Source organism: Lampetra planeri, chromosome 46 (genome assembly GCF_965212315.1).
Source record: "Lampetra planeri chromosome 46, kcLamPlan1.2.h2, whole genome shotgun sequence".
Taxonomy (NCBI): Eukaryota; Metazoa; Chordata; class Hyperoartia; order Petromyzontiformes; family Petromyzontidae; genus Lampetra; species Lampetra planeri.
In genome coordinates this window covers 1,161,168-1,273,839 of record NC_136152.1, presented here as the reverse complement: position 1 = coordinate 1,273,839, position 112,672 = coordinate 1,161,168, and the positions used below count along the sequence as shown (strand labels likewise).

The 112,672-nt window shown below is 53.5% G+C and overlaps 4 protein-coding genes and 1 long non-coding RNA gene across 5 annotated transcripts in view; 2 read left to right on the top strand and 3 right to left on the bottom strand.

Annotated features, from left to right (window-relative positions):
* GLDC (glycine decarboxylase) overlaps nt 1-18,626 on the top strand; it is a 39,568-nt gene extending 20,942 nt beyond the window's left edge. Inside the window, exons 5-25 of the mRNA XM_078615125.1 lie at nt 777-854; nt 1,133-1,280; nt 3,309-3,505; nt 4,009-4,105; nt 4,535-4,640; nt 4,919-5,058; nt 5,311-5,391; nt 5,906-6,006; nt 8,089-8,173; nt 8,815-8,856; nt 9,477-9,619; nt 10,434-10,509; nt 10,915-11,040; nt 12,288-12,437; nt 14,066-14,178; nt 14,611-14,749; nt 15,445-15,556; nt 16,026-16,121; nt 16,252-16,424; nt 17,047-17,127; nt 18,140-18,626. Coding sequence (XP_078471251.1) covers nt 777-854; nt 1,133-1,280; nt 3,309-3,505; nt 4,009-4,105; nt 4,535-4,640; nt 4,919-5,058; nt 5,311-5,391; nt 5,906-6,006; nt 8,089-8,173; nt 8,815-8,856; nt 9,477-9,619; nt 10,434-10,509; nt 10,915-11,040; nt 12,288-12,437; nt 14,066-14,178; nt 14,611-14,749; nt 15,445-15,556; nt 16,026-16,121; nt 16,252-16,424; nt 17,047-17,127; nt 18,140-18,277 — 2,422 coding nt within the window. The 3' untranslated portion in view covers nt 18,278-18,626. The remainder of the gene's footprint in view (nt 1-776; nt 855-1,132; nt 1,281-3,308; nt 3,506-4,008; nt 4,106-4,534; nt 4,641-4,918; nt 5,059-5,310; nt 5,392-5,905; nt 6,007-8,088; nt 8,174-8,814; nt 8,857-9,476; nt 9,620-10,433; nt 10,510-10,914; nt 11,041-12,287; nt 12,438-14,065; nt 14,179-14,610; nt 14,750-15,444; nt 15,557-16,025; nt 16,122-16,251; nt 16,425-17,046; nt 17,128-18,139) is intronic.
* Nucleotides 18,627-24,115: 5,489 nt separating this feature from the next.
* RPS28 (ribosomal protein S28) lies at nt 24,116-27,225 on the bottom strand. Its single transcript, XM_078615127.1, has 4 exons — nt 27,027-27,225; nt 25,925-25,972; nt 25,308-25,453; nt 24,116-24,306 (listed from the first exon to the last, which is right to left on the bottom strand). The coding sequence occupies exons 1-3, from the start codon at nt 27,063-27,065 to the stop codon at nt 25,331-25,333; spliced, it is 210 nt and encodes a 69-aa protein (XP_078471253.1). The 5' UTR covers nt 27,066-27,225; the 3' UTR covers nt 24,116-24,306; nt 25,308-25,330.
* A 4,933-nt stretch (nt 27,226-32,158) lies between these two features.
* Nucleotides 32,159-111,073, top strand: LOC144733295 (dedicator of cytokinesis protein 7-like). The gene is made up of 48 exons (XM_078615122.1): nt 32,159-32,810; nt 38,535-38,631; nt 48,881-49,056; nt 49,632-49,703; nt 55,305-55,422; nt 57,657-57,905; nt 58,141-58,226; nt 59,406-59,472; nt 61,229-61,378; nt 61,864-61,944; nt 62,273-62,456; nt 64,338-64,483; nt 64,971-65,064; nt 66,436-66,598; nt 75,337-75,454; nt 75,605-75,675; nt 77,025-77,163; nt 77,641-77,742; nt 77,992-78,078; nt 79,084-79,315; nt 80,041-80,280; nt 80,633-80,784; nt 81,612-81,695; nt 82,870-82,965; nt 83,429-83,569; nt 85,073-85,186; nt 85,590-85,772; nt 86,160-86,302; nt 86,931-87,100; nt 88,383-88,513; nt 88,915-89,100; nt 89,761-89,896; nt 90,667-90,760; nt 91,437-91,533; nt 92,084-92,218; nt 92,708-92,860; nt 93,499-93,657; nt 94,487-94,587; nt 96,698-96,890; nt 98,265-98,408; nt 100,518-100,649; nt 101,241-101,375; nt 102,892-102,981; nt 103,532-103,768; nt 105,441-105,584; nt 106,059-106,165; nt 107,276-107,443; nt 107,814-111,073. The coding sequence occupies exons 1-48, from the start codon at nt 32,761-32,763 to the stop codon at nt 107,854-107,856; spliced, it is 6,390 nt and encodes a 2,129-aa protein (XP_078471248.1). The 5' UTR covers nt 32,159-32,760; the 3' UTR covers nt 107,857-111,073.
* On the bottom strand, nt 42,230-45,539 carry LOC144733297 (uncharacterized). Its single transcript, XR_013588338.1, has 3 exons — nt 45,466-45,539; nt 44,037-44,210; nt 42,230-42,395 (listed from the first exon to the last, which is right to left on the bottom strand). It is a non-coding gene; the product is annotated as an uncharacterized LOC144733297 (long non-coding RNA).
* Nucleotides 67,568-71,361, bottom strand: LOC144733296 (uncharacterized). The gene is made up of 3 exons (XM_078615123.1): nt 70,305-71,361; nt 69,480-69,578; nt 67,568-68,196 (listed from the first exon to the last, which is right to left on the bottom strand). Exons 1-3 carry the CDS (start codon nt 70,791-70,793, stop codon nt 68,176-68,178), a joined length of 609 nt encoding a protein of 202 aa, XP_078471249.1. The 5' UTR covers nt 70,794-71,361; the 3' UTR covers nt 67,568-68,175.
* Nucleotides 111,074-112,672: the final 1,599 nt, after the last annotated feature.

Sequence of the window (112,672 nt, the reverse complement as noted above, 5' to 3'; positions counted from 1 at the left end):
CTGGAAAGGTGAACGGAATGTCGACCGGCGGGGGCTGGCGGCCTGGTGATAGCTCGCCCGTTGGGAGGGGCCCAAGGCAGACATTTAAAAAAAAAAATTGTTAATTTAAATTTTTCACCTGGACAATGTATTTATGGATGTTAAACTTTTTTCCCAGCCAACCGTGTGGGAAGGACAACAAAACTAAATGCACAAAAAGAAAGTTAACGCAAAAATAATCACACCCAGAACATCCCCCCCCCCCTGTTTGCAAGGGTGACCAGGGTGTCAAATGACACGCACGGCAAACAGACGTGACGTCACGTGCACCGTAACGTCTACGACTCGTACAGTGCACGTCTATACAGATGTGAAATACAGTCACCAGGAGTGTCCAGTGACGGCAGCGCCTACAGTTAGCGCGGTTGGCTACGCACGGTGCGAAAGAAGTTCCAGCGCACGGTGCGTAGAAACGAGGCGGAGCGCACGAACGTTCACGTGGCAGTCACGCGCGTAGGTGGGACGTGCGTTGAAAGGTGGACGCATTTGGGGCGTTGGTGTCGTACAGAGAGGTGGACTCGCGTCAGCGATGGACGCTTTTGAGAAGGGGCGGGGGGAGTACACGCGTGAAGAAATGGATGTGCGGTAGAGCGGTCGGCACATTTTTATATCCGGATGGGGGGGGGGGGTTAACAATGAATAAAATGGTGGACATCTTGATGGGGACACGGTGAAGGGGGCACGTGATCTTTTTGGGCACGTGTTGAGGTGGTGACGTGCGGTGACGTGTGTCGCAGGCTGAACAAGAGGAGGAGGTTCCTGGTGGACTCGCGCTGTCACCCGCAGACCATCGCCGTTGTGCAAACGAGAGCCGAGTACGACCTGCACACATCAATTGTCATGACGATGATGATGATGATTGTTCTGCTGCTGATGATGATAATGGTGATGAAGGTGGTGGTGGTAATGAAGGTGGTGGTTTTGTCCATGGTGAAAATGATGGGAGTGATGGCATTGATGTCCATGGTGAAGATGTTGTTGATGATGATGATGATGGCAACGAATTACATTTAATGGCTAAAACTCCAGCTCTGAGAATGCAGATATCGATGGTGATGATGATGATTGTGATGGTGGACTCTATCTGTGGCAGGTCTATCGGCGTGCAGGTAGAGCTGGTGGACGCCTATGACCTGTCGAGGGTGGACGAGGGGGTGAGCGGCGTTCTCTTCCAGTACCCGGACACGGAGGGGCTTGTGCGGGACCCCTCTCTCATCGTGGAGTGGGCACACCAGAGCGGGGTGGGTGCCGCACCTGCACCCTCCCCTGCACACGCCCTTAACCCAAGGCCCGCGCACACCTTCAATCGATCAATAAATCTTTATTTTGCGTGCCAATGTCGCCCTCAATAAAGTAGTGCATCGCCGCACAATACAGCAGAAGGTTGAACGGTCACAGGGGGCATAGAGCAAACGGGGATGAGGAAAGGGAACCCGTCACGACCGACGCGGCTAACACCGACAGAGCAACGTCAATTGCAACATGCGTGCAACGAGCAGCGTAAGCTCGGCAAGTAGTCAATAAACTTATTAATAATTCAAAGAAACTGGTTGGTTTTGCACCCCCCTCCCCCCCCTCCCCCTTATTAAATGTTAGATGTCATGGGAAGGGCAAGTCTGCGCAGGTGTGTGTGTGTGTGTGTCGCACGTGCCGCGGGAATTGAGTGACGCTCGTCCCCAGATGTTTGGGGTTGCGCTTGGGAAAGCTTTGTCCCCCGCCTCTCCAGCGGCAAGTCTTGCCGTTCTCGCGGAACGGAGTGTACAGAATGTGCCTGAGAACTCGAGGTGGATGCAGGTAGATGGGGGGGGAGGAGGCCCAAGCCACGCTGTGCTTTTGAAACGTTAGGAGACTCATGCCCCCAGGGGCTACCCTTGCAAATGAGACGCTTCCAAATGTCTCGAGTTCTCACCCTGGTTACATAAGAATCAATTCGCGCTCGCTCCCTATCGCAATCAATGACCCACCCACCTAACCACACCCCCACCATCTCATTCACTCACTCAATCGCTCATTTGCTCACTCGCCCACTCATTCTTGCAAATGAGACTCTTCCAAATGTCTCGATGTTCTCACCCTGGTTACATAAGAATCAATTTGCCCTCGCTCCCCATCGCAATCAATGACCCACCCACCTAACCACACCCCCACCATCTCATTCACTCACTCAATCGCTCATTTGCTCACTCGCCCACTCATTCTTGCAAATGAGACTCTTCCAAATATCTCGAGTTCTCACCCTGGTTACATAAGAATCAATTCGCGCTCGCTCTCCATCGCAATCAATGACCCACCCACCTAACCACACCCCCACCATCTCATTCACTCACTCAATCGCTCACTTGCTCACTCGCCCACTCATTCTTGCAAATGAGACTCTTCCAAATGTCTCGAGTTCTCACCCTGGTTACATAAGAATCAATTCGCGCTCGCTCTCCATCGCAATCAATGACCCACCCACCTAACCACACCCCCACCATCTCATTCATCTCACTCAATCGCTCACTCGCCCACTCATTCTTGCAAATGAGACTCTTCCAAATATCTCGAGTTCTCACCCTGGTTACATAAGAATCAATTCGCGCTCGCTCTCCATCGCAATCAATGACCCACCCACCTAACCACACCCCCACCATCTCATTCACTCACTCAATCGCTCACTTGCTCACTCGCCCACTCATTCTTGCAAATGAGACTCTTCCAAATGTCTCGAGTTCTCACCCTGGTTACATAAGAATCAATTCGCGCTCGCTCTCCATCGCAATCAATGACCCACCCACCTAACCACACCCCCACCATCTCATTCACTCACTCAATCGCTCATTTGCTCACTCGCCCACTCATTCTTGCAAAGGAGACTCTTCCAAATGTCTAGAGTTCTCACCCTGGTTACATAAGAATCAATACGCGCTCGCTCCCCGTCGCAATCAATGACCCACCCACCTACCCACACCCTACCATCTCATTCACTCACTCAATCGCTCACTCGCCCACTCATTCTTGCAAATGAGACTCTTCCAAATGTCTCGAGTTCTCACCCTGGTTACATAAGAATCAATTCGCGCTCGCTCTCCATCGCAATCAATGACCCACCCACCTAACCACACCCCACCATCTCATTCACTCACTCAATCGCTCATTCGCTCACTCACCCACTCATTCTTGCAAATGAGACCCAACGTGGTCCCGTGAGTTCTCACCTGGTTTTCGCTATACCCCTACCGCACCATTACTTGACCCTGCTGCTACTGCTGCTGCTGCTGCTGTTGCAGGCACTGGCGGTGTGCGCCACGGACCTGCTGGCACTGTGCGTGCTGCGCCCCCCGGGGGAGCTGGGCGTGGACATCGCGCTGGGCAGCACGCAGAGGCTGGGGGTGCCGCTGGGCTACGGGGGCCCCCACGCCGCCTTCTTCTCCGTGCGCGAGCCCCTCACTCGCCTCATGCCCGGCCGCATGGTCGGGGTCTCGCGGTACGCGACGACGATGCGTGAAGACGCGTGGCGCGTGCGTCAAATGCGTCACGCCCCCGGGTCAACGGGCGGTGTCGCATTGCATTCGTTTGCACACGTGTGCTCGTTTGCACACGTGTGCTCGTTTGCACACGTGTGCTCGTTTGCAAACAGGTGCCCATCAATGTACGCGGTGTTCAAGGCGATCGTCCTGCATTGAATGAGCGTGTTATGATGTTGTTGTTAATGGTGATGGTTCTGTGTTGGTGCGTGATGGTGTTGATGACTGCGATGGTGGTGCTGTATTGGCGGTGCTGTGATCGGAATGAAATGATGATGATGCCGATGTGCTGGTGCTATGGTGATGAATTGATCTTGCTGTTGATGGTGTGATGCTGCCGTGTTGAATATGCTATATTGATGGTGCTGCGATAGTACTGTGCTGATTGTGCCGTGTCGATGGTGCTGTGATTGGGTGTTGATGATCGACCGTGGTGCTGCGTTGATGGCGGTGTGCCGTGTAGGGACGTCGCCGGCAAGGAGGTGTACCGCTTGGCGCTCCAGACGCGGGAGCAGCACATCCGCCGTGACAAAGCCACCAGCAACATCTGCACCGCACAGGCACGCGTCGCCACCATGACTATAATGATGATGATGATGTTGACGGTAACGATTAGCTGGATGGATCGGCCAACCGGAATATAATTCTGCGTAAGGCACACCACAGCCAGGCATGCCTCGTTGCTATGGCTGTGGCTACTAGTCACGTGCTACCAACTAAATTATATCGGAGACTCGGAACCTACTTGGTGGAACTTATGCCTGATAATGATGATTATGATGACGGTGATGATGTTGGTGGTGGCGGCGGTGGTCATGATGGCTCCAAACTGCTAACGATTGTGATTATGGTGAGAGTGGTGATGGTGATGATTTATCGTTTGTACGCGTGTTTTAAGCGGTGCAAGGCTTTGCAGTGTGTAGCCATGTTGTGGTGTGTTGCATCTGTGGTGTGGTGTATTATATAACCCCGGTGTGGTGTGCACACAGGCCCTGCTAGCGAACATGTCTGCGATGTTCGCAGTTTACCACGGTCCCCACGGCTTGAGACACATCGCTCAGCGCGTACACAACTCCACACTGCTCCTCGCCGAAGGTACACATGCTCGTGTCTCCCCACGTCTCTCTCGCCCGTGTCTCCCCCACACGTCTCCCCACACGTGTCTCGCCCGTATCTCGCAGTGGTGAATAGTTGAAACTGTCCTGGGCCCTCCCCTAGGTCGACTCGGCCTTAAATACGTACAGTTTGTAAAACAGCACTGGGGGGACAAAGATGGCCAGGCGTCGGTGGCGATGGCCGCCCCATCACCTCCCGTGTGCCGTGTCCCGACATTGTTAAATTCTTTACGGGGGATCTTCGTCTTGGTGGTGCAGGCGTGCGTCGCGCTGGCCACCGCCTGCACCACGGCTCCTTCTTCGACTCGGTGAAGGTGGACTGCGGCGACGCGGGGCGCGGGGTGGTGCGGCGCGCCCGCGAGCGCGAGATCAACCTTCGCCTGTTCCCCGACGGAACGGTGTGTGACACCCCATCATCATCAACCATCGTCATCGCCACCGCGGCATCGTCAACCGTTACCGTCGTCGCCATCACTGTCATCAGCATCACCAAAACCATCGTAATCATCAACACCACCACCATCATTACCAACATCGTCATCGTAACATAACCACCATTATTACCATCACGACCGCCATCATCAACATCAAGTCACCTTGACCTCCGATTGTTCCCCTCCCCCCCCCCCTCTCCGGCGCTCCCCCCACAGCTCGGGGTGTCGCTGGACGAGACGGTGACGGAGCGTGACCTCGATGACCTCCTGTGGGTGTTCGGCTGCGAGTCGTCCGCGGTAAGAAAATCCCCAAGTTAGAAACTCGGCTTAGCCCACCCACGTTTCTCAACGGTCAGAAAGGAATTGTGATGTTATCAGTCGAATAATAATCCGACTTGCGCTGCAAGAAATAAAAAATAATTCCGTTAGTTGGTTAACGTTCGTGCGATATTATTTTTCTATTAATCACGCGACGACGTTGTTTTTTTGCTCCGATTTCTCTTTGCTTCATCGCTGTAACTTAACGTGCATTTGTTTTTATTTTGTCTTTCTGTTGACCCGGCTGGCCACTCTTGCAACTGAGACTCATCCTGGTCTGTTGAGGTCCAACATGTTCCAACAAAATGAACTTGAAATCTTGAAACGCGTTACGTCTTTTAGAATCTTTTACTTAGACTCGAGGAATCCGGCGAGCTATGACTCTCTTTTTTCACACGTGTCCAGTATTTAGCCTGCACACGTCCCATTGATCCACCCGTTGCTCTTCCTGCGTCTCACTCTTTCCTCACCCTTCGGTTTTTCGTTCTGCCAGGAGTTGCTGGCGGAGGCGGTGGAGGGGGAGCCACGGGGGAGCCTCCTGCAGTCTCCCTTGCGCCGCACGAGTGAATTCCTCACCCACCCAGTCTTCAACAGGTGCGTGCGTACGTGCATGCGTGCATGCGGCCAATGTCAGGCAGTGCTCATTACACTGTGGAAACTGTGGGGGCAGCCAAATATGGATGGGAGTCGTCTCCTGGTGCGAGTGTGTGTCGGTGTCTTTGTGAGTGTGTCCCTGTGCGTGTGGGGGAGGCTTGTGAAGGATGCTACTCGGCAGTTGGAGGCAGTCGCCCTCCAGCAACAACTGAGGGCAGAGGAGCGACGCTCACAACAACGAGCGGAGCGCCGGGCGGCTAAGATTCAGCAAGTTGGCACAGTAGGCGTTACAGCTGGCGCATCTACTAGTGGTCGGAGTCCTCCAAACCATGGCACCTGGGTCTGTCCCATGATCTCCTGTCAGTGTGCCTTCGACACTTCACGTGGCCTCAAAGTCCACCTGGCCTAGCACCAGAGGCCGTCAGGGCCAGCAAGGCCTTCTCTGCTGGCCTAGAGATTGTCAGAATCAGAAAATTATATTGTTACAATTTGACATATATTTTCATTTAATGCTATATTTATTTTACAAAGTTTGTTCCCATCAGTCTATTAACGTAAGTTCATTGCTACTCTCTCCCTCAGTTGCGCTGCTTCCAGTGCAGCTAATAAATTAGAGCTTTTATCCAATCAGATTTTCCACTTGTGATGTCTCCGCCTCTCCGGGTGAAAAATCTACCCTGATGCCTTCAGAATTTCGAGTGAATCCCCTCTGCTGTTGAAGCACATGGGGACGATGTTGTTGTCATATTCTTTAAACAATCAGATTTCGAGTTTGCCATGTTGGGCGTGTTCTTTGACATGCCTTCAGGCTGGCCTAGCCGCCTACGTTAGCATTTTTCGTGTGGCGTGATCGGAGGGGGGGCTAGTTATCTAACTGAAGTAAAACTAGCTAGCACGTAACGTCGCATCATCTAAGATTCATTTAAACTTTCTTTCATGACGTTTAGATTTTTTGATGCAGTGCTTTGGATGTTTAGTTGTTTTTTCTGTGGGGAAGCCTGCTGAAGCCTGATTGTGTTATTTGTGTTTTACGGCATTTTTGCTTGTTTGGTGGGCGTGAGTAAATGTGACTGGTTGTTGTGAGTTTGTTCTTGTTTCTTTGGCACTGACATTGATTTGGGTTATGCAATGTCTATTTGTGATGCAGCATCCTGTCATACTGTGTAATAGTGGTACATCCTTGATGATTTCAGTCACTATGTATTGATGTCTTTGCAGTTAGTGTATTGTAACTCTCATAGGTGTTGAGCCTCATGTTAAATCACTTTTTATTCCACTCGATAAAGGTTAATGTCACTGAATATGGATGGGGTGGTTACGTCGAATGACTATAGCCTATAGCCCTAGTATCATGGCGAGGTTATTCGAAGGCGGTTTAATTTCGGGAGGATAGCACTGAAGGCCTAGGTGTAAAATACATGGCCCGCCACTGCCTAGCACAGGCGCCATTGTGACGTCACCGTCACTAAGTGGTGAATGCCGTGTATTGGTATTGGGGAGCGGAAGTGTAGTGGTTAGCGCACTGCGCTACGAACCCGGTGACCCAGTTCAATTCCCGCTCACGGCCAACACCGGTGACGTTTATCTGAACCGGTCCTGGGCCTCCCCAAGGTCGATTCAGCCTCAAATGAGTACCTGGTGCGGTGTGTAAATGTCGCCACTGGGGAGACAAAGGCGGCCGGGCGTGGTGTTGGCCACCCAACCCCTCTGTGCCGGCCGGCCTTCATAGGTGCTCGCGAACAGCACTTGCCCAACAGTCTGTTAAGGCTACACGGGGGATCTTTGTCTTTGTTGCAGTTGGCGCACTGCGCTACGAACCCAGCGCCCCGAGTTCAATTCCCGTTCTGGGCCTCCCCTAGGTCGACTCAACATAAAATGCGTACCTGGTGCGATGTGTAAAAAAAAGACATCGGCGCATTGCACTCGGCATTAACATCAAGGCGGCCGGGAGCGGTATTGGCCACACCCCCCACCCCTTCGTGTGCCATGCCGGCCTTCATAGGTGCTCGCTCGCAGCACTTGCCCCCGCGGTCTGTGTAGTTTACCTGGTGATATTTATCTTTGTTGCCCTTCTCTCCACAGCCACCACTCCGAGACGAACCTGGTTCGCTATCTGAAGCGGCTAGAGAACAAGGACATTTCCCTTGTGCACAGCATGATCCCCCTGGTGAGTCACCTGATCCCACTGGTGAGGGGCCGTCCATAAATGACGTAATGCACCTGGGGGGGGGGGAGGTCAGACATTTGTGACGATGTGTGACGAGGGGGGGTTTGAGAAATGTGACGTCACATGAAAATGCGCAACTTTAAATAAATATAGACAACACGTTCTACTTAATTAAATAGACTTTTTAATACATGTTTTCTCCTACAACATCAGAGTGCAGCGCCACATTAAATACGCACTACAATGACAATAGTTTAAAGCGATTTGAAGCATGTTTTATATTTGGGGGGGGGGGGGGCAGAGCTTTGTGACGTCATATTTGAGGGGGGGGTCTGACTTTTTGTGACGCCGTGTGAAGAGGGGGGGGGGGGCAAAAAATCGTCCAAAATCGCGTGACGTCATTTATGGACGGCCCCTGAGACCCTGATCCCCCCCCCCATACCCCTGGTGCATATGGATGGACTCATTTATCGATTGGCTTGTGTTTTGATATGTTGATTAGTTGATGTAATGATAGGCTGATTGTTTGATTAATTGATGCACGGCCGGGGCTGATTGTTTGACTGACTGATTAGTTGATTGGTTGACGAGTTGGTTGATTAATTGGGCCATTCGATGTCTGTTTCCCCCCCCCCCCCCAGGGTTCGTGCACCATGAAGCTCAATAGCTCCACAGAACTCATGGTGAGTTGGGTGGGGGGGTAGGGGTGGGAGGTGTGAAGGGGGGGGGTGCTATAGGGGGTCGGGGTGTAGGGCGGTAGGGGAAGCATCAGTTCTCATCTCTGCTGCACACGAGCTTACACCACCGTCTTATGGACTACGGAGGGAGGGGCCTTAGGGGGAGGGGCGGCACCAGGTGAGAGGGGGGGCAAGGGGAGGGGCAATGGGGGGGGGGGAGAGTCGGTCCATCGTTCCCTTGCGTGCCTGTGCACGGCTGGGCATTGTCTTCGCAGGGAGAGATTAATGCAAGAGGAGGAGGGGGAGGAGGGAGGGGGGGAGAAGAGGGGAGAGGCGGGGGGAGGGGGGATTGAGAGATAGGGTGACATACAGGAGAGGGGGAAGAGTGACGCATGGGGAGGGAGGTTGTGATGAATTGAAGATGGGGGAGAAGAAATGAACGCAGAAGAAAGGGACCGGGATGGACTGCAGTGTGGAGAAAGGCTGTGTGGCATGCAGGGAATTGAAGGATGGATGCAGGAGAAAATGAGGGATGGATAAAAGTCAGAAGGGGGAGATTCATTTGGGCTGAGGCGTCGTTCTGACCACTGCCCCCCACCCCGCCCGTGCCCCCCCCCCCCCCGCAGCCCGTGACGTGGAACGCCTTCTCGGGGCTTCACCCGTTCGCCCCGCGGGAGCAGGCGCAGGGCTACACGCAGATGCTGTCCGAGCTGGAGCGCGCGCTGTGCGAGATCACGGGATACGACCGCATCTCGTTCCAGCCCAACAGGTGCTCGCCAACGCAGGGGCGACGCACGTCCCCCCCCCTCCCCTCCCCCCCCCCCCCACAGACAAAGATCCCCTGCGTAGCCTTAACAGACCGTTTAGGGCAAGTGCTGTGAGTGAGTAGCACCTAATCTTGAAGGCCAGCACGATACACGAGGAGGTGGGTGGCCAGCACCATGCCTGGACCACATTTTCCTCCCCAGTGGTGATGTTTTTTTACACACCGCACAGAGTCCTCATTTGACCGGAAGGGAAAAACCCACTCAACCACAAGCTTGTGGGCAAACCTCGAGTTACATACAAAGAACAAAGATCCCCCGTATAGCCTTAACAGACTGTCGTGGCAAGTACTGTTAGTGAGTAAGCACCTATTAAGGCCGCCAGTATTGTGCACGAGGGGCTAGCATGGCCAGCACCATACGTGGCTGCCTTTGTCTCCTCGGCGCTGATGTTTTTAAGCAATGCACCCAGCACTCACTGTGGCCAAAGTCGACCTCTGGTAGGCCCCAGAATTGGTTCGGGCATCACTCGCCGCCGATGTGAAGCCGTGGCTTTCTTTGGTTCTTCCGCAAAACCGGAAATTTGGAAGTGCATGCAAAAAGTTGACGATGTTTGTTGCGCTCGATTCGCTCTGAGATCGCATCTGGCGTCGCCGCGTGGTCACCGCAGCTCGGCGCTCCGCTATTTTCTTGGTGTCCGACTCGTCGGGCAATGGGAACCGACAGTCGGCAGAGACGTCGATGACTCGGGTGGGCAATGGCTAAGCCCGAGGCCCGGCTCCACCGTGACGCCACTGTGTGTTGCCGTGGTGTCGTCAGTGGAGCGCAGGGAGAGTATGCGGGGCTCGCCGCAATCCGCGCGTACCTCAAGTCCCAAGGACAGGGCCATCGCTACGTGAGTACCCGAGAGCACCTGCCGTGACCCCAATCCTGACCAACTCTCACCATGGCCCCAACCCCCTCCCCCCCGCACGAGCGGGAGGGGGTGATGGTGGTAGGGGTTGTGACTGGGGTGGGGTTGAAGGGGGTTGGGGGTTACAGGGGAGGTGGGGATATGAGGATGAATCCCCTACCTTACCCATCGGGTGATGGTGGCAGTGGTGATGACTGTGGTGGCAGTGGGTGGTAGTTGTGCTCGTGGTGATGGTGATGATGGTGTGATGACGACAGCGTGGTGTTGATGACGGTCTTCGGAGCCGTGATGGTGCGTTGGTTACGTTCCAGCAATAGCTGTGGCATCGACTACCGTGGTGGCGGCTAATTCTCGGTGAAATCTGCGTGATTCTCGGCATCCCCCCAGGTTTGCCTGATCCCCAAGTCGGCTCACGGCACGAACCCGGCGAGCGCCCAGATGTCCGGCATGAAGGTGCAGCCCGTGGACATCGACCGGAGCGGCAACATGGACATGGCTCACCTCAAGGCCATGGTGCGGCTCGCTTTGTGGGGGGGGTTGGCTGCTAGTCACGGCTGACTTGGTGTTAGTGGGAGGGAGAGCAACAGAGAGAGGAGCGGAGAGCCCAGGGGGGTCTCCCTTTGTAACAGAGCCGCTTGCCTCGATTCCCATGACCCACCTGCTAAGTAAGGCCAGGCCCTGTTCGTGTGCAGAGCCAGTGGGCTCGGACCCTGTTTCTTCACGTGGGCAGCATTGCCTGAAAGCCACCACGTGTTTAGGAGGCTCAAGAGGGGGGCACCACTGTGAGCTGGTAGCCCCCCCTCCTTCATCTGCCAATAGCCACACCCACTCGACCACTAGCCCCGCCTCTACCCGCATCACGAGTTCAGCACGAAGCCCAAAACATTTTTATACCAGCGATAAAATCCCGATTTTTTTTTCCAAGCTTCTGGGACTGTCCTGGCCAAAAATCGGCCAAGTATCTAATTTTAAGGGAGCTGTGTTTATACACATTTACCCAAGCCGCCCAGGGATCAACATGGAACAGAGGTGCGCATGGCCAGTTGCGTCTCAAAACATTGGTTAACTTGGAATTTAAATAGGGACCCCTTGTCCAATTTCCCTGCTCTTTGTAGCTTAGTGCCTCGGCCCCTCCGGCCTGCGTGCCCTGGTGCGTTAGCACCACCTGCACGCTCGATAGCTACGCCCCTGCTAAGTAGCATCGTTAAGAAATGACGATGGTGCAATTATCAGTTTACGATCGACTTACGAGCGGTCTCGACGCCCAGCATCGACAATACAATGCTATCGTAGTCCATCGTGTAATCGGACCCCCTGGGCTGTGGAGTCTAATTCCCCGCGTGTGTGTCCCCGCGTGTGTCCCCGCGTGTGTCCCCCGCGTGTGTCCCCCGCGTGTGTCCCCCGCGTGTGTCCCCCGCGTGTGTCCCCCGCGTGTGTCCCCCGCGTGTGTCCCCCGCGTGTGTCCCCCGCGTGTGTCCCCCGCGTGTGTCCCCCGCGTGTGTCCCCCGCGTGTGTCCCCCGCGTGTGTCCCCCGCGTGTGTCCCCCGCGTGTGTCCCCCGCGTGTGTCCCCCGCGTGTGTCCCCCGCGTGTGTCCCCCGCGTGTGTCCCCCGCGTGTGTCCCCCGCGTGTGTCCCCCGCGTGTGTCCCCCGCGTGTGTCCCCCGCGTGTGTCCCCCGCGTGTGTCCCCCGCGTGTGTCCCCCGCGTGTGTCCCCCGCGTGTGTCCCCCGCGTGTGTCCCCCGCGTGTGTCCCCCGGGCAGGCGGACAAGCACAAGGATAACCTGGCGGCCATCATGATCACGTACCCGTCGACGTACGGCGTGTTCGAGGAGAACATCCGCGACGTGTGCGACCTGGTGCACGCGCACGGCGGGCAGGTCTACCTGGACGGCGCCAACATGAACGCGCAGGTGTGTGCGCGTGTGCGTACGTACGCACAGGTGCAAATATATACCTGCGTGTGTGCACGCAATTTCTATCCCGCTTGTTTTTTCTCCGATTTCAATTTTCTTTAGCTCTCTCGATTTCTCCTTGCTAGCTTTTGAAATGTTTTTCTAATGAGCTTGCTTTTTGTTCCGATTCCTGTTTGGTTGTTTTGATTTTCTATACGGTTATTTTGACTCTCCTCCAGTAGCTCCGATTTATGTTTGCTTCGTTGCTGTTCTTGTTATTTTTTATTGTCATTTAGGTGCCCCCCCCCCCCCCCCAGGGTCACATGCTCACTCTTGCGAATGAGACTCCTCTATCCTGGTCTCTTTAATTCTCACCCGGTTGCACAACTTGAAGCATGCACGCAATCGGCACACGCACGTACACGTGTCAGTGCATCATCCGCGCTTAGCTAAGTGTGCGTACGTGTGTGCGTTCAACCACCGCAAGAGAGACCGGTTCCCTGTAGAGCCTTCTCACTGGCTGTTGGGAGCAAGTTTCGAGTATTTGACTGCTTTTAATTTCCACGTGATAGGCCACTTAATTCGGCTGTCATTTGTGACCAGGTCGCTTCTGAAAAAGCGCTAGTATAGCTCAGTGGGCCATCCCTGGTAAAATAAAAAAAATTGTTGAGTTTAAAATAAAAATGGGTTTTAGTTTTAAGTGTGTTTGTTCAACTTCTTTTGCACCGTATGTATCCAACCATGCTAATCGGAGGTGCAGGGGAAGGACAACAAACTAAACACAAAAAGTAGTTCTAAAGAAATGAGTTCTCACTTGAAAAGGCAATGTGCACGATGGTCGGGGAGAGTTCTTCACTCCACGCCTGTGCAATTACCAATGCAGTCCACTATTTTGTAAAAGCTGCTGTGAGAAAACACCTAATTAAGGCCGGACCAGCGCACGATCAGGTGGTGTGGCCAGCACCACACCTGGCTTTAATCTCGGGTTTATCTTGTATAACGAGACAAGATCTTGAGGGACTTGGATCGAGTCTCATGCACGAGAGTGACCTCAATGCGGGGTGGGGGGTCATCAAAACCCGGCAATCGTGGGTGCCCATTGGAGCCCCACCGCCATCAAGATCGACCCTTGCCCCTAACCCCTCGCCCCTAACCCCTCGCCCCTAACCCCTCGCCCCTAACCCCTCGCCCCTAACCCCTCGCCCCTAACCCCTCGCCCCTAACCCCTCGCCCCTAACCCCTCGCCCCTAACCCCTCGCCCCTAACCCCTCGCCCCTAACCCCTCGCCCCTAACCCCTCGCCCCTAACCCCTCGCCCCTAACCCCTCGCCCCTAACCCCTCGCCCCTAACCCCTCGCCCCTAACCCCTCGCCCCTAACCCCTCGCCCCTAACCTCTCGCCCCTAACCCCTCGCCCCTAACCCCTCGCCCCTAACCCCTCTCCCCTAACCCCTCTCCCCTAACCCCTCTCCCCTAACCCCTCGCCCCTAACCCCTCGCCCCTAACCCCTCGCCCCTAACCCCTCGCCCCTAACCCCTCGCCCCTAACCCCTCGCCCCTAACCTCTCGCCCCTAACCTCTCGCCCCTAACCCCTCGCCCCTAACCCCTTGCCCCTAACCCCTCGCCTCTAACCTCTCGCTCCCGCCAGGTCGCGCTGTGCCGCCCAGGAGATTACGGCTCGGATGTGTCTCACCTGAACCTGCACAAGACGTTCTGCATCCCCCACGGAGGTGGCGGGCCCGGCATGGGGCCCATCGGAGTGTGAGTGCTGCAGGCCTCGAGAGTAGACACACTGAAAAGGGGGGGGGGGGGGGGGGATGCATGCGAGAGAATACGGGGGGGGGGGGGCTGGGATCAAGACTGAAGGTCGAGCGTTATGGGCAGGGTTTGAGGTTAGGGCCATGGTTAGAGTTCGTCAGGATTACGGTCATGATTGAGGTCAAGTTGGGGATAGAATCTGAGTTAGGGATGGCGTCCAGCTCACAACACTCCTGCAGGGTTGGGGTCTGGGTTAATCCTCGACGTCAGGGTTATTGTCAGGGCAAGCACTAAGAGTCATGGATGGTTGTAAAGTCATAGCTAAAGTCAGGATAACAAGAGTTTAGTTCTTGGTCCGTTCTAGATTTGGGTTAGAGTTCGGGTTCGTGCCAAGACTGATGCCTCCCCCGCCGCCGTGCGTGTGCGTGGCTGCAGGAAGCAGCACCTGGTTCCCTTCCTGCCGTCACACCCCGTGGTGCCGCTGCACGGGCCCGGGGACTCCCCCCTGGGCACCATCAGCGCCGCCCCCTGGGGGTCCAGCTCCATCCTCCCCATCTCCTGGGTCTACATCAAGGTGAGGCCCGGGGCCTGGGTACAGAAACGACTTGCGCAATTCTGGACACGGCGCCACGTCGACTCGTCGCAACTCAAAATTCTACACAAGATTTCAGACCGTGAAGCGTCATGAAGTTAAGATAGACCTTTTAAACGCACTTCGCGATGACGTCACGCCGGCCATGTTGCATGGGGGGGGAGCGGGGAGGGGGCTGTCTTCCTGGCAGCTGATTGGTGCAGCAGGGGTGATTGATGTGATCCCTAGCAACCGCTGGCTTGCCCGCAGTGTTGCGATCTCGCCTCCAAATTTGTATTTGTTTTCTCGTGCGGCACATCACAGCCTGTCGGATTCATCAAGCATTTACTATACTCGGGGCCCTTGGAGTCTCACTGTGTGCATTGTCTTGTGAAACTGCACTGGCAGCGCTCCGTTACATCTGGATCTACGACCTTGAACATTTTTCTGCATGCAGCACACCACACCCACCACCGCTCCTGCTATGGGCCATGCCTCTTAGTCATTTTCCACCTGCTCCAGTTCGCTACGAGTGACACGACCAAAATATCGAGTGAAAAATGAATTTCCCGCTTACTCGGAGTCTCGTGCACACAAAAGTCTTTTACAAACGGAATTCCATGAATACATGGATAGGGCAGGGGGGGGGGGGTGGGGAGAAGTCTGACCCAGAATGTCGTGACCCCTGTGTGCCGCAGATGATGGGGGCGCGGGGGTTACGCCACGCCACCGAGGTTGCCATCGTCAACGCCAACTACATGGCCAAGCGCCTGGAGCAGCACTACCGCATCCTCTTCCGGGGATCGAAGGGTAACCGCACAAACGCGCCACTCTTAAGCGGCACGCACCAGGCTGGCCAAACCGCCCCCTAACTAAACAGGACCACCGTCGCCCACCAACCGCACGCCACGTCGCTACCTGCCGCACCACACGTCCCACGTGACACCGCGTCCGCAACTCCTTCACACCACCTTGCACCACAACCCTTTTTTGTCCTTCCCCCCCCGCACCTCCGATTAGAATGGTTGGCGACGTACGGTGCAAACGAAGTTCAACATCCAGTACATACAACCCTGCTCAACACACCCACACCCTGGACTGCTCCACTGACACCCCCCCCTACCGCACACTACAACCGCGCATACCACACCACCTTCACAACACCGCCTGCACTGATCCCCCTCTGCACCACCCCTCGCCTCACACCACCGCATCCTCTCCATCACTCCCCGGTGCTTACGGTTGGACACGTACCCCCCCCTCGCGCCCTCTACCCCAGGCTTCGTTGCTCACGAGTTCATCGTGGACGTGAGGCCGTTCAAGAAGTCTGCCAACGTCGAGGCCGTGGACATCGCCAAGCGCCTGCAGGACTACGGTAGGGACGTGCCGCGATCGCACCGCAAACCTTGACCCTCAACCCCTGATTGATCAAGTAATCGATTTACTGTCGGTTCGAGTACTTTTGCATCATGTGATCATCTTTTCACCCCCCCCCACCTCCCCAGGGTTTCACGCCCCGACGATGTCGTGGCCCGTGGCGGGGACGCTGATGATCGAACCGACAGAGTCGGAGGACCGGGCAGAGCTGGACAGATTTTGCGATGCCCTCATCGCGATTCGCAACGAGGTGGCTCTCATCGAGGCTGGGCGCTTGGACCCCGAGATCAACCCCCTCAAGGCAAGGGGGTCACTGGGTGGGGGGCGGTCCCCTCCGTAAGGGCTGAGAGGCACTAACGCAGGGGATATGGGTGGTTCATTGAGACGCTGTCTTTCCGACTGCTCTGTTTCTTCACCTGAGGACGGCTGCTTGTGTTGTGGCCGAAACGTCGTGACAATTTTCTTATATTATGTTTTATTTTTATTATTTTATTATTTCCCTTCTACGTGCCTTTACCGAAAGAACCAAGAATATGAACCCCTGCAGTCACGAAAGCTTTAAATCGAAAATTAGTTACTAGTTAAGCATACTGGTGTGTTGCAGAGTAAACCCACAATATTTAAAACCCACAATATTTAAAACCCACAACATTATAACATGGTAGATGTTGTGGGTTTACTCTGCAACGCACCGGTGTGCTGAGTGAGTAACTAATTGGCACGTTTTGTGTTACGTGACAAACCTTAATCGTTTGCTGCGTCGGGTGGTGGCGGGTTTAATGACACATTCATATTTACACCATCTGGCCCAAAAACCCTCTTGTGGATGAATGGTCGCGAAAGCCTTACTACAACTACTCCGTGCTTAAACAGATGATGTCAGCGTGCCGGTCTCGCCGTTTTGTCGTCGCCGTGCGGTGCAGATGGCGCCGCACACCCTGGCGTGCGTCTCCGCGACCCACTGGGACCGGCCGTACAGCCGCGAGCAAGCCGCCTTCCCCCTGGTGAGACCCACGGGCACCCTGCCCGCTGTGTGCCTCCTCCTGTGGGGCAGCAGCAATGCTTGTGGCCAACTTCCTCCCCCCCCCCGCTCAGACACCACTGCCGGATGAAGGCATCCCCCCCCCCCCCCCTCCGAGCCGTCGCCATCTCCCGCGATTCTATGAGGCACCAATCCACCCGGCGCCTGCAGCGCACGGCTGATCTCGTGCCTCCATCTCTCCGGTGGATGGTCCCCTCTGACAAGTTCCTTGCCATGGAACATGCAGCATGCCCAGTTTTGATATAACATTAAATATTGCCCTGAGACTGTGGTGGAAGTTCCATGTTGCTGTGGCAGGGGGGGGGGCAATCTATCCACAACACCTGTTGACTAGTGGGGTAATGATGCAGCAATTCCTTGCTTTACTATACATGCTTATACTCGTGATACGTGTAGGAATGTGTTTTGAATGTACGTAATGGGTTCACGTTAACCCATGCCACCACCACTAGAGTTCACTACATTAGACGCAATGAAAAAAGGGATATTTTGCTTTTGGATCGCGATACAACATTGTGAGATTTCGTCAAATTGCAATGGAGTGCATTGTTTAATGCCGCCTTGTTAAGTCATTCCATTAGCCTATTATCCGCACAAGAAACCGTTCGTTAATCGGTAGGTTTGCGTGTGGTGGGATGAAAGTGTGGGCACTCCTAAGATGTAGAAGAGTAGACCAAATACACTCCAGAGCAGTGTTCTTAATTGCAAGTACCGCAGTGCTACGGGCATCCCCTGGTGACTTTTAGTGCGGCCCCTGACAATACACAAATGTGAAAACACTCCCTGCAGGCAGTGTGGCGGCCCTCGCACTGATGATGTCTTTTCTGAATAATCGGTGAAGAACACTGCTCTAGAGCTCACTCTGGTGGAGTCACCCTATTGCCAGAAGTGGCCTGAACAAGCAAACTGCAGGGCTGCGACCTTCAACCTTGGCATTGACGCGGGCGCGTGTGTTGTCGCGTGCGCGCGAGCAGCCGTTCGTGAGGCCCGACACCAAGCTGTGGCCCGCGGTGGCGAGGATCGACGACCTGTACGGAGACCAGCACCTGGTGTGCACCTGCCCTCCCATGGACGCCTACGAGTCGCCCTCCCCGCAGAGAGCCTCCTCGTGAGGCCCACCCCAACGCACGAGGCCTTCACTCTTGAGGCCGCTGACGCCTCGTCATGGGATCTCGGCACCTGTGGCTGTGTTCGAGAGGCCTTTTCGATGTCTTTGTTGTGAGAGCCTCGACGTGCGAGGCCTTGTCACGAGATGGACAGGAGGCCTAAGTCGCGCGGCTTTTGTGTTGAGGGCCCAGTCCTCTTAAGATGCACGAGGCTTTTGACATGATGCGTCTTCTTACTCGACGCGCATCGCGCCGCAACGTGTCAACGCAAAGTCGACGCGCTAAGCTCGCCGCACCGATACGCAAACATCAAGGGGGGGGGGGGGCGGGAATAGACACGGGAAAACGAAACAAAGATACGACACAAGTGAGACTGGTGCTCCAAGACACAGGGGCAGGAGACACGAGACACATGGGATGAGACACGGGAGCCCTGGAGCCGGTGTCTCCGACTTGAGACGGTGCGGCAATGCGGGAATATTTTAACCTTCTGTTTAACTAGTTTTTACTGAAGTAACCGTAGTGATTTCCTTGTAGGGGTACAGTCGCTAGACAGCAGTGGAGCGAGAGCACGTGGCGGGCGCTCCGTGCGGTGACGTGTGAGGGAGTGATGATGACGTAATGATGACGTGCGATTGTTAATGCCACCGCGTGGGGCTTTGCAGCTGTGCTGCACAGCGACGCGATTGCGAGGCGGTGGTTGTTACCGCGCGTTGTTTTAGACCTCGTATCTGGCAACGTGGAGCGAAATGCAGGATATCGTGCCCGGAAACGGCACGTGGTAGAACCCGAAAACACATTGAATGACGCTGTGCGGTGGACTGGTGTGACGCTTTCCATCTGATGGACACGATGATGTTAATGACGATGTGTGATTGCGATGTGACGAAACTTCGATGTCTGAACGTGTACGGGTGATGTGTGATGGACCAACCATCGCGACATTTGCCTGACAAGCCCGACTGCCCGTGGTGTTGCTTGTCGCGAGGTGGTTGCTTGCTGCGTGCGCGTGTTCCTGAGGGGCCGTCCATAAATGACGTCACGCACCTAGGGGGGGGGGGGGGCAGACATTTGTGACGATGTGTGACGAGGGGGGGGGGGGTGACGTCACATCAAAATGCGCAACTTTAAATAAATATATAATTGTTATAACAACACTCCTACAACAGCGCCACATTAAATACGCACTACAATGACAATAGTTTAAAGCGATTTGAAGCATGTTTTATTTTCAGAAATGGAAATATAGTTTTGGGTGGAGGGGGGGCAGAGCTTTGTGACGTCATATTTGAGGGGGGGGGGGTCTGACTTTCTGTGACGAGGGGGGGGGGTCAAAAATCGTCCAAAATCGCGTGACGTCATTTATGGACGGCCCCTGACTCGCTTTTATCAAGTGCCTGGCGCTGTTTGCCATTGACGAGATGCCTTCTGTGTGAGTCCTCGGCAGTTCGTGCCCGTAGGTTTTAGTGCGTTAACGGGAGAGAACCCTTAGCGCAAGTATATGTTTGATGATGATGACGACGATGATGATGCACTTTGTGGTAATACGTTTTTATCAGCATTCCGAGTGAGCTATAAACAGAGTTGAGGTGTACCGTGGCTTCTGCGCCCGTCTTGTGTTGAAATCGGAAGACGCTGCGAATCGAGCCGAATGGGTTCTCCGGTGCAGCGAGTGGAATTTGGTGGTCTCGGCACAGTCACCGATGAACCGGAATCGGTTCTCTTAAATTACGAGAAAATCCCCATCGTTGCACGTTCGGAATGAAGAGATCGGGGCTGGGTGGGGTGGGGCTGGTCACCCCGTGGTGCCCTTATAAAACTCAACGTTTAACCTACACACTACACTATACACGATAAACTACACTTATACACAGCTTCCACACTACCCACCAGGGATCATGTGTCTGTCGTGCACGAATGCGCTGTCCAACCAAGTTCCTACCTGCCCACTCCGAAGGAACGTGTTTTTTGTTTACCCCACAGCCAACGCAACTTGCAGCATCGCCACCACGTGGTTTCTACGTGGAAAATTCCGCTTATCCACGTTGATCCGTGTCATGGTGGTGAGGGCGACCCCTAGCGGAGAGTGAGAACGCGGCGTTCACAGGGGGGCCAGGAGTGGTTGGGGTTCGACTCCTGTAGAGAGACGGGAAAAAGGGTTCACGCGAAAGGCAGAGATGATGAGTGTTCCGCACTTTGGCTATTTATGAATCGTGAGATTTTTGAATGGACACTACCCACATTACAAACTAGGGTACTAACGATTATTTGATTTAAGAGGTGGGGGGGGGTCAACATCGGTGCTTTATTGAAACCCAGAGGAACATCCATGCCACCCATCGATGTGTTTTGTCCATCTCTACACCACCACTGCGGCAGTGGTTCTCAGAATGTGGTCCCCGGTACCACCAGGTAGTCCGCGACGGATCTCCAGAAGGTCCAAGGAGCTTTGATACAAACGCAGGTCGAGCCGGACAATAACCACAACCTTTTGGTTCGGACATTAATTCGTATTTTACTTTTGATATATAAAATATACATATACTAAGGTAACCTACCCTGATGAAACTGCCCTAAGAACTAAATGTCACACCTGCAAACAATCTTATCGCTGCGGTAAAAAAAAGTAAGTTCTGATATGGAAAAATAAGAACGGATTTCATCCTTTTATAGTAATAATACAGGTGTTGAGATGTTCAAACACCAAACAAACATGCTCTGATAATATATATGGCATTGTCTTTGAAACGGATTTGGTCTACACCAGAGACGGCAGCCTTCTTTAGGGCCTAGTCTCACCAGTGTCAGTCCAGAGAACGCCAACAGGCGAACAGCACAAGGACAATGCCACTGAGGGCATTGATAGCTCGGGATGAGCAGCTACAACATGGGACCTTTTTGGCAGGATCAAAGTATGAAAAATAAAGAATAGGATAATTGTTTTTTTACCCTTCTATCTGGCAACAAAACTGACACCTTTTTACAAGGAGTCATGTTTGCATAGACGGCGTCATCTGGTCCAACCCGTGTGAGACTAGGCTCTAAGGAAAGCTGTCTCGGGTGCGGACCAATCAACTTCAAGGACAGTGCACATTATCAGAGTTATGTTCTTTTGTTTGTATTATGACTGCAGGTATTGCAGTCTATGCAAACATGACTCCTTGTAAAAAGGTGTCCGTTTTGTTGCCAGATAGAAGGATAAAAAAACAATTATCATATTTTTACTGGCAAATGAGGTTGCCATAGAATAAAGAATAGGTTTTACCCTACGATACTGACGGCCCGAGTCCGATTCCCGCTCATGGCCAACACCAGTGACGATTATCCACCTCAACCTGGCTCAGACGGACCTGCTGGACCTTGGCAATGGACGTAAGTTTTTAGAATATATCAAAAGGATAAAAGTGGGTCTTGTACCCAGGTCACCGGAGTTTAGAGGTTACGGGGGAGGTCATCACTGTGCCAAGCAAGCTTATTGCATTCTGATACTCCGGTAATTAAGTAATGAATTGTCAGTTTGAACGATTGTTTTTTGACGTAAAACAAAATATCGAGCAAAAAACTGCAATGAAAAGGTTAGGCGACTGATTTAAATTGATTTTTAAAAAACATATCGCTGGATTTGAGACCGTGTCCCTGTACCCACAGCCCTGCACAAACCCACTGGGCTACCCTGTCGTTGACATTTGACACATTCATTAAGAACACTCTCGTGGACTTGACAGGAACAAAAGGTATGTTAACCAGGCAACGCTTTGGGGCACTGGCCCTTGTTCTTGGCACGTCTGTGCACCACTGCCAACAACAGCATCACCAAATGAGGTATTTGACGTGGCAAAGGAGAGCAGGGGGTTCGAACATTGAAGAAGAAAAAACCCCGATTGGCCTGTGTGTGGAGGCATTGAACACTTTGATACTTTGAATGATCTCGATGTGCACCAAAACGTCGGAATGAAAACATTGACGTTTTCTGCCACGGTTTGATATTTTTCAACGTGTTTTTTTTAAAAGCCACAATTTCTCTTCTCGGATCGCGTTGCTGCAGCCAGCATTCTATAATTTCAACCCGGACCTGGCAGAACGCTGCTGTGAGAACAGTCGAACACGGATGTCCAGTAGAGACGCCTCATTCGAGACCCAAACCTCGCACCTCCTGAGGGCTGTGACGTTCCACTAAAACACTGGCGGGACCATCGACCGCATTGGCAAATCAACAGGCCGATGTACATCTCCATAACTTTTTTATTTAAAGCTTTCGTGACTGCAGGGATTCATTCTTGGTTCTTCTTGTGACTTTACTGAAAGAACCATGAATCTCCATAACTGTCAACCCCTTATCAGTGCCTACCTTATTAGACCAATTCAGACCTTAAAGGTCACCCCGTGCCCGTATAAATCTCAAAGTTCATCCTGCAAAATCCCATCACAAGGAAGAAACAAAAAGATTACTAATTTCCCTGAATTCGGGTAACTCGTATGGGTTAACTGGTACGCATCTCATAAATAAATGGACAGACAAGCCAGAGATGTGCAAATGTGGCCATACAACCTAAACTATGCGCCGGAAAGTAAAGCACTGCCATCTGCACTCCCATCAACGGAGGCAAAGCAATCGACACGAACTCACTCTTCCAAATGCCTGATTAGTAGACTTGAAAAGTAATTAAATACTCGATGTCATCAGAGGGATCAACATCAATATTGCTTATGTATCAGTTAACCCATGCATGAACACAGCATGCAATGTTGCACGAGCTGGATCATGTCGCCTTGAACGCAGCTCGTCTGGACAGGATGGCTAAATGTGCACAGCATGGGGGTGGATCACTTGTGGTACAGGATGTGGGCCTAGTTGGACTTGCTGTAAATTGGTACCAGCAGATCGGCCTGTGGAGGCAGTTCATGCAGGATGCTGCCAATAATGCAGGTTGAAAGCTAAACGACGGCAAGATGTGCAGGTGGTACGTCTGCAATCCCAAAACATGTGGGGTTGTCTCATGACCTGCCAGCAAACCTTCAGAGGCCTAAAGCGTTACCTCACCCAGCAGAAAAGACACTACTTACACTTGCTGGAATTTTTTTTACATTTCAGTACATGTGGTTTTGGTCACTTTATGGCGAGTGCCAATGTTTGAAGCAGGTGGGTTTATGTAGAACCATGCCATTTCCGACGAAGTGGCGTCGTTGAGACACGAAGATTAAGTTGGACAGGGTGGAGGGAGCTGCGCAAGAATTCTGGAGCTCGTGATCCTTGCAGCCAAGAGGCCGCTACATTCACAATCATTTTCAAAACCTTCCTCGGGATCATGACACTTAATAAAAATTTGCAATTGGCCTCCTAATGTATAATTCAGTTGTCAATTTCTCAACCCTCCACCAAGTCACACTATCAACATGCCACAAAAGGACAAATCCATTCATAAATATCTTAACAGCGGTACGATCCAGGTCATGGAATTTAAATCTGTTGATACACACCCAAACACTGACGCAAGACTGAGACGTGGGTATATGCAGCAGAGAAAATTGGGAGAGAAGATAAAGATGTTCAAAAAGAGAGGTCTAATTAAAACCCAAAGCAAAATACAGTTTGGGCTCATTATCAAAGGTGAAAGCTTGAGAAAGTTCTGCAATGTTGGGAAAGGGGTTGTGACAAAGATGCCAGCTTGAGAACTTGGCGTTCCATGGCAGTGACAAACGCTGTAGCACAAAAAGAACGGAGTCGTATTGAGCCACGGGCCCGCCATTTGGCAGCCAATCAAAGAGCAAACGTCACGCAACGCCAGCTTTAAATCAACACACACCATCCCTTGGGTGGCAAACACCACACGTGCAAATGTCACCAACGTTATCAACATCCATCACATTTTATTAATGAAATGACAACGCAGGGTCACTCCCACATGGAAGGGGACCTCTTTATTGTACAACACGAGTCATGGAACACAGGGGCAGGGCCTGCTTATTAGGGCAACATAGGAGGCGCTCAGCTGATGCTTCTGCCGATGACTTTGGCTCCTCCATCATGTCACCTCCTACAGCAGAAGAGAGTGAGGAACCGGCGTTAGCATTGGGTGAAGGCACAATAACATCACACCTTGGGGTGTAAGAATTCTGCAATGGATTTTGCTGCACTGCCCTCTGCAAAAGTCCATAACCCTGTACACACAAATTGACATCTCCACAATATGCACCTATCATACGAACCCCACACACACACACGCAGAGTACATAGGGACGTGCACTTTAGTGTTCACAACTGCACCTATCCCTCTTCCCCCATGTGCCGGTATACTCGCACAAAATCAAACATACATACCCACACGTAGAGGTACATACATATGGCTCAATAAAGCACACCCACACTCCCAAATAACTCCACTATTTTCAGCACATGCCCACACACACAGATTACACCACTCTTCACCACACTACCACATGGAATGCTCACCAAAAACCCACTCCCCACAAACCACGACAATGCTCACCACACCCAGACACATTTAAACTCTTAACACTCCAAACCCTAATTGCATTCACACAATGCTCAACAGCCCACTACATTCCCACTACTATACTTCACCAGGTGCACTTCATGGCCACGTGAAGTGTCGAAGGGTCGCTGACAGGTCTCGGGACAGACCCAGGTGCCATGGGTTGGCTGAGATGACTGGTAGATGCACCAGCTGTACCCCCGACTGTGTCAACTTGCTTCCAAAGACAAAGATCCCCCGTATAGCCTTAACAAACTGTTGAGGCAAATGCTATTGGCAAGCACCAATAAAGGCCAGAACAGCACAGGAGGGGGAGGGTGGCCAGCACCACGTCTGGCCGCCTTTGTCTCCCCAGTGGCAAAGTTTTTACACCAGGTACTCATGCGAGGCTGGGTCAAACTAGGGGAGGCCCAAGACCGGTTGAGATTAATGATCACTGATGTTGGCCATGAGCAGGAATCGAACTCGGGTCGCCAGGTTCATAGCGCAGCGCGCTAACCGCTACACCACACACACACACGCACAATTCCCACGGCACGTACACGCAGTGGCCCCGGCGCTGCTCCTAGCGCAGGCGGCGCGCCTCGCGCTCCGACTCGAGCAGGGTGAGCACATCGCCCTCGCGCACCGGCCCCTTCACGTTCCGGATGATCGAGCGGTTGCTGTCGTCCATGAACTCCACGCGCACCTGCAGGAAGGGGGACATCGTCACGATCACGCGTGTCAGTTGTTTTCCTAACCTAGGTTTATAAAACACACGCTTGCCATTTAGTCTAGGTCACAGGGGTCGCAAACCGAAATAACTAGAGCCATTTTTGTCGAATTCGGTAAAAAAAACTCGATATTTCAAGAGCTACAATGCATGCGGCTCCAAAGCCAGAGGTTGAATCCGAAATTTCCCCAGGTTCTTATAACCTTATAACCATGCTCAATTTAACAAACATGTTAAACACAAGGACAGAAGTAAACAAAAAACTAAATCTGCATTTGCGTCGTTGTGAAGAAAACAGTGAAGCAATGGCTCCATGTATCTATCCACAAAAATAAGTCTTCTCGAAACAACACATCGGCCCAACGCGTGTCCCTCCAAGGTATCCCCTTCACCGATTCCCCATTATCCACGCATCCCCTTGCCAGATGCCCCCTCCCACCCCTTTACCTGTGTGCACTGGCCTTGGGAGCCGGTCCTGCCGAGCACCTTGGTCACCTGAAACGAGACGCAGAGAGATTTGTGAACGCGGCCCCCATCACAACTCCCCGGCATCAAACCGGGACCCTAAACACGGGATTAAACGGGGCCCAACATCCCCGCAGAAGTAACCCCGAGAATAAAACTCGGAGCTAAACCCAAAGATTAACGACCCAACTAGGGACTTACACACTAAAACCTGCGACCAAACCGTGGACCAGACCTGGAGTCGCAATTATAATACACTAACAATTACAGCATTTCAATTACACTGCGATTGTAACTGTTTAGGGAGAACACCGTGACAATTTGAATTGAGCCCCGGTCTCCAATGGACTTAAACAACTGATGCCACTTAAATCGGGACCAACAAATGAAATCCCGACAGTAGGGGAGCTCCCATTGCGGAGGCAGAGAGTGGTGGGGGCGATATAAGAGTTTCATAGAAGATATGATAAGAGATGTGAGCGAGACGGGGAACGGCAATAAGAAAAAAACATTTGTATTAGAGGTAAGATGGATGTTGATTGAAGGGTGAGTGAAGAAACCATACAAAGTAAACGAGATTTTTTTTATTATTAATATGAAATAAGTGAAACGTGAATTTAATCGAGAAGAACCTAACACTTTAGCGATAAACCATGCTTGGAGGGTAACGCGAGACGGGACACGATACAATTGAAACGTTTGCGCGAGATACGCGGGTAAAGCCGTGCGATTCAGTCGAGCCGCGCGTCGAGTCTCGAGTAAACCGTGCGTGACATGAGCGAGCGCCTAAGAAGAGCAGCTAGCGAGAGTATATCGAGGTGAGCGCGTGTAGACGATGAGGGAGTCAACAGATTGAGAACAGTGGGAGAGATTACGGCCGGCCTCTGGCAGCGCCCCGCCTGAAGCCTGCACTAGGCCGCACGCACATGGCCTCCGCCACGCGACGCCTCAACAGCCGCTCGTGTTCTAACGGCGAGAACCCCATCGCGCTCGGGGTGACCCCTGCACGCAAGGGGGTAACCCTCCCCCTCCGCGCAACAGAAGGGGTCCCCCCGCCGCGCGAGAGGCGATTCGGGAGACTTACCCTGGCGAGCTTGATGGGGGCTGCGCGACTCGCTTCCATGGCGGCTGAGGGAAGAAGGACGGGACCACGTGACCGCAAGCCTTAACTCCTCCCACCAGGTGGGCGGGGGCTCTGTAGGGCTCCTCCCCTTGTAGGCGTGGCTTGGCGTAGCTCGTGTGGGTAGAATTCCTCTCCTTATAGGCGGGGCTTTTCAATGCCTCTCCCTTTATAGGCGGGGCTTGTCCATTAGTCTTCTCCTTTTAGGCGGGGCTTAGCGTGGCCCCACCTTATGGGGGGCGGAGTTTGGACATCGTCATTCATCAATTTCTTGAGGTTAATTTCTCACGTTCAGCGATACGCGCCGAGGATCGTTCGTATTGGAATCGACGTTTCGATTCGCTCAGTAAATAAATCGCCCGCAAATAATTTGCACCGCGCTGTACTGCGGAGTAAAACGTAACTCTTTTTTTACTTGCGCGATTCCATGCATGCTTTTTTACACGCATGTTACGATAGCATTGTTAGCCACCATCAATATCACCAGCCGTGATTAATCCACTGCTCAATATGGGATGATTGGAGACCACGGTGCATTGATTTCGCTCGACCACTAGATGGCGATACAAGACCTTTGTACTGGGACAGTGGGCACGGCCCCACGGTACTTTCCCCAGCAAGTTCCATTGGTTCGTGGTTCGATTCCGGCAGGCCGGCCTGGTTAATACTTCAAAGTTCAAAGTTCAAAGTTCATTTATTAGGTATAGCCCTGTGAGCCATTCGGCTCTTGAATCGGGTGCAACCGCAACAAACAAAAACATGAACAAGAAAACATCTTAAAGTGAGAAGATGAATCTTAAAGTGACTATGTGCAAACAGAAAATCCAAGAAAAGACAGCAAAATATTGCAGAAAAATCACCGTACACCAACCCTGTGCAAATATCCCAGTGGGATGCAACTCAAACAACAACAACCACAAGACAACTGAGATTAAGGTCATCAGTCTAACTCTGTACTACAACAAACATGGCCAAACCAAAAAAACTTTTCGAAAATCACCAAAATAAAGCCACAAAAGCAATGAAACAGTGCAGGTCATAGGAACTGTGACCGAATTTTCACAATAAACGACATAAACAACATGTACCACCAAACTCTGCAGCCAGAGCTGTCTGCATGAGTCACTCCACAACAGTAGGAGTGAAATTACAGATTATGCTCTGCATCAACATCTATAGATTCACACGGATGTTGAACTTCCTTTGCACCCTACATAGCCAACCGCACCATACACTCACAGAGACCCATAGACTCACACAGAGATTCATCTTCTTGGTTCTTTCGGTAAAGTCACGTAGAAGGGAAATAATAAAATAATAAAAATAAAACGACACATCCTCTCCCAATATTCAAATATGCTTAAAATGCCCCCCCCCCCCCCCCCCAATATATTGCTATAAAATAGACTTATATTTATGATTGTGGTTATGCTTATACTTTATTCATCCATAATCTCTGCCATTACATACAATGAAACAAGAAAAGGTAAAAGAGAAAAAACAGAGCAATGTGATACAATACACTATTAGACATTATTGTAAAAATTTAATAAAAAGTCCATCCTGTGTGTTAGTGAATTTTTTTCATATTTTAGGCAGAAAATGGCAGGAAATTAGTTTTCAAATTTAGATTTATTTTTTCTGGGGGGGGGGGGGGCCCAGACCCCCTGGAAAATTTGGTCATCCCCAATGTTGACTCCATGGCTACGGCCGTGATAGCGGGTGTTGTAGGATGATGGTGCTACGCGTGGTTCATAGCAGAGAAGAAGCGCCGATACATCTATTTCATAATACAGGGGTTGTTTTTTGGAAGATCGCGTAAATATATAAATGTGTCGTTAAACCTGTAACCACCCGACACAGCCAATTATTAAGGTTTGTCACGTAAACAGATCATGCCAATTCGTCACTAGTACAGCACGCCGGTGTGTTGGAGAGCAAATCCACAACAATTACAATCTGAGCACGACGTTTCGCCGGTAAGTACAACTAGCATGTTCTATTTACGCGATCTAGCCCCAAAAAAACCTATATTGTGGATGATATTGGTTGCGAAAGCCTACATGTTAAACCTATATTGCAAATGTACGGGCAGTCCTCCATTTACGAAGCCAATTCGTTCCTGGGTCCCGTTCGTAAGTCGGAACACAATAACCATCGTGATTTGAAGCTTTCGTGACTGCAGGAATCCATGCTCTTTGGTTCTTTCGGTAAAGTCACGTAGGTAGCAAAATAAAATAAATGACGACGTTTCGGGCAAAACACAAGCGTCCGTCATGCTTTCCCACCTCATGATGGACGCTTCTGTTGCGCCCGAAACGTCGTCATTTATTTTCTTTTATACCTACGTGACTTTACAATAACCATATGCGTGTGCTGTATTTCCATATATAATAGATGTATTTATATGTAGCGACTTGCTAAGCATTTTCTCCATTTTTGCACTCCTATCGATGTTTTGTATTGATTGGTTGCTGCTGTTGTAGTATTGCTGATCCGCCCATACTGTACGTCTGTCAAAAAGGGGCCGTCCATAAATGACGTCACGCACCTAGGGGGGGTTCAGACATTTGTGACGATGTGTGACGACAGGGGGGGAGTTTGAGAAATGTGACGTCACATCAAAATGCGCAACTTTAAATAAATATAGACAACACGTTCTACTTAATTAAATAGACTTTTTAATAAATGTTTTATCCTACAACATCACAGTGCAGCGCCACATAACACACGCACTACAATGACAATAGTTTAAAGCGATTTGAAGTATGGTTTTTGGGGGGGGGGGCAGTTTTGTGACGTCATATTTGAGGGGGGGTCTGAATTTTTTGTGACGCCGTGTGACGAAGGGGGGGGGGGTCAAAAATCGTCTAAAATCGCGTGACGTCATTTATGGACGGCCCCAAAGAGCTTCGTGTATGCGACTGATGCCTGCGCTCATCGTGCCTTTACTGGCCCTCATTGACCCGCGTGGTGAAGTATGGTCAAATAAGCACCTCCCCGCACGTGACCCACGCGTGCTCGTGTGATTAGTTACGGTTTTTTTTGTTTGTTAAAAAAAATGCGTGCGAATGCGTCTCTCCTCCGCTCTCTGTCGGAGAACAACACGCGGTCTGTGTTCCAGCAGAGAGAGAGTGGAGGGGGAGCGTGAGAGAGACAGACCGTGGGCAGAGGGAGCTAAGAGAGTGGAGAGGTAGTGAGGGTGCTGAGAGAGAGTGTGTTGGGGGGGTAAACAGGGCATACAGAGAGAGTGTGTTGGGGGGGTAAACAAAGCATACAGAGAGAGTGTGTTGGGGGGGTAAACAAAGCATACAGAGAGAGTGTGTTGGGGGGGTAAACAAAACATACAGAGAGAGTGTGTTGGGGGGGGGTAAACAGGGCATACAGAGAGAGTGTGTTGGGGGGGTAAACAAAGCATACAGAGAGAGTGTGTTGGGGGGGTAAACAGGGCATACAGAGAGAGTGTGTTGGGGGGGTAAACAGCATACAGAGAGAGTGTGTTGGGGGGGTAAACAGCATACAGAGAGAGTGTGTTGGGGGGGTAAACAAAGCATACAGAGAGAGTGTGTTGGGGGGGTAAACAGGGCATACAGAGAGAGTGTGTTGGGGGGGTAAACAGCATACAGAGAGAGTGTGTTGGGGGGGTAAACAGCATACAGAGAGAGTGTGTTGGGGGGGGTAAACAGGGCATACAGAGAGAGTGTGTTGGGGGGGGTAAACAGGGCATACAGAGAGAGTGTGTTGGGGGGGTAAACAGGGCATACAGAGAGAGTGTGTTGGGGGGGGTAAACAGGGCATACAGAGAGAGTGTGTTGGGGGGGTAAACAAAGCATACAGAGAGAGTGTGTTGGGGGGGGTAAACAAAGCATACAGAGAGAGTGTGTTGGGGGGGTAAACAGCATACAGAGAGAGTGTGTTGGGGGGGGTAAACAGGGCATACAGAGAGAGTGTGTTGGGGGGGGTAAACAGGGCATACAGAGAGAGTGTGTTGGGGGGGTAAACAAAGCATACAGAGAGAGTGTGTTGGGGGGGTAAACAGCATACAGAGAGAGTGTGTTGGGGGGGTAAACAGGGCATACAGAGAGAGTGTGTTGGGGGGGGTAAACAGCATACAGAGAGAGAGACAAGGGAGAGAGACAGGGAAGTGGGGTAAGAGACTGTGGAGAATGCGGAGTGTGAAGGTATACACAATGTATTGAAGAGTCGGGAGATTTGAGCTACCGTCGGAGGCCGTAGGACTGCGAGAAGGGCTGGGTGCAGATGCTTGTCGTAGTTTAACACAAATTACATAGAAAACAGGGGGAGCATAGACATAGAGGAGAGAGAGGGGGGGTACAGAGAGAGAGGGAAGGGGTAAGAAGGAGGAGAGCAGAGCGTGACATCTTTTGTGGAATCTTTCATTTAAAAAGGGGTGGGGGGGTACATTAAGCAAAGCATTGAAAAATAAACCGAAATGATGAACGAAGCAAAGTGCCGACTACACCGAGCATCTTCTTGATTCCTCTGATCATAAAAAAGAGAGAGAGGTGAGCGTGTGGAGAGGCAGGGGATTGAGAGAGGGTTTGGCAGACCGAGACCAGAGAGATTTAACTGAAAGAGGTAAGAGAGAGGGACATGCGGAGTGTAGTGGAGATACAAGAGAAACAAAAAGAGAAAAAGAGAGAGAGGGCTGGGTGCAGATGCAGCACTTATCGTAGTATTTTTTTTGTTACAAATATTACATAGAAAACAGGAGGAACAGACATGGAGTAGGGAGAGAGGGGGTAGAGAGAGAAGGGGGGGGGGGTAGAGAGAGAGGGGGTAGAGAGAGAGGGGGTAGAGAGAGAAGGAGGGAAGGGGTAAGAAGGAGGAGAGCAGAGCGTGACATCTTTTGTGAAATCTTTCATTTAAAAAGACGGGGGCACATAAAGAAAAGCATAAAAAACGAAATGATGAACGAAGCAAAGTGCCGACTACAACCGAGCATCTTCTTGTTTCCACTGATCGTAAAAAAAAGGGAGTGAACTAGGGTGGATTAAAGAGAGAGGGGGGGGGGCGTACGGAGCGTGCGGAGCGTGCGGAGCGCAGAGCAGAGGGAGGATCGTGGCGAGAGAGTGGAGAGTGCGGTGTGGAGTGGAGATGGAGCCTGGAGGAAGAGAGAGTGGATGGCGAACGTAGCCCGAGCAGGAGAGAGCAGAGGGGGGATGCGGAGAGAGAGGAGAGAGCGCAGAGGATAGGAGAGAGAGAGGGGGGTGTCGAGGGAGGGCGTGGAAGTGTGAACAGAGAGAGAGGAGAGTGTTGTGGAGAGTGTAGAGAGTAGGTAGAGACGGGGGGGAGAGAGGGTGTGTGGCGGCAAGGGCGTGCAGAGAGGGGAGTGCGGGGAGAGTGTGCGCAGAGAGAGAGAGTCTGGTCTAGAGGTTTGTGGATAGTCGACTGCAGAGTGTGTGTGCACAGAGTCTGATCTATAGAGGGTGTGTGTGTGTACGAGGGGAGGGAGGAGGAGCCGGAGAGAGAGGGAAAGAGAGTCTGGTCTATAGAGGGAGTGGATAGCCGACTGCAGAGTGTGTGCACAGAGTCTGGTCTATAGAGGGAGTGAGGAGAAGACTGCAGAGTGTACAGAGAGTCTGGTCTATAGAGGGAGTGTGTGTGTGTACGAGGGGAGGGAGGAGGAGGGGAGCAGTCGGAGTTGGCCGCGCCCGCTCGCAGCGCTCCGCTCGCAATGGCAGCCGCAGCAGGGGAGCTGCGCGCATTCGCCATCAGACTCAACAGGTGAGGAGGGTTCGACACCTGTACAGGGGGGCCCCGCGTCTCCTTCCATTCTCATCTCCCTCCACTCTACTCTCCCTCCACTCTCCTCTCCCTCCACTCCCTCCACTCCCTCCTCTCTATTCTCCCTCCACTCCCTCCACTCTCCTCTCCCTCCACTCTGTTCTCCCTCCACTCCCTCCACTCTCTCTCCACTCCCTCCACTCTCCACTCCCTCCACTCTATTCTCCCTCCACTCTATTCTCCCTCCCCTCCACTCTCCCCTCCACTCCACTCTCCACTCCCATCTCCTCTACCTCAACTCTTTTCACTCCCCTCTGTACTCTCCGCTCCTCACTGTCCATCCACTCTGCTCTCCCTTACACTTTATCCACTCTCCCTGAATCTCCCATAACTCTCACGACCAGATCTAGGTGCGGCCTTTGTACTTATGATTGTCCAGAGGGTGTTGTGTGCATCTAGCCTGACACAAGCGCTGTACGGATGCTCTTGTCACATGCGGATGCTGATTCATTCCACTGCTTCTGCTGAAGGAAAGGGAGTTGCTGTTGATGATGTGGTTACGACTGCTCCTGTTAGAGTCATATGATGCTGCTGATGATGATGATGCTCCTGATGATTTTCATGATGATGGCACTGGGAGTTTCCTTCTACGATTGATGATGGTACTGCTACTTCTGCCACTGTTTCTGATAATAATTATTCTGCTGTTGCTTCTCATTACTATTATACAATTATTACTGCTGCTGATTTTGATACTGCGGCTGCTGCTGATGATACTGAAAATGATGATTCTGCTGTTGATTACTGTTAAACAAATACTACTGCTACTGATGACTTAATTCTGCAACAAACACTGCTGCTGCTGATAATTTAACTGCTGCCGAGAGCAATGATAATTAAATCCTCCTGAAGATTCCATTACTGCTGCTACTGTTGCTGATGATGATAAGTAAAATAGTGCTGATGACTCTACAACTGCTGCTGCTGATGTCATGGTCAGTTTGCAGTTTCCCTCTGGACTGTAAACCCATCTCGGGTGTTGTCACAATGGCCATGTGCTACCCAACGCCTCTCCGTGGTTGTCAAAGTTCTCGTTTAAGTGCCCACAAAGTCCGGGCCACCTCCATGCCGCACTGCCGATTAAGCAACGGTTGGATACGTACGGTGCGAAAGAAGTTCAACATCTTATATTTTATCCAAGGCGCTTTACAAGGGTTATGAGTGGTACAATTAGGGTAGCTAATAGGGTATGGGGAGTGAGGTTCGTGGATAAGGGAATTACCAGGGTACCTAGGGATGGCCATTATGAACCCACGCTGGCATTTCCAACGTCTGGAACGATTGAGGGTGGTGGGGTGGTGGTTATTTGGGGTTGGTGGCTCACACAGAGATGGAAGACCCAGGTTATTTGACAGAAACAAAAGTATAGTTCCTGTAGAGAGACACATGGGAAGAAGATGTTATACCTGCTGTGTTATATTACTTATATTCTCCACAACGAAGGCACAATGATTATATTGTGCTATTTATTGTAGAATTTTGTGTCAAATGTTAACCAGAGAGGGCCCTTGCCAACAAACATCTGGCAGTTTACCCAAACATTGGTTCAGGCAAAGCCTGACTGCCGATGAGACGGTGGCTGTCGAAACGGGTCCACATTTTAACTTGCGTTGAACCACTGCTGGTCATGCGATGCCATCCCAGCAGGTAGCGCAGCTGATGAGATGAGTAAAAAAAATTAACCCGTAAAAACAAAGTTTTTCACTATAAATCCTTTATATGCGTGTTCAATGGGCCACAACCCAGCCCACATTGGTCTTTGAAACGGGCGGCTAGATTCCTCTCGTCCTCTGGCTTGAGATGGCTGCCACCTATGGGTCAGATGATTGCCTGCCACCATTAAGCAATTGGTAATTAAATATAACAAAAATGTACCTAAAAAGTGTAACATTTTGGGAAAAAATTTTCACGAAAAGAAATTGTCACGCACAACGAGTCTGTGTGCAAAATGTCAGCTCGATTGGATCACGGGAAGTGGGTTAAAAAACGACCGAAAGATTTGCACGGTCGTAAGCGCGCAAGCAAGCAATTGAACTTAATATAAAGGATTTAAAAAGAATCCTCTTTATGTGGAGCGACACGTATGGGACGGAGGCGTATTGTCTGCGTCTCGTGTTTTGTGACTGCGATACAGCGTTCCATCATGACACAATCGTCCTCGCCGTTCTTTTTTGGCCGTAGATATATTTGGTCTGATGGTGGTGGTTGATCGTCGCTCGATGAATTTTGATAAAATATTAATGTACTTTTTCATTTCCTGACAAAATGTCAAGGACGTAACGAATGCAATGCTTCAAGCGATAAAACGACAGCGATCGTCCGTGAACTTTCACGCTTTGCAACACCAACAAAGGCATTTCAATTGTATCGATTTATTGCCGGTTACGTGTGACGTCGTCACTTCCGCAATTGATCGACATCGTTAATAATTAATTGCGTGACTGACGGCGTGAGCGTGAAAAGAGTGTGACCAGCAGCTTCGTCTGCGTTATACGCGTGACACATTGTGTCATTAGTAGCTTCGTGTGTGTTATACGCGTGACACATTGTGTGACGAGCAGCTTCGTGTGTGTTATACGCTTGACAGATTGCGTGACTGACAGTAGGCTGTTGCATTATGAGCGTTGCAGATGAAACTTGGAATGATTTGAACAACATAGCAAAGCTTCAACTCTCACTGGAAGTACAGCGGAGCAATGGCTACAATCCAACGGCACTGCGAAAATACATTAACGATGCGATGGGGTCAACGTTAATATCGTATCGTCAAATATTGTGTCGTTTAACCCGAGGGGGTGATGGTTGGTGCATGGACACCAACCATCATCCCCTCCCCCAACAGCACACAATGGAATAGTCCATCATAAATAAACCATCACTTTTGTAATTGATTGTCCATTGGCCATACAGTCATGGTTCCTGACTAGTTTCCTGCGTGTGTGTGTTGAGTGGTATAGGCTATATGTGTGGTATGTGGAGCGGCTGGGCGTGGTGCTGGCCACCCACCCCTTGTGTGCCGTGCAGGCCTTAATAGGTGCTCGCTAACAGCACTTGCCCCAGCAGTCTGTTAAGGCTACACGGGAGGGTCTTTGTCGCGGTTAGCACGCTGCGTTACGAACCCGGCGACCCGAGTTCGATTCCCGCTCACGACCAACACCATTGACGAATATCTGAACCGATCCTGGGCCTCCCCCCTAGGTCGACTCAACCTCAAATGAGTACCTGGTGTGGTGTGTAAACATTTTCACTGGGGAGACAAAGGCGGTCGGGCGTGGTGTTGGCCATCCAATCCTTCGTGTGCCGTGCCGACCTTCATAGGTGCTCGCTAACAGCACTTGCCCTAACAGTCTGTTCGAGGCTATACGGGCGATCTTTGTCTTTGTTTGTTAGCTTTGGCAGGAAAGGTGAGAAGCCGGAGGCAGCCCGCACGGCAGAGAGTGGACAACCATGCAGAGTCCACGCAGGAAGGTCACACGGGTCGGGAATTGAGTCGCACGGGCCACCACTGTGCCAACACACACACTTTCTAGGGCAAACGCATGTTGAGCAGCGTCAGCGAATCCATGTTTTATGCATGATTCTTCTTACATGCATCAACAGCGTCGTCCGCGTATCGTTGTGGCAGAGCGAGCGTGCAGCTAGCCTGGCACCGCCGTCACCACTCGCAGCGAGAAACGTGTGGGGCACCTTGATGCTGACTCGAGTGCAAGCGATGCTGTTGATCCACATCATTTTACAAACTTCCAGATATCACTGCCGTAGTGTGCGTTTACTTTCGTGTGTGTGTGTGGAGCGGTGGCGCAGTGGTTATTAGCACACCGCGTGAATAACCCGTGACCCGAATTTGAAGCCAAAAAATTACGCAAATAGTAACTTTGAGCCGTGTATTAAATAGTTTTGCATCGAACTCGGACCCATATCCAACAGAGAGGGGTCCTTGCCGATAAACATCTGGAAGCAGACCCACGCAGCATTGCATCATGCTGATAAGACACTGCATGTCAAAACCGGTGCAGAGTTCGTTCGCTTCTATTGAACCAATGTTCGCTGAAAGTGAGCACTTCTTTTAAAAGCCCTGTGTGTAGCCGATGTTGTTAAACAAAAAAAATACTGATAAGTCAGCCCTTTATCAAGACTTATTGCTCGACGCCCTGACCCGATCACTTCCCGACTGCTTTGTCTCGCCGGTTAAAAACGCTTCACTCTGAACGTTCACACCGATAACGCGATTACGACATTCCGTAATTGCTGGGGTGGCGTGCTGGGGGAGAGGCGGTGGGGGTCCCGTAGCTGGCGTGGGTGGGTGGCAGGGAGGGTTTGAATTTCTCTCATTAAATCCATCTTTCACAGGCAATGATTGTTCTTTCTAATTAAGTTTCCTGGGCGATAAGAAGTGCTTGCCGTTCGCTCAGCCGAGGAAATTGTGCTTAATTTGACTCGGCACCGGTTCCCAGCGTTGGCCGGCGTTGTGCGTCCGGCGCGCCGCGTGTGGGTTGCATCAACCTAATCGCCCCAAGACCCACCCCCGGGGCGACCGCACGCTGACCAACACGATGAGCTGGCAGGACCGGCGGACACTACACGTGTTCCCCCACCCCCACCCACTCACCGCCACCAGCTCACACAGCTGGCTGAGTGATTGTCTAATTGGCGTATTGGCTGTGTGACTATGTAATTGGTTGACTGGCTGAGTTACTGTCTTATGGCTGCGTGACTGTGCGATTGGCTGACTGGCTTATTGGCTGAGTGACTGTATTATGGCTGAGTGATTGGCCGGTTAAATGATTGTGCTATGAATAATGACAATTTCCCAAAATGTCTCCTTGTTCTATTCTTCCAGCCGTTTGTCCCACTCATGTGGGGTCCGCTGTTTTTGCCAACCTTCTCCACGCTGCCCTGTCCTGCGCCATCTCTCTTTCCGCTCCTCTGGCCACCGTGTCCCATCGCACCACATCGCCCCAGCTCTTCTGCCTTTCTCTTGTTCTCTTTCTTTCCACTGACATAACTTGAACCTCCACATGCCCGAACCACGCCAGCCTTTTCTCTCTCATCTTCTCTGTGATGTCTACCACCTGAGTCTTCCTCTCACTTCATAATTTCTCGCCCAACATCCACCGCAACATCCCCATCTCTGCGACTGCTATAGCTTGGTCCTCCCTCTTTCTTGTGCCCCAGCACTTGGCACCATACAACAGCACCAGCCTCACCACCGTCTTGTACTATACACTACACTATACACTACACGCTTTTCCCTTCAACCAAACTGGGGACCCTCTTATCGCACACCACACCAGTCATCTTTCGCCATTTCAGCCATCCAGCCTTGGTTCTTGTTCACCAAATAACCTGTAGACGGCTGAGTGAGTGACCAATTGTCTGAGTTACTAGCGGAGTAAATGGCTGAATACAAAAATTCCAAGACTGACGATACCCAACCTTGACAAGGTAAAGCAACTGACTTGCATGAGTGACCAGCTGCCCGAGTGACCTCCCGACCGTCCAATAGACTGACCGACCGACCTGACCGGCTGAGACCATGAAGCAATTGCTAGGCAGCAGCTCTCACTCCCTGCGTCTCATCTCTCTGACCTCCTTGCCCATGTAGCCACACAACCCCCCCCACCCCACCCCACCACCGTGCGTTCATTGCGTTCCGTCTTGCAGGGCTGGCGCTGCGGAGCTGAGGAAGCAGGCGTCTTCCTCCAGCCTGCGCTACAGCGGGAGCCTCTCCCAGGCCTTCACCACGCCCCTCCATCCTGCGGTGAGTGTGGGCAAGGGCCCCGGGCCTCTCGCGAACGCGGGTGGTATAGCAGCGGTGCGTGTTGTTTGTTGTTGTAGTGTAGCGGTTGTTGCGCTGTGCTATCAACCTGGCAGAGACCCGAGTTCGATTCCCATTCACGTACACCAACACCAGTGGGTGCTGTGTGTAAACATCGCCACTCGTCACTCGGGAGACAAAGGTGGCCGGGTATAGTGCTGGCCACCCACTCCCTCGTGTGCGGTGCCTGCCTTCATCGGTGCTCGCTAATAGCACTTATCCCAACAGCCTGTTGAGGCTATGGTGGGGGGGGGGGGGTCTTTGTGTGTGCGGAAGGTGAGTTTGGTTGCACGGGGTGAGTGTCTGGCTGAGGGAGTCTGCCAGGTGAGTGTGGGTGCTTGCTGTGTGCGGAGGAGTTCCCGCAGAGTGGTTCTGCCTGTGAAGCCGGTGGTATGCGTGGAATCCTCGCTCATCAAGGTGAAACGCTGCGGTACAAATCCATCGCCACCCTCGGCTCCTATTCATTGGCAACCACCACCGTGGACCCATATCACAGGGGCATTATGTCTCGCTGAATAGTAGACACGGCCGTAGCGAAGATGCATGGTAGATGTCGTGTGCCATGTGCAGAAATAATTTCCCGGGTGCTTACCCAACCCGGACAGACCCAGCTGAGATTCATCCCTGGCCTGACATGGAGACTTGCAGACTAACACAGAGACCCGTAAACTAACAGAGACCCATAGACCAACAAATACCCAAATACTAAAACAGAGACCTATATATGCACATAGGATGGATAGACCCGCATGGGATGCACTGAATATTTTCTGGGACTGGAGAAGATGGCACGTGTCTAAGTCGTAGCCACAGCCATAGCGATACCAGGTACTGTATACTGGATGCAGTGATGCCGCATGCGGGAATACTTTCCGGGACGCTGACCCCCCTGACCGACCCCTGACTGGAATTAAGCGCCTTGCTTCACCGCACACTCTGTGTGCGTGGGATGGGGAGGAGAGTCGTTCGTTTGTTTCTCAGTGCGCTTGTCCTGGCGAAGGTCTCGGCAGCAGCATGCTGAGTAAGGGCTATCCACACCTCCCTTTCCCTGGCGACCGACTCGAGCTCTTCCTGGGGAATTCCCAGGTGTTCCCAGGCCAGCTGAGCGACATCGTCCCGCTAGCGTGTCCTGGGCCGCCCAGTGAGGAGAGTCATGGGAACAAAATGAGGGGGGGGGGGTGGAGCTGTGGAAAAAAACATAACCCAAATGTAGATTTTTATTTCAAAATGAAAGCCATGCTAACGTCTCTGCAACGCGTTTACAATCCACGCGTGATAGTTTGTATTGTAATCGTCTGCCCACAGATGGCCACACAATTAACTTAATACATTCAAGCCCCGGCTAGTCTTCGCAGCGGCGGCTTTTGGCTAACCATTGAATAAAGACGGTCACTACATCGCACGCTTTCAGATGCACTTGAGCAGCCGTCTGGAACGCTCTTCTTTCTATTTGGAAGTCACTGGAGCGATGCACTTTTCAATCTAAATTGAAAACTCATTTCTTTAGGACTGCTCTTTGTGTTTAGTTTGTTGTCCTTCCCCCGCACCTCCGATGAGAACGGCTGCCTAGTACGGTGCGAAAGAAGTTCACCGTACATACATAGCCGGACCTAGCCTAGCCGGGTTTCCCATTTAGCCACAGCAGGTCGGCTAAAGATTAAGTAATTCAATAAATCCACGCAGCCTCCACGCGGTCTCCCCCATGCCTCTTGAGCAAGTGGAAGCACCCCCCCCCCCCCCACTTCAGCAGTTCACCTGCAACATTGAGTGAATGCTGCAGGTAAACTTCCGACCGTACGAGCAAGGACCCCCTTCTCTTTAAGATCACGAGTCTCAGTTCGACTCGCTCCGTTTACTTGTTCCCCCTGCTGTTCACACAAACCCGCGACTCATCAGACAACAAAGGCGTTTGTGGATGAACGAGTTTTTAACATTGCCCCCGTTTAATCGACCCCAGTGCTTGTAGACCCCCTTCCTCATCACGTAGCTTCCCTGCATCGTGCGCCCAACACGTGCCGGACTGAGCGAGTCCTCAGAATTTTAGCAATTCCTTGCCCAAGCGTAACGCAACAAGAGCATCGCCCTAACCAACTTGTACGAGCTGAATTTGTTACGAAGGTTTCCAACAAAGCTTCGTAAAACCGGTTTGAAATACATCGGTCTGTAGAAAAATCTAAATGAAATAGATGCGTTTTATACGTAGGCTTTCACGGTCCATATTGTGATTCATAATTAGTTTCTAATTGGGCCGGATCGTCGTGTCGTGTATCATGTCGACTTTTAGTGATATAACCCTTCACCACCCAGCAAGAGGTTGTGATGGCTTGGGGAGGCCTTCATCCAACAGTGTATTGATCATAGCCGATGCAAATTATGATTTAGTGTCCCGGACTCATACACATTAAATAAGTCGTGTGGGCAGGTGTACGGAAAGCTCGGGCAGAAGGGCCGTAGTGATTGGAGCCCACCAAGTTTGATTACTGGCCACGGCAAACATCAGCGGCGAACGATATCTGAACCAAACTCGAGTCCTCACACCCACTTTGCCACGAACCCACATTGACCAGCGTGATGAAGTATGGTCAAACCAATCCCCACGGGTGACGCCGGCATTGGGAAGGCCTTCATCCAGCAGTGGATTGACGCGAGTCTCGGGACCCTTGGAGAGAATACACCTTGAGGCTCAGTACATCTTTCCAACATAAATTTCTACCCTTATATGTATGTTCAACTTATTTAGCATGTTCTTGGTTCTTTCGGTAAAGTCACGTAGAAGGGAAATAATAAAAATACAACAATAAAATTCTCACGTTTCGATCGCAACACAAACAATCATCATCAGGTGTGAAAACCACACAATTTTCTTGCTGTGGTTTTCACACCTGATGATGATTGCTTGTGTTGCAATCGAAACGTCGTAAGAATTGTATTATTTTATTTTTATTATTTTATAATTTCCCTTCAACGTGACTTTACCGAAAGAACCAAGAATATGAATCCCTGCAGTCACGAAAGAAGCTTTAAATCGAAATTTAGTTTGCATGGTACATCGCCAACTGTGCTCATCGGAAAGTCTCACCGAGTCTCAAGACTCTTATTCATGAGGGTCCTGTGAAGTTTTTGCGGGGAGGGAGTGATGTTTCTGATTAGTGTAATCCCAATTGAGTAGTTTGCAGATAATTTTTCAGCATTGGGATGTTTGGCCCAATACCGTTTACATTGTGTTAGTTTTTAACTAAGGTCAGAGGAAACCCATGCAGAACTGAGGAAGAACAGACACACTCCAATTATTCTTACACACTCACACATACATTCTCACACACACCTTATACTGTCAGATTCACTGTAACTGCAGAACAGGGGGAGAACTTACAAACTCCACACAGCAAGCCGCCCGAGTCAGGAATCGAACCCACCAGGACCGGCTTGCTATCGAGGCACAGGTGGTAGTACCACCACGCCACCCTGCAGTCTACAAAACAGGTTTTAAACAAGCGAACACTGTGGGAAGAAACTTCATTCAGCAGTCAACAAAGGGATGTGCATTTTTGACCAACGTGTCTTTTATTATTATTATTATTTTGACGAGCAGCTGCACAGTTGGCTGGCCACAGGATCTGGCATACAAGGGCCCCTACTTCCTTCAAGGAACTGGAATCGCCCTTGCACATAACGCGCTGCTGCTGCTGCTGCCAACGCTCCTTGCCCTGCAGGCGAGATACCGGGAGGGAACATTAGGGCAACCGCAAGCCCCCCCCCCCCACTTGCAGCCGGAAGCATGTTACCCGCTGCGCCAGCAGGCGAGCAAGAGAAGCAGGATGCAAAATTTTAAAAAAGCTGTTGGTGTAAATCTGTATTTTGTGTAAGGCGCTTCGAGATGCCCGTATTGTTGACAAGTGCGATATGTTACTAAATAAATAAACACTGACAAGCAGATACTGCCCCTCCTTCATATATCGGTTCCTGAACAGAAACAAATATCACTTTTTGTTACAAATCCCACACGACATAGTCTTGGGACATTATACTTTCACCAATGGTTCGACACGAGCAAAACTCTGGGCCGGTTACGACATTCAGTGTCTCATTAGCAGCAGTCAGGCTTGTTGGAAACAATGTTGGTGAACTGCCAGATGTTTATCGGCAGTCGCCCCTCTCTGTTAGTTATGGGTCCTGGTTTGATACGAAACTATGTAAGACACAACTCAAATTAACCACGAGTATTGTGAATGCAAGTAACAAAATATACAGAGGCATATTGTCTGCTGATTTATGTTCCAAAATATTGAATGATCGAACTAAGTTAGATGCACAAAATGGACGTGCGGAAAATGGGACATCAGTATAATCATCATCGGCCATGATCTGTCCACTGCTGGACAAATGCCTCCAACAAGACTGTCGCCATCACCCAGGTCTCGCCATGCAACAATCCATCGAGCTCCTGCACACACAAGCCAGTTTCATTGCTCCATCTCCGCGATGGACGTGTCCTCTTGGGTGCGTTCCATTCCTTTAGGCTGCCACTCCGGTATTAGTCTCGACCACCGGCCACCGCCCCTCCTAACCGTGACGCGTCCTGCCCAAGCACCGCTCGCTTCTCTTAACTGTCAATGTAATGATGATGACGATGTCTCCAATGTGCGTGTTCCTTAATCCATGCGTTCCTCTTCCTGACTCCAACTAAAACCGACAGTCCACTACACTACTGGGTGTGTGACAATAGTTGGGGAGGTTTGCCAGAAGGGTCGCCTAGGAAGGGGACTTGCTTAGGGGGGGGTGGCAGGGGTGTTGAACAGAAGCGACTCGCTTGAGTTGTTTTGAACAGAGGGGACCCCTACGAAGGGGACTTACTTGGGGAGCTTTGCTGGGAGCTACCCTAATGACTGGCCCGGATGGTGGAAGCTGATATTTAGGAAACGCGCCCGTTGTTGTTTTAGCTGCCGCTACGGGAGATCGAACGAACAAAACCGGAAACCGGCGAACCTCATGGATTGTCACTTGAACACGTAGCAGGCTTTCGCGACCAATATCATCCACGATAGATGTTTTTTTTTGGGTTAGGTCGCGTAAATATATACATGTGTCGTTAAAACCCGCCACCACCCGACACAGCCAACTAGTAAGTGTCAGAGGTGTGGACTCGAGTCATGTGACTTGGACTCGAGTCAGACTCGAGTCATGAATTTGATGACTTGCGACTCGACTTGGACTTGCATAACAATGACTTTGTCCCACCTATGAGATGTGGACTCGAGTCATGTGACTTGGACTCGAGTCAGACTCGAGTCATGAATTTGATGACTTGCGACTCGACTTGGACTTGCATAACAATGACTTTGTCCCACCTCTGGTAAGTGTCGTCACGTATAAACAGAACGTGGCCAGTTCGTCACTAGCACAGCACACCGGTGTGTGTTGGAGAGCCTTGGATTGTCGCCAAAGTCCACAGTGCAGCGCTAACCGCGCCTCTGCAGAGCGCGCAGCATTCCACACCTGCACGCATTCCACGTGGTTCGATCCTGTAAAACAAAACAAAAATTCTACCTTTTGTGAGCTGCTCGCTCTTGTTGTTGTTATTAATCTCTGGAGCCGAGCCACGTGACCCTACCGTGAGGGCTCCTGGCAAGTTCCAAGCCCCCGCCAAATTGTAAATCCAAGCCGCACCTGCGCCGGGGCAGGTCCCGACGGTCGTGGTCGCGCTTATGCAAGGCCCCCCAACATTCCTTCCCATCACCGCCCCCCAACATTCCTTCCCATCACCGCCCACCCCCGAGTCGCAAGCACCATACACCTCGGTACGACCCCGCTAAATGTGACCCCACCACCACCACCCCCATGGGATGGGGTGGTGGGTATTGTGCGAGAAGAGTATACCGTCGGTAATACTGGTAGGAACTGGTTCCACCAGCCCACAAGGGATTATTGTGTCCGTCCGTCCGTCGTGCAGGGAGGGGCTGGGTGGGGAGAGAGGGGCTGGGTGGGGAGGGAGGGGCTGGGTGGGGAGAGTGGGAGGGGAGGGTGGAGAGGGGCTGGGTGGGGTGGGGCGGGGAGGGGCTGGGTGGGGAGGGTGGGGCTGGGTGGGGGGTGACAGGGGTGGGGCTGGGTGGGGAGGGGCTGGTCACCTCGTGGTGCCCTTATAAAACTCAACGTTTAACCTACTCACGCCGGCTTGTGCCCGCCCTCACAGTCGGCCATATTTGCGGAATACACCACGCCGCCGTTGACCCTGGCCATTGACCGAGCATCCCAACGTTCCTACCAGCTCCCTCCGCAGGAATGTGTTAAGCGGCGGGGGTGGGGGGATATCGCGTAAATATATAAATGTGTCGTTAAACCTGCCGCCACCCGACACGAATCTCGATATGAAGCAACAGACAAGCAGTGGCTTAAACGCGCGCACCTGATTCCATGCACAAGCACAATACATATTCTTTGAATTCCTGCAGCCACGAAAGCAGCTCTAAGTACAGTACAACCAGGGCCGACATTCGCCACGAAGCGGCAGTGGCGTCTCCACGGCGCTTGTGCCAGGCTAGGTGCACGTATACAAAAGACAAAGGGTCCCCCGCGTATAGCCTGCAAGAGACTGACGTGGCAAGTGCTGTCCGCGAGTAGCACCTACGAAGGCCGACACGACGGGGTGGGTGACCAGCACCCACGCCCGGCCGCCTTTGTCTCCCCGGTGGCGATGTTTACTGCACACCGCCGCGCCGGGGACTCATTTGAGGCTGAGTCGACCCACACAGTCACACAATCCCTACACTGTACACTTACTGTACAGCGTTTTAGTGTTTTGTGGTCCCGGCAGCTGTGGGTGGGGGGGGAGAAGAGGGGGCGGAGGGTGAGGGGAGGGGCTGGAGGGTGAGGGGAGGGGCTGGAGGGTGAGGGGAGGGGCTGGAGAGTGAGGGGAGGGGCTGGAGGGTGAGGGGAGGGGCTGGGATTTGGGGGGGTGAGGGGAGGGGCTGGGATTTGGGGGGGTGAGGGGAGAGGCAAGAGGGGTGAGGGGAGGGGATGGGATTTGGGGGGAGGGGCCAGGGGTGAGGGGAGGGGTTGGGGAGCGCTGGAGGGTCAGGGGGGAGGGGCTGGCATTTGGGGGGTGAAGGGAGGGGCTAGGGGGTGGGACTCGGGGGGTGAGGGGAGGGGCTTGGATTTTGTGGTGAGGTGAGGGGAGGGGCTGGGAGGGTGAGGGGGAGTGAGGGGAGGGGCTTGGCAGGTGTTGGGGGGCCGATAAGCCCTGGGGTGGGGGAAGTGAACGTCGTGACTGGCATGGCTGCCAACCGGCTCCCAGCGATGCCAGACCCAAGAGGTTTTTACCTCTGATTTATAATGGTAGTACTAACAAATCCCCCTCCCCCCCGTGCTTGCCCAAGCGAGTCTCAAGACTCCTTTCAAAGGAGGGTCCCGCTACATTTTTTCGATGTTTGGCCCATGAATTCCACTTGTGAAGGAGTTGCCATTATGCGAGGGGATGACATTAACAAAAATCAACACTTTTTTTGTGAATCCGAGAGGGCAATAGGATTTAGGGGGGGGAAAAAACACAAACTCATTGCCAATCACCCACAAATATTGGGCCTGGCTCTTGCCTCGCGAATATTCATTTGTACAGCTGGATTGTGTTGGGCCTGCTTGAGGGGCCGGGGGGGGTGACTCAGCCCACCATCCATCCCGGCGGGATGATACAATCAGTACCATTTGTGTTTGGGGTAGTGCACATGGGCGGATTTGCGGGGGGGGGGGGGCATGAGGACATCAACACCCTGCCCAAACTAGACAACTTTACTCACTTATTTTCAGTAGTTTACAATTAAGATTTTTAAAAAACTATGTGCACCCCCAATTCCTAATGTGAGGGACAAAGCGAACCCCTGCCCAACCACCCCCTAAATATAGAAGTCAAACTCCACCAATGGGGGATGGAGTGGAGGACGAGAGAGAAGTAGAGAAAGAGGGAAACGAGGCGATGCTCGCGATATCTGAGAAACAGTCGTGGGGAGCAAATGAAGACGTCTGCCCCCTCCCCGTACTGATGAAGCGCCTCCCGCCAAATCGCGACAGTCCCGGCACTTTTTCTGAAAAATAAGTTGATGCCTCGGTGGGCCTTTGCGTGGTTAGGATGGGGATGGTTTTGGTTTTATTTGTATGCTTTTGGGGTGTGTTTGCTCACCTTTCCTTGTACTTTGCACTACACTTGTGTGTGTTTTGTTTGTTGTTATAACGTTCTTACTCGACCCTCCACTATAAATACATAGTCTGTTTTAGAAATCGGCCGTCAGAAATCTTGCCCCATATCAGGAACAAAATAGGTGGTGGTGTTGCCCGAACGGGGTGTGTAGGTGGTGAATCGACGTTAATTGTATGGATTCCGATCATTCGATCCGGTGAGCCAGCTCAAAAAGTCGAGTAATCCCATTGGTTCAGTATAGCGCCGTGTGACACGCAGCCCTATTTTTGATTGGCTAATTATTTGCACGATAGGTGAGTGAACCCGTCGCAGTCCGTTTTCATTCCATCACAACGCCCTCGCCACAGAGTTTCGCAGTCGAATCTGGCAGGCCGCCCTGGTAATCGCTGTGGCGGTGGTAGGTCGTGGTGGTGGTGCAGTGTGATTATTAACCGTATAAATACTCCGACCACGCACCGTCTGCTTCACTCGCAGTGGACGTGAAAGGTTCCCCGCGATGTCAATTCGATAAAAAGCGTAGGCCACGTGGTGCGCCGACGTAGCGGTCCAAACCGGTGGCCAACTTCGAAAAATGACACCGATTATTGCCCAAATGGGCAAAACCCCTACATAGCAACTTGGCCCTCTGCTGTCAAACTACCACAGACCCGTTTGTGAATCATTGCCCACACTTTCGTGATAGCCTTGCACTATAAGCATGATTGTGAATGATTGATTATGGTGATAATGCTGATGGTGGTAATTATGTGATAATGATAATAATGATAATCGTGATGGTGATCATTGTTACATTCGGATTGTCGGTGACGTTGGATATCAGTGGAAGATTCGCGGTGTGGGGGGGGGGGGCACTGCCCCACCCCCCACCCTCTTGAGACCCCATATTTTATTTATATCCACCAGAGAGAAGACATCGCATGTTTTTAGTTTTCGCATTAACGTAGTGGGGCCCTATTTAAACCACTTGACATTTGGGGACCGTCCCTCCCGTGCCCCCCTCGGGACGTGGGCTGCGCCCGTGCGTCGTGAGATTCCGCCGTGTGCCAGCGCGGCGCGGCCTTGCCTGGCACGGGGGGTTTGGCCGCGATTGTGCGCGTTTCCTACACGGGAAGTGCACAGTGAGCTGTCTCGGCTTCAACGGCGGCCACGCGGGCGAGTCCTGAGAAACAGAGACTGATCACGGGCTTGGGTGGGGGGCTGGGCCCCCCGCTGGGCCCCCCCCCTACTACTTCTTATCCACCTCTACTCCCTCTCATCCACCTCCACTCCCTCTCATCCACCTCCAATGCCTCTCATTCACCTCCACTCCCTCTCATCCACCTCCACTCCCTCTCATTCACCTCCACTCCCTCTCATCCCCTCCATCCCTTCCTCTCATCTCCTCCCTCTCTTCTTCCCTCCCCCTCTCTCTAATCCTCTCTTTCTCATCCGCTCCTTTTCTCGCTCCTTGTCATCCCCTTCGTCTCTCTCTCTCTCCCTTCCTTCCCCTCCCTCCCTCCCTCTCATTTCATCTCAGTCAGTGAACCCATAACACCTGGGCTTGACCCGTCACTTCCTGCCAGAGAGACCACACTTCCTGCGTTGGCCTCAGAGTGCACCTCGTCTGGCACAAGTGTTGTGGTGACGTCACCACCACTTTGTGGCGGCTGTTGTTGCTGCTCTAGTGCACGTGTGCCTGCGCGTGCGTTTGTGTTTCTGTCCCCCAGCACACAGCCCCGCCCTGCGGAAATCCATGTGGAGAATGGCCACAGAAGACAGGGTGTGGGTGGTGTGAATGGTGGGTATATGGTGTGTGTGGCGTGGGTGGTGGGTAGATGGTTGTGGGTGGTGAGTGCATGGTGTTGGTGGTGAGTAGATGCTAGGGATGGTGTGGGTGGTGAGTAGATGCTAGGGATGGTGTGGGTGGTGAGCACACGGTGCCGTCTCACTACATGCTGGGGGCAATATTCGACGATAAAAGAAGCTACCTGAAGGATCTTGGCCTTCGTGTCTCTGCGCTGGCAGATCCCGGCATGCGACGTGGTGGAGCCCGTGGACGTGGAGGAGGTGCTGAGCTCCCACGCGGCGCCCGACTCCGCTCCGCTCCGCGACATCTCCGAGTTCCCTGCGGACGACGTCACCGTCACCTTCGCTCCTCGCGAGTGCCGCACTGTCACCCCCTCCCTGCCGGATGAAGATGGGTGAGAGGACGGGGGGGGGGGGGAGTGGTCGTGGGTCGGGTTGCAAAGGTCACGGAGGTCGTGGAGGTCACGGAGGTCATGTGGCTCGCGTGAGCCGTGTGTCGTGGGGGTCACCGGGGTCACGACCCTTCAGCGTGTGCATGTTTGTGTCCACAAGTGCTGAGAGCTTCTTCAGGAAATTAACAGACTAAAACTCATGGGAGAACTGTGCAGTAGCACAGCCGCAAAAACCCTACGCAGTGACCTGCAGTAGCACCGCCCTCCAAGATGCCGGGGCATCTCTCAGCGCTCAACGTATCAAAGGGCACCCCTAGTAGCAGCTGTCCCTGTGTGGCACTAGATGATTTCGCACCTGGCCTGCAAACGGGCATTAGTCTGGCAGTAGGTGGGACACCGTGATTGCTGTGTGTAATCCCAAGTGAGTAAATTGGCAGTGTGAAATTGCGAATTAGTGAACATTTGGACCCTGCATTCGTGATGCCTTTTACTTGTTTACTCTGAACTAACCAATCAAATTTCTCTCACTCCATCCCTGCCCCCACACCCCACCATCTCTCTCTTTCTCTCTCTTGCAGCTGGGATGCGAGCGCACACGTGCGAGACTGTGTGCGATCCTTCACGGAGGACTGGGCGGTCGTCACGCGCAGGTGAGTCGGAATTGTATTTTCCGATCAAATTTCTAAAATTTGCAACACATTCTTAATACATCGGTATCATATGCTAAGTAATAATTCGTGTCGTTGCGGAGAATATAAGTCGCAAAAATATATAAGCAGACCTGGCTTATTTTGCCACGTATTCTCCACACTGACGCTCAGGATTGCTTTGTGCTATGCATTATATTATTGTGCACCAAACTACTGGTACCCATGTCTAACAGAGAAGGTCCTTGCTTATAAACATGTGGCAGTTTACCAGAATTGGTTCTGACTCTGCTGATGAGACACTGAAATGTCAAAGCCGGTTCAGAGCTTTGCTTCTGTCGAATCGTTAATGGTGAAATTATGCACTCCCAGAAGGCCCTGTGGCCAATGTGATGCTCATTTTTTTTTACGCGAGGGGACAGATGTATAAAACAGCTCGCTTGGCCTTCACGGGGCCCAGCAAATGCTGTACTAGGGTAGGCCGGCAATCAGTCCCAGTGGCCCGCCCCGCGTTCGGAAGCGATTGTGCGATTTATTGCGGGAAATTAAATCGCGACACTCAGTCCTCAGAGAGGGGCCTGGAGAGGTTCAGCGAGTTGCCTGTTGTCACCTTCGGCCATAGTTTTTTGGCAGCGGTTAAATTCCCACCGGGGGATCTGTGGAGGCGTTTTCTGCAACACCGCGGGCGCCATCGTCGCCGCAGCAACCGCGGCCCGACTTCCTCTGTCGCGTCGCTCGAGGTCCCTGTAGCCTCCGCCGCCCCCGTTGCTGTTGCTAGGCCGGAGGTAATAAACCTCCAGACTCACCGGACAAATTTCCTCACTCTTTTCTGAAAGTAAAAAAAAAATTCGAACAAACCGCACCGACCGGCGTGTTGAAGTGTGGTCCGATGGCTTCACGATAACCCGCACAGCAAGGGGATTCCTCAATCCAGCAGTGGATTGATGAAGGTAATACATTGATTATTGAAGTTGTCTATGCGGTGAAGGAGTCGTCATCGTCATCGTTTCGAGGGTTAAGAAGAGTGGGGCTCGGGCAGGAAACGTGAGGGCTGTGAGCGGCGACAGCCAGTGGCGGAGACTGACGATGGAACGGCAGCCAAAGGAGAGAACGCGCCCCGAGAGGACGTCCACTCGTGGCGGAGATGGAGCGATGAAATCAGCTAAGGGCGCAGGAGTTGAACGGATCATAGCAAGACCGTGTCGCCTGCTCGCGGATGCATGTGTGTTTTTACATTGCTGTTATAATTATTATTATGCAATTGTATGTTAGAATTATAATAATTATTAACATCATACTTCCTTGAGTGCCATATCTAGATATGGGAGGTTAAAGCACTGGGTCTGGCAGCGCTGCTGCCCAGGCCGCTATCAACAGGAAGCCAGTCCTCACTTCAACTCAGTTTGAGGGAGATCTGGGAGTTTAATGCTGATAAAGCATAAAACTAGAAATACAAAAAGCTTCCAAATCTTCCCATCGTTTTACAAAAATATATCGACGACACGGCACATTGAGCTTGTTGTGCCACCTGCACGACTTTATTTACCCGGGAAAGTCTCAACGACTCCCAGGACTCTTTTTTTAGGACGATTCTGCTACTTTATTAGGAAGTCTGGCCAATGCCATGACAACCGATCGGGGGGGGGGGGGGGGGCAGGTTTGGTACGGTGGTACCAGTCAAACTATTCTCATCATCTATATTAAGTCGCACTGAACAGCACGGTCAAGTATGGTCAAACAATCTCCACGACTGACACTGCATGAGGAGGCCTTTGTCCCGCAGTGGATTGCAACGGAAGCTCAGAACTATTATTATTTCTGTCCGTTATTTTTTTTAATCACAAAGTAAAAATGGTCATTTACTAAAGAGGACATTGGTGGAGTTTGTCAGACGGAGGTACAGCGGGACGTTTTGTTCCCTGGCTCGAGCTCTCATGGAAGAAAAACACTTTTTGACGGTTATTCAAAAACTTGATCTTCGCTCTCCGTGTGTCGCGAATGTAGATGCCAAATGATAACTAAAACAATTCGTTCATTTTCCGTCTCTACTGATCATATCCGGATTCGAAATTAACGACGTCTGTTTCGGCCTAGATGGACGGCATCGGTTGTGTTCGAGGTAACACAAAAACGCGTAACCGGTGTTGCCACTGTGAGCAGGCCATGAAACTTAAACTATGGACCGTAAACTAAACCCAGAGAGACTCAGAGAGACATCGAGACACATTGAGACAGAGACCCAGAGAGACCCGTAGAGACACAGAGAGCAACTGAGACACAGAGACCCAGAGAGATACTGTACTTGGAGACACGTATGTATGTATGTTGGACTTCTTTCGACACCGTACGTAGCCAACCATGCTAATCAGTGTGGGGAAAGGACATAGAGATACACAGAGATACATAGAGGCTCATAGAGACTCATAGAACCACAGCAGTGTAAACGTGGCCATGCAACCCAAACTATGGACCATATACTAAACCACTGTAGTCTATGCTCCGCAAAGGAGGAATAGCAGCAAAGCTACACGAACTCTCTCTGCTGAAGCCCTCTCGTCGTGGCCATCAGAACTCGACATTGGTGTGGAGTTCCTGAGCCAGATTGCCATCGTACGCGAGGTCAGAATGGCTTTGGGCAAATGTCTCAATGTGCGCAGAACCCTCGTCACGGAGAGTCCTGAGACACGTCAAGGCCTTCCAGGGCAATTGCATGGCATTATTAATTGCATCACGAAGTAAACCAACAAGTCACTTAGGAAAGAGGCAGAGGTCGCAACCGGGTACCCAATACCCGTACCCTACCTGATACCCGGCTACCCGTACCCAGCCAAGTACGGATATGGGTACGCATTTACGACCCTGGTGCGGCCGGGTACGGGTACGGGTAAGGAATCAAAACCCGTTTGCGACCTCTGGAAAGAGAACGTTTGTGGAAATGTGTCAGTCGGAAGTACAGTACAGTAGTACATTTTATTTCCTGGTTACAGCCCAATAATAATAAATAATCGTACAAACTATTTTACTCGACAGTCGAGGAATCATGTAAACATTTCGTAAGATGCACCACACTGCCCCATGGTGGTGTAGTACGGTCATACAATGCCTACGACTGACACTAAAACGAAACTATTTAAAAGTATTAAAAAATATGTATTTTACCAAGTAAGGCCCACTGAACTATGTAGGTCTTTTTCAGAAGTGACCTGGCCACAAATGATCGCTCAACGAAGTGGCTTTTCGCGTGGAAATGTATAGCAGCCAAATGCTCTATAAACTCCTGTTTCTAAATGTGGAGGGAAAACCGAAAGGGCCGGAGACAATCCACGCGACCACGGGGAGAGAGACACGCAAACTCCAAATCTACAGGCATCAGGGTCAGGATCGAACCCACGACCCCCTGTATACCAGGCGAGGGAGTTAACATCTCGCCACCGTGGCGAACCCACGACATGCAGATGACCTTCATCCAGCAGTGGATTAATAAATGGCTGTATATTATTATTATATGGGATATAGGAAGCCGCCACAGCAGTGAAACGGTCAGCACACTTGACTCGCAATCAATCCCGAGACGTCCGGTTCGATTCCATCTTCAAGACGCAGGAGTTTGAAACAATGGGGACAGAGTTTTTCTCCAAACAACCCCCACAACCGCCTCTGTCCACCCAGCTCTACGAATGGGTTCAACACGGTCAGTGTAGGAGCGGCGGGTCGCGTGTGGTGGGGTAAAGCGTGGGTACTCTCACTTCTTCCGAGCGTGTTGGGCTCAGCGTGACACAGTCGGCCTAACTTGCCCTCGAGAGGAGAGGGTCCGCTGGAGCTCCCCCTGTGTTGGAGGAAGTACATTTATAAACGCACAACTCTTATAACCTAGGTGATCACGAGTGCGCAATACTTCTACTTTGTAAGTGCTATCAATGTCTTGCATTTTCTACTGAACTGGTTAAAATGTCTGTAAAGAGTCTCGGACATCGTGCAGCAACAGTGAGTTTTCAGGCCGATGGGCTGCTGAGTAGGTGAGTGAGTGGGTTAGTGAGTGAGTAGGTGAGTAGGTGAGTGAGTAGGTGAGTGAGTGAGTAGGTGAGTGAGTGAGTAGGCAAGTGAGTGAGTAGGTGAGTGGGCGAGTAGGTGAGTAAGTGAGTGAGTAGGTGAGTGACTGAGTAGATGAGTAGGTGAGTGAGTGGGTGAGTAGGTGAGTAAGTGAGTGAGTAGGTGAGTAGGTGAGTGAGTAGGTGAGTAGGTGAGTGAGTAGGTGAGTGAGTAGGTGAGTAAGTGGATAGGAGAGTTCCAGGCTGAGCCTGAGAGGTCCAAATCTCAGCTGTCCGAGTACGAGGAACGATTTCGGTGGTCACCACGAGCTGCCAAACGAGGCCAATTCCGCTAGCAGTGGCGTGAGCATGGCGATTGCAGGGCTGCGCCTTTACCTGTCTGTTGTGTGTGTGTGTGTGTTTTTTTTTGCGGGGTTTGAGAGAGCTACTGTCTCGCTCCACTGTGCCTCTACATTGTTGGGGGTTTTTTTGCTCCGTGTCACCTTAATGCACTCTGGTCGAGTTAATAAGTAGCAGGGGGGCTACTCCGGCTCGAAGGCCCACTCCCCACACCAACCACACCACCCCCTCCATCCCTGAGTATTTGTTTTTTGTTATTTCTCAACCGGGTGCGGAGTCCCCTGATCTCTCTGCTCGCCGCCTGTCCAAACAGCCCGGCGCGACTGCCCCCTCTCACCGCCCCCCACCGCCCCCCCCACCGCTACTCCGCAAAATGGGAAACGCTTTCCACTTGCACATTTCCGCGCGTCCGTCAGCGGAGCTCCGGGAGCAGAGGCCCAGGCCCCCCCCCCAGACACCTCCGGCTATTTTTACATCATCACCGGCAGACGCTCAGTGGGGTTTTTAGTGTGGGTTGCTCCCAATCCTTTTTGCTTTTTTCCCTGCGACGCGATGTTTGCCAGGGGAACCGATGCTTTTGATGATGAAACCCGATTCGAGAGCTTCTTAGCTCACAGGGTACTTGAAAATAAACTGAACTGAACTGATTTGACTTGTGCAAAATATTATTTAGACGTGCACGACGTCTTGATAATTATTCGCAAGCGACGAGGGAAAGGTGCAGCCCTGAAGTTGCTTTACTCGTGCCCCTGCTGGTGGAAGGGCCTCGACCCAGAGAGAGAGAGAGACTCCCGGCAAACCACATCCAGTGGACCTCTCCGCTGTGCCGCTTACCACAGCCTCCCTATCAGCGACCCAGAAAACATTCGGCGAGGAGTTAAGCCCCCTGGCGCTATGCAGTGTTGCTTCGTGGTTTTAAACTCGCGGGTAAATTTTTTTTTTATACTTTGCCAAAGTTGTCCCTGCGACGCGGGCGCGCACACAACGGCCAACAACTCCTTCGGATGACATCACGGGATCGTTAAAGTCCACCGGTGTAGCAGGCGGCGCGTTGTATTTACAGTACGGCACGTGGAATACGTGGGTATGCACAGAGCGTGCGCGTGCATCGCGAGTATTAACCGGGGTCGGCCGCTTGTTTGCTCCGACCGCGAAACACCCGCGGAAAACGCGCTACCGGCCCCATCCGTGTGTCCGCCCCGTTCGTGTCGCGCAGGTACCAGCGTAGCGGCGGTGGTGCCGCGGGGTCCAGCGACGACGGCGGAGGCGAGAGTGCCCGGACGAAGGGCCTGGAGCGACACCTCTTCGAGTCGGAGGAAAGCCCGGATGACGAGGTGCCTGGTGGCTTTCGCTTCGCGTGCCACGTAAATGTTTTTGCTGCGGTGGTTTTAGCGCGCCCGCACTGTGAGCTCCTGCGGATAGACTGCCCCCCCTCCCCGCCATTGGAATGTGGAATTTCCACCACTGCAAATGGGAAATGAGGTCTAATGGCTCGGTGCTCATTTTGAGCAGGAACTCACTCTGACCATGATTATGAACTCAACGTACGTGTAAGTTGTGTGTGTGTGTGTGTGTGCGCATATGGGGAGCGGTGGCGCAGTAGTTAGGGCATCGCGCTACGAACCCAGTGACCCGAATTTTGTTTCCGCTCACAATGCCCAGCATCGTTGAGGACTATCCAAACTCGTCCTAGACCTCCCCTAGGCAGGCTCGGCCTGAAATGAGTAGCCGGTGTGGTCTGTAATCATCAGCGCCAGGTAGCCACACGCCACCCCAACTGATAAGTGTGGTGAAGTGTGGTCAAACAACCCTCATGCCCAACTGACATAGTGTGCAGAGGCCTTCGTCAGCAGTGGATAGACAAAGGCTGACTGTGACGAGGGCTGGGTGGGATGTATTTGTTTTAGAAGCAGAGGCCTGCGGGTGACACACACGCCGAGCTGATCGTCAGAATGTTTTTCTTCACCTCCGGGTCATCTGGTTTCCTCCCAGGCAAAGCTAAATATTTAAAATAGGTAAAGATAAAGATCCTCCAATGTTGCCGGGTGTGATCCCAATTGGTTAGTTTGCAGGTAACTTTCAAAACGGTCTAGTGTTTGGCCGTGACCCTGATCCACTGCGCAAGACTACGCGTTTACGTGGCGTTCAATTCTCCTCTTTCCTTTATTGAGAGATTCATTTAAACAAATTCTTTAATTTTTTATACCAAGTAAGGCCCGCTAAGCTGCATAGCTATTTTTCAGAAGTGACCTGCTCACAAATGATAGCTCAATGAAGTGCCTTATCACGTAGAATTTTTTAGTAGCCAAATATTTTAAACGCATGTCGATTTTAAATGTGGAGGGGAAAAAACCGGAGGACCCAGGGAACAGTCCACGCGACCACGGGGAGAGTGACACGCAAGGTCCAAATATACAGCGGGCGTCAGGATTGGGATCGAACCCACGACCCCTGCATACCAGGCGAGGCGGTTAACATCTCACCACCGTGGCACCCACTTCTTATTTATACGAAGCGATATTGGCCACCTCCTGCCCGTGATATGTTTGTACATCCTTGGTGGCAACCCGAGCTTGAGATCCATGCCACGTTTTGCAACCACCCCACTTTGTGGGGGAACTTGCCCAGATGTTGCAGGTGGGGTGTGTGGGGGGTGCTCACGGGCCACGGTTCGAGAGGGAGGGGATGTGGAGGGATGCTGGGTGATGATGATAAGTCGGGCGTAAACAAGAGGAAGGTGTTTTCGCGAGAACAAACCGTGCCTGGTGGAACCTGTTCTGGTCTGAGAGCTGGGGCCGCATTCCAGGTAGCGGTGCTGTTCTTTGGCTGCACGGTTTAGCGGAAAACGTGGGCCGGAAGAAACCGAGTTCCAAGGAATGGAGTGTCAGTAATTTCACCGACTGACCCACTCGCTTGCGAGATTGATAGATTGGATACAAGGAGCCTTGCTGGGTTTTTTGTTAATTATTACTCTGATTCTGTTTGCTTCATTGGAGTACTTGTTGACTCCGTCACTCTTGCAAATTAAATTCACCCTAGTCTCTTGAGTTCTCACCCTGGCTAAACAACACTTAATTGATCCTTGTGGAGGTACCCCGGGGTACCAAATAATACAAAATGGCCGAGGCAATTAAATATTTGATTTCTGGGACACTATTTTTTTCCAGAAGTGTACTTAACTCCGTGACTGGGGTCCCAATCAATTCGAAATCAGTGCCACTCCGCGATGTCGAAACACAGCGAGGACGATTGCGCCGAAACCCTGAACGCTCGAACGCACTGTAGTGGTGCATCGTGCACAGCTCGTCGAGATGAGTCGATTGCCACATCGCCGACCATCAACAGACTAAAAATGACTGCATCACGGACATTATGCGAGAGCCGTGGTACTATGATACCCCGGGGTACCGCGATAAGGCTCAATTGAAACGTACTCGCTTAATTAACAGCCAACTCGGCCATCCACACTGCACTCGCGCATTCACTTATCAACTCCACCTGCACAATCCCACTCACCTGCTCACCCGCCTTACCCCCCCCCCCCGCTCACCCCACTCACTGCGTGCAGGATGCTGGGAGCCGCCGGGTGTCGGTGAGCGTGGGAGATGACGTGTCCCTGGGTGAGGCTGACGGTGGTGGTGGCGGCGGTGGAGGCGGTGGCGGTGGTGGAGGCGGTGGCGGTGCCGCCGCCGATCCGCTGGTGCCGGGGTTGTTGGATCACCGCTCGCTCGAGGAGACGGACCGCCACAACGAACAAGCGCGGCGAGCTGCGCGGCACTACAACCTCTTCGCCCTCTACCCCCCGCCTGCCGATGAGGTGGGGGCGACCGTTGTCGTGAGCTAATGATCTCGTGGTTGCCAGCGTCGTCATCATAATGTCATTGTTCCCATTATAAAAATCATGACCAACATTATCTTCATCGTGAGTCTCATCCGCACCTCCGATGAGCACAGCCGGCTACGTATGGTGTGAAAGAAATTCAACATACACACATCATCATTGCTGTTATAGTCATTGTCGTCGTGGTGAGTGACCGTGTCTGGTTCTGTAGGAGGAATCGGTGGAGAAGAGGCCGGTTCCGGAGGGACCGCATGAGCACTTTGGCCAACGCCTCCTCATCAAGTGCCTCTCTCTCAAGTAAGTCCCTGTGGTACTGCGGTGTAATAACCGTAGCAGTCATGAGGAGCTTCATTAGTCATTTTGTAATCAACACGTCGGCACGTGTAAATCATATCTTGTAAATGTGAAATCGGTTGTTCAGTTGATTTTGAACTACCCTGTGAGCTAAGACGCTCTTTAATCGGGGTTTCATCAGCCAAAGCATCGGTTCCTTGGCGAACATAACGGTCATAACAGGTTACGGGAAAAAGGAAAGAGTTGGGAGCAACCCACACTAAACCCCACTGAGTGTCTGCTGGCAATGATGTAAAAATAGCCTGGGGGGGGGCAGGGGGGGGGCCATGCTCCCGGCGCTCCGCTGACGGAAGCTGCTTCTGGATGACATTCCAACGCTCCATGTATTTCCGGTGATGCCTCTGTTTTGTTGCTGGACGAACGCCCGCGTCCCTGTTGGTTTCCGCAGGAGTCCGTTCCCAGTAGTTGTGGATGAGATGCTTTGGGTTCATCTTCTTGGTTCTTTCGGTAAAGTCACGTAGAAGGGAAATAATAAAATAATAAAAATAAAACATAATAAAATAATTATCACGACGTTTCGGCCACAACGCAAGCAGCCGTCCTCAGGTGAAGAACAGGTCTGTCGGAAAGACAGCGTCTGAATGGGCACCACCAGGCTTGGCAGCGTATATTTAAGCTGGGTTGGAGGGGGGGAAGGGGCGCCTTGACAAAGGTAATTGCATATCGAGAGGTTAGTGTAAATGCGATTGGTATTACCTTAGAGTCGCGGCATCTCTTCAGAAAGGTGAGAGACTCGATTAGCTGAGTCTTCTTATCCCGGAGTTTGTTGAAGGATCTTAAAGTTTTGTGGAATGCCACCCCGTAGTGGCGGCTAAATTTCGATTTTAAAAAAATGCTTTGGGTTCTTCGAGAGGGAAGGCCCGTGGGCTCTTGCTGATCGATGTCCAACGTTCTTCCGAGTCACGTTCCGGGTTCTTGACGATACGGATCCGGATCTTTCTCTCCCAGACGAGCTTCTCGGAATGGTTATCAATCGGCAGGCCTCGTTCCCCGCACGGCACGCATGGGTCCTCACCCCCACGGCGTCAGCGCCTCGCGTCCCTCCGCCAGCGAGCGTGCGTGTGCGTGCGTGCGCGTGCGTGCGCGTGCGTGTGACCGCGGGCGTGTTTTGTCGCCGCGTAGGTTCGAGATCGACATCGAGCCGCTGTTCGCCAGCCTGGCCCTGTACGACGTGCGAGAGAAGAAAAAGGTAACGGCATCCCCCCCGCCCCTACCCCCGCAGGTTTAGCGGTGTGTCCGGGCCCACTCACACCGCTCGCTCATCCGCCCGCTCACTCGCTCACTTACCCATCCGCTCACTCACTCAGTCAGTCAGTCACTCGCTCACTCTGTCGCTCACTCACTCACCCACCCGCTCACACACCCTTTACTGAAATATGTATTATAGCTTGCAAAACATGACCATGGCGCCTTCCTTCGTGATGATTGTCTTTGCACTCTAAGAATGGCGTGAATACAAAATGCACATTAATTTGTTTATCTATTCAGGGCATGTGCTGTTAGCGAGCACTTAATACAGCCGGAAAGGTGCACGAGGGAGGGTAGTGTAGCTCGGCCGCCTTTGTCTCCCCACTGCTGATGTTTACTAGACATCACACTCATTTAAGGCTGAGTCAACCTAGGGGGAGGCCCAACGTCAAATTACTCTTGAGGCAACGGCCAGATGCACATTAGCGTACAATCCACGTGAACGCCTATTGCTGCACTTAAACACTTACTAAACAATAAAAATATAACAATGAAACCATACCACGTTAGACCTTTATATCAAACGCTATTGATTGTTCATCTTCAAAGCCCTGCAATGCGAGTAAACGACGTTGCTGTTCTTGATTAAACAAACATTTTCTGTGGATTTCGGGCTTTCTGTGGACCCAGTTTTCCACCACAAACCCCGACAACCTAATTCTGGACCCCCCCCCCCCCCCCCCGCCTAAATTATCTTTCTGCCAATTGTGTGATCAAGTGTGGACGGTGACGGCATCGCCCAGCGGTAGCCGCGTCCGCCAATCATTGCGGAGGTTCCGCGGTTCTCATCCAGCGGCAGCCCCGATCATTCTAAAGCTTAGAAACTAAACTAAATTAAGTTTTTTTTTACACCAGGTTGGGCCCATTGAGCTATAGAGGCTCTTATTCATAAGCAGCCTGGCCACAAGAATGATAGCTCAACGGGGCGGCTTAATCACGTGGAATTTTATAGCAGTAACCAAAACGTGGTGGAGGAAAAAACCGGAGGACCCGGAGGAAAATCCACTCCTGCGGCGTACAAACTGTAGCAGTAACACCACGAGCCCTCTGTCTCGCGGTGAACGTTGAAGGCCCCGTGACGTCATTCACTAAGAGTTAGGCCATTGAGTGCCAGCGTCTTGGGTTTCAAATTTACCGAATTTCAACAACAATCACACTGCAAGTTACAGGGACTCCTCTACTTATGAAGGAGCTAGGTTCCAGAGGTCTGTTCGTAAGTCGATTTGTTCCTAAGTCCAACTTTACTCCTGTCGATTCCAAACGTGTTGTACGGCATGTACACTAAACATGGGGAATGGCTTTCAAAGTTGTATAATCTCCCGTAGATGTAGATGCCACTGGTTCTTCTTACTACTACCCTCAACACTTTCACCACTCTCACGAGACATGATGGGGGTTGATGATGTTTGTGAAAAGCACAGATAACGTCGTAGTGAACCACACAGCGACAACACAACAACGGACAATGGCGGCGGCCCAGGCAGAAATGCTGGGAATTCTGGGTAATGACACCGAACAACCACCGCCATCTGTTGCGCGGCGGTTGAACTTAGAACTCTCGGTCCAAATGGGCAACTGGACATACGGACAGGTTTGTTCGTATCTGTGAAAGTTTGTAAGTCCTGGTCTCTTCTTGAGTTATATCAATCCGTCGTGAAACGAAATCAACTTGACACTCGCCGGCGTTATCGTTCCAGATCTCGGAGAACTTCTACTTTGACCTCAACTCGGAGAACATGAAGGTCCTGCTGAAGCCTCACAGCGGCCAGTCCTGCATCCCCTCGCTGGCACGCACGGCAATCTTCTCCATCACCTACCCCACGCAGGACATCTTCATGGTCATCAAGGTGAGCGGGCCGTGACGGGCGGTCGGCCCCCGGTAAGCGAGACGGCGACCAGCGGAGCCGGCAGCCTGGCGAGCGTTTTGGCAATCCAGTAATTTGGCAGTGTGGCAATATGGTGACCCGGCAAAAAAGATCTGGCAGGCTGATAACCTCACGATCTTGTAGTCTGATAATGTAGCAGTTTGGTCATTTGGAAATATGGCAAACTGGTAATATAATCTGGTCATTCGATAATCTAGCAATCCAACAATCTGGTAATCTTGTGATTTCATGCCTGGCTGACGGGCAATTATGCAATCAACGAGAAAGGTGGCGAGGGAGACTGACGGTAACATTCCCCCCCCCACCCCACGCTCGTCCCCCCCGCACGCTCGCCCCCCCCATGTTCAATCCCCCCACGCTCGTCCCCCCCCCACGCTCGTCCCCCCCCCACGCTCGTCCCCCCCCCCACGCTCGTCCCCCCCCCCCACGTTCAATCCCCCCGACAGATCGAGAAAGTTCTCCAACAAGGGGACATTGGAGAGTGCATGGAGCCCTACATCATGATGAAAGAGACGGACGCCTCCAAGGTACAAACATATACTCTCCATATGTATTCATGATTAGTGAAACATATTTTATATTGGAATGTTTATATGTGTCGCTAAAACTACTGCTGTTACTCTTGCTGTTGCTGCTGTTGATGTTGTTGTTACTGCTGTTGCTGCTGCTGTTGCTACTGCTGCTGTTGCTACTGCTGCTGTTGCTGCTGCTGCTGCTGTTGCTGCTGCTGTTGCTACTGCTGCTGTTGCTGCTGCTGCTGCTGTTGCTACTGCTGTTGCTACTGCTGCTGTTGCTACTGCTGCTGTTGCTGTTATTACTGCTGCTGTTGTTGCTACTGCTGCTGCTGCATCATAGAACAAGGAGAAGCTGGACCGGCTTCGGTCACAGACGGAAGGCTTCTGCTCCCGGCTAGGCCGCTACCGCATGCCGTTTGCGTGGACGGCCGTGCACCTCATGAACATCGTGACGAGCGCCGCAACGCTGGAGCGCGAACCGGAAACCGAGGCACCCGCCACTCCGGGAGGTGGCACCCCCGGTGGTGAGTGTACAGACTGGGTGACAGGACGATCGCACACCCTCGTGGTGAGTGTACAGACTGAGTGACAGGTTGATCGCACACCCTCGTGGTGAGTGTACAGACTGAGTGACAGGTTGATCGCACACCCTCGTGGTGAGTGTACAGACTGAGTGACAGGTTGATCGCACACCCTCGTGGTGAGTGCACAGATTGAGTGACAGGTTGATCGCACACCCTCGTGGTGAGTGTACAGACTGAGTGACAGGTTGATCGCACACCCTCGTGGTGAGTGCACAGACTGGGTGACAGGTTGATCGCACACCCTCGTGGTGAGTGCACAGACTGGGTGACAAGACGATCGCACACCCTCGTGGTGAGTGTACAGACTGGGTGACAGGTTGATCGCACACCCTCGTGGTGAGTGCACAGACTGGGTGACAGGTTGATCGCACACCCTCGTGGTGAGTGCACAGACTGGGTGACAGGTTGATCGCACACCATCGTGGTGAGTGTACAGACTGAGTGACAGGTTGATCGCACACCCTCGTGGTGAGTGCACAGACTGAGTGACAGGTTGATCGCACACCCTCGTGGTGAGTGTACAGACTGGGTGACAAGACGATCGCACACCCTCGTGGTGAGTGTACAGACTGGGTGACAGGTTGATCGCACACCATCGTGGTGAGTGCACAGACTGGGTGACAGGTTGATCGCACACCCTCGTGGTGAGTGCACAGACTGGGTGACAGGTTGATCGCACACCCTCGTGGTGAGTGTACAGACTGGGTGACAAGACGATCGCACACCCTCGTGGTGAGTGTACAGACTGGGTGACAGGTTGATCGCACACCATCGTGGTGAGTGTACAGACTGGGTGACAGGACGATCGCACACCCTCGTGGTGAGTGTACAGACTGGGTGACAGGTTGATCGCACACCATCGTGGTGAGTGTACAGACTGGGTGACAGGACGATCGCACACCCTCGTGGTGAGTGTACAGACTGGGTGACAGGACGACCGCACACCCTCGTGGTGAGTGTACAGACTGAGTGACAGGTTGATCGCACACCCTCGTGGTGAGTGTACAGACTGGGTGACAGGACGATCGCACACCCTCGTGGTGAGTGTACAGACTGAGTGACAGGTTGATCGCACACCCTCGTGGTGAGTGTACAGACTGGGTGACAGGTTGATCGCACACCCTCGTGGTGAGTGTACAGACTGAGTGACAGGTTGATCGCACACCCTCGTGGTGAGTGTACAGACTGGGTGACAGGACGACCGCACACCCTCGTGGTGAGTGTACAGACTGGGTGACAGGTTGATCGCACACCCTCGTGGTGAGTGCACAGACTGGGTGACAGGTTGATCGCACACCCTCGTGGTGAGTGCACAGACTGGGTGACAGGTTGATCGCACACCCTCGTGGTGAGTGTACAGACTGGGTGACAGGACGATCGTACACCCTCGTGGTGAGTGCACAGACTCGGCGCCAGGTCAATCGGCACGGCCAGGGCTTTGCCGAGCCAGGGCCGGCACGGCTCAGGAGGTGCCAGGTTGTTTTTCCACTGCGTAAGCCGAGCCGTGCCGCCGACGGCACGCGCGGTGGACGAGCGGAGACGCGCGTGAGTAAAGCGGTGACACCACGTCCTCACAGTGTCCCCGACTGGCAACGCACGGAACGAGTGCATCGCCAGTCCACACCCCTGGCCCCGCTTGGCCCCGCTTGGCCCCGAACCAGATTCGGATGTCCCGGTTCGATCGCAACGTTGGCGGCTAAAAATCAAGATTCCAATCCAGGGTCTCGGTGGTGCCTGCTGAGCGCCTCTGACCCCTGAGTGGTCAGCCACCTCTGACGTCTGACCCTGTGACCCCGCGCATCCCCCGCTCGTCGCGTGCAGAGAGAAGGATGGATCGGCGAGGGCTGGCGGCGTCGCAGGCCGGGAGACGGAGCCTCGATCGGGGAAGCACTCTGTGTAGCGAGGAGAGCCTGAATCTGGCTTCCTTCCGGCCCGTCACCATCACCCTCAACAACTTCTTCAAGCAGGCGAGATGACGCACACACTCGCTCGTCATCTTTAAGAATAGAATCATTGTCATAATGTTCAATATCATCGTCGTCTACAATATTAACAATATGATAATCATCATCGATCTTCAACCACTCATCCTTTACCCCTAATAATATATCGTCATCATCATCGTCAGCTACCTGCCATGCATTGTCACAATGGTGGAGGTTGGTTATGTGGTCTGTGGTGGCTGGCTAGGTGGCTGGTGTTGGTGTGGCTGTTGTGGTGTGGTTGAGGGTGTTGTGGCTGGTGGTGTTGTGGCTGATGGTGGTGTCTCTGATCGTGGTATGGCTAGTGGTGGTGGGGGAGCTGATGATGGTGGGGCCGATGGGGGTGTGGCTGTTGGTGGTGTGGTTGGTGTGGATGGTGGTGTTGTTACTGGAGGTTGGGTGGCTGTTGGTGGTGTGGTCGTTGGCGGTGTGGCTGATGGTGCGGTGTCCGATCGTGGTGTGGCCGACCCAGGAGGGAGACCGACTGAGCGATGAGGACCTCTACAAGTTCCTCGCTGACATGCGCAAGCCGTCCACCGGCTTGCGCCGCCTGCGCACCATCGCCGGTGAGTCGCTCGCTCCGCCACCGTCACCCCGCGGCGGCGGCGGTCATGGCGACCGATGCGAACGCTCGCCGCGTTCACGGCGCAGGAAGGGAACGCGTCGGTTGGTTAATATCGCGTCGTTCAAGCGCAAGTTGCCTCTCGCGGTCGCTGAGGAAGCGCAGACAACCTGGAAGGCAGCGAGCGCCAGGCCGTGAGCCGGTGCAAACCAACAATGACCCAAGCTCTGCAGTCCTCTACGTGCTAAGATGTTTTCAGCGAAATAATGAGTGATTGTACTACACCGGGGAGGAAACCGGAGCACGTCGGGGGGGGGAAAAAATCACAATAGTCGCCCTTTATTTATTGTTTCTGTAACTTAATTTGGAATTGTACCGGCAGAGCCGTCTTAGGCTGCAGGGGACGTATTATTTGTATGTTGTTACTATTGCCATTTTTAGTGACCCAGATCGCTTGTGCAAATGAGACACTATCCCGGTCTCCTGAGTTCTCACCTGGTTAAACTAAATTTCGATTTAAAGCTTTTGTGACTGCAGGGATTCATATTCTTTCGGTAAAGTCACATAGAAGGGAAATAATAAAATAATAATAAAACAATAAAATTCTCACGACGTTTCGATTGCAACACAAGCAATCATCATCAGGTGTGAAAATCACAGCAATAACCAAGAATGTGGTTAAACTAATTCAACTTGAAATTGGTGACTGTGACAGACAAAGACATGATATGATACATACGAAAGTTCATATGATTGTGACTTTTATTGTGATGACATTTATGATGATGACGACGATGATGTCATCAATGATAATCGTGACAAATTTGGTGACATTTCTGGAGAACATAAATGATAATGATGGCATCGGTTAAAATCGACAATGATGAACGTAATAGCGACCACAGTTGCGAATGGTACTTGAGATGACGATGATTTGACAACGATTTTGGTGACGATGGTGGCGGCGGCGCACGCCTGCAATCCAGAACTGTGGAGGCAGCAAGGGTTGGTGGATCACCAACGCACAAGCGTTGCGAAACTGTGGACATCGAGGTGCAATACCCCGGCTCGCCACCAGACGGCAGTACGGCAAGAATGTCGACTCCGCCAGCTCCGCCCGTGTGCCCTCCCCTCCGCACGTGCGAACTGAACAATTGGTCGAAAGCATCTTAATATATAGAGGACCGCAGAGCCTTTGCCAATAGGTGGCGCCGGCTCAATGCTGGCCGCGGCCTCCTCCGCTCGTCTGTGGCTCCTGCTCGCTCCTCTCGACTCGTTCCCTCGCTCTCTTTGCGAGCGACTGCTGCGCGTCAGAATGATGACGTTGGCGCTGTTGCTGACGCTGCTCGCGGCGATGTTCGTCGGCGTGGTGCAGCGTCGCTGAAGATGGAGCTGGCGCCGTGCCCCGAGAGCCCGGCGCACTGCCTCACGCCGGAGCTGCTCCAAGTGAAGCCGTACGCGGACGCTCGCGCCCGCCCGTCACGCGAGATCCTCGAGTTCCCCTCGCACGACCTCTACGCTCCCATCACCACCTACCGGTGAGCGCGACCACCTACCGGTGAGCGCGACCCCTTGACCCTGTGACCCCTAGCACGACCTCTACGCTGCCATCACCACCTACCGGTGAGCGCGACCCCTTGACCCTGTGACCCCTCTCACAACCTCTACGCCCCCGTCGCCACCTGCCGGTGAGGGCAACCCCATGACCGTGTGACCCCTCACACGACCTCTAAACCCCCATCTCCACCTACCGATAAGCACGACCCCTTGACCCTGTGACCCCTGACATGACCTCTAAGCCCCCATCACTACCGACCAGTGAGCACGACCCCGTGACCCCTCGAACAACCTCTACGCCCCCATTGCCACCTACCGGTGAGCGCCCCTGCCCCCCCGCCCAAACCCCATGACCCCTCGCATGACCTCTACACCCCTATCGCCACAACCCTGTGACCCCTTGTCAGCCCCTGTGAACCGCCATCCGCCGATAATACTCATCCACCCCTGTGATGACCCCTCTCAACACTGACCCTCGCCACTCTGACATCTTGTCCCATCTCACCCCTGACCTTTGCTGCCGCCCTATAACCCATTGTCCCATCTCACCTCGGAGCCTTGCCAGGCCACCGCGACATCTTCTGCCATCTTCGCAGTCATTGCGGGGGGGGAGGGGGCCGGTGCAAATTTTCTCCGCGGTGTTTCAATCGGAGGCGCTCGGACTCACTCGGCAAACGCGGAGTTTTGTTCGTCAATCTTTTATTATCGACATCACACCCGTCATCTCGTCGCTAAAAGAAGAATCTAGCAACCTACTTAATAATCCCTCTCGCTCGCTCGCGCGCGGTTATTATGTTTGTATAAAATAGAAACAACGCACAGGAATTTGAGATGTGAGTTCATGTTTTTTTCGAAGTTTGTCAGGTTCGTGGCATGGCTACGACACGTTAGATTTACCGATATACATCGTGTATGTGTGTGTGTGTATATATATGGGGAGCAGTATCGTATCAGTTGGCATGCTGCACTGTGAACCTGGTGACCCGAGTTCGATTCCCGCTCACAGCCAACATCGAACCGGTCCTAGGCCTCCCCTAGGCCGACTCATCCTCAAATTAGTACCTGGTACCAGTAGGCAGACAAACGCGGCCGAGCGTGTGGCTGGTCACCACCCCCTCATGTGCCGTGCTGGCCTTCATAGGTGCTACCCGCTAACAGCACTAGCACCTCCGATTAGCACGTTCGGCTACGTACGGCGCATAAGAAGTTCAACATACACACAACAGTCTGTTTAGGTTATACATAAATATATATTTAAAGCGCGGAAACCTAACACGACGTGGGAGAGTTGAGAAACGAGCTGGTGTTTTTATTTTTTTTGGCGCTTCGCCTGTGAAGCCGTCAGCTTTGCGCGTCGGGCGGCGCGCGCGAGGCGAGCCGGCTGGCTGGCGGGCCGGCGAACGCCGACGCGGGCGCGCGGGGTTCTCCGTGCCAGGGGTGCTGGTGCGGCGGCCAGAGTCGCGGGGCTGAAAGCCGCTTCCTGCGGTCCTCCCTGTCGCCCTCCGAGGAGAACTTGAGCTTCGCGAGAAACGACGGGAGGAGATGGAACGGAGTGGCGCTATGCGCCGCGACGGTTCATCTGTCGGGAGAGAGAGGGGAGGTGTAGTCGTTTAGGCCCAGCTGCTGGGTTATAAAACTATTTAAACTATAAACCGTTTTAATTTTACCAGGTAAGGCCCACTTGACCTACGTAGCTGTTTTTAAGAAGCGACCTGGCCACAAATGATAGCCCAACGAAGTGTGCTTATCACGTGGAAATTAATAGAAACCAAAAACTCTAAACGCACATTGATTGTAAATGTGGAGGGGGGAAAAAACGGAGGACCCGGAGAAAAATCCACATGATCACGGGGAGAGAGACATGCGAACTCCAAATATACAGGCGTCAGGGTCATGATGGAACCCACGAACTCCTGTATACCAGGCGAGGTAGTTAACATCTCGCCACCATTGAGGCCCAGCTGGTGGATTACGAAGTGGGGGGGGGGGGGTAAAATTTGACGTGGGGGGCACCATTTATTTATTTGTCATCATCAGAACGGCTATCGTCGCTGTCGCAATCACCAATTTCAAGTAATTTTTTTGAGACCAGGGGTAGACTCTCATCTGCGAGAGTGACCTCGGGTCACCAAGCAGACAAAATTTAATAAAGTACAGCAATGAAAGCAAAGTCGAGATTTGGCACACAAAAATACAATTATGTAATGTGAGATATCGAAAATATTGCGCAAGTCAGCTGGGGCAGATTGTTTTTAGACCGATCACAGTGAAATGATGTTCCAAGCACGCTAGGCAACTCGTGTACAATCGTTTTTGTGTGCAGTGTGTGCATTATAGAGTGTATGTATGTAGTGTGTGTACGTATCTAGTGTTACATGTAGTGTGTGTGTTTAGTTTTTTATGGTGGTTGAAATGGCCCGGTATACGATGGTACACCACACCGGTACTTCTCAAAACAACGACTACACCGGCACTTTTGCCAATCCACTGCTGGATGAGTGCCCCTCTACACCATGTCGGTCATGGGGGTTATTTGACCATACTTCACCGCTCGGTGTGGGTTAGTTAAGGCCACCGGGTAGCATAGACTTGGCAGCATAGGAGTATGATACAACAGTGGATGTCGCTCCGCTGAATCTCTGCTGCCCACAACGCCTGTTCATCATGCGTATGGTGATCGCCCATCCAAGTACCTATCCAGGCTCAAGTCCCGCTTAGCTTGGCCATGGGCCGACGAGATTGGGTGCGTTTCAGGGGCGGCGGGGGGGGCGGTTTTGAGAATGCGAGCAGAACGAGCTTCGAGGCTGTCGCTCCGTCGTCGTAGCTCCATCTCCCCCGCGGCGGGGTCCCGCTCCGTCTCACCTCTCGTTTGAGCCGGAGACGAGTCGACTCCACGTTCCGTTCGCGCAGCTCCGACGGAAGATCCAGGGCTCCCGCATCGTCGCCCTCGCGGGACTCCGACTGTGGAGGTGGGAGCGAGCGAACGAACGAACGTCAAGCGAGGGGTGGAAAACAGCGACGCGGACGAGCGATCGGAGCTGGAGGCACCCACGGTGCACCGTGAAGCTCCTGTTCACGGGTGTCCAGCTCCACGCTGAGGTCGGCAGTGGCGGAAAATTACGGATAATTTTTTGCGTAGCTGGGTAAATTAAACGATCGCACGTGAACTCGGTTGCGCGCGAACGCACGCGTGCAAACTAGCACCGTGCAAACTCGCTCGTGCAAAGTCAACCGTACAAACTCAACTATGCAAACTCGCTCATACACAAACTTAACCGTACATGAATTTGAATACAAAGCCTGGTTGCGTGTTGACCCGGCCCATAATCTCTCTGGGTTCGATAAAATGAGTACCACTTTGTGGACAAGTCAACAGTGGTTGTCCGATGGATAGACCGTCATGGGAATGTGGAATTTCCACCACTGCCCTGGGGCTGTCAGCAGAAGAAGAGCGCCGGCTCATGGCTCACTTCAGCAGAAATCACTGTGAAGTCGCGCAACAACACGAGCAGTGGTGGTATTGCTCGTGCTTGGGTTATTGCCAGCGCTGACTTCAACGCAAGCGCTACCCACGTCTATTGCACGTGGCAACGGCTCCGGCGCTACCACCGTTATAGCTCCAGCACCGCCAACCCACGCGTAACCGTGCACACCCCGCACCGCCGCCGCCGTCACCGCCCCCCGCACCTCGTCTCTCCGCGCCTCTCTCCTCCTCGCCGGCACCCAGGCCTCCTCCAGCCTGCCCAGCCTCTCCCGCAGCTCCCGCGCCGTCCTCTCGGCCTCGCTGGCACGCCTCTCGGCGCCGTGCGCCGCCGCCGCCGCCCGCTCCACCGCGCCGTTGGCCGCCGCCAGCCGCTCCGCCGTGCGCTCGGAGAGCTCGCGCACGCCCTGGCCCAGTTGCAGCAGCCCGAACGCCAGGAGGTTGACCTCGTCCTGCAGCGCAAACCGCGCCCGGCGACCGCCCCTCGGCACAGCCGACTCCGTGGTGGTCATCGCCTGCTGCTGCTGCTGCTGGTGGCGGTCGTCTTGCCGGGTGTTGGCGTGGACGGCGTCGAGGCTGCCGGGGCTCGGGGCGCCGTAGAAGAGGTTGTCGGAGTAGCGGGCGCCGGCGGCGAAGCACGGCGATGATAGAGCGAGGAGCAGGAGCAGAGGGGGTAGAGGTGGCAGGGACAGCATGCTAAGGTGGTGTGGGGGCAGAGCCGTGTGGCGGACGGTTCAGGTTGTCTACTACGGTGGGGTGGAAATGCGAGCTGGCTTTCCCTGTCTCAGTGTATCCCTGTTTTCGGGCGTAGGATTTTGTTTTCTCTATTTTGTCTCTAATCAATATTTAATAATAAAGATTCGCCGCTGTCGCTCGCATACAAAAAAACTAATTTGGCAACTTAACAAGTCGTAGGGTTGACGGCGGCGATTTTGATTCTCTGACGATTTTACTGTTGGATAATTTTATAATAAAATATAGTAACAAAATACAAAACAAATTCCTTCCAACGACACCAGCACTGACAACGCCGCTCAGAGCTTCGATTATTTTCACGGGAAAAATAACTTTTTAAAAACTTGGCACTGTATAAAATTGACCTCGCCAACTTAAAAAAATAAAACCCGAACAAAAGCTGATGTGGCCTTCTTTCTCAAGTCCTTACTTAATTTAAACAAATTTAGTTCCCTATTTAATCTCTTCCCCCCCCACCTCTCCCTGCCTTGGAGACAGCCTAGTGTTGTGAGCACAGAGGCTGTGTCCGACCGCTGCCAGCGAGCCCAGCTTTATACTCCCAGAACTTCATCCCTCCTCCTCCTCCACCGCCGCCCCCCCCCCTCCCCTTTCCACCGTGAGCCGCCCCCCCCCCCTCTCCCGGCCAATGTGACCGCTGTGTGGGGTTCGAGCCAATAGCAGGGGGTCCTGGAGGGGGGTCTGTGGTGATGGCGGCGGGGGGGGTAAGAGGAAGGGGGGGGGGTAGTGGGGGGTAAGAGGAAGGGGGGGGGAGTTGCTATCGAGATGTATGCAGCGTTGCATTCCTCACATAGCCGTGGCGATGCGACGACACGACCCCCAGGCGTGGTGCGTTCGTAATTTGCGATTCATTTTTTGTGATTTTTTTTTATATAAGCAATATTGACACGTGGTTTCAGATGGGTAGAAGGAGGTGAGTGCTTGTCTCAATCCAGAGTTAGCCGCTCGAAGGTACCGTCAGAGGCAGGTGGGGTTTTTGTTGTTCTTAACACGTTTACAGAGCATGGACCTACATGTCTAACATGTTACATGGCCAGTAACAAACATCACTTTCAAATTGTGTAATGAATAAACATAATATGTAACATTCTCACACATTATTCATTAACTGTATCCTAAATACATTTGCTTGAAAGCAAAGCAAAGAAAACCGATAACAATGATATTTATAACAATTTATTTTACACCCCTTAAATTATTAATGTAAAGCACTAATAATTTAAGGGTCATTTGTACTGAACGAAATCGTTTTAAATATCTACAGGTGCCCTGGGCCCAGTCTGAGACCATCACCCCCCCCCCTCACCCCCTCTTCATGCACCACCAACAACAGCGCATAGCTCTTCTCCCCCAGGTCGGCTCGGCCTTAAATGAGGTGCTCGTTTAACACGACTTGTGCCGGCGGTCTGATAATGCTACAGCGGAGCGGGTATCTGTGGCTTTGTGTGATAGAGTGAGCGAGAAGAGTTTGTACGTTTTAACCCTTTGATTTGCAAAATGTGAGGGTTGTCGAGTGCGAGCGTGTCGAGTGTTTAGAGTTCTCTCCTAATTTTTCTCTCCCAATTTTTGCTCATGGCTTTCCTGCGGGTTCTCCGGGTTCCTTCTCACAGATAAAGAAGGATGTCTTCTGGTGTAGGCCAACGAGTTTCAAAGACACTGCATACATTGTCAGAGGATGTGTTTTTTGCATGTTTTCTCACAAGTTCGTGTGGTTAATGCAGATTTGATGCCTTGAAAAAGGTATCAATTTGGTGTTGGAACATCTTATATCCAGAAAGGGTAAAATATATTCTTGTTTTTTTCCCCATCATTTTGATACCTACTGGCAAAAAGGTCCCATAGATATTTCTCTCGTAGACGTGTTCCTTATTTTAAACACACAATGTAACCGGTATTGGCCAAAATATCTCAATGTACAAATGCCTCCTGCATTTTAATCAAGTGGAATGACGCAGAAACATCACCCCCCCCCCCCTACTACGGATATGTGGCAGGACCCTCCTGGCACAAAAGTCTTGAGACTCCATGTGAGGCTTTCCTGGATAAACAAGCGCAGACAATAATAATCATGAAATGTAACTGCACGATAACTTTAAGATCGAATTTCAGAAATATAATTCCAGCAAAGACATTGGTAAAATACGCACGCACGCCCAAGACACACTTGTACGCACATGCACACGCATTTACGCACATGCACATACACCCAAACACATGCACATACCGGCAGATACACTCATGGGCGTGCGCATACACTAACGCACGTGCGCGTACTCGCACGCACGTGCACAGACGCTCGTGCAAAAACACTCGCACATGCGTACCGACGCACACAGACATTCTCACACCCGCTGGGTCACATGTGCGTCCACGTGCCACCGTGCGCGTGGTGCGAGCCGCGCCGATTGGCTGTGGGGGGTAGGCTCGGCCGCGCGTGATGGGCCCATCCTTCCCGGGGGGGGGGGGGGGGTCGGGTTCACAACCGCGAATAACCTCGGAGTGGGGGGCAGGGCGGTGGAATGCTCATGTCCAGAGGCGGATAGAGAAGCTTTCTCGGTGGGGGGGGGGGAGAGAGAAGGGTGAGGAACGGCGGACTCGCAGTGAGGCAGCAGCTGCGCGGTAAGGAACCGACGTTACCAAAACATTTCCTAAGCTCTGCAGCCCTCTATATATATTAAGATGTTATCGGCCAGCTGATCAGTGTTTGCATGTGCGAGGACACGGGAGCATCCGTCGCTTTCGGATGGGACGGGTGGAGTCCACATTTTTGCTGCACCGCGTTCTCCTGCCGAGCCAAAGTGCAATGGCGCTTCCACGACGCCACGATGCCCACGGGAAGGGAATTTCTGTGTGCGATGACCCACCAACCCTTGCTGCTGCTTCCACACGGTGCTGGGTTACAGGCAGCCACGTGCAGCAGCGTATCCACCACCGTCGCCCCAGCCAAACACCCGGCGACCTGGCGCAAGACGTTGCAGTGTTGACAGGGGGGCGCCGTGTGTGTCAGGTCATGTGACCCGGGCGTCAGGTCATGTGACCCGGGCTCTTGGTTGTTCTCGGTCGGGGTCACACGCTGCTATTGCCGCGTGTCGGCGTGACCCCGAATGGTAACGGCGCAGCTCGATAACGGTGGACCATTAACTCAACCGTACACTTTTAGCAAACAAGACTATTTTCCGCTGCTGTCCGAGTAGCATATGTGAAGTTGTGATATTAGTGGCATTTCATCTTGTGTGGGTGCCACGGTGGCGAGATGTTAACTACCTCGCCTGGTATACAGGAAGTGGGGGGGTTTTATCTCGACCCTGACGCCTGTTGTATATTTGGAGTTTGCATGTCTCTCCCTGTGGTTGCGTGGATTTTTTTCCGGGTCCTCCGGTTTTCCCCTCTACATTTAGCATCAACGTGCCTTTTGGGATATTTGGCTGCTATACATTTCCACATGATAAACCAATTGATTGGGCTAACATTTGTGGCCAGATCACTTACGAAAGAGAGCTATACAGCTCCAGTGTGCCTTACCTGTTAGAATAAAAAGTTTAGTTTATATATGAACACGGAGGGGGGGGGGCACATGGCTCCAGCTACGCTTGACAACCCGGTTTCACCTCACCTCGGTCCATACGAGTCCTGTGGGTCTCTACGTGAGTCTGTGGGTTTCATTAGAGTCTGTGGATCCTCATAAGGCCATATGTGGACCGATCTGAGACGATCAACTCGCTCCCCTCGAGAGAACCCAGCTTGATCACAAGTGGCCAGAAGCGACATTCAAACCGCCCGTCCTGGATCTCAGCGACGCCAACCACCGTGTCCCCGCGAGCTCTGAGACACCCGGCCACCCCTTATCCAACCGCTGTCGTGACCGCGCGGCCTTAACGATGGCACGGCGCGTTTGCCGCGATGGTCCCGGCGCCGCCGGCCATCCGGCTCGTTCGAGTTACCGACTCGGCGCCGTCGGTATTGCGACATCGCCGCGGTCTTTCGTTTGGCTCCGTCGCGACCGCCGCGTGGCACAAGCCACCCCCGGCGGCGCCCGCCGGTTGCTCGCTGTGCACGCGCGTGCGGGTGGTCTGCGGAATGCACCGTGCACTGAGCGGCAATTGATGGCGTTGTAATTGCGTTTGCTACATTGTGTTTTTTTCCCCCCGTAATTGACCCTGCGTGTGCGTGCGTGTGGGAGTCTCTGGGGGTGGGGAGCAGTTAGCGCGCTGTGCGCTGTGAACCCCGCCGACCCGAGTTTAATTCCCGCTCACAGCCACCAACACCGGTGACGATTGTTTGGACCGGTCGTGGGCCTCTTCAAGATTGATTCAGCCTCAAATGATGAGTACCTACTGTGATGTGTAAACACCGCCGCTCGGGAGACAAAGGCGGCTGGGCGTGGTGCTGGCCACCCACCACACTGTGTTCCGCGCCGCTCTTCGTATATTAAAGGCTACACCGGGGGGGGGGGGTCTTTGTCTTTGTGTGTGCGTGCGCGCGCAGGAACCTGCTGTACGTGTACCCGCAGAGCGTGAACTTCTCCACGCGGCAGGGCTCGGCCAGGAACATCGCCATCAAGATACAACTCATGGCAGCTGAAGATCCAGAGAGCACCATGCTGGTACTACTTCCCCCCCCCCCCACCACTTTCCCCCAAACCCCTGTGGTACATCCCTACGCCGGGGGCGGGAGAGCTGTTCCGTGCGGCGCAACCACGGAAAAACCTGCGTGGTTTATAGCGATCAAGTGTGTTTGTTCTTGTTGTTTACAGGCGATTTTCGGCAAATCCAGCTGCCCGGACTTCTCTAAGGAAGCCTACACAGCCATCACCTACCACAACAAGTGAGCGGCCAGAGCCAGACCAATAGCGAACGCGAGCAATAGCTCGGGCCCCGTCTCCGCACATGAACAAAAAGTATTTTTTTTAATCCATCAGCCTACTGGCTTTACAGCCTTGCCCGCCATGCCGCTGCGAACCCGGCGACCCGCCTTCGATTCCTGGCCACGGCTGCCGTCAGCGGCGAGTGGTATACCGATCCTGCACGCACACTAACCCCCCCCCCCGCCCCGGCTGACCGGCGTGGTGAAGTATGGTCGAACGGTGTGGGGGATACCCTCTTCCGGCACGCGTTCACCGCTCCCTCCGTCCATCCTTCCCTCCCGGTGACTCTCCCTCCTGGCTCGCTGTCCCCCCTCCCCATCCCCGCCCCCGCCCGCCGCCTCTGCTCATGGGGTTGGTGAGCCGTGGCGTGACGGGCGAGCACGCGGGAGGGACGTGATCGTGGAGCAGGAATCGCCGCCGAGACAAAGGCAGCCTGTGTCTGCCCTCGCCGCCCACTGGCCGCCACCGTCACCACCACCGCCTAATAGGGATAGTGTGCCTGTATGTTGCACAACGACCATCCCTTTGCCTGTCTCTCTCTCTCTCTGTCCCTCGTGGGGGCGGCGATGATTGGCGAGGTGAGGGGGACGGTGATGGGGGAGCGCTGATTTCGGCGTTTCACAAATATGACCTTATATTCACGTCGAAGAGAAATAATAAAATAAAAATAAAAACAATAAAATTCTCACGACGTTTCGATTGCAACACAAGCAATCATCATCACCTTGCTGTGGTTTTCACACCTGATGATGGTTGCTTGTGTTGCAATCGAAACGTCGCGAGAAGTTTATTGTTTTATTTGTATTATTTTATTATTTCCCTTCTACGTGACTTCACCGAAAGAACCAAGAATATGAATCCCTGCAGTCACGAAAGCTTTAAATCGAAAAATATTACCTTGTCGCGCGCGGCGACGCGGTGCCGCTTCACAATCACCAGCATCTCCCCAGGATGTCCCCTTCCGTTTTGTCCAGGACCCTCATTTTTGCAACGGATGATGCGCCCGCTGTCGGCGTCTCTCGATGCTCACCTATCCGATGCTTTTCGCACGACCGCCTGTGCCTCAGTTACCTCCCTGGAAGGTAGTCGGCTAAGCAACGCCGTGCTGAGTCTTTCCGGGGATCTTGAGAGCGACGGACGAGAATCGAACCCGGCTCACTGCGATTGCAGGGGCAGTGTGCAAACCACTGTTGCGTCGTCATTGCTCTCCCATCATCATCATCACGGCCCAGCGTAACCGCGCCTGCAGCGATTCGCGGTTCGAGCCCGGAAGCCGCCCCGGTTAATGCCTGCGTGCGCGTCGCGCCAGGGCACCGGATTTTTACGAGGAGGTGAAGATGAAGCTGCCGGCGAATCTGACCGAGAACCACCACGTGCTCTTCACCTTCTACCACATCAGCTGCCAGCAGAAGCAGAACGCTCCGCTCGAGACGCCCATCGGATACACGGTGCGTGTGCCACCCACGTCACCGCTCGCTCGCTCGCTCCCTCAGTCGGTTGCTCGCTCAGTTGATCACTCACTCCGCTCGCTCAGTCACTGGTTCGCTCATTCGCTCAGATACTCACCGGCTCACTAACCCACTGACTTGCTGCCTAACTCACTGACAAACGCTCACTCACTCACACACTTGCCAACTAACTCCTACCCACCCACTCGCTCATTCCCTCACTCGCACACCCAGACACAGACTTGCCTCACCTGCAACAAATCATCACAGGTTGCCAGTGGTCCACAAACACAATTGACAAAAACAAACCAACGCGTGCCGACACAATAACACTGCGTGAATTTGAAAGCAATTAAAAACCATATGAGGCCAGTGGCCCTTCTTCATAGCACATTGGTGACGAACGTGTTGAGTGTTTTGTTTCACCTGCGCCCGTGTGAACCCCGTGACCCCCGTGACCCCCGTGACCCCTTGCAGTGGCTGCCCCTGCTGCAGCACGGTCGCCTGGTAACGGGGCAAGTGAACCTCGCCGTCTCCATGGAGAAGCTGCCCACCAACTACTCCGCCCTGCCCCCCGAGGTGAGAACTGCTACGTGCGCGTCGCCATGCGCCTCCACACGTATCCCTTTGTCTCCAACGCATCTCCAGAATTCTCAGTGTGTCCCTGTGTCTTCCTATACTTTCCGGTAATTCTCTGTGTGCTCCCGTGTCCCTGTGATCCGTATGCGTGTCGCCACGCGTCCCCGTGTGTGCCCATGCCTCCAAGAGCAGCGTCTGTGTCCAAGCGCTGATTTCTCTGCGATCGCTCCCACCCCGACCCCTGTGTAGGTCCATGTGCCGAATATCCGCTGGGTAGAGGGACACAAAGCCATATTCAATGTGGAGGTGGTGGCCGTGACCTCGCTACACACACAGGTGAGGGCGGCGCGTTCCGATCTTAAGCATACGATGATGACGATGGTTATGATAATGATGTGCATGTTAATGGGTGTATGTACGTTGAACTTTTTTCGCACCATACCTTGCCAACTGTGCTAATCGGAGGTGATGATGTAGATGGTGATATTGATAATGATGTGAATGATGATGATGTTGTGGACAATGACCATGATGATGTTGATGAGATGGATTATTTTGCCAGTTCTAATAATAATAGTGATGATAATGACATTCATGGCAGTTGATAGACAATGATGAAAGCACGATTATCAATGACCACTGGGTGATAATTATTACGTGAGGACGCTCCCACTTATGATGTAGACTAGGATGATGGTGATGATGATGATAACTCAGATTGCTCGTTAGAGCAACCCCCCTGGACTGGCTCTTTACGCCGGGTGCTGCACTGACGATGATGACGATGGTGATGGTATTGGCTATGGTAACGATAGTGACGACTATGACGACGGGTGATGACTGACGATGGTGACGACTATGATGATGACGATGGCGATGGTGACGACTATGATGATGATGATGATGACGACGACGATGACTATGGTGACGATGATGACAATGATGACTATGGCGATGGTGATGAAAGACGGTGACTATGACGACGGTGATGACTATGATGACGGCGCTGACTATGACGACAATAAATATGACAGTGATAACTGTGGCGATGGCGATGGCAATGACGGTGATGATTATGATGACGACGACGGCGATGATTGTGATGACTGTGACGACGGTGATGACTGTGATGACTGTGACGACGGCGATGACTGTGACGACGACGACGATGACGACGGCGATGACTATGACGACGATAAATATGACGGTGATAACTGTGGCGATGGCAACGACGGTGATGATTATGATGACGACGACGGCGATGATTGATGACGACGACGGCGATGACTGTGACGACGACGACGCGCTCCGACCATGGTGACGTCTCCGCCGGCCCGCCAGGACGCCCCGCTGGACCGCCTGTTCGCGCTGTGCGCCGCGCTCGAGTCGCACTCCTTCCCCGTGTGGGCGGGGCCCAAGCGCGTGACGGAGGCGGAGCTCGAGGCGGAGCTGCGCTCGGCCGTGGCCGGCGTCGGCAACGCCGCCATGCAGCCCCTCGTGCGCCACTTCCACCCGCTGCTCGACCGCATCGTGCTGCTCACCGTGCGCCCGCCCGTGCTCGCCGGACAGATCGGTGAGCCTGCCCGCGCCGTGGTGACGGTGGCGAGCCCGGCGTCGGTGATAGTCGCGGTGGTTGGTGGTGGTGATCGTAGTGGGGAGCGGTGGTGCAACGGTCAGCGCGCTGCGCTCCGAACCCGGCGACCCGAGTTCAATTCCGACACCGCGGCCAACGCCGGTGACGATTATCTGAATCGGTCCTGGGCCTGCGCTAGGTCGAATCTGCGGTGTGTAAACATCACCACCCAGGAGATAAAGGCAGCCGGGCGTGGTGTTGGCCACCCACCCCCTCATGTGCCGTGCCCGCCTTCATAGCTAACAGCACTCGCTCCAACAGTTTGTTAATGCCTCTTCTTTGATGATAGTAATGGCAGTGTTGATGTGCCCAGAGTCGACGTGGTGATTACGGTGGTGGCAGTGGTGGTAGTAGCTGTGGTGGACCTAGCGGGACTATAGTGATGGTGTTATCGATAGTGGCACGATGCTGAGAATGTGTGTGTGTGCATGTTTCTCTGTGTGTCTCTCTTCCCTCTCTCTGTGTCTATCTCTCCCCATACCACTCTGTGTATCTGTCTCTCTGTGTCCCTCCATGTCTGCTCGTCTGTTTGTCCGTGGACGCATATCCGTCTCCTGCACGTCTGTCGCCCTGTATTGGTCTGTCGGGTGCGCGTCTTTCTCTTTCTCATCCCCGCCACCCCCACCGTCATCGCTATCCCCCCACCTCCACCGCCATCCCCGCAGTGAACCTAAGCCAGGTGGCCTTCGAGGCCATGGCCAACATCGCCAACCGCGTGCACCAGAGCCTGGAGTTCAACCAGGACCAGCACGGTCGCAACGCCCTGCTCGCCGCGTACGTGCACCACGTGTTCCGCCTGCCGCTCGCCTGCTCCGCTGTCGGAACGGACGCCGGTGGTGGTGGCGGCGGCGGCGGCGGCGGTGGTGCCAGGGGCGGTGGCTGCACGCCAACCATGAACCCCGGAGGTAAACTCGGGGCGCGACCGCGTCACAGATCGTCACGCGATCTGCCAACCCCACAGCCGGCCAACTGGATTTCTATCCCGGTGGCATTGCTGACCGTGACGACGATGACACGAATGATGACGACGGTGATGATGTTCTTGATGGCTTTGATTGTTGATGACGGATGATGATGAATGGTTGATGGATGGGTGATGATTATGGCATTCGATGGATGGACTCATGACAAAAATATGATGATGGACCAATGATGACGATGCATTGATGGATAGCTGATGATGATGATGTGGATGATGGATGACGACAACGGCGGGTGGTGATGTCGCCGGTGTTGCTGTGGGCCGTCTGCGCGCAGGGATCCGGTACAACACGCTCTCGCGATTCGCCGCTCGCCCTCGGCCCACGACCCTTAACCTCCCGGGGACGCGCAGCCTCAGCAGCAGCAACCCCGACGTCAGCAGCCCGACCTCCGCCGACCAGGAGGTCGCCAACCTCCTCGCCAGCAAGGTGTGTCAGCTCTTGCTCAGTCCGCTGCTGGATGAACGCCTCGCCGACGGGCCCCGGGTTTGTTTGGCCGCGGGTCAAGGAAACGGGGGGGAGGGCGGGGGGGGGTGGGGGGCGGGGGGTTGGGGGTGAGGGGCTGGGGGGGTATCGTTGCCCAGGATGAGCGAGGAGCGTCGGTAAATTTTACCGCAAACCAACCGAGGCTGAAAGCGTCGTTCTGAACGCGTGACATCGGTCGGTCTGTCACAATCACTCCCGAAGAGATGAGTTTTGCGACATGAACCAAACTCGTGTTGCTATCTGGATTCACCCGATTTCAAAATCGGCCGCATTGACCCATGGGTTTTTACGCATCGGCTCTGTCTGTCCGTCTGCAACGTGGTGTCGCGATGGCTTCTGCAAAGACGGTGGCGATATGAACACAAATTTGGCGTCCACGTCGCATTGCTATCTGGGGCCTCACCCCCAAAGAAACCCGGCCACGGTGGCGCTGTCTGTCCGTAACGTGGGGTCGCGAAAATCCCCGGGAGGGACGATCCGAGAGGAACGGAACTGGAGTGCAAGGGGTCGTTGCTATCACCGTGCCCACATGGATAAAAAGCGTTGCACAATACCTGCCGTTACAAACCGGAGCAGAACGCGTTACACGCTGCGAACACGCAAAGGGTTTTTGACCTGCCGGCCACCGTGCTGGCTTCCATACCGCGAATTAAAATTCTTCCTGAGGCAAGCGCACGTTGGATAGCGTTACAGAATCCGGGCGTATGCGTGAATTTTCCGAACGTGTTGTGTTGTATATTGTTGTTGTTGTTGTGTTGTTGGTGTGCCAGGAGCGGGTTGTGCCGTGCCGTGAGTCCATGTTCCCCGAGTCCGCCCAGGCTCAGAGTCAGCTCGGGTGGCTCACTTCCCGCAAGGTGCGACACGCACGCTCAGCATCGGCATCATCACCAACACCACGAGCATCTTCACCATCATCACTGTCATCATCAGCAGCAGCAGCAGCAGCACATGAAACATTTTTATCATCATCGTGACAAGCAAGTGTTGCCCTGTCCCGCCATAACCCCTAACGCTGACCCCTGACCATGGAGCGGAGTGTGCTCGGATTTGAGAGAGCGCGTGTCACAACGTGCGTGCCACCGTGCCATGTGCCTGCATCGCCGCATGTCGCCGCGCATGTGCGTGCGTCAACGCGTGTGTCACCGCGTGTGTCACCGCGTGTGTCACGTGGCCTCAAGGTGCATATGGCCTGGCACAAGCGTCGTGGTGACGTCACCGCCACTTAGTGGCGATTGGCGGTTGTTGTTGTTGTTGTTGTCACCGCGTGTGTGCGTCACCACGTCACTGCACTGCGTGCGTGTTGGTTACCGCGTGTCACCGCGTGTCACCGCGCGTGTGTGTGTGCGCGCGCGCGCATCACCGTTTGCCACTGTGTTTGTCGCCGTGTGAATCACTGCGCGCGCGCATCACCGTTTGCCACTGTGTTTGTCGCCGTGTGAATCACTGCGCGCGCGCATCACCGTTTGCCACTGTGTTTGTCGCCGTGTGAATCACTGCGTGCGCGCATCACCGTTTGCCACTGTGTTTGTCGCCGTGTGAATCACTGCGTGCGCGCATCACCGTTTGCCACTGTGTTTGTCGCCGTGTGAATCACTGCGCGCGCGCATCACCGTTTGCCACTGTGTTTGTCGCCGTGTGAATCACTGCGTGCGCGCATCACCGTTTGCCACTGTGTTTGTCGCCGTGTGAATCACTGCGCGCGCGCATCACCGTTTGCCACTGTGTTTGTCGCCGTGTGAATCACTGCGCGCGCGCATCACCGTTTGCCACTGTGTTTGTCGCCGTGTGAATCACTGCGTGCGCGCATCACCCTTTGCCACTGTGTTTGTCGCCGTGTGAATCACTGCGCGCGCGCATCACCGTTTGCCACTGTGTTTGTCGCCGTGTGAATCACTGCGCGCGCGCATCACCGTTTGCCACTGTGTTTGTCGCCGTGTGAATCACTGCGCGCGCGCATCACCGTTTGCCACTGTGTTTGTCGCCGTGTGAATCACTGCGTGCGCGCATCGCCGTGGTCTGCGTGAGCAGTTGTTCCACGAGGAGCTGGTGCTGCAGTGGGTCGTGAGCAAGGGCTGCGTGCGCGACACGGCACTGCAGCACGCCTGGTTCTTCTTCGAGCTCATGGTAACCGCTCGCGCTGGCTGCCCTTCCCGATCGTCGACATCGTCGTCATCGTCAGCTTTTTCGTCAACATCGATTATCATCGGCAACATCATCGCTGCCATTATGAACATCAACTTCATTATCGATTGCATCGTCGTTGTCAACAATGTCATCATCATCATCATCGTTGTCATCTGCTTTATCGTCAATATCCGCTGTGTGTCTTTCTCCCCTTATGTTGCTGGTGTTCGTCTGTTCGTGGTGTCTGTCCATTTGTCCACCAGTCCGTTCGTCCGCACTTGCCCCAGCTATCTGTTAAGGCTATATGGAGGGGGGGTCTTTGTATTTGTGTTGTGCGCCATTGTCAGTCCTTCCGTCTGTTCGTGCCTCTGTTCATCGTCAACCTGTCCACACATGCCTCGGTCCGTGAGTCCCTGTGTCATGTCCCCCGTGTGTCCCCCGTGTCTCCCTCGTGGTGCCCTAGGTGAAGAGCATGGCCCAGTACCTGTACGTCACGGGGAAGCTGGCCGCTCCACGCCGCCTCCGCTTCCCCGAGCAGTTCACCAATGACCTGCGCGCCCTCGTCACCAACGTCGCCAACGACATCATGGACAAGTTCCAGAAGGTGACGCCACTTGGCTGATTCGGAGTGACGGGCGGGGGTGGGGGGGAGGTGGTAATTGTGGGGGCTGGCTCGGTAGAGAGAGGTCAACAACCATACGGGTGGTGCAGAGGTCACAGATGCTGAGCCGGCACAGCTGAGGTCCAGCTACCCAACCACCGTTGTTAAACCGGGTTCTAAGGTGTCGCGATTTATGTGGTCTCAGCCCGGTCGCCAGTGGCTCACACGGACAGCCCAAAAGAGTTACACAGAGATCCATAGACTCGTTCAAAGACTCAGAGTCATATAAAGATTCACAGTCTTGTATAGAGACACAAAGACATTGGCCGGATTTTTGCAAAACAACATAGGCTCACAGAGAGATCCATGACCCACAGACTTGCATAGAGACACATGAGACCATAGAGTTAGATGGAGACCCACAGACTCACAAGAGAGACCCCATAAACGACACCAGATGGCTCGCGAATCCTTTGGGGGCATTGACAGGGCCCAGCGGTGGCGCTGTTCGCCGCTCGTTGAAGAGGTTCGCGGTTCGATTTCGGCGGGCCGCCCTGGTTAATACTACTGTGGGCGTATTGACCACGCGCTATCTGCTTCATAACACCCCATGACGTCACTCGAAGTGAGAAGGCCATTGTGTGCCGGCGTCTCGGTCCAAACTTTACCCCCGAATCACTCGGAGGGAATTACACAGCAGCAGTCGGTCATCGCACCCCCCCCCCCACTGGCAGGGCAATGCCCGTTCACAGGCCAGATGCCGAGCCGAATCGTGCTGCACAGAGACAGCTGCCACTGGTGGTTCCCTTGGAATGTACGAGATGAGACGTGTCATACGACGCCTCGAATTGCCGAGGGATTTACGCAAGCGCCGTATCAACGCGAAACATCTTCTTCGTTATGATTAGAGACTAAACCAAACAATTTCTTATTCTACCAGGTAAGGCCCACTGAGCTACTTAGCTCTTTCTCAGAAGCGAACTGACCACAAATGATAGTTCAACTAAAGTGGCTTATCGCGTGGAAATTTATAGCAGCTAAGTACTCTAAACGCGCGTAGACGTGGAGGGAAAAACCTAAGGACCCGGAGAAAAATCCACACGACAATGGGGAGAGAGAGAGAGAGACACGCAAACTCCAAATATACAGGAGTCGGGGTCGGGATCGAGCACACGACCTCCTGCATACCAGGCGAGGTTGTCAACATCTCGCCACCGCATCTAATAAATAATTATAATGTTATCATTCATAATAGAGGTTTTTTGGGTTAGATCGGGAAAAAAAACCCCTCTTATAGATGATATTGGTCCCAAAAGCCGACGTGTTAAACTATGTTATCATTATTGATTTGATGCTTTCGTGACTGCAGGAATCCATACTCTTTGGTTCTTTCGGTAAAGTCACATAGGTAGAAAAAATAACATGACGATCATTATTGTCCGACGGCCATTTGGCCACGACTTTAATGGGGACGTGGTCCCGCGTCGTGTTTGCGGGACGTGCCAGGAGCAAGAGCTGGCGGAGAAGCTGAACGTGAGCCTCGCCTTCTTCATGAACGACCTCTTCTCCCTCGTCGACCGCGGCTTCGTCATGCAGCTCGTCAAGACCTACTGCAAGCAGGTGACCCCGCGCGACGGGACGGGCGCAAACATCCCGCCGGGTAGCCCCCGAGCGCACCGGCCACTTCGCGCGTGCGCGCTTCCGGCCGGGATGGTGCCGAGCGTCAGCGCTTCCGTCCGTCGTTTCGCTCGCCCGTGCTGCGCGGGAGCTTTTTGGGGGTGGCGGGGGGGGGGGGACTCGAGCCGAACCGGAAGAGCCTCCCCGGCAACGTGGAGCGAAACGTCGGACGTCACGCGGAACGACGACGACGCCACGCGGCGAGGGTCGTTGTCGTCACGTTGCCGTTTGGTTACAGCCCTACCAGGCCACCTGGCACTGTGATGCCCCCCCTCCCCTAATTCTCTCTCTTCTCCCCCCCCCCAACTGCCCCCAACCGCCCCCAACCGCCACCAAACCGGAAAAGACGTGGAACCGAGCGAACAGCTCACCCGGCCCCGGGGCGCTGACGCCGCTGGCGTCGCTCCGCTTGGACTTCCTCCGCATCGTGTGCACGCACGAGCACTACGTGGCGCTCAACCTGCCGCTCGCCTCCTCCGCCTCGTCGCCCCCCACGTCGCCCTCGCCGTCGCCCTCCGTCGCGTCGCAGGTGTTCCCTCCGCGCCGCGCAGGGGGGGTGGGGGTCACGCCAAGCGCACGCGTCTGTACGTGCGTGTGTGTGTGCGCGTGCGTGTGTGTGTTATCGTAGCACTCGGCGTGCTGCGCTACAAACCCGGCGACCCGAGCGCGATTCCCGCTTCCGGCCACCAGCGCAACGGTTATCTGAACCGGGCCTGGGCTCTCCCCCCTAGGTCCACTCAGACTGAAATGAGTACCTGGTGTGAGTTGTAAACGTCAGCGCTGCGGCCGGGCATAGCGCTGGCAACTCCACCCGCTCGTGTGCCGTGGCTCGCCTTAATTGGTGCTCGCCGACAGCTCCTTACCCCAACGGTCCACTAAAGGCCCCGCGGGGGGAACTTTGTCTTTGCGCGTGCAGGGCTCCGGGATGTCCTCCACCGTTCAAGACCAGAAGGTGGCCAAGATGTTCGAGCTCTCCACGGAATTCCGGCAGCAGCACTACCTCACCGGCCTGCTGCTCTCCGACCTCGCCCTGACCCTCGACCCCGACTTTGCCGACAGGTGAGCGAGGCGGACGATGGGCAGATGAGTTGCCGTGGTTTTGTCCACGCTCGCTTGCTCGTCAATCGGGGGCGCACCGTCATCGGCGATGGGCATTAGCCTGCGTGCCGTCGGGTGTGAGCCAAAACCGCATCGGGACGTCGCACGGGTTGACTAGGCTCGCTCGCTCCCGTGAGCGTGCGAGCGTTCGTGACCACCGGCGGAGGAGCAAGCGTGTTCCGGCTGGTCATCGGCACCATGTGGCATGCGTGTCTGCGTTCGCAGTACCTCCGCGTGCGCCTGTAAGCATCCGTGTCCGTGTGTTCTCGGGGAGTGCGATGGTTAACGCGCTACGCTACGAAGCCGAGTTCGATTGCCGCTCACGGCCAACAGCAGTGACGATGATCTGAATTTGCCCTGGGCCTCCCCAAGGTCGACTCGGCCTCAAATTAGTACCTGGTGCGGTGTGTAAACATCGTCACTGGGGAGACAAAGGCGGCCGAGCATAGTGCTACCCACCCACCCCCTCGTGTGCCGTGCCGGCCTTCACAGCTGCTGCTCACAACGCTCGCCCCAACGGCCTGTGAAATGGCTACACGGGGGACCTTCGCTCTTGTCTTTGCTCGCGCGTATGCACGCGCGCCCGCAGCCTGTCGTGCCTGCAGAAGCGCGCCATCAGCGCCGTGCACGTGCTCGTGTCGAGCCACGACACGGAGCCGCGGTACTCGGCACCCGAGGTGAAGGCGCACATCGCGTCGCTCTACCTGCCGCTGCTGGGCATCGTGGTGGACGCGGCCGCTCAGCTCTACGACTTCACCGGTGCCCGCCCGCCTGCAGCACCAATAACCCCACACCCAATTTGTGTGGCTTCCTCCCTCCCCCTCCATTCACTCACTCCCTCTCCTCCCCTCCATTCACTCCTCCTCTCCATTCACTCACTCCCTCTCCTCCCTCCCTTCCCCTCCATTCACTCCCTCCCTCTCCTCCCTTCCTCCCTCCCTTCCCCTCCATTCACTCCCTCCCTCTCCTCCCTTCCTCCCCTCCATTCACTCCCTCCCTCCCTCTCCTCCCTCCCTTCCCCTCCATTCACTCCCTACCTCTCCTCCCTCCACCCCTCCATTCACTCCCTCCCTCTCCTCCCTCCCTCCCTCCTCCCCTCCATTCACTCCCTCCCTCTCCTCCCTCCCTTCCCCTCCATTCACTCCCTCCCTCTCCTCCCTTCCTCCCTCCCTTCCCCTCCATTCACTCCCTCCCTCTCCTCCCTTCCTCCCCTCCATTCACTCCCTCCCTCCCTCTCCTCCCTCCCTTCCCCTCCATTCACTCCCTACCTCTCCTCCCTCCACCCCTCCATTCACTCCCTCCCTCTCCTCCCTCCCTCCCTCCCTCCTCCCCTCCATTCACTCCCTCCCTCTCCTCCCTCCCTTCCCCTCCATTCACTCCCTCCCTCTCCTCCATTGACTCCCTCCCTCTCCTCCCCTCCATTCACTCCTCCCCTCCAATCACTCCCTCCCTCTCCTCCCCCTCCATTCACTCACTCACTCCCTCTCCTCCCTCCCTCCCTCTCCATTCACTCACTCCCTCTCCTCCCTCCCTCCCCCTCCATTCACTCCCTCCCTCTCCTCCCTCCCCTCCATTGACTCCCTCCCTCTCCTCCCTCCCTCCCCCCTCCATTCACTCCCTCCCTCTCCTCCCTCCCTTCCCCTCCATTCACTCCCTCCCCCTCCATTCACTCCCTCCCTCTCTTCCACCCTACCCTCCATTGACTCCCTCCCTCTCCTCCCTCCCCTCCCTTCCATTCACTCCATCCCTCTCCTCCCTCCCTTCCACCCTCCCCTCAATTCACTCCCTCCCTCTCCTCCCTCTCCTCCCTCCCTTCCCCTCCATTCACTCCATCCCTCTCCTCCCTCCCTCCACTCCATTGACTCCCTCCCCCAGCCCCACCTACTTTTACGTAGCCACACCTACACAAGCACTTTAGCCCCCACACCCACTACTCAGGTAGCCCCTCCCACACCAGCCTTCATAGACGCTCGATAAACAGCACTTGCCCCATCAGTCTACGAAGGCTATACAGGGGGATCTTTGTCTTTGTGTGGCGCAGAGGGTCACGGGCAGCGATCGCGAGCCGCCCTCTCTTCCCCTGAAGACGACGAGCCGACCATCAACCAATCGGTGGCTTGCGCCATCGCGGGATCCTCACTGCTGCGGCCCGGATCCGGGGCGTCCGCACAGGTGCCCGTTCGAAGCGTGGCTTGTCGATATCGTGCGGCGCGATTTATTGCGATGCGATGCGGTGTGATGTCACGCGTGTGTGGTGCGACAGGATTGTGACGTGGCGTGGCACTGTGTGGCGCGATTAAGCATGATGCGATGCGATATACGGCCGCGGTGTGATGTGGCGTGTTGTGGCGTGACGCCACGTGACATGATGCAGTGCGCTGTGCCCATGCTGTACCCTCGTTGTGCTGCGGTTGCGCCAAAGGTTTGACGTCCTGCGTTGTGCTACGCGAAGCGTTGCGATTTTGCGTGACGCGGCGCGGTTGTGGCATGGAATCCCGCGGCGTGGCGGAGTGTGGCAATGACGCGGCGCACGGCATGATGCGGTTCGGCACGCTGTGCCGTCGGACGTGCAGGCCGGCCGGGCGGGCGGCCCCATCCTCTCACAGGAGAGCAGCCGCCACCTCCTGGCCTGCACGCTGTGGGTGCTGAAGCACGCCGAGCCCTCTCTACTGCTGGCCTGGCTGGCCGACTCGCCGGCTCCCCAGATTCAGTCGCTGCTGCACGCGCTCTTGCTCTGCGTCTCCTGCTTCGAGTACAAGGTACGGCGCCTGGCCCCTCGTGACTTTTTTTCGCGCCGGGCGGTGGTGCCGGCGGCCACCCACGTGGCCGGCGATCCGGCGCTGTGCAGGCGGCGGCGAGGGTCGGTGGCTTGCCGCGCGCACAAATGCTGCGAAACGCTCTTCCCGCTGGCACCGAGGAGGTGTGCCGTGCCCCGGCTCGCCAGCAGAAGGGCAGTGCGGCAAAAATAATGTGGGATAGAGCGTTTTGCCCTCGCACGCGTGGGGTCTTTTTTTTTCCCCCGGCGGTCCGGTTTCCTCGCAACAACACCTTAATATATAGAGGACTGCAGAGCCTGGGCAATTGCTGGCACCACATCACCCTCTTGTTAAGGAGCATAAACCATCACGCAAACTCCGATCACCCTCGCAGCGACTTTTGGCTGGCCATCGAACAAAGATGGTCACTGCATCGCGCGCTTTCAGATGCGCTTCTGCGGCCGTCTGGAACGCTCTTCCTTCCCATATTAGGAATCCACTGGAGCTATGCATGTGTTTAGTTTGTTGTCCCTTCCCTCGCACCTCCGATTAGCACTGTTGGCTACCTACGGTGCAAAAGAGGTTCAACGTACATACATACACACACACACGTACCGTCGTTTTCATCGGGCGTTGTTGTTACGCGCCTCCCCTCTACCGCAGCGACGGAGCAGTTCCTCCAATCAGATCCCGCCGGCGGCCTTCATGAAGTCGCAGGACATGAAGGCGCGGCTAGAGGAGGCGATCCTCGGTGGAGCCGGCGCCCGGCAGGAGATGATACGGCGAGCGCGGACGCACGGTGATGCAGCGCGCTCAACTCGTCCAAGCCGGCACCGCGCCGCACAGCACCGCACCCAACACGGCATTAGATCTTTGCGTTGGCATGCTCTGCGTCACGTGACAGACGTGAGACAAGTATCGTACACAACAACAGCCGCAGTTGGCCACGAAGCGGCGGTGACGTCACCACGGCCCTCGTGCCAGGCTATGTGCACTTTGAGGCCACGTGAAATGTCGAAGGCTCGCTGCTGGCAGGAGGTCACGGGACAGACCCAGGTGCCATGGGTTGACTGACTGAGATGACTGGCAGATGCACCACCTGTGCCTCCTCCATGCCAACTTGCTGCGTTTTAGCCGCCTGGCGCTCCACTCATTGTTGTGAGTGTCGTTCCTCTGCCCTCTGCTGTTATAGGAGAGCGACTGCCTCCAACTGCACAGTAGCGTCCATAATGAGCCTCCTGAAGCATATACACATGCATAAGAGCTAAATCAAGGGAGCTTCCCTTGGTTAACAAGTATCATAATTATAACAGCAAATAGACTTGGGGCAGTGCTGTTAGTGAGCACCTCTAAAGGCTCCGATTAGCACAGTTGGCTACATACGGTGTGTAATAAGTTCAACATACGTACGAGACTGAAAACACACGCATACAGACACACACACAATGTCTCAGTAATTATTTGCATCTGCGATCCTGTGACTCGGTGTGTTACGGGAGAAACGCACACACGCGCACATGATCTCGGTGTGAGTGAGCGTGTCCCTTCCGCGTGCGTGTCCCCTCCCAGGCGAGCGTGGGCAGGTCGGCCCCGCGGGGAGCACGGAGCGCGTGCGCTGGAAGAAGGATCAGACGCAGTGGAAGCAGAACGAGCGCAGTGACAAGTGAGCAGCGAGCCGCGGCGCGGGCCCACCGAGTCACGCGCCGGCTCGCAGGCGCAATGTCACCACGAGTCGCAGACGCCAAGCAACCACGCCGGCTTGTACACACGCTAGAGCAATGACACGCTAGCGCAATGACACGCTAGCGCAATGACACGCACGCGCAATGACACGCACGCGCAATGACACGCACGCGCAATGACACGCTAGCGCAATGACACGCTAGCGCAATGACACGCTAGCGCAATGATACGCCAGCGCAATGACACGCACGCACAATGACACGCTAGCGCAATGACACGCTAGCGCAATGACACGCCAGCGCAATGACAGACTAGCGCAATGACACGCCAGCGCAATGACACGCTAGCGCAATGACATGCCAGCGCAATGACACGCCAGCGCAATGACACGCACGCGCAATGACACGCCAGCGCAATGACACGCCAGCGCAATGACACGCACGCGCAATGACACGCTAGCGCAATGACACGCTAGCGCAATGACACGTCAGCGCAATGACACGCCAGCGCAATGACACGCCAGCGCAATGACACGCTAGCGCAATGACACGCTAGCGCAATGACACGCTAGCGCAATGACACGCTAGCGCAATGACACGCTAGCGCAATGACACGCGCGCACGCACAACCGCACCGAACTCCGCCGTTCTGCGCAGGTCCCGAGCCGAGCTGGAGCAGGAGGCCGTCATCGACGGTAACCTAGCAACCGAGGCGAACCTCATTGTCCTCGACAGCTTGGAACTCATCGTGCAGGTGAGCCGTCTCCTCTCCTGTTCGCTCGCCTCGTCGCTGGGGACAAGCGACGGAGGTCCTGCCGCTGTGTGACCGCCTGTTCCCTGGGGCTGTGTGCATCACGACATTTATCAGCAGCGTCGTCAAGAGCCGCACGCGCACGGATATCAATATTTACATCTGCACTGATGACAAGACTGTTTTTCCACAACACAAGCTCATTGATTTCTCCATCCATGTCGAGGTTCACACAGCGGGTCAAGACAACACTCAGCCTCCTGCTGACTTACTCACTCACCCAACCACCCAACCACTCACCCACTCATCACACCTCACTTCTCTTTCTGCTTCTTCCCCCAGCCCTGTTCCCTCCCAACATCATCGCCTCTTTCCCCCCAAGCTCTTACGACAATAATAGCCTCGCTCGATGAGAGAAAGCCATCGTCCGTTTCGCAAAATGCGCGCGCGCTACAAATCGTATAAATATCATCGTCATTACCATCGTCACCATTACGATGGCGATCATCACCATCGTCGTCGTTGCTGTGCCGTTCGTCGTTGTGCGGTGCAGACGGTGGCCGTGACGGAGGCGAAGGACGGCGTGCTGGGCGGCGTCCTCAAGGTGCTGCTGCACAGCCTCTCCTGCAACCAGAGCTCAGTGTTCCTGCAGCACAGCCTCGCCACGCAGCGCGCCCTCGTCTCACGGGTGGGGCCCCCACCTCCCTACCACCCCTACCACCCCTACCACCCCCTACCCCCCCCCCCTACCGCCCCCTACACACCTTACTGCCTCTACCCCGCCCCTACTGCCCCCTACCCCCCCCCCTACCGCCCCCTTTACCGCCCCCTACCCCCCCCTACCGCCCCCTACTGCCCCCGACCCCGCCTACCGCTCCCTACCCCCCCTACCGCCCCCTCCCACCCACTACACCCGGTCCCACCCCCTACCCCCCCCTACTGCCCCCTACTCCCCCCCTACCGCCCCCTTTACCGCCCCCTACTGCCCTATACTGCCCCCTACTCTCGCCACGCTGTGGGCCGTTGTGGCACAGACCGCGAGCCCGCTCCGCCCTCCACTCTGTCCTGATGCGCGTGTCCATCTGTGCGTACGTGCGCATCCGTGCGTGTGTACGTGCGTGTGCGTGCGTGCATGTGCTCGCGTGCGTGTACGTGTGCGCGTGTGTGCGTGTGGCAGTTCCCAGAGCTGCTGTTCGAGGAGGAGACGGAGCAGTGCGCCGACCTGTGCCTCCACCTCCTGCGCCACTGCAGCAGCTCGCTCGTGGCGACGAGGGCCCACGCCAGCGCCTCCCTCTACCTCCTCATGCGCCAGAACTTTGAGATTGGAAACGTGAGCCTCGATCGCCTCGCCCCCCTGACCTCCCTCGCCTCACTCACCTCGCTCACCTCCCTCACCTCTCCCACACTTCCCTTGGCGGCACAGGAGGCTAAAGTGAAAGCTGTTGCGCATTGTCCCACGTTAAACAGGAAGTCCAAAATGGCCGTTGCTTTAAACTAAAACTAAACAATTTTTTTATTTTTTCAGGTAAGGCCCGCTGAGCTTTGTGGCTCTGTTTCGGAAGCGACCTGGCCACAAATGATAGTTTAATGAAGTGTCTTATCATCATTACGTGGAAATGTATAGCAGCCAAATCCTCTAAATGCGTGATGTTGATTCTAAATGTGGAGTAAAAAACCGGAGGACCCGGAAAAAAATCCACTCGACCACGGGAGAGAGACACGCAACCTCCAAACATACAACGGCAGGCGTCAGGGTCGGGATCGAACCCACGACCTCCTGTATACCAGGCGAGGAAGTTAACATCTCTTCACCGTGAATTTATTTCCGTGTGCATCTTTACTTACTTCCTGTTCCTGGTCCACACTGTCCCGCCCTCTAACCCCCACGCGGTCTCGCCTTGTCTTCGCGACGTCTCACCCCCGCCGTCGACCCCGCCCCCCGCCGTGCTCTCTCTCTCCGCACTCCAGAACTTTGCGCGGGTCAAGATGCAGGTGACGATGTCGCTGGCGTCGCTCGTGGGGACGTCGGCGAGCTTCAGCGAGGACGCGCTCCGCCGCTCGCTGCATACCATGCTGGCCTACGCCGCCGCGGACGGCGACATGCAGCCCACCACCTTCCCCCTGCAGGCACGCACGGATGGATGGGATCCACGCGGCTTACACCAGGCTATACGATGCGCGGCCTACCGATGTGCGGCTTGCCAACGAGCGACTTGCCAGTGTGCGGCTTGCCAATGTGTGGCTTGGCAGTGTGCTGCTTGTCCATACGTGGCTTACTAATGTGGGGCTTGCCCGCGTGTGACTTACCAATGTGCGACATACTATCGCGCGGCTTACCAACGAGATGCTTAGTCTTGTGCACCTTGCTATCACGCTGCTTACTGTTGCGTGGCATACTGCCACGCGGAATTGACCGACTTACTTCCGTGCGGCATAATATCGTCCAGTTTATTAATGCGTGGTCTCGCTATTGGCACGGATTACTAACATGTCGTGTGCTAACTCGCTGTATACCAACGAGCGGTTTGCCAACACGGGGCCCACCATCGCCCCTGCTTACTATCGCACGACTCGCCGTGCAGCTCACTAACAGGCGGTTTGCTAGGGCACGGCTTACTAACATGCTGGCCTTTGCAGCGACGAAAAGCGACGTATAGGCTACCGCCTTCCCCGAGCACGGTATTCAAGGATCCTCCTGCACGGTATCCATGCTGCAGCCTTATACTGCCACCCCCCCCCACCCCTTTCTGCTTTAATGCGCTCCACAATCTGGAGGTGGTAATCTGCCCGAGCCGATATGCGCTGCGGCGGGGAACTACATTTTGCAATATTTTCATCACCCCGTTTGATACACGTCCGACTTTGTTCCCATTTTATTTTGTTCATATTTTCTTTCGTCATTTTTGGTGACCCCGGGTGGTCACTGTTGAACTCTCGTTAAACGTGGACGCGACAGGTGCGGGAGCTGGTGCTCAACCTGCAGACGATCCTCTCGGACACGGTGAAGATGAAGGAGTACAAACAGGACCCCGAGATGCTCATGGACCTCATGTACAGGTGCCGTCAAACTCCTCTCATCCGCCACCCCCATTATCTGCCGTCCCTGTTATCCGCGCTCCACAAAAATATAAAATTCGCGATTTATGCTCAAATGACCATCTCCCGTTCACATCCCCGCGGAAGTCGGTAAGGTGGAATTCTACATTCCTATACCGGGGGGGCGAGCCTACTGGACATCTGTGAAAAAGAGCTTTATTGCCCATCGGATTCTATCTATAGGATAACCGCCGTTGACAGAACACTTCAGAATTTGAATAGTTTATTTAGAATTGCCCTGTGAGCTAAAAACTAAAAAACTGTAACATATTTAACGTTTGCCACGGGTCGCATAAAATTATAAATACAATAAATACGGCAATGAAAAAAGTCAACAAATAAAAATAAATGTACAATATATTACTTAATTATAAATTTAATATTTAACTAAAGTGAACATTAAGATTAGAGAAACATATTGCAAATTTAGTGCATCTAGAGTGAGGAAAGAGATTCGATTAAATATTGCAAAACAACCAATAGAAACTTCTTTGGTAAAATAGTTTTCCTGTGCAAACGACAAATTACAGGAAACCATAACAATCACCATGACGTTGTACACATTACAACAGAACAGGACTCATATACAGAATAATAATTATAAACTATTTGTTTATCATCTACTTGCTTCAGCAGTGAAGTGATACTGGTAGTAACAGCCTGGTTACACCAGCCCACAGGGGATTATTGTGTCCGTCCGTCCATCGTGCATCCAAAAATGGGTGTGGCTGGGTGGGGAGGGGCTGGGTGGGGAGGGTGGGGAGGGGCTGGGTGGGGAGGGTGGGGAGGGGCTGGGTGTGGAGGGTGGGGAGGGGCTGGGTGGGGAGGGTGGGGCTGGGTGGGGGATGGGAGGGGTGGGGCTGAGTGGGGAGGGGCTGGTCACCCCGTGGTGACCTTATAAAACTCAACGTTTAACCTACTCACGCCGGCTTGTGCCCGCCCTCACAGTCGGGCATATTTGCGGAATACACCACGCCACCGTTGACCCTGCAGGCCATTGACCGAGCAACCCAACGTTACTACCAGCTCCCTCCGCAGGAATGTGTTTCAAGATGATTGAGTGAAAGTGGTCATTCTATCGACCGTCCCACAGAGGGAGGGACAATCGACCGAGTCAACCCCACAACGAGGAATCCTTGCGATTGCGAACCACTCACTCGAACGCTGAGCCACCTGGACTCCCGCCCCATTTGATCTGCGGAGCCTCGTGTTTTTCCTGCCGATGGGCTCTGGCCGTTGCAGAGTCGGTGTAGAGAGACGGTCTCGGGCACAGAAGTAAAGCCCGCACCTGAGCGACCCAGTTGCGTGCAACTGAATCTTTTGTGCGTGGACTTCTCTGCAGCCAGTTGCGAGCAGCTGTGCAATCGAGTTGCTCACGGTGTAGAGATACGTCGACCTGCTCGGCGATCCGTAGCGAAGCGTTTCATCGCTAGTGATGAGTTTACGCCAACTGCGATTGGTCGTTGCGAAGGGTTGGGGTGTGGCCAGCAGCACGTCCGGCCGTTTGAGGCTGAGTTGATTCGGGGTAGGCCATGAGCGGGAATCGAACTCGGGTTGCCTGGGTCGTAGCGCAGCGTGCTAACCGATACACTACCTTTCCCCTCACTGACACACACTCACAAAGTCAAAGATGCCCGTATATGGCCTTAGCAGACTGCTGGAGCAAGCGCTGTTAGCGAGCACCTATGAAGGCCGGCATGGCACACAAGGGGGTGGGTGGCCTACATCACACCAGTGGCGATGTTTACACACCACACGGGGTACTCATTTGAGGCTGAGTCGACCTAGGGGAGGCCCAGGACCGGTGGGTGGCCTATATCACACCAGTGGCGATGTTTGCACACCACACTGGGTACTTATTTGAGGCTGAGTCGACCTAGGGGAGGCCCAGGACCGGTTCAGAAAATCGTCACCGGTGTTGACGGTGACCGGGAATCGAACTCGGCTCACCGGGTTCGTAGCGCAGCGTAGCGCTAACCGCCACCACCACCGCTCCCCAGCACCGCAAACTCACAAACGCACGCTGACACCCGCGCACGCGCGCTCTCGCGTTTGCCCCGCGAGCCCGCAGGATCGCCAAGGGCTACCAGGCGTCCCCCGACCTGCGGCTGACGTGGCTGCAGAACATGGCGCGGCGGCACACGGAGCGACGCAGCCACGCAGAGGCGGCGCACTGCCTGCTGCACTCGGCTGCCCTCGTAGCAGAGTACCTCTCCATGCTGGAGGACCGGCCGCACCTGCCCATCGGCAGCGTCTCCTTCCAGGTGCGTGCGTGTGTGTTCGTGTGTGTGTGTAAGGTTGGCTACGTACGGTGCGAAAGAAGTCCGACATACGTACGAGGGACGACAGGTGTGTGCGTGGGACAGGAGTGTGCGTGGGACAGGTGCGTGCGTGGGACAGGAGTGTGCGTGGGACAGGTGCGTGCGTGGGACAGGAGTGTGCGTGGGACAGGAGTGTGCGTGGGACAGGTGCGTGCGTGGGACAGGTGCGTTCGTGGGACACGTACGTGCGTGGGACAGGAGTGTGCGTGGGACAGGTGTGTGCATGGGACAGGAGTGTGCGTTGGACAGGTGTGTGCGTGGGACAGGTGCGTGCGTGGACAGGAGTGTGCGTGGGACAGGTGCGTGCGTGGGACAGGTGCGTGCGTGGACAGGAGTGTGTGTGGGACAGGTGCGTGCGTGGACAAGAGTGTGTGTGGGAGAGGTGCGTGCGTGGACAGGAGTGTGCGTCGGACAGGAGTGTGCGTGGGACAGGAGCGTGCGTGGGGACAGGTGCGTGCGTGGGACACGTACGTGCGTGGGACAGGAGTGTGCGTAGGACAGGAGTGTGCGTGGGACAGGAGTGTGCGTGGGACAGGAGTGTGCGTGGGACAGGTGCGTGCGTGGGACAGGAGTGTGCGTGGGACAGGTGCGTGCGTGGGACAGGTGTGTGCGTGGGAAAGGTGCGTGCGTGGGACAGGAGTGTGCGTGGGACAGGAGTGTGCGTGGGACAGGTGCGTGCGTGGGACAGGTGCGTGCGTGGGACAGGTGCGTGCGTGGGACAGGTGCGTGCGTGGGACAGGTGCGTGCGTGGGACAGGTGCGTGCGTGGGACAGGTGTGTGTGTGGGACAGGTGCATGCGTGGACAGGAGTGTGCGTGGGACAGGAGTGTGCGTGGGACAGGTGCGTGCGTGGGACAGGTGCGTGCGTGGAACAGGAGTGTGCGTGGGACAGGAGTGTGCGTGGGACAGGAGTGTGCGTGGGACAGGAGTGTGCATGGGACAGATGTGTGCGTGGGATAAGTGTGCATGGGTCACTCAGTGATGAGCGCTACGAAACCGGTGACCAGAGTTCGATTCCCGCTCACGGCCACCGACACCGGTGACGATTATCTGAACCGGTCCTGGGGCTACCCTAGGTCGACTGGGCCTCAATTGAGTGCCCGGTGCGGTGTGTAAACATCGCCACGGCCGGGCGTGGTGTTGGTCTCGTGTGCTGTGCCAGCCTTCATAGGTGCTCGCTGACAGCACTTCCCCCAGTAGTTAAGGCTATACGGGGGATCTTTTGTCTTTGCTGTTGTTCACGTTGTTGCTGCTGCTGCTGCGGTGGTTGTGTGCTTGTTGCACGGGGTTGTGTCGTGCCACCCGCGGGGGGGGATAGAGGATCTCGGGGAACGTGCTGGAGGAGTCGGCCGTGTCGGACGACATCCTCTCCCCCGACGAGGAGGGCATCTGCTCCGGTGGATACTTCTCGGAGAATGGCCTCGTGGGATTGCTGGAGCAGGCGGCCAACGCCTTGAGCATGGTATGCACGCCAGCCCCCCAACCCACCCACCAGCCCCCCAACCCACCCACCAGCCCCCCAACCCACCCACCAGCCCCCCAACCCACCCACCAGCCCCCCAACCCACCCACCAGCCCCCCAACCCACCCACCAGCCCTCCTACCCACCCACCAGCCTTCCAACCCACCTACCAGCCCCCCAACCCACCCACCAGCCCCCCAACCCACCCACCAGCCCCCCAACCCACCCACCAGCCCTCCAACCCACCCACCAGCCCCCCAACCCACCCACCAGCCCCCCAACCCACCCACCAGCCCTCCAACCCACCCACCAGCCCCCCAACCCACCCACCAGCCCCCCAACCCACCCACCAGCCCCCCAACCCACCCACCAGCCGCGCAACCCACCCACCAGCCCTCCTACCCACCCACCAGCCTTCCAACCCACCCACCAGCCCCCCAACCCACCCACCAGCCCCCCAACCCACCCACCAGCCCCCCAACCCACCCACCAGCCCCCCAACCCACCCACCAGCCCCCCAACCCACCCACCAGCCCTCCAACCCACCCACCAGCCCCCCAACCCACCCACCAGCCCCCCAACCCACCCACCAGCCCTCCAACCCACCCACCAGCCCTCCAACCCACCCACCAGCCCCCCAACCCACCCACCAGCCCTCCTACCCACCCACCAGCCCTCCAACCCACCCACCAGCCCCCCAACCCACCCACCAGCCCCCCAACCCACCCACCAGCCCCCCAACCCACCCACCAGCCCTCCAACCCACCCACCAGCCCCCCAACCCACCCACCAGCCCTCCAACCCACCCACCAGCCCCCCAACCCACCCACCAGCCCTCCAACCCACCCACCAGCCCCCCAACCCACCCACCAGCCCCCCAACCCACCCACCAGCCCTCCAACCCACCCACCAGCCCTCCAACCCACCCACCAGCCCCCCAACCCACCCACCAGCCCTCCTACCCACCCACCAGCCCTCCAACCCACCCACCAGCCCTCCAACCCACCCACCAGCCCCCCAACCCACCCACCAGCCCCCCAACCCACCCACCAGCCCCCCAACCCACCCACCAGCCCCCCAACCCACCCACCAGCCCTCCAACCCACCCACCAGCCCCCCAACCCACCCACCAGCCCCCCAACCCACCCACCAGCCCTCCAACCCACCCACCAGCCTTCCAACCCACCCACCAGCCTCCCAACCCACCCACCAGCCTTCCAACCCACCCACCAGCCTTCCAACCCACCCACCAGCCCCCCAACCCACCCACCAGCCCTCCAACCCACCCACCAGCCCCCCAACCCACCCACCAGCCCCCCAACCCACCTACCAGCCCTCCAACCCACCCACCAGCCTTCCAACCCACCCACCAGCCCCCCAACCCACCCACCAGCCTTCCAACCCACCCATCAGCCCTCCAACCCACCCACCAGCCCCCCAACCCACCCACCAGCCCTCCAACCCACCCACCAGCCCTCCTACCCACCCACCAGCCTTCCAACCCACCCACCAGCCCCCCAACCCACCCACCAGCCTTCCAACCCACCCACCAGCCCTCCAACCCACCCACCAGCCCTCCAACCCACCCACCAGCCCCCCAACCCACCCACCAGCCCTCCAACCCACCCACCAGCCCCCCAACCCACCCACCAGCCCCCCAACCCACCCACCAGCCCTCCAACCCACCCACCAGCCCCCCAACCCACCCACCAGCCCCTCAACCCACCCACCAGCCCTCCAACCCAGGCACGAGACCTCCAACCCATCCGCCAGCCTTCTTGAATTAGTTTAAATTTTCGTTATTGCTCAATTGGTTATGTGAGTTGTACATTGCAATTGTCGTCCCTTTACTTGCAGACTAATAGCTGTTTGCAAGCCACGTGCTAAGTTTCCTTGTGCCCAAAGGGACAGCTGCCACTGAATTAATTAATTCGATCATGCGTTCATTCATTCTTTTGTTAATTCTTTCACTCATCCGTGCGTTCGTTAATTCGTTGGTCCATTCACTCGTGCGTTCCTCCATTCGATCATTCGTCCGTAATGTGTGCGTGATCCCCCCTGCGACCCCCTGCGCCCCTCCCCCCCGCGCCCCCCCCCCCCCCCCTCTAGGCACAGATGCACGAGTCTGTGAACGAGGTGTACAAGCTGCTGATCCCCGTGTACGAGGCGAACCGCGACGCCCAGCGCCTGGCCAGCATCCACGGCAAGCTGCAGGACGCCTTCAACAAGATCGTCACCCAGGTGGGGGCCACACATCAGTCAGCCAGCCGGGTAATCCACTTATTTCAGGAGAGGCCCATTCAGCCAAGAAGCTCTTGTCTTACCGATGGAGACCCCGCCAAAGCGGTCGATAAGATGGTGGCGAGTACGTTACATGGGAGGGTTTACAGGTGCTGTGTAGAGTGGCTGGTCTGATGGTAGCCAGCACGCTACCTGGGGAAGGAGGGTTGACAAAGGCTGTATAGAACAGGCTGCTGGGGCAAGTGCTGTTCGCGAGTAGCACCGATGAAGGCCGGCACGGCACACAAGGGGGCGGCGGGTGGCCGCCACCACGCCTGGCCGCCTTTGTCTCATCAGTGACTCATTTGAGGCTGAGTTGACCTCCCCACACAGGCACAGTGTGAGCCAGGAGAGAGAGGTGAATGAATAAACAACCAAATATATAAATATATAAATAAGTTGATAAACGAACTACGGGATCCTTTCGCGCGACTTTCGTCATTTAGGTGACCTGGGTATAACTCTCCCATGGCCTCGGTCTCTCTGAGCTTCACCCCGTTCCGCAAAAATCAACTTGGCACATCTCCTGTGCGTCTCCGCCGCCGCCCGTAGGACGTGAAGCGGATGTTCGGCACCTACTTCCGCGTCGTTTTCTACGGCGCCAAATTCGGTGACCTCGACGCCACGGAGTACGTCTACAAGGAGCCGTCCATCACCAAGCTGCCCGAGATTTCGCACCGCCTCGAGGTGCCGACCTGACTGGCCGCAGCCCGGCGTCCGAGACGTTAAGCGAGATACGGTCGTGATCCTTCATGGGTAGATTTTTGGGGTTAGGCCACGTCGTCCTTAAGACCCCCCCCCCCCCCCACACCGGCCGACACAGCCGAACAAATGAGGTTCTCAAGTGTGTGTGTGTGAATTGCATTTATTTAAATGTTTTCTAAAAATTCCAACAATTTGTACTTTTGGTATTGGCATCGTTCCTGTAAGCACGCGTGCTCTCATCACGAAGGCGCTGTGTTTCACAGATGGTTATAGTCGGGCAGTAGGGGGACGACGTTGCTCATGCATGTACGTTGAACTTCTTTCACACCGTACGTAGCCAACCGTGCTAATCAGAGGTTCGGGGGAAGGACAACAAACTAAACACAAAAAGCAGTTCTAAAATTAAATGAGTTTTCAATCTAGAATTTGAAAGTGTAAAGCTCCAGTCGCTTCCTAAAATCGGAAGGGGGGGGAGCGTTCCAGACGGCCGCAGAAGTGCATCTGAGAAAAGTGCACAAGCATTGATCGCTGTTGATTCCACTGGTCAACAAAAAAAAAATTCTGGCCTGGACTTTTGCAGCTGTTTTAGACTAATTTCAGGGTGCTGATTCCAAATCTGATCTCAGATTTGCTCTATCACATCTCATTTTATGTTATCGGCATACCCCATTTTCATTGATTTTACCCGAAATTAACTCTGTCACTTATGATTGCAAGTTGTTACGAGTCAGTGACTGCTTTAGTGTTAAAATATGGTGCTGTATTTTTAGGATAGTGTGTTTATAATATCATTTTATGTAGATATCCACATTTATTTAATACTTTTCTTCTGCAGTTTTTATTGAAAATGCAATATTTGATATCTCAAAAACCTGATGTGATAGACAAAAACTGATGCCAGATTTGGAATCCGCACCCCAAAATTACCTTAAAACCGTTGGAATACCTTATGCCAGAAAAAGTGTGTTGACCAGTGTTCTGCTTGTGCTCCGATTGCTGTTTTACTGCACTCTGCTGCCCTGTCTATGCTGCCCGCCTTTACCCAACCCGCACCGAGCAGCATGCGGAGATTGCTCGGTCAAAATAAGCGTCCCATGTACGTGCACGGTGTCGCGAGGCCCTTGTCCATCAGCGGATTGACAATAGGGTCAGGGGGGGGCGACCTTTGTCTTTGACCAAAATAGTTTGAGAGTCGCATCACACGCAGAGCTACCGGTACACGTACACGAACATAGCAGGCATACTGCAGATAACAAAACACATTTTGACTTCAATAAGCAAAATGTGTGATGGAATGAACTGCATCTGTTTAATTCCACACCCCCCCCCCCCCTCGGTCATTCTTTAACAATCCAATTTCACTGTTGTACATTTTGTCGTCACCAAGGCCATTCCGCAGTGACCCCATTCCCTGCCGTATTTCATCGATTATCTTCACGTAAAATTACGTTTAAGATTTACGGTTTTTATTTAAAAAAGAAAAAACGGCTGCCCGCAGGCATTCTACGGACAGAGACTCGGGGCCCAGTACGTGCAGGTAATCAAGGACTCCTGTCCCGTGGACTCTGGAAGCCTGGACCCCAACAAGGTTAGTATAACCTCCTCGGTTTTTTTTTACGCATAGCCTCGTATAATGGGACCTTTTTTTGCCCGTATCAAAGTATGAAGAAGTAAAAATAGGTTTTACCCTTTCTGGCAATAAAACAGGAGTTGTGTTAAGATGTTGAAACACCAAATAGAAACCTGCTGCAAGGAATCAAGTCTGCATCAACCACACGTACTTGTGGTGAACATGCAAACAAACACGCTGTGATAATAGATGGCATTGTCTTTGAAACTGATTGGCCTACACCAGAGACAGCCTTCTTTAGAGCTTCGTCTCACCAGTGGTAACACACAAACACTCACAGTGGTAACACACACACACCCACACAGTGGTAACACACACACCCACACAGTGGTAACACACACACACTCACACAGTGGTAACACACACACACCCACAGTGGTAACACACACACACTCACACAGTGGTAACACACACACCCACACAATGGTAACGCACACACAAATACTCGCACAGTGGTAACACACTAAAACACCCGCGCCGTTGCTAACTGTAGCTGCACGTGTGTCAGGCGTACATCCAGATCACGTACGTGGAGCCGTACTTCGAGGCCTACGAGGCGAAGCACCGCGTGACCCACTTCGACCGCAACTGGAACCTGCGGCGCTTCATGTTCGCGACGCCGTTCACGCGCGAGGGCCGTGCCCGCGGCGAGCTGCGGCAGCAGTACAAGCGCAAGACGCTGCTCACCACCTCGCACGCCTTCCCCTACATCAAGACGCGCATCCAAGTGGTGCATCGCGAGGAGGTGCGACGTCCCGTCCCACCCCCCGTCCCTCGTGATGGCAGGCGTCGTTGCGTCGCCTTGGCTTACATGTTTTTGCCGCGGTCGAAACACCAAAATGCAAAGCTTAGTTTTCGAATGTTTTCCTTCTGATTAGTATAAGCAATAAACTCAACTGTATTTGTGCCAAATCGTATCTTTCACATGCTGCACTTACGAACACGCCAATCCGAGTTCCATTCCTGATCGTGGTTCTGGGCCCTGCCTCCACCCCACTCTTCACCAACCACGGTAGCGAGATGTTAACTACCTCGCCTCGTATGCAGGAGGTCGTGGGTTCAATCCCGATCATGACGCTTGCTGTATATTTGGAGTTTGCGTGTCTCTCTCTCTCTCTCTCCCAGTGGTGGCGTGGATTTTTCTCGGGGTCCTCCGGTTTTTTTCCACTCCACATTTAGAATCAACACGCGTTTAGTGTATTTAGCTGCTATACATTTCCACATCATGAGCCACTTTGTTCAGCTATCATTTGTGGCCAGGTCGCTTCTCAAAAATAGCTATATAGCTCAATGGGCCTTATCTAGTAAAATAATACGTAGTTAAGTTTTAGTTTAGTTTGTAATAACAATAACAATGACAAGAATAATTTCAACTTGTAACGCGCCGCCACCACACCGTCAGTTGTTTGCTCTCGGAGAGAGAGAACAGCTCGGAGGCACTCCCGTGAGTCCAGTCCACCACAAATGCACCGCGCCAGTTTCGTGCGAGGGGGCAACGCTTTATCCCGTAACAGGTGGAACAGATGGGAGTCCACATTTGCTGTAGCGCCTTCTCCTGGCAACTCGGGGTATGGCAGCACCTCGACAGCAAACGCTTGTTAGGCTGTATTAGGTTAGGTTGCCAACGCGGTTCGGATTCATGGAGCAGTGTAAATGGGAACGCATCTCAGGGCGCCGTGCGATGGTTTGTCATGCGATTGTTTAGTTTGCTGTCCTTCCCCCGGCACCTCCGATTAGCACGGTTGGCTACGTATGGTGCGAAAGAAGTTCAACATACGTACAGACGTATACATACATCCGTAAGTCGCCTATCGCTGGTAAAGCAAACCTGGGCCGCCGCGGTGTGAAGGGCCCTTTATCAAAAACATTATTATTGCATCCAGTGGTCACAAAAACAATGACAATAATAACATAAAAAATAATAAAGGAGCTGCCAGCTCAGCATGTGTCCCAGTTGAGCCTCCCAGAAATGCGGTAGCCTCATTATAATTTCGCTGTGTTCATCTTATTGTAGTAGTATTATTATTATCGTAATCACGAAGCTAGTTTCCTGAGAAAATCCCCTTCCGAGTCTCACGACTTATTGCAGGAGGGTCCTCCAAAGTTTGTTTCCGCAATGGTGGGCGACGGTTGCTCTGCATAATGCCAGTCGGGTATTTTGCGGCGTAATTTGTTTTAAATAAAAATTTGACAAAGTTGAACTGCGGCGCCGGCGCGCAACGGCCTGCTCTTGCGATTGGCGTTGCGGGATTGTGGCGTTTTCCGTGTGTAGCATTTTTACCGTTGATACACCGGCCAGCGTTAATCGGGGCCGGCCGCTGGATTCAAACCCCAAACGAGCGAGCGAACGCGCCACTGCTCCGCCGTGTCAGCGGTCTACGACGGGCTCTTGCGGTCCTGTTGCGTCTCGTTGGCAGATCGTCCTCACTCCCATCGAGGTGGCCATCGAGGACATGCAGAAGAAAATCAGCGAGCTCGCCGTGGCCACGCATCAAGAGCCGCCGGACCCCAAGATGCTCCAGATGGTGCTGCAGGGATCCGTGGGGACAACCGTGAACCAGGTAATCTGGTTGGGCGAGGGGACGGCCTAACAGGTGGGCCCCGTTCACAATGGCTGCGTTGGAGGCTCTGAGCCGGCACCGCTGGGTAGCCGAGTTCAATTCCAGGTGTCAGCTGCCCAACTACGGTTAAACCGCTTCCTCCTATCTAGTGAGATTATGGTCTCAGTCTTGTCACAGGCGCATGACCATGGCCCTAAATCTGACCCTGCATATCAACCCAAAACCCTGACTAGCCCTGACCCAAACCATAATTGTGACCATGACCCTAACCTTTTCCCCTGACTCGTAAGCTTGTCCCTAACTCTGAATCGTGTCCTCAACCCTATCTCCGATTATCTTGGTTGGCTACGTACGGTGCGAAAGAATCTCAGCATAAGTACATCTATAACCTTTTCCCTAATCCATACCCCCATCTCTAACCCTAATCCTGTCTCTAACCCGGACCCTGTCCTTTGTCTGCTGCCCGCTCCCCAGGGTCCGCTTGAGGTAGCGCAGGTCTTCCTGTCGGACATCCCCACCGACCCCCGGGATTTCCGCTTCCACAACAAACTCCGGCTGTGCTTCAAAGACTTCATGAAGAGGTGAGGACGCGGTGAGCTCGCCCCACGCGACCCGCACGGCGATGGTCACGGTGATGGTCACGGTGGTGGAGCGGTGATGGCCGCGGCTGCGGTGTAACGGTACTGTCGATGGTAATTGCCGAGATAGCAGTGGTGGTGAGTTGTCAATAAACGATGGGCTTGGGCAATGCCAAAAGGAACGGAATGCTTCCGGGAGGATGTCCGTCGCAGAGGTGGAGCGATGAAACCAGCGAGTGAAGGTGCAAGGTGGATCGTAAGTTCGCACGAAGACGGGAGATGGTGGCGGTAGCTTTGTAAGGCCTTGGTCCAGCAGTGGATAGCTCATGGCTGATGTTGATTAATAAACACTAACCCCGGTTACGACTTAACTATAACCCTAAATCAAATTAATTCAAATGAACTCTAACCCCGGTTTTACATATGATCAGACAAAAAAAACGTTTACGCTGGGCGGGACGCTTATGCAGGATGGTGGTGAAGGCCGATTGCCGAGAGAGGCATTAGAGTGGTCTCCACGAGTCTGGTGTCCAAGGGGGAGACTTAAGAGCAGATCGTGGGATATCGTTCGGGCAGAACTATGGGTCTCTTGAGTGAGTCTATGGCTGTCTGTGAGTCTATGGGTATCTGTGTGTGCATCAGCCAGTCATCTCAGTCAGTCGACCCGTGGCACCTGGGTCTGCCCCATGACCACCTGCCAGCGGGCGTTCGACACTTCACGTGGCCTCAACGTGCACATAGCCTGGCACAAGCGTCGTGGTGACGTCACCGCCACTTAGTGGCGAATGGCGGTTGTTGTTGTTGAATCTGTGAGTCTATAGGACTCTGTGTGAGTCTGGGTCTCTGTGTGAGTCTATGGCTGTTTGTATGAGTATATGGGTATCGATGTGAGTCTGTGGGTCTCTATGGGAGTCTATGGCTGTCTGTGGGAGTTTATCGGTCTCCGTGTGAGTCTAAGAGCAGGTGATGGAATGAGGCTGTCAGGGCAGATCTTGCAGCTCGCTGCAAGTCGACTGTGTGTGGGGAGAAAATCCCTGGTGATGAGGTGCGGTGGTGGTGGCATCGCCGGATTTGGCCACGGATGACCTCTTGACCTGGTTACCGCACGGCCAGGTGCCGTGACGCGCTCAAGAAAAACAAGCACCTGATTGCCATGGACCAGCACGAGTACCAGAAGGAGCTGGAGAAAAACTACTTGCGTCTTGTGGACGCCCTGCACCCCATCATCGATCGCAAAATCCCAGAGCTCTACAGACCCGTCGAGGCCTTCACCTGTGCCAGGTGAGGAGAGAGACGGAGGAATCCTCAAGGTGCCCTAGTCTGGGGCTTTGTTAAGCCTCGGGGGTTAAAACCGAATTACGAAGATTCCTAAATGCACCTTCATGAGGCTCTATGAGCCTCGAGCCTTAACATTGAACCCAAATAAATTGAAATATGTCCTGAGACGTGGTTCATGTTTGAGTAGTCAGTACATTGACCCATATCTGTTTTGTTTTGGGTTAGGCCAAGTGGTCGTGTGTTTGTGTAGCCATAATTATTGTCGTTAACCCTCTACCACGTCACAAGATTATCACATTTGAAAAAATGCTATTTATTTACGTGCCGATGTGTTGATCAAATTCTGACCACGATGATGTTTCAAATCTCCCAGCAGGGAATCGTTCAAGAGGCAGAACCCCAGGCTCACGCAGTGATACGGCGGCGACAACACAACGGGGGCTTGTCGTGAGCGCCGCTGCCGGGTATTAATCGCAGCGATAGCGCCACGGCAGGGGGAATGTGGGGGGCGTGCGTGGGGCGGCGGGGGGGGGGTGCGATTTCGAGGCATGGCTCCTCAGGATTTTACTGGAGCGTTTACCGCTGCCTTCATTTACACTGGAGCGATCTGAATGTGGACATCGCCAGTTGCCTCGCGTAACGGGCCGAAGCGTCGGGCAGGCTGTCGCCCCTGAGGCCTTGTCTGTTTTTTCGGCACGGGGCGGAAACTTACCTTTGCACAAAGATTGCGTCGACGTGGTTTTGTTTTCGCACGAAAGCCTCGTTACAATATTTATGGCGGCCGTTTTGTGCGCGTGATTGCCCGAATGCTTTAGGGAAATGAGATTAGGATTTTATCGGTATCCCTCTCGCATTGAAACACTGAGGTTTTTTTTTAACGCCCTTAAATGTTAACACTTTTAAGTGCAACAACAAAGCAAATGTATTATTTAGAGGCCTTTGTTTAATCCGCTCCTGCGTGGGGGGCTTCACCGAACACTGCATCGGCTGTCGGAGGTCGCTTGACTGTTACTTCCACACCACGCCGGTCGGTATAGGCTGGTGGTGCGTGGAGCAAAGATGTTGGAGCATAATACAGTGCAACAATGGATTTTGTTGCACCGCGAGCCACTGGCAACTTGGCCAAACAGCAACAGCCTATACATGGTGGTCGCCCATCCAAGCACTTTCCAAGCTCAAGCCTGCTTAGCTTCTTAATTCTGATGATATCGGGTGCATTCTGGGAAAATTGATCTTGGCTTGGGTCTAATAAACAATTACACTTTGTAATTAACACTTAAAAGAGTTTTTAAGCAACCGTTTGCAGGTTCTTGCCAAAACATTCCGTTGGCCATCGCCAAGTATCAATGTTGTTGATCAAAGCGCAGCGAGGTTTCTTTTTTATTATTATTATTTGTATCTTTTAAACACGTTTGTGGATTTGCCACGTGCCCGTGTTTGCATCGAAGCCATACTTTGTGTATTAAGCCACACACCAAAAAGCATGCGCGCAGACAATTAATTATTGAGTGAGCCTCTTTGATTGGAAGGTGCTCGCGTACGGCGGAGATTTATTGTGAACCAAATCACCATCGCAGCCCTTGATCCACCCACTACTGCATGATGAACTCCAAAAAGAAACCTGTCAGTCATGGGGGTTGTTTGACCATACTTTGCCACGCTTAGTCAGTGTTAATGGTGAAGGTGGAGGGCATAAGACGTGGAAGCATCGATGTTGCGGTGCTGTCTTCTGCTGGCCACCTGCTAGCCTCACAGCACTATGACAACCTGTTATACGTGGTGGTGGTGGTGATTACCCATCCAAGCCCTATCCAGGCTCAACTCTACTTAGCTTCTGAGTTCTTGCGAGATCTGTGTGCATTCCCGGTCATTTGTTCACTGGGCAATTGCAAATCATTTCTAAAGTAACCAACGTATGTATTCAAGACGAGTGAAAAAAATCAACACATTTGCACTGTTCATGTGATATTGATGATTGTCCATCCACGGCAATCGTCCTGCGGACAAACCTGCCCTTGCCGTGGTAATGTGGAATTTCCACCGTTGGCCCAGGGCCTAGGAACGGAGATGTCGCCCAATATTGCTCGTTTGAGCAGTGGGACACTGACGTGTATTGTGACTATTATTACTGTTGCAGTGCAACGTCACATCCGACTCACTTGGTAATGAGGCGTAGGCGGATATGTGAAAAGGTCAGATATTTTATCATCTGGCAACTGCGCCACGTGCAAATACTTCACTGGGCAGGGGCGGTTAATTGGTCATGGGAGGGTATGTTACGGTCGGATATTCGGCGTTGTACTTATTTCGGTACTTTCTTGTCCGTGGACAGGTATGGGTTGAACACCTGCAAGTTCACACCTGTGCGCCTGTACTCAGCAATGGCCGCCCTTGTACTACTGTGTTAAATTACGTGGGCGCTGAGCCACTTCGATGGCGTCAAGTCCGCGGGTATCCTGTAGCGTCGGGTCGTGTAGCTTTTCTGAGCAGAACTGTGTTACATTCGAATGTAAATGATTCTAAATTCCGAAAAAGAAGATCCCAAGTCCTTAAAATTCCAAATGATGAGAATTTGTATTATTATTATCTGAAAGTCATTCCTTTGGTAGCTGCACAGCTGAGCGGGCTGTGTGTGCCGGGCTCTATGACAAGAGGTTTAAGCATCGTTCTCGGTGAAAAATACTTCAAAAAGCTCGGTTAGTTCAATCGTTATTGCCACTCTTGTTATGTCAATATAGTGTGCCGCATACATTTCTTTGATTTCGATTGAAAGCTTTCGTGACTGCAGGGATTCATCTTCTTGGTTCTTTCGGTAAAGTCACGTAGAAGGGAAATAATAAAATAACAAAAATAAAACATAGTAAAATATGATGTTTTATAATAACAAAAATAAAACATAATAAAATATGTTTTATTTTTATTATTTTATTATTTCCCTTCTACATGACTTTACCGAAAGAACCAAGAAGATGAATGTCTTTGTTTGTTACGAATATAGGCACCCGCTTTGTTCCCCTGATTGTGCTGTCGGCTTTGTGTATCGAGACGAAGAATCAATCGGGATCTCGCGCAGAGCAACAGTCCGGCCCCGTCGTGCTCTCGGGCAACGGTCCACAAAAGCGGATGTCATAGAACTACCTCTGAGATCCCTTCTCACGTCCTCTGGTCCACACGGTAGGACGGCAGACCGTTCCCACCAACCCGCCCTGCCACAGGGAGTAACGTTCGTCACATGGCAATGTTTAATTGTCAGACCTGGAACTTAGTCAAATTGAAGTTCAGAGCCGAATTTAATTTGATGATTTTTATTGTGCAGTCATTGGGCTTACGCTGTCAACTTGCCAAACGTAAACACTCCACGATATTTTTTACGTCACTGCGGAGCCACGAGGCCATGGCTGAAAGTATTTTTTTGTTCCCCCTCGACAGTGAAGATTCGATTTTGCGTGGGACAGCCCGGGGACACACAGCCTAGGTGTGGAGCGAGCTACAAGATGAGAGCTATTTGTGTTTTTTGTTTGTGTTATCTTCCTGTCAGTGATGGGACTCGTGTAAGGTGATGTCAGCAACATAATTGTGTGTGCACTGTTATTTCGCAAATATATGTTTCCAATAAAAATGCTTTTGTTACAATGTTGGTTGTGGTCCTATCAATTGTGCAGTCACCACCCACACTTCACGTGGCCTCATACTTGATCATCGCGACTCTCCACTGCTGGATGAAGGCCTCCCCAAGCCACTGCCGCCACTGCCGCCACCCATCACAGTTCCGCGATGCAACGACCCATGTCGATCTCCACACGCGAGTTCATTTCATCGCTCCATCTCCGGCGGTGGCCGTACGATTGGACAACATACTCTTTGGACAATACCCTGTGTTGCTTTGGGGCCGTGCATAAATGACGTCACGCGATTTTGGACGATTTTTGACCCCCCCTCCCTTCGTCACACGGCGTCACAAAACGTCAGACCCTCCCTCAAATATGACGTCACAAAGCTCTGTCCCCCCCCCAAATAAAACATGCTTCAAATCGCTTTAAACTATTGTCATTGTAGTGCGTATTTAATGTGGCGCTGCACTCTGATGTTGTAGGAGAAAACATTTATTAAAAAGTCTATTTAATTAAGTAGAACGTGTTGTTTATATTTATTTAAAGTTGCGCATTTTGATGTGACGTCACATTTCTCAACCCCCCCCCCCCTCGTCACACATCGTCACAAATGTCTGACCCCCCGCGCCCTAGGTGCGTAACGTCATTTATGGACAGCCCCTTTTACATTTCTCCCCGGCACGATGCGGTGTGGATTTATTTGGCATTGAGATGCGACCGCCCCTCCAGACGTCGTACAGAAACGGCGGCGTGGCATTAAGCACGTTTATACCTAATACCTGAACACAGCACACAATCTTCGAACATCTGCAATTATTTGAGTGCAGCGGTGGTAATATGTTAACTCCCTCGCCTGGTATACAGGAGGTCGTGGGTTATATCCAGACGATGCCTGTAAATTTGGAGTTTGCATGTTCTGCCCGTGGTCGCGTGGATTTATTTTTCTCCAGGTCCTCCGGTTTTCCCCCTCCACATTTATAATCAACATCACGCGTTTAGAGATATTTGGCTGCTTATAAATGTCCACGTGTCGATAAGCCCATTCGTTGAGCTGTCATTTGCGATAGCCAGGCCGCGTATATAAATGGCGTGCCTAAATGAACAATAATAAGTGCATGTATTTGTCCAGCAACACATTTCAGAGACAATTACTCGAGACCTGTGGCGTGCAGAAATCTCTTGAGAGGCGGTGGCAGATTGGAGGATCGTTCATCCAGTTGTGGATCGATCACGGCTGATGATGCAATCGATTAATTTTTGATGAGATTTTTTTTGTTACGAAAATTAAGCTAACACTCAATTCCATAATAATCGACTCGTTCGTGAATCACACCGGCCTTAAAATAAAAATCTGGGTAACACTTCAGGCAAATGTTTCCCGATAAACAACTTTTAAATTGGCACTTTCATCGTTTCGTATTAGTAGTTATCGCGTAACAGATAATGTAAGAACCTTACATCATTTAGGAATGTTTTTTGTATCCACTAATTAGCATTGAAAATTTAATAGAAATTAGCTTGCACATTGCATTATGAATGTTGCAGTGAGGTCAATGAAACTCGCATCTAAATGACCCCTGCCTGGGCCCAATTATCATTGCAGTACCATTCTAGTAACACC

Coding starts and splice junctions, on each gene's coding strand:
- LOC144733295 (XM_078615122.1), top strand. CDS start 32,761: ATGGCAGCCGCAGCAGGGGAGCTGCGCGCATTCGCCATCAGACTCAAC. Junction 87,101..88,382: donor TCAGCTCTACGACTTCACCG/GTGCCCGCCCGC, acceptor TGTGTGGCGCAG/AGGGTCACGGGCAGCGATCG. Junction 90,761..91,436: donor CAGAACGAGCGCAGTGACAA/GTGAGCAGCGAG, acceptor CGTTCTGCGCAG/GTCCCGAGCCGAGCTGGAGC.
- RPS28 (XM_078615127.1), bottom strand. CDS start 27,065: ATGGAAGCGAGTCGCGCAGCCCCCATCAAGCTCGCCAGG. Junction 25,973..27,026: donor CCCCCATCAAGCTCGCCAGG/GTAAGTCTCCCG, acceptor GTCTCGTTTCAG/GTGACCAAGGTGCTCGGCAG. Junction 25,454..25,924: donor CCCAAGGCCAGTGCACACAG/GTAAAGGGGTGG, acceptor CCCTTCCTGCAG/GTGCGCGTGGAGTTCATGGA.
- LOC144733296 (XM_078615123.1), bottom strand. CDS start 70,793: ATGCTGTCCCTGCCACCTCTACCCCCTCTGCTCCTGCTCCTCGCTCTA. Junction 69,579..70,304: donor GAGAGGCGCGGAGAGACGAG/GTGCGGGGGGCG, acceptor CCACCTCCACAG/TCGGAGTCCCGCGAGGGCGA. Junction 68,197..69,479: donor GTCTCCGGCTCAAACGAGAG/GTGAGACGGAGC, acceptor CTCTCCCGACAG/ATGAACCGTCGCGGCGCATA.